This window comes from Lontra canadensis, unplaced genomic scaffold, assembly GCF_010015895.1.
Source record: "Lontra canadensis isolate GAN:19392208 unplaced genomic scaffold, GSC_riverotter_1.0 scaffold80, whole genome shotgun sequence".
NCBI lineage: Eukaryota > Metazoa > Chordata > Mammalia > Carnivora > Mustelidae > Lontra > Lontra canadensis.
In genome coordinates, this window is record NW_022631074.1 from 7,434,737 (window position 1) to 7,578,915 (window position 144,179).

Genomic DNA, 144,179 nt, shown 5'->3' on the forward strand with positions numbered 1-144,179 from the left:
AATCTATCAGTTTTTTCTCCCATATTTTGGCATGCTGATAGTGCATACATGACAATCATACATACATAATGATTGTCATGTTATTGGAAAATTGACCCATTTAGCATTATGTAATGTTCCTCTTTATCCCTGAAAAGTCCCCTTGTTCTGAATTCAGTTTAGTTAAAATTAATATAGCTATTCTAGATTTCTTTTTATTAGTATTTGTGTAAGGTATCATTCTCCATCCCTTTACTTATAAACTATGAATGATTTTGTGTACAAAGTGGATTGCTTCTAAACATGTTATTTTTTCCACTCTGAAAGTCTCTGTCTTTTAATTGATATACATAAAAACATTCACTTTTAAAATAATTTTTAATATAGACAGATTAATATCGGCCTTCTCTGTAATTATTTTCCATTTCTTGTGCTTATTCCTTGTTTCCATTTTATCCTCCCCTTTCTTTTCATCTTTTATGGTTTTACTTCAACATTTTATATGATTGCATTCTCTCTCTGCTTTAGGACATCAGTTATTCTTATTTTGTTTCAGTGGTTGCCCTAAGTATTCAATATACATTTTAGCTAATCTAAGTCCTCTTTCAAATAGTACTCTACTGCCTCATGTATTGTGCAGGTAACTTATAAAAGAGTGTTCTATTTTTTATAACATTGTACCCATTTCACTTATAATACAAACACTAAATACATTGTTACTATTATTATTTTGAATAGTTATTATATCAACTAAGAATAAAAAAAATCTTTTATTATGCTTACCTTTATTCCTCCCACAATTTTCCTTTCTGTATATAGATGTGAATTTCTGATTTAAAGTATCTTTTAATACTTTAAATATTTCATTCCACTGGGTTTTTTTTTTTATTTTTTTTTTATTTTTTGCTTTTTTGATAACATGTCTGGTAAAATTTTTATCTTTGTTCCTCTCTAGATAAAGTTGTTTTTTTTTTTTTTTTTCCTACTTTGGCTTTATTTAAGCTTTTCTCTTTGTTTTGGTTTTCTGCAGTTTAAATATGATAGTCCTGTTTAGTACTTATCTGTTTAATAGTCTCTGAGCTTCCTGGATCTGTGGTTTGGCTCTCAATATCATTTTGAAAACTTTTGGCTATTAATACTTCAAATATTTCTTCAGCTTTTCTCTTCTTCTGACATTCCAGTTTTACTTCAGTTTTTCTTTTTAAAAATTTCCCATAGTTCTTGGGTATTCTGGTCCTTTTCTCCCCCCATTCTTTTGTTCTCTTTGCACTTCAGTTTTGGAAATTTCTGTTGACCTATTTTCAACTCACTGATTCTTTCTTGATCTATGTCCAATCCCTTGATGAACCTATCAAAGACCTTCATTTCTGTTAGCTTGTTTTCAATTTCTAGCATTTCTTTTCTTTTCTTTCTCTGCTAACATTATCTTCTGCTTTTTCATGCTGTCTACATTTTTCGTTTGATCTCTTAACATATTATTCATGGTTATTATACATTGTCTGATAATTTCAAAATCTTTATTATACCAGAATCCATTTTGGTGTCTGCCTTGTCTTTTTAGACTTTTTTTCTTGCCTTCTAACATACCTTATATATATTTTTTTCTTGAATGTCAAATATACTTGGTAATAATAACTGAGATAAATAAGCTTTTTTTTTTTTTTTTTTCCCTGAGGTTTTATGCTTATCTGGCTAGGAGTTGTATTGTTGGCTAGGAAGTGTGTTTTTTGTTTGATATACCTATGGATACCTGAGGCTTTATTTTTCTTTAGTATCCTCATTTGTTTTCCACTGATGGTTTTGTGTCTCTAAAACTTCTAAAATAGGGTCTATACTGTATGATTTTTTTTAGCTTATAATCTATTGTTTTTATGTTGGAGCCCTGTTGGTGCAGTTGTAAATATGGAGGAGTTGATGTCTTGCATGTCTTATGATTAAATTTCAGTCTTCTATTGTGCCACTGTATCTGCACTGGGACATTCACAAATGTTTCATTGTTTCTTCTTCTCCTCCCCCTCTCCCTCCCTCTCCCCCCTCTTCCTCCTCCTCCTCCTCCTTCTTCTTCTTTCTTCTTGTATGTGATGGGAAAGGTAAAGAAGACTGAATTTGGGTAATTGTCCTTCTTCCAGATAAATAAGTTCTGGTAAATCTTTTTTTCTTTAGAGTAGGATTTTGTTATGTAGAATACTCCAGGTGAATTTTATTTTTTTTCCTCTTTTATTTTTTCCAGGTATATTTTAACTGATTGCTTTTTCTCTACCTCTGCTTGAAAAGCCAGAAGATTTTTCTTGACTCTTCAATATGAGAAATTATTTGGGCCCCTAGATAGAATTGGGAAGGGTCCTCTAAAACTGTAGACCCTAGTAGTTTTCCACTCTCATGGCTGTCCACACTCTGCCCCCAGGAAATCATCAAAATTTTCATGTAAGCCTTCCTTCCATCTCCTTTCACTAATACTTTATCCTCTTTCTGTTTTACATTTACTTTACATATAATATAAATTCTAAGTTTCATTTTTTATTTGTTTTTAATTATGTACCTTTGAAGAGATATAAAATTAAGAAAGTACAGTACTTTTTATTTACTCACATATATACAATTTCTCTTTCTTTTGGTTCCTTGTGTAGATCTAAATTTGCATCTGGTATATTTTTTAATGCCTAAAAAACTTCTTTAATTTTTTCTGAAGTACAGATCCCTCGATGATTAATTATTTCAGTTTTTAATGTCTGAAAAATCCTGATTTCATATATATTTTAAAAAGAGATTTTATCTCATATAGAATGTAGGGTGATAGTATTTTCCATTTTTTTTTTTCTTTCAAAACTTAAAAGATATTGCTCCACCATCTTCTCATTTGCATTGGTTCTCATAAGAAATCTACCCTCACTGTTTTGTTTGTTTGTTTGTTTGTTTTTTCATCTTTAATGTGTTTTTTTCTTTGGTTGCTTTTGAGAGCTTCTCTTGAATACCTATTTTTGAGCTTGCTGATTATGATAAACCTTCTTGGAGTTTTCTTCATGCTCACTGAGTTTTGAGTTTATTAATCTTCTTAAATTTGGGGTTGACAGTTTTGATCAAATTTAGAAAAATTTATGTTTCACCTCTTTTTTTTTTTAATAGTTTTCTATCACCTCTTATTTTCTCTTCTCTTTCAGGAACTCTATCTACTTTTATATTAGTAGTTTCTCAAAGATTGTTGATGCTTTTTTCATTTATTTGTAGTATTCAACTACAGACAGAAACAGAAACCTCTGTAGGTAACGGGTTTTGCCCTCTGCCACCTTGTCATCTCCTTAGAGATGGCCTCCTTAGAGGCCTCCTTTGTAGGCCTCTATGGCCTACAAATTTAAACTATTTTTGACTTCTTGAATACTCATCTCTGTCTCTCCAACTCAGAGAAAACAGTAGGCTCTATTAAGTTTCCACATATTTATTCTGTGGCCTGATAACTCTCTCCAGTAAGCTAGGGAATTCTGTAGTATGACTGACCTAATTTTTTCTTCCACGTATCAGGGAATGCTGTCTACACTGCTGTCCAGTGTCTGAGAACTATTATTTAATAAAGTTTATTTATTTTCCAGTTGTTTATGGTGGAGATAAATTTAATCATCCTGGCTAAAATTAGAAGAATGTAAGTCTCTACACCTTTAAGCACACTAGAGATCTGTGCAGGTGTGTGTGGGGGGATGTGTATAGCCACTTGGTCATCTATGTTAGAATCACTTCCTCCAAGATATTATTTGCCTTAGAATTATTATTTTGCCTAGCAAATCACATTTGATTTGGTAGGTTCACTTTTATTTGTAAAATTCTGTAAGACCTTCTCTTTACAGATATTTAATATATACTAATCTGGGATTTTTTTCTTAATAAATTAATCTCATTTATACTGGTTAAGGCTCATGCATGATTTAGTATGTGTAATATTTTTGGCAAAATTAATATTCCTCTTTTTCTATTTACTCTGATTTTGTTTGCTTTGTTTTTATCTGTTTAACATAGCCTAAGACTCTTACTTTCTAATGTTGATGAGCACTGAGAAAGTCCAGATTCTTTTTTCTGGTTAATTCTTTTTTGCTAGGTTTAGTTGGATGGCTTGATTTTATACTGATTCTGAGGAAAAGTCACTGTTTTATAGGAGGCAGTACTGAAAACACTTAATTTTTTATCCATTCTATGTAAAACCTTAAAATATCTTGGCAGACCTACATAATTAACTATTTGGGGATCAAAAATGGGTGAGTTGTGTATTACATATGTACTCAAGAATTCTCAAATCAGATGTTAAGTTATTTAAGGTGTTTAAAAGTACAGAAGGATACAAAACCCTTAAGAGATGAACTAAAATTGAATATTTAACTCCAAACTCCCATTATTTCCTATCTATCTCTATCTATCATCTATTTACCATCTATCTATCCATCTATATATCCCAAGGGAATGTTTCATCTCTCTGTTTATGTACCACCTTTGATTATCTTCTCTATATTCTTAATTAACTTAGCATTTTATAAACACCAGCAGAATATTAACAAATCATTGTTCCTTGATAATAGTTACCATAATGAATAAATATGTATTAAAGACCTTCCTTTTTATGGCATTCTTTCAAGTACATTGATAATGATACTGATCAAAGAAAACATAGATCCCATTTGTTTAATAATAAATTTGCCCATTTATTTCTGTATTTTCTAAAAATTTCAGTCATTGCATAAATTTTACAACTTCTTTATATGTGGGGAGCCTGGGTTGCTTAGTTGATTAAGCCTCTACTATTGGTTTCAGCTTTGCTAATGATCTCAGGGTCCTGAGATCAAGCCCTGTACCAGGCTCATGCTCAATGGGGAGTCTGCTTGAAGAGTCTCCCCCTCTGGTACACCTTGACCTCTTTCTCCCTCTCTCCCTCTCTAAAATAAATAAATAAATAAATAAATAAATAAATCTTTAAAAAAGTTTAAAGCTTCTTTATAGTGTTATTTTTTCATTATGAGTGCCAATATTCTCCTCATTTTGCATTTTAAGATCTCCCAAAGGTTCCAATATCTGTCTATATGGCCTTTCCAAAATTTCAAATGAGAATCATCATGAATAAACATGTCTTAGCATTTTGTGAAAAGGGATTTCAAGTATGAAAAGAATTATGTGATGTCATATGATTATTTTCTAGAATGTCATCGCCCACTTATTCTCACCTGCCAATTCAGAGATCTTCACTTAGCTATCAAATTCACCTCCAGTCCTCCTTTCTTGTTTAGCTGCCAGTCATAAAGTTTGCATTTGCCTTACAAATACATAGCTACAGGTAGTGTGGCAATGGGAAAAAAATATATATGCATTGATATTAAGTGTATATATATACACACACACAGACATACACACACACACATACACACACACACACACACATACATATATGGAGAGACCACATATGTTTTATCTATGGAATATTTGCAGTTAGATTTTCAATTTCTGAAATTTTATAAAAAAGGAAATATGCTATATGTAAACTTGTACTACATTTTCTACTTAACCCAATATTATGTTGATAGACCCATTGGATTATTGTTGTTGTTTATGTTTATTCATCTGGACTGCTGATTAATATCCCATTGTATAGATAAAAAATCAAATATCGTTATACTCTGTATTGTGAATATAACAAAATTTATTAAGCTGTTCTGCTGATGAGCTTTTGAATTGTACCTCCAACCCACCAATATTTTGTTATTACCAGTAGTGCTACTCAGAAAGTTTTTTCCCACATCTCCTTGTATAAAATTGCAATAGTTTCTCCTGAATACATATCTAGGAGTGAAAAATCTGGGTCGCATATATGAATATACACATTGACAAATTTTTCTAATGTGATTGTGTCAGTTTCACATCCACCAACAAAGGATATGAGATACTATTGGTTACATACTCTCCAATGCTTAACATTTTCAGATTTTTAAATATTTATCATTGGGTATAGCATGGTAAATTACTTCTCTATAAAAGTAGCTCATTAATTTTTAGCTGTTTATGCTTTTTTTTTTCCCTAAGAATTTATTTATTTAGAGAGAGAATGTGTGAGCAGAGCAATGGCAGAAGGAGAAGGACAGAAAATCTCAAGCAGACTCCACAGTGAGCATAGGCCCCAATATGAGGCTTGATTTCATAACCCTGAGATCATAACCTGAGCCAAAACTGAGTCCAATACTTAACCAACTGAGTCAGTTAGGTGCCCCAAGCTGTTAATTCTTTTAAATATATGAAAATCTATACTGATTTTTATTGAAATTGTTTTAAATCTATAGATCAGTTTAAGAAGAATTAAAAATTTTAAAATATAGTTGTTTTCTCTTCACATTCAAGTTACATGTACTTATTTAATAATTTAATCCCTCCAATCAAGTAGTATGCTCTTGATCATAGAAATTTTGGACACTTTTCTTATAATTGTTCCTATATACTTTGATACTTTATGTTATTACAAATGGTTTCTTCTTTCTTATTTGTTAACAGCAATTGTGTAAAAATAACACATTTTAAATATAAAAAAGATGTTAAGTATAGAAAATAATGTAAAGAAAATTCAATTAAAATATCAATGAAAAAATAAACTACTTGGGAAAAAAGGTAGTTTTCTAGAACTGGCCCAGGCCTGGGTTTATTATGCCTCAATGATTTATCACCATACATTTGATGACTCTCTCTTTTTGGAATTCCAGCTATATCCTTTCATTTGAGACTTCCTTATTTACTATTGCATGCCAGAAATTCATAAGGACAGAAAATATATAAACATATAAAGCAGAAAGAATACCCATACTTAGAGAATTTACATTTAACCGGGGGACAGAAAACTAAACACACCAACTCATACACACAATATAGTATCAGTTATTGACATTATACTAAGGGAAAATAATAAAAAAACAGAATACATTGAAAAAGTTCTTTTGCATAGAGTTATCAGAGAAAATCTCTCTGAGGAAGTCAAATTGAGGTAGATACATGGAAGAAGTAAGGGGATAATCCACCTGATAATCTGGAACAATAATTTCAAGGAGAAGGAAGAGAAGCGACAAAATCACAGAGGCAAAAATAACCTCACCATGTGTAGTCCATGTTAGAAAGGGCAAGTGCAGCTACATATGTGTCAGCAAAATGAAGAGTGTAGAAAAAGGAACGTGAACATATGGATAGGGCTAAGTTTCTGTAGGATCTGGTCTTTTTCAGAAGAATAATTAATTTCTAAAGAAATATTAGCCTCCTTAATAATTATATAAAGCTTTTTCTTTTGCAAAGCAAATCTCTATTTCTAATAGTTTTATTTTTTATTTACATTTTTATTATGTTCAGTTAGCCAACATATAGTACATAATTAGTTTTTAATGTAGTGTTCCACAATTCATTAGCTGCATGTAACACCCAGTGTTCATAACATCATGTGCCCTCCTTCATACCCATCATCTGGTTACCCCACCCCTCCAGCCCCCTACCTTCTGTAACTCTCAGTTTATTTCCCAGGGTCCAGAGTCTCTCATGGTTTATCTCCCTCTCTTCTTTTCATTCAGTTTTCCCTCCCTTCCCTTGTGGTACTCCTCGTTATTCTTTATGTTCCACATATGAGTGAAACTGTATGATAATTATTTCTCTGCTTGACTTATTTACTAACAGTTTTTTAAATTAATGATTTTGATACAATGTTATTCTGAGCACAAAGCTTTATGATTGTCATATCATCTTTGTGGATTTTCCATTATGACAGTATTAAACAGTCATGGGTTTTTGTTTTTTTCTTTTTTTACTGTAATTATTTATTACTTGATTTTTTGCTTCATCTTGTGTTGACGCTAACTCTTTAAAATATTTTGGTAGCCAATTATCAGGTTTTTAATCACTTTTTAAAAAACTTTATACTTCTTTTTGCTATAGAATATATGGCTATAGTTTTGCTCTTTTTTCCCCCCAAAACTGACTTTTAATTTTATCAAAGTTCATTTCAGCCAATTATCATAATTGGTAGGTTTGAACTTATGCTATAATTTTATTTTTTCTGTGTATCCTGCTTTATTTTTTGCTTCATTTGTCAAATGTATCTGTTAAATCTTTCACTTGGTAATTTAGAATCTCTACCTTGTTTTTTATTCTGTTAGTAACTTTAACTTTACTTTTTATTTCATTTTTATTCTCCTTCCTTAAATTCAAAAGACAATATCATTAGTGTGTTTTCTTTTTCTTCTCAGTCATGTGATCAGCCACTTTCAAGTAACAAATATTCCTATTATTTTTGCTTTTTCATTTGAGAATTTTAGGACAATTTCTCTGATTATCCTGCTTTGCATTTAAAAAATAATACCAATACTTTAATTGTTCTAGTTCTGTAATAGTCTTCCTTTATTATTCATCTATTTAAATTGTATGCATTCTTTATATTGCAGAGATCTATTTTTTGGGTAACTTCATAGGCTCTCTTTGTCTGTTAGGGAGCATTAGTATCCTTAAAATAAACTGCAAGTCCTCTATAGTAGGACTTATCACAACAGTCTCATTCCAGCATAAAAATGAAATCACCTAAATGTCAAACTCCAGTATATTGACTAAAGAAATTACACACACATGTCCAATTAACAGAATGCAAGCTTTTAAACAATGATATATGGCTTTATCTATTCTGTCACAAATCCTTAATTATATTAAATACATGTGTAGAATGTTTTATAATGCCTTTTATAAATAATTTTCTAAGGAAAAAAGAAGTCAAGAAAGGTTTAATGCAACTTATTAATATCGACCATCTCATAGTAATCATAGGTAATTGAAATATTTATTATTGATACTCAGTATTATAATGTTTCTTTTTTTTTAATTAACATATAATATATTATTTGCCCCAGGGGTATAGGTCTGTGAATCATCAGGCTTATACACTTCACAGCACTCACCATAGCAAACACCCTTCCCAATGTACATATCCCAACCACCCACTCCATACCAGCCTTCCCCCGGCAACCCTCAGTTTGTTTTGTGAGATTAAGAGTCTCTAATGGTTTGTCTCCCTCCCAATCCCATCTTGTTTCATTTTTTTCCTTCCCTACCACCCAAATCCCCCACTTTGCCTCTCAAATTCCTCATATCAGGAAGATCATGTAATAATTGTCTTTCTCTGATTGACTTATTTCTCTCAGCCTAATTCCCCCTAGTTCAATAGTTCCATCCACATCGTTGCAAATGGCAAGATTTCATTTCTCTTGATGGCTGCATAGTAATCCACTCTGTGTGTGTGTGTGTGTGTGTCTGTGTGTGTGTGTGTGTCTGTGTTTATCACATCTTCTTTATCCATTAATCCTTTGATGGACATCAAGGTTCTTTCCATAGTTTGGCTGTTGTGGACATTGCTGCTATAAACATTCGGGTCCAAATGCCCCTTCAGATCACTACGTTTGTATCTTTGGGATAAATACCCAGTAGTGCGATTGCTGGGTCACAGGGTAGCTCTATTTTCAACTTTTTGAGGAACCTCCATACTGTTTTCCAGAGTGGCCTCACCAGCTTGCATTCTCACCAAAAGTGCAGGAGGGTTCCCCTTTCTCTGCATCCTCGTCATCATCTGTCATTACCTGACTTGTTAAGTTTAGCCATTCTGACTGATGTGAGATGGTGTCTTATTGTGGTTTTGATTAGCATTTCCCTGATGCTGAGGGATGTGGAGCACTTTTTCATGTTTCTGTTGGCCATCCGGATGTCTTCTTTGCAGAAATGTCTGTTCATGTCTTCTGCCCATTTCTTGATTGGATTATTTGTTCTTTGGGTGTTGAGTTTGATAAGTTCTTTATAGATTTTGGATACTAGCCCTTTATCGGATATGTCATTTGCAAATATCTTCTCCCATTCTGTCAGTTGTCTTTTGGTTTTGTTGACTGTTTCTTTTGCTGTGCAAAAGCTTTTGATCTTGGTGAAGTTCCAATAGTTCATTTTTGCCCTTGCTTCCCTTGCCTTTGGCAATGTTTCTAGGAAGAAGTTGCTACAGCTGAGGTCGAAGAGGTTGCTGCCTGTTTTCCTCAACAATGTTGATGAATTCCTGTCTCACATTGAGGTCTTTCATCCATTTTGAGTCTATTTTTGTGTGTGGTGTAAAAAAATGGTCCAGTTTCATTTTCCTGCATGTGGTTGTCCAATTTTCTCAATACCATTTGTTGAAGAGACTGTCTTTTTTCCACTGGACGCCTGCTTTGTCAAAGATTAGTTGACCATAGAGTTGAGGGTCTGTTTCTGGGCTCTCTATTCTGTTCCATTGATCTATGTGCCTGTTTTTGTGACATACCATATTGTCTTGATGATGACAGCTTTGTAATAGAACTTGAAGTCTGGAATTGTGATGCCACCAACTTTGGCTTTCTTTTTCAACATTCCTCTGGCTATTTGGGGTCTTTTCTGGTTTCATACAAATTTCAGGATAATTTATTTCATTTCTTTGAAAAAAATCAATGGTATTTTGATAAGGATTGAGTTAAATGTGTAGATTGCTTTAGGTAGCATAGACATTTTCACAATATTTGTTTTTCTGATCCATGAGCATGGAACATTTTTCCATTTCTTTGTGTCTTCTTCGAATTCTTTCATGAGTACTTTGTAGTTTTCTGAGTACAGATTCTTTGCCTCTTTGGTTAGGGTTATTCCTAGGTATCTTATGGTTTTGAGTGCAATTGTAAATGGGGTCGACTCCTTAATTTCTTTTTCTTCTCTTTTATTGTTGGTGTATAGAAATGCCACTGATTTCTGTGCATTGATTTTATATCGTGACACTTTACTGAATTCCTGTACAAGTTTTAGCATATTTGGAGTGGAGTCATTTGTGTTTTCCACATAAAGTATCATATCATCTGCAAAGAGTGATAATTTGACTTCTTTGCCAATTTAGATGCCTTTTGTTTCTTCGTGTTGTCTGATTGCTGAAGCTAGGACTTCTAGTACTATGTTGAATAGCAGTGGTGATAATGGGCATCCCTGGCTTGTTCCTGACCTTAGCAGAAAGGCTCTCAGTTTTTCTCCATTGAGAATATTTGCTGTGGGTTTTTTCATAGATGGCTTTGATGATATTGATGTATGTACCTTCTATCCCTACACTTTAATGAGTTTTGATCAAAGAAGGATACTGTACTTTGTCAAATGCTTTTTCAGCATCTATTGAGAGTACCATATAGTTCTTGTTCTTTCTTTTATTGATGTATTGTATCACATTGATTGATTTGCAGATGTTGAACCAACCTTGCAGCCCTGGAATAAATCCCACTTGGTCATGGTTAGTAATCCTTTTAATGTACTATTGGATCCTATTGGCTAGTATTTTGGTGAGAATTTTTGCATCCGTGTTCATCAAGGATATTGGTCTATAATCCTCCTTTTTGATGGGGTCTTTTTCTGGTTTTGGGATCAAGGTAATACTGGCCTCATAAAATCTGTTTGGACATTTTCCTTCCATTTCTATTTTTGGAACAGTTTCAGGAGCCACCCAGGTGTCCCTGTTGGGGTATTTTTGATGACTGCTTCAATCTTCTTACTGGTTATGGGTATGTTCAGGAGCTCTATTTCTTCCTGGTTCAGTTTTGGTAGTTTATATGTTTCTAGGAATGCATCCATTTCTTTCAGATTGTCAAATTCATTGGCATATAGTTACGCATAATATGTTCTTATAATTGTTTGTATTTCTTTGGTGTTGGTTGTGATCTCTCCTCTTTCATTCATGATTTTATTAATTTGGGTCCATTCTCTCTTCTTTTTGATGAGTTTGGCCAGGGGTTCTCAATCTTATTAATTCTTTCAAAGAACCAGCTCCTAGTTGTGTTGATTTGGTCTACTGTTTTTTTTGTTTGTTTGTTTGTTTGTATGTCTGTTTTGTTTTTGTTTTTGTTTTTTTATTTTGGTTTCTATTTCATGGATTTCTGCTCTCATCTTTATTATTTCTCTTCTCCTGCTGGGTTTAGGCTTTCTTTGCTATTCTTTCTCTAGCTCCTTTAGGTGTAGGCTAGGTTGTGTATTTGAGACTTTTCTTATTTCTTGAGAAAGGCTTGTATAACTATATATTTTCCTCTCAGGACTGCCTTTGCTGTGTCCCACAAATTTTGAACAGTTGTGTTTTCATTATCATTTGTTTCCATGATTTTTTTTTTTCAATTCTTCTTTAATTTCCTGGTTGACCCATTCATTCTTTAGTAGGATGCTCTTTAGCCTCCATGTATTTGAGTTCTTTCCAACTGTCCTCTGGTCATTGAGTTCTGGCTTCAGAGCATTGTGGTGTGAGAATATGCAGGGAATGATCCCAGGCTTTTGGTACCAGTTGAGACCTGATTTGTGACCCAGGATGTGATCTACTCTGGAGAATGTTCCATATGCACTAAAGAAAAATGTGTATTCTGTTGCTTTGGAATGGAATGTTGAATATATCTGTGATGCCCATCTGGTCCAATGTGTCATTTAAAGCTTTTATTTCCTTGTTGATCTTTGGCTTAGATAATCTGCCCATTTCAGTGAGGGGGTGGTGTTAAAGTCCCCTACTAATATTGCCAATGTGTTTCTTTGATTTTATTATTAATTGGTCCATATAACTGGCTGGTTCCCTGTTAGGGGCATAGATATTTAAAATTGTTACATCTTCTTGTTGGACAGACCCTTTGACTATGATAATAGTGTCCTTCCTTATCACTTACTATATATAGTCTTTGGCTTAAAATCTAATTGATCTGATATAAGGATTGTCACCCCAGCTTTCTTTTGATGCCCATTAGCATGATAAATTGTTTTCCCCACCCTCACTTTACATCTGAATGTGTCTTTGGGTCTAAATTGAGTTTCTTGTAGACAGCTTATTGATGGATTTTTTTTTTTTTTTTTAATCCATTCTGATACCCTGTGTCTTTTGATTGGGGCACTTAGCCTATTTACATTCAGGGTAACTATTGAAAGATATGAATTTAGTGCCATTATATTGCCTGTAAGGTGACTGTTACTGTATATTTTCTCAGTTCATTTCTGGCCTACTACTTTTAGGCTCTCTCTTTGCTTAGAAGATCCCTTTCAATATTTCCTGTGAGGCTGGTTTGGTATTTACAAATTCTTTTAATTTTTGTTTGGCCTGGAAGCTTTTAATCTCTCCTATTTTAAATGATAGCCTACCTGGATTTAGCATTCTTGGCTGCATGTTTTTCTTGTTTAGTGCTCTGAATTTATCATGCCAGTCCTTTTGGGACTGCCAGGTCTCTGAATAGGTCTGCTGCCAATCTAATATTTTTACCATTGTATGTTACAGACTTCTTGTCCCAAAGTTCTTTCAGGAGTTTCTTTTTCAATAAGACTTGTAAGTTTTACTATTAGATGACGGGGTGTAGATCTATTTTTATTGATTTTGAGGGGAGGGTTCTCTGCACCTTCTGGATTTTGATGCTTGTTCCCTTTGTAATATTAGGTAAATTCTCTACAATAATTCACTCCAATATAACTTCTGCTCCCCTCTCTCTTTCTTCTTCTTCTTCTGGAATCCCAATTACTCTAATATTGTTTCATCTTATGGTATTACTTATCTCTCTAATTCTCCCCTTGTGGTCCAGTAGTTGTTTGTCTCTCTTTTCTTCAGCTTCTTTATTCTCCATCATTTGGTCTTCTATATCACTCATTCTCTCTCTGCCTCATTTATCCTAGCAGTAAGAGCCTTCATTTTTTATTGCCCCTCATTAATAGATCTTTTTATTTCAGCTTGGTAAGATCTTAGTTCTTTTATTTCTCCAGAAAGGGCTTTTATTTGTCCAGACAGGATTTCTCTAACATCTTCCATGGTCTTTTGAGGCCAGCTAGCACCTTGAGAATCGTCATTCTGAACTCTAGATCTGACATATTACCAAAGTCAGTATTGATTAGGTCCCTGACCTTCAGTACTGCCTCTTGTTCTTTTTTTCTGTGGTGAGTTTTCTGCCTTGTCATTTTATCCAGATAAGAATATATGAATGAGAGAATAAAATACTAAAAGGGTGGCAAAGACCCCGGAAAAATCTATGCTAACCAAAACAGACAAGACCCCAAATTGGGGGGAGAAGAAAGGGCGTAAAAAGAAATATTTTAAAAAATAAATATATATATGTATATATATTAAACTGGTTAGACTGGTTAATAGAACAGAGCCACCCACTTGGTTTCGGGTGTATTTTGGTCTCTTAGAAGAAACTACCTCCCAAAATTTTAAAGAAAGAAAAACTTATATATATATATATATGTGTGTATATATATATATATATATATACACACATATATATATATATATGTATACACACACACACACACACACACACACACACACACAAATAAGGGTAAACACGATGAAGGGATGAAATATGACTCTAAAGGTGAATTTTTTTTTTTTTTTAATTCTGAAAAAGGAGTTGATAAGATAAGTTAGTTGGAAAAAGAAAGAAAAAGAAAGGGGAGAGAATTTGCTCAGGCAGGAAAGCAGAACAAAGCCCTGTGCTAGAATTAGGGTATATTTTGATCTATTAGAAGAAATTGTACCCTAAAAATTTTTAGAAGAAAATTCCCTATATGTATACAAAAAATAAAGTTAGATACAATGAAGGATAAAATATGACTATAATAGTGAAGGTTTAAAAAGATTTTTTTAGAAAGGTATTGTTAAGATAAAGTAGTTAAAAAATGTTAGAAGAGGAAAGAGGAAAAGTAAAAAAAATTAGAATAAGAAAAAAATATAATTAAACAAATTTAATTAACTTTGCAAGACTAAAGAATCACAGGGAGAAAGTCATGAATTCCATTCTTTGTTTTCCACTCCTCTGGAAGTCCACTGCTCTCCTTGATCAGTGAGCTTAGTTTTGGCTGGATGTTCTCACTGATCTTCTGGGGGTGGGGCCTGTTGTAGTGATTCTCAAATGTCTTTGCCCGAGGCAGAATTGCACCACCCTTGCAAGGGGCTGGGCTAAATAATCTGCTTGGGTTCACTCTTGGGGAGTTCCCCCCCCCCCCCCGAACACTTTTTGTAGAGCTCTGGAGGATGGGAATGAAAATAGTGGCTTCCCAATCTCTGGCCCAAATGAGCCAAGAGCTCAGGACCCCACTCCTCAGTACACCCTGGGAGAAAAACAATCACTCCCATCTCCCTGGTCTCCAGCCATGCTCCAAGCTCACCCAGCCTGTGACTGAGCATTTCTGTCTCTGGCACACAGCCTTTTGGAGTCTCCAAATCCAGCAGATTCCTGCTGCATTGCTCTTCCAGAGGAGAAAGTTGGGTCTTGCCAGGTTCCCTGCTCAAAGAACAGTGGTCTGACTGTGCTATTAATCACAATTTAAGATAACCCCAAGCTGAGAGATTCTGTCTCTGTAGTCAGCATCCCTGCTCTGATACCTGTGAGCTCTGCTACACTCAGACACTCCCGATCCTTCTGTGACCCCACAGCACTTGAGACCACACTGTCCCTGGAAGGGCTCCACCCCCGCTTAACCTCTGGAGTAATGTCCCTCAGAGGAGCAGACTTCTAAAAGTTAAGATTTTGTGCTCCATTGCTCTACTGTTTGCCGGAAGCTGACCCTTCCCCTGCAGTCTATTTTCTCATTGCTTCGGATTCACTTCTCCACAAGCCCTACCTTTCAGAAAGTGGTCAATTTTCTGTTTCTAGAATTGCTGTCCTTCTCTTTGATCTCCTGTAGGGTTTGTAGGTGTTCAAAATGGTTTGATAAATATCTAGCTGAACTCCTGCAACCTGATGTCATCTTAGTCTGCTACTCCTCCGCCGTCTTGACTATCCCCCTATAATGTTTCTTTAAAAAATTATTATACTGTTTTTATTTTCATAATATAGAAAGAATAAGTAAGTACAAAATTAAATCCAAGTAATGCAAATAATATTATTTTGAGTATGATAATTTAATTCCTTTGACTTTATTTTTCAATTTCATGGTAACATAAAAAGAAAACATGAAGTTACAGCCTTTAAAAACGGAGAAATGGAGTCATGAACTAAGAAATCAGCCTTTCCATGCTGGAAGAGGCTAGAAACTGATTCTACCCTAAGGTCCCCAGAAAGAACACAAACTTGACAGCACCTTGCTTTTCAGCCCAGTGATATCCATTTAGGACTCTGACATCCAGAATAATAGTATAATAAATTTATGTTGTTTTTAGACACTAAATCAGTCCCATGGAAACCAAACACTAAATAAATTAGAAAATTTTCTTTTATTATATATAAAATAAACCAGCAGATTCTATTATTATTAACCAGTAGATTCTATTATTATTACCAGTAGATTCTATTATTATTACTAGAATAATTATGCAACTTTCCAATATATAAATTGTCTTTTTTATACATTCTTTAGTATGATCCACCTCTCAGTTCACTAAAGTATGTTTTATAATTGCTTCTTACAATAAGGATGACACTGATGATGCATTTGCTTTTCTTCACTTACTTCCTCTATGCTAGGCACATAGTAGATATATTTCATGAATTTAATTCATGACTCTACATGTAGTAAATCTTCTGCTGATGAGAAAACAGTCAGAAAGCATTAGTGATGTATAAGATTTAGAGCATAAGAAAATAGCAGAGTCAAGAGTCAGAGCCAACACAATTACCCATAATCAAAGCCTGCACTCTTGAATTTGACTTGCTATGCAACTTCCTTCACTTCAGATCATAAACTTCAAGGGCCATCCTAGCTAACACTCCTAGCTAAACTTGACACTCAAGTTTCCAGTGTCAATTAGGTGCTATCTAACCACCCTCCTGCTTAACTGGAGAGGATTTTCATTCCTTTTGCCAGTTTTCCCACCATTCATAGAAGTATTTATTAGTGGGCTTTTTAAAGGATTCCAGTTCTTTCTTTATGAAAAGGGAATGGAAATGTGTAACTCCCCATCTGTTCTGGACTCTTGCATTTTGTGTGTGTGTGTGTGTGTGTGTGTGTGTGTGTGTGTGTGTGTGTTTACCACCGTCTATGCCTAAAATCACATCCCAGGAGGTATGGTCTAAATGGTTATACTTATCCAACTTAGACATATTTTTTTAATGGAAATGAGAATGAAGAATTAATGTATGAAGCACAGTATTACTGAATATTTTACCTTTTTATGTGATGTTATATTAACTTTAGTTATTTTGGTCATTGTATAAAGTAGTCCCCTCTTTTCTACTTCCAAATTCTTCTACACTTTTTTCAGCAAAATAACTTTATTTTGATTAATATAAATTATTCCTGGCATCTGACAGTATTAGCAGTTTCTGTTAAGAATTTTCATCTGTTTGTGTTTTCTTCAGTATCTTAAAGGGAAGTAGGAAAGGAGCAAAAGTTATTATAATTTATATACTTGGTTTTGTTTCTGTGCCTCTATCTTAATGCAACATCCTGATCTTATTCACTTCCTTAATAAAGTCTAATATGAGAATTGTGAATTGAAAATACAAAATGGCACTCCATTTTCTTTTTACCTGACAACTAGTTTTGTTTTGTTTGTTTTTTTTAAATGGGTAACCCTTTAAAAGATGTCTTGTTATGTTGTGTGTGAATATTTAACCAAAGGCCACTTTATCTTGAACACTTGTAATATTCATTTCTCTAATTTAAAGTTACACTTCATACTTATGGTGACTCCAGTGAACTCTCACAACTTGAAAATCATAGCAGAAAACTGTTCATCATTTTTCTAAAGATATATTGGCTTAAATATTGAAAAAATTAACATTAAATTAACTATACTGGTTTTAATATTTAATTTACTATATTAGAAAGACAAATACCAGATAAAATAAAATCATTATAAAAATGTTTTGGACATTTAATAACTGTGCAATAATTTTGTGAAGCCAAAATATATCATAACCAAAGATCAAGCTAATAGTGTATAGTAAATATACTTACTATAACTAATAAACAGAATAGAGCAACTAACAATCACTTATCTTAAGTACATATTCCAAATTGTGCATTAAAATCAACTTAAAAAGCACTCTACTGAGCTAAATAATGAATTTTAAATGCTTATTTACACCACTGCACTTTATGGTTTTATGAACAGACACAGTCCCTTAAAAATTTTGTAGCAATTTAGCAAACACTAACAGCAATGTTATGTTTTATTTTGGTCAATTAGAAAGTTAGACTTTCCCCCCACAAATATACAAATATATCATTTCTTTATTTAGAGATTTATTACATTTCAAGCTTTGTCTTTAAATGTACCTTACAGGAAGTGCCTGGGTGGCTCTTAACTGTAAGAGTCTGCCTTTAACTCAGGTGATGATCTCAGGGTCTTGGGATCTGTTCATGAAACTGGCTCCCTGCTCAGCAGTCAGTCTGCCTCACCCTCTGTCCCTTCCCTCCTTTGCTCATGTACCAGTGGGTACACATATGTGCATGCTCTCTTTCCCTCTCTTGCAAAAAATAAAATCCTTGAAAAAAAAAATAAATGCATCTTACATCTTTATTCTAATTAGCATTTTATATCTAAAAATGAAACAAATATGCACAAATAAGACCCTAAAATAAAATATAAATAATATCTTTGAAAAAAATAATAAATGCATTTTACATCTCTATTCTAATTAGCATTTTATATCTAAAAATGAAACAAATATGCATAAATAAGACCCTCAAATAAAATATATGCAGTGTAATAACAACAACAAAATGTTCATTAGGTTCTTTCAATTTCTAGTCAAGAAATTCTCATTTTCCTTTGCTTAAAAACATGCTCCAAGGTTAGATTGGCGTAAAATTCCTGTCATACTTCACTTTTTCTGATTAATCTTCCAGGGCTCCTTAGCAAACAACATGGGAACTAACACTATTGGAGAATTCACCATTCCTTAGAGACATCATGTCTTTTTATATCTTACATCTTTTCAAAAACCTTTTCAAAACCTCTCTGTCAACTTGCATACCTATCTTTTCATATCTCAAAATTATTTTCCACATACATATCAAAAATTACTTTTTCATCACTTTGCAATTCACTCTATGTGAATCACAGATAGTCATTAGCTACAAATAGAACTAGAAAAAGATTGGGCATCTCTAATTTACTGTAGAACATTTCTGGTTAGAAAAATGCAAAAGCAGCTTTACATTTACGGGAAAGAATTTAATATTTATAAGTCCAGGATTAAGAAGACTTCTTTTTGAATGATTAGTTTCTCTTCAACAGGTGAAAATACAATGAAATGTAAGCTTTGTTCCCCACACTGTTTTCAAATGGTGTATATTTGATTAATCATGAAAGTACTAAAAATGAATTTCTAAGAAAGCAAGTGAATAATCTCTGTCTGAAAATATATTTAACTTTTGTTTCTAAGTAGCCTTATGGAACTAGACAGTTAATATTAACATCAGAAAGACCTAAGCTATAATCATATTTTTATCATTTATTATCTGTCTTAAGCTTTGATTTTTTATGTTTTTTTTTAATTCAGTTACTCATTTGATATTTACTTGAGTATCTACTATGTATTGAGCACTTTATTTAGAGTTTGTGATACATTTATTTAAAAATGAAATTTGACTTTATGAAGCTACTTTCTAGTGGGGCAAACAGATACAAAATGAACATGATAAATACATCAATTTTACAGTACACAAGAGGAAGATAAGTGCTATGGAAAAAATAGCATGGTGAAGTAATTTGGAAATGTGAGGATGGAATAACAGGTTGTAATTTTAAATTCAAGGGTTGAGAAAGTTTTCATTAAGCAGTGACAGATGTAGCATTATCTCAGGAAATAGTGTTCCAGACAGAGAGGGTGACTCATGGAAAAGTACCAAGGCAAAGGAAAGGTTCCACACATTCTAGAAAGAGAAAGGGGGCAAAAAAACTTGACCAGAAGCAAGCAAGAGAGTTAGAGAAGGAGGGGATACAGTTAGAGAGATAGAGAGAGGCTGGATCATATTGTGACTTAAAGAGTGGGTTTTTGAATTTTGCTTTAGACAGGCCTGTATGAATTTTACATTTTATTACTTTTAGAAATATTTAAAATTACAAGCAGCATATTGTTTTAAATTTTAAATGTATAAATGCTTGTGTGTACACTTGCAAACTTTCAGTTGAACACATTTTGCCAGACACTTTTTTTTTTTTTAAGATTTTATTTGTTTATTTATTTGACACAGAGAGACACAGTGAGAGAGGGAACACAGGCAAGGGTAGTGGGAGAGGGAGAAGCAGACTTCCCACCAAGCAGGAAGCCTGATGCAGGGCTCAATCTCAGGAGTCTGGGACCATGACCTGAGCCCTGAATGCAGACACCCAATGACTGAACCAGCCAGATGCCCAGCCACTCTTATTTACATCGAGAAGTAGAAAATATAGGACAGTTTAAGGACACATTATATAGAATGTATAATTTCTGTAATGTAATCTTAACTTGTTTAATATGCAAATATTATATATCCTCTCTTTCAACTAGAATTACCCACTAGAATCTAACACTTATAAGCAAATTTACATATTTGTAAAACAGCTGCCATTATTTGTAAGTCTTACCAAAATTTTTAGTGCTTTAATATATTCCCAAAGCTATTAACACAATTACTAATTAGACTGTTGGAGTGCTTTTTTATGCACAGAAAGATAAAAGAAAATCTCTTGAAGATAAGTCCATTTTGCTATTTTATAGTTCACATACTTTCAATTAAAAAAAGATTAGAGTTAAACGGGTATTCCAAATATGGAAATTTTATACTGCAATAAAGAAGTGTATTAAGAAAAAATCGTATTATGAAAGTGATGCTTCATTATAAATAGAAAACTAGATAATGGGGCATTTTGGTGTGTTGCATGAAAAATATATTATGTAATTACAGTGTAATCAAAGAGGTATACTGACACTTAAATATAATTTATAATGTGGACATACACATACCTGTATAAGATAAATTCAGTATTATTTGATTTTACTATAAAATAACTGCTACGCTTTGGAAGAATTAAAATACTACTTTCAGAATGATTTATCTTTCTTTAACTTGAAGAATTTTTCCCATGACTCAATTCAGTTTCATGATACACAATGATCCTGACATTCTGTTGGCTTTCAAATGACATTATCTTACCTGCTTAAAATTAGCTTACTGTCAGTCTGTTAGCATGATGCTTCAGAAATATATGAGCCAGACATGCACTGGGGAAGCATTGAGTATTCAGAGTTTTTGCTTATTGCTGCTATTTTTTAACCTCTAATGCAGATATTAGTCAAAGGCTAAGAAATGTCAACCTTTTGTCATAATCCACATATCATCAACTTACAGCTTTAAAAGTAGTATGATGATAAATCACTAAAACCAAAATACATCCAGATGAGATTCACCTCTGAGCATTTGGTTGTTACAAAAATAAGAGAAAAAAATATTTAATATGCTCTGATTTTATCAGTTTCACGTAATATTTATTGGAAGAAGAAGCAAAGAGCTGCTGACCAAGCACTCCAGTTACTGTGAATTGTTTTTATTCTAGATTTATGAATTTGAGACTCAATTTTGTCCATTAGCTTTCATGGGTATATGATCCACAAATCCTGGCTTATCTGTTCACTATGTCTTCATTCATTTTACCAAAAAAAAAAAAAAAAAAAAAAAAAAAAGAATTTCTAAACTATGTACTGAATTCCAAATAAATGAAACATTATGCCTGCTTCTAAGTATCTAATGGTCAAATATAAAAGAAATAATCTCGTAAGCCAATATTTAAAAATTTTTAAAGAGCAATTTGGAAGCACACAGAAGAAAGCTTTAGCTCTACATTCACTCTAGAGAAAGTTAAATTTCTTGATAATATTAGCAATTACAATATCAGTTAATTAGCTAATGTCTAAACGTTTTTAGATGGTCATATTATTTCTAGCACTACCATCAGTTAATATCTCTAACAAATGCATAATATGTTGGGTTACTCTAGTCAAGCATCAAAAAAAAAAAAATGAGATTAGCAAATGCTGACTGATGCAAAACACCAATCCATTGTGGACATATGATTAGTATGCATTTTGGCTAATAAGTAAAGATGGCTACAGTCTCAGGTTGGGTCCTCAGAGACTGACATTGATACAAGATCCATGTAAAAATGATGTGCTTAAGACTTCCATTCCCCCAGTTGAAAATGGTAAAAAATAAAAAAAAAAAGTGAGGACTCTGAAAGGAAAGGAAGCCAAAATATCATGGACATTAACTTGAACTCAGTATTGCAGGGATGCAAGCTCTGGAGCATAGAGATCACACCTCAGAGTTGTCCCCATGGTGAGGGGGAGACCATAGTACATTAATTTTTCCTCACCTTCTAGTCATTGTTTAAGAGCCAAGGGTATGGTCTGCTGACCATAAGTAAAACAGGTCCCAGTATCCTGAGGACAGTTTTGGTGGTTGAAGAAGTTATGGAGAAGTGGTGACAGTATCTGCTTGGATCACTTGGAATTTTCTGAAGTATGAAAGTCTTTTTTAGTTTTTAGTTTTCTTTAGAGATAACTTACATTGCAGTTGCCATCAAGAATTTTTAAGTGATTAGGGACTATATTCTTATTAAGCATATTTTTATAATCTTTATTAAATAATATTATTAATAAACAGAAAGTCTCAAAATTCAGAGAAATATGATAATTTCCTGCCCATAGAAGAATCATATATTAGTCAAGTAAACATACGTTTCTTTTTACTCCATTTTTCAGTAAGTCATACATTCTTGACATATTTACAATCCTGAAGCTTTTGTAAGTGGTTGTATGAAAGTAATTTTAAGTCTACAACTAAATTATTTTATTAATTTCCATAAAAAAAATTATTGGACATGGAAATCCTACAGATGACATCATGTCTGAAGGGGAAACTTACTCTTTTGCCCAATTTTGGAAATTAGGAAAAGATGTCCAAGCTGAACTATTTTATCCTACCATTTGTTGTGGAGTTTCTAGCAAGTGAAATAAGATAAAGAAAAAGTCATAAGTATTAGAAATTAAAGGATAAAACTATCCATTTTTTCATGTCATAATTTTAAACATAGAAAAACTCAAATAATGTATAAAAATAAGTTATCAAAATTATGAAGTAATTTTAGCAAGTTCATATGACATGGTCAATATTAAAAATGAATTGTATTTATATATTCCAACATGAAATAGTGAATATTTAAAAATTGTGTGTTTATAAGAATATAAAAATAGAAAACAATAATTTAAAGTACAAGGACTCTACATTATAATTTCAAAAATTACTCAGAGATTTTAAAGAAAACATTTTAAAATTCAGATATATGACTTTAAATAAAAGATTCAGATTCATCAAAAATATCTTATAAATCAAAGAAACCCTAATCAACCTACATGGTATGCTCAAAAAAATCATAAAACATTTAAAGTCTTAATTAAATAAAAAAATTGGCAATATTAAATAATAGGAAGAATCTATATGCATATGTCTTTAATAAGTCAGTCTTATTATTGAATTTCAAGAAACTTTAAAACTTACTAATTTATACAACCCGGAGTTTTTTTTACTTATCTTTCACCAGTATTTTTTGGTTTTTAAATTTTATTTTGCTGAAAGGCATAGCTGTTGACAAGTGACAAATTGAAGTACATAGTGCCAGTTTCCCAGATTCTGATTAAAGAGTTCTATCACCGGGTTTTCACCCTGAGATTAAAAAGAAAGAAAGAAAGAAAATCTGAATTTCCAATATTTTCAGTGTTTCATATTGATGTAGCAGGTTATCAGAATATACCTGCTATACAAGGATTATTCATTAGTGTATACAGTATTAGAGATAAGCCAATTAAAACACACACACACACACACACACACACACACACTTTTTCTATTACCCAAGCAGCAGTGTCCTGTTTTTAGGAATCATTTTTCTTACATCTTTGGGAAAAAGGGTATTTTCTTGAATCTAATCATGATTCAACCACTCTCCAGTGAGGAGTAAATATCTGTGGCAATCTCTTGCTGAAACTCATTTCCTGCTCAATGCTCAGAGTCCCTCTTTGTCCTTTTTTCCATACCATTACAGAGTAAAGCTCATTTATTTTTCATTCTGAAATCAGGATTATACTCTAAACACAGTATTTCTGGGCAGAATGCCTCATCATTTTCATCAAAGCCACATGTATTTTAAGTCATGGAGACCAAGGAGGCCTTGCAAAAGAAGGTCTAGTCTAGATTATGAATCTTCACATCAAATACATATTCCTACTTTAATTTATTTCATATATTAGGATATAACTTTCTATTTCCCACTTTTTAACTTCTTTATTGAATGATCATTTCTCAAAATGTACTGCACATATTGAAAGTATACAGTTTGATATGTTGTGCCTTATTTATTCACCCATTAAATCATAACTACAATCAAGATAATGAACATATCAACAATTCAAAATACATCTCTGTGGCTTTTTGGAATCCATTCTTTGAATTGTTCTCACTCTCACATTCCAAGTAAACAACTATACTGCCCTGTGATATTGTAAATTTATCTTAATTTTATAGAAATTTATATAAATGGAATAATAGAATATGTACTCCTTTTATGTCTGGTTTCATTCACTTGGCATGATTATTTTTAGATTCATCCATGTTATTGTGTCATGGTCCTTTCCATTTTTCTGAATACTATTCTGTGGTATGGCTAACCCAAAATTCATAAATACAGTTACTTCTCGGGCTGTTTTTACATGAATGAACATTAATATACAGCCATTGTATGAACATACCCTTTCATTTCTCTTGGATAAATGTTTACAAGCCGAATATGAGTAACATGGTAACATGTGATTAACTTGTGATTAACTTGTCAATATTGTTATTTATTTATTTATTTATTTATTACAATTTATTTATCTGAGAGAGAAAAAGAGAGAGCATGAAAGGGAGGGGCAGAGGGAGAGGGAGAGTGCTAAGCCAATTCCATGCTGAGTGCAGAGCCTGACATGAGTTTTGATCTCACAAACCTCGGATCACAACCTAAGCCAAAACCAGGAGTCTGACGTGTAACCAACTGTGCCTCCCGAGTCCCCTTTTATTTATTTTTGTTAATACTTTTATATTTTTAAAGGAATTTCTAGGTTCATAGTAAAACTGAAGGGAAGGTACAAAGGTTTTGTAAATATCCCCTGTTCCCACACATGCACCATCTTCCCTGTTTATCAACTTCCCCCACCAGAGGGGTACAGTTGTTAAACTGATGTACATACATTAATACATTATAATCACCTAAAGTCCATAGTTTACATTACAGTTCATCTTGGTGTTGTGCATTCAATGGATTTAGACAAATGCATAATGACATGTATCCGTCATTACAATATTATACAAATATTTACAATGTCCTAAAACTCTGTGCTCTTCCCTCCTAACCCTGACAGATGCAGATTTTTTTTTTTTTTGTCTTAAAAGTTTTGCTTTTTCCAAAATGTTATAGAGTTGAAATTATGCTGTATGTAACCTTTCAGGCTGGCTGCTTTCACTTAGTAATATGCATTTAAGATTTCTTTGGTCTTTTCAGGAGTTTGATTACTTATTTCTTTTTAGCACTGAATAATATTTCATTTTCTGAATGTACCACAGTTTATCGATTTAGCTACTGAAGGATATCATGATCATTTCCAAGTTTTGGCCATTTTGAATAAAACTGCTATAAATATCCATATGCAGGGGTGTGTGTGTGTGTGTGTGTGTGTGTGTGTGTGTTTGTGTACAATTTTAATTCCTTTGGGTAAATACCGAGGAGCATAATTGCTGGATCATTTTGGTAAAAGTATGTTGTTTTGTAAAAAAAAGTATGTTTTTCTTCCAAAGTGTCAGTACCATTTTAACATTTCCATACTTCAAATTTTTTCTAAATCTGTGGGTTCTCTTCTAGAAATTTTAAATAGTTTTAAAATGAGGTAGAAGATGACCTGGGAGAAGATGCTACTAGAACCAGCAACTAATAGGAACAATTAAAACTAAGTCTTTTTTAATTGGTAGGTTTGACAATAAATCCAGATTTTTAATCACTTATTAAGCTAGTTTAAAAAGAAATATATGAAAACTATAACACAATTAAATAGGCTGTAATTAGAGTATTTGGGCAAAGGTATCAAGGGCATATAAAGTGACCTAAAATTAAAAAGAATTAATTGCAAGAAAACCTCTCTTAACAAAAGGATAAGTTTTCTAATCTTAAAAAAACAACATATTTTCATGAACTAGATACATCTTATTAGGATTAAAAAATGATTTTTCTTTGCTTAGAATGGTAATTTTCTAATCTCAACTCATTTTATCATATTATATGATATGTTATAGAGAAATTTCCAAATGAAATGTAATTTAGAGCTTATACATAGTACTCAGTTTCTTAATCATAATGAAAATATAAACATTAATCCGTTTAATGAAATTCATCTTAGGTAGAGAAAAAGTAATTTTTATGTATTTGACTTTCATGCCAGTCTAAATAGTGCCAAGTTGATACACCTACTGACAATAAAGACACTAGACACACACACACACATACACATTAGTTTAAATTACTACTTTAAACTTATATAAACAAAGGCTTATGAATAATTGGATGAAGTTATCCAAGTGCCATAAATATAAAGAAGCAATATGGGGTTAGTCCCAATGGGAAAATGGCCAAGCCTTCCTACAATGCTATTTCTTGTTGTGACAGTGAGATGTAAGCCAGGGAATGCTGCAGAGGCATCTTTAAGGTTGCCAGTGATTATGTCATGGTTAAGAAAATAAACTACATAAGAAAATAGAGCTGAAAGTTATTTCAAAAAGTATGAGTCCATCGTGAAGATTTTTTAAATAAATTAAAGATTGCTTGGCTAGAAGATCAAACACTTTTCTTGCATGTTCCTTGACAGTTAAGCAACATATACGAAAAAGCTCCTCCTGTTCCAAGAACATTGAAAACAACAAGTCTATTTACAGAATATTTTTTAAAATAATACACAAGCATTTTCTTATTTGCCAATTTAATTGCAAGCCATAAAACATGGTTATAATACTTACTGTTCTGTAAAAGTAAAAAAGGACCAAATAGGTATGAATATATTTGCATTTGATCATGTATGAAATCCAGATGGATCCAAGCAGATAGTATATGTAACTAGATTTCCTAATCCATAAGAATTTCTTCTTCATAGAGTTGGCTACCAAATTATAGATGTTTTTATTTAACATCCTTATCCTAATTTTTTTAATAGCTTGAGTTTCTCTTTGACTCTTTTTTTTTTTTTAAAGATCTATTTATTTAGAGACAGAGAGAAAGAAAGAAGGCACCCATGTGCTCATACAGGTAGGGGGAGGGGCAGAGGGATAGAATCTTGCCCGGGACTTCCCAGTGAGCATGGGGAGCCCCACCCAGAGCTCAATCCCACAACCCATGAGATCACAACCTGAGCTAAAACAAAGAGTAATATATTAAACTGGATGAGCCACTCAGGTGCCCCAGAGTTTCTCTTTGTTTCAAACATTATTCTGAAATGTATTTTTATTTCTAAATAAGTTTATTTTAATAACTTTGTCATTGTTACTTTTATTGTATGTTGGTGAGGAAACATGATTACCATTATTTCAAAAAGTGTCAGTTTAGCAACATAATAGAGTCCTTGCAAGAAACAGATAGCACATTCAAATAAGATAAATTTAATATAATTTAGGAAAGAAATTAGTTATTAAGGTGAAGGCAGGATTTAGGAAAAGCAACAAGGAATGTCACAATCCCCCAGGATTGTAACATCCTGGAATCCTTATCACTCCTAGGGATAAGAGGTGACAAGAGGGGAAAAGTTACCTGAACCTGAAAAAGTAATTATACAGACAAATATCATGCTAAAGAATAAGTGTTCACCAGTTTCTCTTAACTGTGTATGATATTATATATTTTCAAGTATTCATTTTTTGTCATTTTATTAATTTTATAGTGACTGGATATCATGCATAGGAATCAATTTGCCATCTTACATAGTCAAGCCAGAAAAATAAATTTCAAAGGGAAAAATTTTATTTAGAAACAGTAAATCAATGCCATTGTAAATTATTTATCATGATAGTTACAATAGTTATGGAGAAAATAAATGAACTAGAGAACAGCGGATGTTCTTATAGAAAGATTTTTTGTTCCTCAAATATGAGGATATTATAAATTGATGAAATAATAAATGGATTTTACTTCCTACTAATACTTACAAATAGAGTAGGCAAATGTTGATAGATATTTTTACTGAAGTGGTAAGGGGACAAGTTATGATTATTGAATTTAACAACAAACATGTTTTTTAAAAGATCATAATTTAACATTCTTTATATAGCATGTGGATACAGAAATACTACCCCTATTACCAGCATAATCATATTTGTTCTTACAAGTAGAATAAATTATGTTTCCTCCATGTCCCTGTATAATTGATACAAGTTGCAATGCAAGAAGCAAGAGGGATGGTTATTGAGAGTGAACAAAATAAATATGGGCAAGTTGGAAAATTATTTCAGGTTTCAAGCTTCTAAATTAAAACTTTCTTTAACATTTAAAATCTACTTGAGTGACTTAGTTGATGCACGGTCATTTTATTTCACAAAATGCACTGATTGTTCACATTGGATAAAGCACTGATGGGGATTTAGGGATATCATATAAGTAAAATAAATAATGTTCACAACACTCTAATAAAGACAAAAAAACAATAAACAGGAGCAACTATTTTGTTAAAAAGTGGAAATTACAGTAAAAATTCAGGAATATGAGAAAAACATCCCTGAATATAAAGGAATAAGTTAGATACACATCACACTCAAGTGAGTCCACTCTAAAGTGGTGACATTTAGGAAAGATCTGAGGGGTGAGAGGGCATCCTGAGAAGTAAACGTGGGAAAAGTAAAGAGGCAAAACTCTGGGAAGTAGTTCACCAAGTATAATGCAAATGGCCAAGGCAGGAATAAGCCTCCCATTTTTCAAATGCAACAAGACAACATTTATAGATGGGGTTTTAGGAATCAAGATAATAATAGGAAATTAGTGCAGAAAATTAACCAGAGCCAAGTTTTTAATCAATGTTTATAAACCATGGTAAGGATTTTTTTTTATTATTCTCATTGTAATGGGATTTTAATTAGAGAAATGACTGCTCATATTTTATTTTTTGAAAGATAACTCTGCCTGATGTAGGAAAAATGCACCATCATAGAGTGAAAATAGTAACAGAGAAATACATTCAAATCTTCCAGAACATTAATGTCTTCTGTTGGATTCAGTAGGTTCAGAGCCTAAAATGGAAATTGTTCGGGATTTATTGAGAGAGTACTCTCAGGAGAAGTCATTGAATTAAGAAGTAGGGAATCAGAACAAAGAAAAAGGAACAAAGAAAAGAATCAGAACAAAGAAAAAAGAACAAAGAAAAGAAAAAAGCTTCTTAAAAATGTGATTTCAGGTGAAATTAAACTATATTATTACCTCATTGGGAGCTCCTGAGTCTTTCCCATTTTGAGATGAGGAAATGCGGTTTTGTAGCTGACCAAATAGTCAGCTGATGCACCAGTAAATCATTGAACACAGACCATCAGGAGGATGCCTTTCAAGCATCTCCAGAAAAGGTAACCTCCAGGGACTATATGGAAAGTTTCAAAGAGGGCCATTAGTCTAACCACCCACAGTAGAGTACAGCTTTAATGAAGGAATTGGTAAATAAAAGGTCAACAAAATAAGTTTTGAAGGAAAAAAAAAAGTAATATTAAAAAAACAATAAAATAAATGGTCTTATAATGGTCCATTATAATCACTATATTTGCGGAGAAAATAATTGAACTAAAGAAAAACAGAAGTAGACATTTCTGTAGAAATACCTGTTGTTCTTTGGGATAACAGACTAGGCTCAATGGAGGGACCACTTTATTTTTATTATATTGGTGTTATCAGATAATAATTAAGTATATATTTATGATTCAAGGATAGTTTCCTTTTAGAATAGCTTTACTACAAGATGTTAATGGAAATACCACTATTGAATCATAAAGCATGCTTGCTATGGCACCTAGGAACAAATAATCCCTGAAAAGAATTGCCATATGATCATGCTAACCATCAATTCTTCCATTGTATTAAATTAAATCTACATTCCAATAAATTAGATCACAAACAAAGCTACTTATTTATACTATATAAGTTTAGGAAAATGTCTCCATAGAATCATAATGTAATATGCTCACAGATATTATCAGAAGGTATAAAAAACTCAGTAAGTAGAATATGAATCTTTCATAAACGTGTTATTAAATTCATAGTCCATTATATTGTTTAAAAACTTTTAAATAAAATTAATACAGTATATTTCTCTTTGAGTTCACTGTCAAATATAAAAATATTTGTCTATCCTGAAAAATAAATATGCTTATTAAAATTGATAATAGCATCTATATAATCTATTAATTTTCCTTCCCCATGGTTGTTAAGAAACCCAGAGAAAATGAATAAAGCAAAATATGCTTAATCTTGGATTCAAATACAAATTATCCTTTTTATCTACCTCCTACATGATTCTTGAGTTTTTAAATATTAAATTCACAATCAAGCTTTTATATGCATTTTCTTGTGAATTTACCACCATCTTATTGACTGAGATTATAGTAGGCATTATAAATAATGCTAAGTTGCATTAGAGCATTTCATTGTGGAATTCTACAAACTGTAAGGACACGATGATAGGAAAACCTAAATTTCTATAAATATCTGGTTTTAAATAAAATCAAAATGAGTGTTCATAATTCATTAAGCAAATGCAATGATAATTTATAATTCTTCGAGGTCAATGTGTATTATGTGATATAACTACAGTATAATTCAGAATCATAATAGCTGTTCTTGTAATAATTCATTGGTACAAAAATATATTTATTCAAGAAAATGCATTTGCTTAAATATGTCATTTTCAATATAAAATGTTATAATTTGGTAAGTATAAATTAGGTCATGTTTGGCTCTCATGTTTAAAAATATGATTGGTCTGGGCATTTATGACTTCCAATTATTGAAATATTAAAGTTAAGAAAGTCAGTATAAATTTATGAGAAGTCAGAACCGTAACATTTGTTGTAGGTTTCAGCTATCATTTAATAGTCATGATTTTTAAATATTTTTGCCAATTTTTTAGGGGCCAGTGTTCTGCAATAATTTGAGAAATGTGGAATGAAATTAGCACTAGACATTTATGGTACATTGAATATATTCTTTATTTTACTTACACTTATGTTTATGTCTTTCTTACATAATAACATCATTTCACATGATGAATGAATAACTTTTTTAAAATGTCTATTCTAGTGCTTATCGTAGCGCATGAACTATTATAAAACAAACCAAATATCTTTTAGTTGCAATTATTGTCCTGAAAAAGAACACGAATAGCTTTTATCTTTAATATTTAATTATTTTCTTCATTTATAAAATAAAGACTTTGATAGACTAGAGTTCTGATTCAATCACAGCCTGTAGGTACACAATTCTGTAGTCTATTTACACATGTATGTTGGGGGTAATAAGGACGAGAGCAAACCATGAGTGTAGAATGATGAAGGGGGTTATTAGACAACCAAATTACAATGTCAAAGTAATAATATAATAAATTTGGTTTCAATTTGTCTGTTACTGATTTCTAAGAAATCTGATTTTATGGACAGTTGCATGTAGCAAAAGATCCAAACAATGACAACCTACATGCTGAGGCAAATAGTCAGATCATAGTTCCAGTAATCAATCTGAGTTAAAACCAGATTCCTGTCAGTCACTAGAGGTACACAGGAAGAGATCTGACCATCGAATCTCCTGCAGATCTTGAGCACTAGGGCAGAGTCTTCCCTGAATCTCTTTTCCTTCAGAGAGTGGAATGGCTTCTCCCAGAGCCAGTGTACAGCATAGCAGAGCCAAGGTTTATGAAGAAAAAAAGGTTAACTTGGACAGAGGAAAAATTATCCTTTATTGAAAAACTTTGTTGTTCAGTGCATATTTTTCAGAGTCCTCTTGTTCTCTAGAAGCTCTGCACTTTTCATTCCTTTTGAGTTTTATATTTCTATAAGAACTGTGTTGTTGTTGTTTTTTCCTTTTTCAGGAAATTTGCCTTTTAATAATCTAGAAATTCCACCAAGATGATTAGTAAATTGATCTGACTAACCACAATAAACTTTATCTCCACAGAAGTGCACTTCATGGGCTGCTTGACTCAAGTAACATCTTTTCCAGCCTCTGTACACAGTGGAAACAAGATTTTGATGATTTTGTTTTTCTAATTTTAGTATTTCTCTACTATTTTTGTATTTTTGTGTTTCATACTTTTTGGTTCATTTACAACTAATGCCTTATTTGGCATTAGGAGCAGCAATGATTGAAGATTTAGTATTATGATCTGACCATATGTTGAGCTCTGTTGTAAGCATCTATTTTCTACTGGGTGAAAAACTACAGGAAATCTGGTGTGTTGGACTTCTTTATCTGCTTATATATTTTTCAGTTTTGAGCTCAAGACCCTTAAAGATTTCATTTCACCAGGAATGAAAACAGCTATTTGATAACTAGATGTGTGACTTCTTTTTTTTTTTTTAGCTTAAGTTGTAGAATTGAAGCTATAAATTATGTGCCTGTATGTTTATGTGTTGGGAATTCAGAAAGATCTTCACTTATTGTGTGAATGTGTCATATTTCCACTTCTGGAACATATTAATAATTTATGTTTTAAAGTCTTTTAAATTATAAGTACTATTCCCATTATATATATGTGTATAAATTTGTATATATTATATATGTATATATATACGTGTGTGTGTATATATACACACACAAATGTGTGTATGTATTGATAGAAACTAAATAAACTTTAGAGAAAACTTTTAATTCTTAGAAAAATAAGTTGAAAGATAAATAGGATACCAGTTTTTCATTTACTTCCTATATTCTTTTATACAGATATATTATTCAATGTCTGTTTATTGTGTTTCTACCATGTGCTATGAGGTGTCCTGGGTAGACAGGATTATAGAGAACCAGAGGGATAAACTCGAGCCTGGATCTTAGAGAGCACTTAGAGAGAACAGTGCTCAACAGAAATGTGATCAGGACAATGGATAACATAGGAAATAAAGAAGTCAATGTCTATGAAGCAATCAAAAGAAAGGGAATCAGACCATAGCAAAAAATTCTTTGCATGATTTGTAGAAACACAGCTATTTTGAGATACTTTTATTGACCTCCAAAAAATGGATGATAGATATTGGGTCACTTAACTGTCTAATATTGTAGCTATTAGCCACAGATGGCTATTTAAATCTAAATTAAAATGAATTAAAATACAGTAAATTGAAAACTCAGTTTTTCAGTTGTACTAGGCACATTTCAAGTGTTCACAGCACATCCAGGGGTAGACATTTTCCCATCGTCAAAGAAATTTCTTTTTGACGGTGCACATTATGTGAAAACAGTTTGTTCTCATTTAATATGTGTAATAAGTTGGGAACATTTTTCATGTTTTGTTTCTCTTAACTAACTCTATTTATTTATTTTTTAAATTTGTTTGCTTTTCAGGGGGAAAGTTAAAGAAAGATAGACATTTGAGAAATATATCAGTTATTGTGTCCTACATAGTTCATTTACATTGTTATTACTTTCCCTTCTTGTTATCCTGGCCTTTAAAGAATAAATTAAGATTTAAAAAGTGGTTATGTAATATGAAAAATCTTCAAGATTTAGTTTAAAAGAAAGAACAATGGAAAGACTTTGCAATATTCTAATTTTCTTATCTGTAAATATGCCATTAGCACTTGTAGATGGCATCTATTCATTTGAAGATATTGATAAGTTGTATGGAACAGTGGACAGTCTTGACAAATTATAGACCTTTTGGGATGAACCCTTAATAAACAACTAATAGTTCACATATTACCATCTATTGTATTTCTTTTGACATGGATCATCCATTTACTGCATTCTCACAGATTTCTAATTTTGTGCATAAAGCATATTTTCTATTTATTCTATAAATGAACTCAATAGTCGTGAACTCATCTTATTTGCACTCTACATACCATGTGCCTTGAGGGTACCACAAAAGATTAATTCTACTAATATCTTAAGATATATTTTTCTCACATACTTATAAAAAATATGATGTTTTCCCTTTTAAAATATCTTAACATGAGGGCTTTTTTGGTGTGTGCTGGCTAATAAAAAATTGACTGATAGGAACCAATTTTATTTAGGGCATATTTTCAAAACCCTTTAAATAACTGCTAAAAATTGTTCTGTGTCTGTTGAAGAATAAAGTTTATTTGTGTAATTTTACAGTGCTGTAATATTATATGACAAACAAATGACTTAATAAAGGTCCCATTGTTCATGTGAAACTGATAAAATATTATTAAATCTTAGTGTAGTCATTTAATGTTTACTACTAATTTGGAAAAATTCATATACTGGGAAGTTTTACTTAATGAAACTCAAATTAAAGGTGAAATGTTTACTGCATATAAGCTTTCTTTCTGTCTCTTCATAAATAATAACTTGAGTTCTGCAGGAGAAGAAATAACTAAAGGGAAAGAAAAAGCAATACTAAGAGCAAATTATTTTTTATCTCATAGAAAACAGTATCACTTTCTTTCACTAAGAATAGTGGCTTTCAAAATTTAAAGCCATGGAATTCTTTCTTCAAATGAAGTCTTACCACAAACTTCAGCAAGTAAAAATACATGAAGAGGTTGGAGTGGGAAGTTTAGGGACTAGCACCCTTGGCTCCAGTGGTTTCCAAATGAGCCCCGAAGGGCATTCTATGATACACAATTTGCAAAATCTCTGATGTGAAACTCTGTGTCATACTTCTTTGCTTTCTTTACAAATAGACAAAAATCCTGTTTGGTTTTTAGGTTTTTGTTCTTTTTCTAATCACTACAGGGAAACACATAGGGGATAAAAATAACATGTATGAGAACTTTGTGAAACCAAAAAAATCCTTTCCAAGGATTTTTTTTTTTTTTTTTTTTATGTCTGGCTCTATTATGAGCCATTTTTTTTTTTTTTAAATTCCTGGCTCTATTATGAGATTTTACAGTCTCCTGGGACTTCCTGTCTGATTTTTTCCTGAAATGTAATTCAATAAACCACCCTCTTCCCTCTGATTCATCTTTTCTTGAAACTATGAAGGCACCTACCACCAAAGTAACTTCTCTTCCTATGACGTAGTTTCGTTTTAGTTCTACAGATATTTTTTATGCTAGACACATGCTGGTTACTTGAGGAACACAGACTATTGATCCATTGACTCCGACAGTCCTTAAGGAAGTTAGAGTGCAGTGTGGAGAGGCAGACATATGGGAGGAAAACATCAAAACAGCTTGGTAAGTGGTAAAATGGTGTGTACACACATGAATAAAGGTGTTTAAAGGGAAGAGCACATTTTTTTCAGCCCCACTGTTTTATGAATAGTGTTTTATGAGTTTCAGGTATACAATAATGTGATCCAACACTTCCATATATCACCAGGTGTATCACAAATGCTTTCCTTAATCAACTCATCATTCAACTCGTTCTCCCCCCTCCCCAAGGAAGAACACATTTTAAAGTGAATCATCTGCATGACTGAAGTTGTCTGTTCTGAGACTTTTAAAACATTCTACTCTGAGCTCTACCTAGATGGTTTAGACACTGAATTAAAAATGGCTGTTTTTGTTGATTGGTGCTAGTACTAACTCTTAATTCAAACTCTCATGTTTTGAATAAGAACCAGCCAAAGAAGACCCTTAGATTCTGAATTTATTTTAAAATTGTTCATTGTTAGAGTATTGTTTAAATGACTTAACTAGTTTTCTGTAATTAGATGTATTAAGTACATTGTATTTTAGTGAAGAAGCATTACTGAACACCTTGAGTGCACAGTTCATCTCAAATAAGTACTGTTTTTTATAGAAACTTTAATATAAAATTTTATAAACGGGGACAAATGATTATGTCTACTAAAATAATTACTCATTTTGTTTTAATTACATTAACAAGGAATATAAATAAGTTAAATATACCCAAATTTGATTACATTATATTTGTATGAGTAACCTAGATTCACTCATGTTTTTGTTTTTAAGATTTTATTTATTTATTTATTTATTTGACAGAGAGATCACAAGTAGGCAGAGAGGCAGGAGGTTGGGGGGGAGGCGGGGGGGGCGGGAAGCAGGGTCCCTGCTGGGCAGGGAACCCAATGCAGGGCTTGATCCCAGGACCCTGAGATCATGATCTGAGCTGAAGGCAGAGGCTTAACCCACTAAGCCATCCAGGTGCCCCAGATTCACTCATGTTTGAAAGACATTTGCATTGCATTTAATTACAGATACATCTTTTCTTAAACCATGTAAGATTCCTTGGTATTCCTAGATAAAAACATGTTAAATTAAAGATTGCTTCCCTTTTTGATATATGATATAAATAATTTAATTTAATGTTTCTGTAATTTCTTCTTAAAGATTTCAAAATGTCTTGATTACAAGTTAAAGTTGTTACATGGGAGGAAATGCACATACTAAAAATTTAAGTTTTACTATTTTTTTATACTTTGTATATATTTATATTATATATATTTACAACAACAATAACGATGACAACAAAACATACACAGGGGGCCCTAGAGTTAGAAAAGTGAAAACTAGAATTTGAAGCCCTAGTTTATAAAAATGATTTAGAATCATCTATGTATGCTTCAAAGCATCTTCTTGTAATTATAAAATGCCTTTTCATAAAACAAAATACAATTTGAAATAATATGCTTCTCATCATACTATTATTCTAAAGACCAAATTGCTACTTTGAATGGAAATTTTTAAATACATATCAATAATGATTTTTTTAAAATGAGAAATAGGTCTAACATAGTGAAATACCCAATAAAATATGGTTTAATCAGCCTGAAGAATCAAAATGAAAATAAAGTGTATTCACTGACAGAGTCCTTGATTTTGTGAAACTTAAGTTCTAACAGGAAAGAGACTCCAAACAGGTAAAGATTAAATATAAAACCAGGTAGTATGGTAGATATGATTAACTCCATTAACAATTTGTGTTCCAACTCCCCAATTAAGGAACTGGTGGGAGGCAAGTGCCTAGCCAAATATTCTCTTTGCGCATGCACACACACACACACACAACCTTGTGACATGTTCTCTCCAATGAAATTAAGCAGGAAATATGTATACCATTTCTTAACTAGTATTTTAAAGAGGTTGGTGGGCCTGGTGCTCAAGTTTTTGCCTTCACGATTTTAGATTCTTTACCTTATAACCCTACCTTTGATGACTGCTGGTTGAAATTTCTTTCTTTTGTTTTGATTAACCGATATTTGTTAGATCCATTTTATAATTTCACTCTGGCTTGTTTATTCTTTTCTTATCTGATTTTGAATGTTTATTTTTTTTTCCTAATTTCACTTTATCATGCAACTTCAAAAAAGGATTATTATTTTGTTTGTTTCTTTTTCTGCTGTATTGAAAGTTCTCTCTTCCTCCCTGGTTGAGAAGATGCTCCAGTCAAATGCTTCTCTGTCTGTATATGTTTTTACTTCTGTTAGAAATGTCCTTTCTCCTTTTAACTCTTGCCCTTGTTCTAAAAAACAAAAACAAAAACAAAAACAAAAACAAAAAGCTAATCCTTCAAAATTCATCTTAATCATGATTTCTTCTGAGAACCTTCTGGGACTCTTAAAAATGTTTTTCTGTTCTTGCTTTGACCCATCATTTGTTTCTAATATAAAACTTTACAGTGGAACTTAACTACAAAACTGTAGTTGAATATTTTACTTCTGCAAGTAGATTTAAATTTTTAAGTGAAAAAAATATATCTAGATATAATATACATATCTAGATATTAATACATATGATATATATTGTATAATATATATTACATCTGGATATTTTCAGCCTCGGGAATAGTGTCTGGAAAGTAGTAAACCCTCAAAAACTTATGGTGTGCTTAAGTGCAGAGGTACTAGGTCATTTTCTCTGAAGTTCTTCACCCAGTGCAGATGGTCAGTTGTTTTTTATCAACATTCTACCAAGTGTCTAGAGCTCCAGTGGGCTTGTATTAGATTAAAAGGTATGTGGGGAAATAGTGAATAGAAGGTCCGTTAGGTCTATTACAAGGTCTATATCTTTTATAGCTCTAAATAATAACCATCTACCCTACCAGTAATAATGATTCTGTTATTTTGATAAAATATAGGAAGAGCAAATGAATTTCAAAGTCACTTCATTTATCTGTTGCTATATTCTCTCTGATTCTTCTTTCTAGCAGGCGGCTTTCCATGTATTGGCAAATGAATGACTGAAGGATTGAAGGACAACATACTCTGGGAGCTCCCACAGAACTGGTTGTACAAGAAGAGATGGAGTAGAAAGCTGGACAACCAATTCCTAAAATGACAAAAATTTTATTTAATTTACTTTCGCTTTTATTTTTAAAATATTTTATTTATTTATTTGACAGACAGAGATCACAAGTAGGCAGAGAGGCAGGCAGAGAGAGAGCGGGCTCGGGGGAAAGCAGGCTCCCTGCTGAAGAGAGAGCCCAATGCGGGGCTCAATCCCAGGACCCTGGGATCATGAAAATGATCTGAAAACAGAGGCTTTAACCCATAAGCCACCCAGGCACCCCTACTTTTGGTTTTAATCATTGTAAAAACACAGATAATCCTTTGGATATGAAGTACTTGCTGCTGTAATCAAATACCTAAATGATAACTAAAATGGAGAAAAAGGAACCCTCTTGCACTATTGATGGGACTGTAAACTTGGGTAGCCACCCTGGAAACCATTATGGAGATTCCTCAAAAAGTTAAAAATAGAGCTACCCTATGACCCAGCAATTGCACTACTGGGTATTTATCCAAATGATACAAAAATATTGATTCAAAGTGGCACATGCACCCTGATGTGTATAACAGCATTATCAGCAATCATAACATTATGTCCATCAACTGAAGAATGAATAAAGAAGTGGTACACACACACACACACACACACACACACACACGAATATTACTCAGCCATCAAAAAGAATGAAATCTTGTCATTTGCAATGATGTAGATGGAGCTAGAGTACACTATGCTAAACAAAGTAAGTCAGTCAGAGAAAGACAAATACCATATGATTTCACCTGTATGTAGAATTTAGGAAACAAAACAAACGAGTGAAAGAAAAAAGAGTGAGAGAGAGACAGGCAAACCAAGAAACAGACTCTTAACTATAGAGAACAAACTGATGGTTAACAGGGTACATGGGGAGATGGATTAAATAGGTAATGGGGTGAAGGAGTGCACTTGTTGTGATGAGCATGTGGTGTTGTATGGAAATGTTGAATTACTATCTTGTACTCCTGAAATTAACATTTAATATATGTTAAGTAATCGGAAATTAAATAAAAGCTTAAAAAAAAGAAGCTTGAAAGAGAATAAGAGTAAATTAAAATATAAATCTTTGCCAAAACATGGTGAAAATTAATAGATTTGTGAGAGAATATTTATGACACATATAGATATTCATAGGTGGTAGATTGATAGAAGTATACATTTATAGATAGAAACCTCTCAGAAAAAAAGTTACAAAATAAATAATTTCCACAAGTTAATTACAATCCAAGCACAAAAAGAACAAAAGATAAAAACAGGCAAATTATAGCAAAAACAGCCAAGAAAAGTCTGAAAACAGATAAAACCTAAGAAATAAAGAGAAATGAGGTAATAGTGAGATAGCATTTCATATCCACCGCTCTAAACAAAAATAGAAAAGTTCACCAATACAAAATTTCAGAATGGATGTACAGCAACATTGTTTATAGAAGTGAAGTAAAATAGGGTAAAAACAGTTTGGGAAGACACTCAAAAATATTTAATAATGTGAAACTTAAAATATATTCTATAACCTTGCAAATATACTGTTAGATATACACCCTAGAGAAACTCTGACATGTGAATGTATATGTTAACAAATATTTTAAAGAGTAATCCAGAATATAATAAACTAGAATTGTATGTAATATAAAAAATGCCTTAAAATACAGCGATGTATAAAAATATCAAGGGCTTAAATTCATGTCAGATATCTGCTTACATAGGTATTAAACATGCAAAATAATGCCAAATATTTTTATGATGTTATACAGAGTTTAAAGTTATACAAACAAAATGGGAGTCATAGACACCAAATTTAGAGTAACAGTCATTTCCTAAGCATGAGAGACTACAGACTCTGAGAAACAAACTGAAGGTTTTAGAAGGGAGAGGGTTGGGGGGATGGGTGAGCCTGGTGGTGGGTATTAAGGAGGGCACGTACTGCATGGAGCACTGGGTGTGGTACATAAACAATGAATCTTGGAGTACTGCATCAAAAGGAAATGATATATTTTATGGTGACTAACATAACACAATAAAAAATAATAAAAATAAAATAAAAAATTAAACGGTTTCTTCTTAGAGTAATAGTCATCTCTACAATAATGTGAAGGAATGGGAACAGTTATGTGTAAACAAAGGAAACCAGCTATATCTGTAATGTTTTAGGTATTAAACTCTATGTAGGTACAAGTATTTGTTATACTGGTACCTGTGGTTCTTTGCATGAAATATTAAATTAAAAAATAACAGAAGAACACTGAGTCAGAAGCTCATAGGTGCAAAGTGAGTTGAATTAGGGGATCTGAGAAGACAGTGAAGCCCTGAAAAGCTGTTCTAGAGTAAAGCATGAAGAGTTAAAGGTGAGTAGAAGAAAATCCATATAGGATAGTAGAAGGTCATATCATAGCACATGGTTCTTTCTACCAAGTGGGTAAATATTCATAAAAGTAAGACTACTGCTTTAGCGGAGTGTTTCTCTTCACCTTTCTTGGTTTTCTCCCCTGCTCTTCTCCTTTCTCTCAATACAATCCTCTCTGTCCCTGCACAGCTCCAGGTATCCCAGCAGGTAGACACCCAGCCCCCAGCTGATGCTAAACGAAGGGACTACAGGAGAATTATCTGAGGCTGAGCTCTTCTGCAAAGCATAAGTCAGTCAGTCCAGACAGTCAGGAGAGAGTGGGATGTCGTTGATCCCTCATCTCATTAGGCAAAGACCATCTAAAGATTTGTTGACTAAAAAAAGTGAAACTCAATTAAAAGGAGGAATCATAAGGTGGTGGCAAAATTAATGAAATGTGCTTTGACATTTTTTAATTTAAAATTGCTCCATACATCTATTTTAATTTTAATTATATTAAAATGTCTCGACTATAAATAAATCATGCCTGCTGCTTAAAATTGTTAACTAGGTAATAGTGCCAAGACTAAGATATCACTGTCAACTAGCAGTAGATTTATCTTAATTGTCAGTTCTTAAAATTTGAATCTGTCAAAAGTCAGACTTGCATTCTTGAAATAAAATATCTTTATTGATTATGGGATTATATTACCCAAATTCACAGGAAATGTTATTTTCAAAATCGACTTCTTCAAATTCATACAAAAAAAGAAATTCATATGAGAACAATTAATGCTATAAATTAATGGTAGTTTCAAATAATCACTAAAAATGAAAACTTACAAAAACAACCAAGAAACAACATAACTAAACTGATATCATCTCACATTTAGAATATACAGGATTTCCAAATCATACTCTTCCACTGTGTAAAGAACAATGCTCAACATCAGCTTTTCCCAGAATTCCGCCTTCCTCCTTACTGTGATTCTCACTGTCCTAATATGTAAATTACATGTAGTGTTCATTCCTATCACAAGGGTTATGTTGAAAGTGACCATAAATACACATGAAACATTTGGAACATTGCTGAGACTACAGTAAGCAATTGATAATTGTTAACTATTTGTAATTATTCTTATTAATATACATACTTTAAAATGCTCCTTGTTTTGTGAATAAGTTACCTTGAATAGAAATTATGCAAATAACACAAATTAGACTTTTTTATGTTCCCACAAGGTGAAGTACTAAACACTTAACATTAAATATGAAATCACTTCATGAATGGAATTCTAGAATACCAAAGAATACATATGAAAGATAAATGTTCTTTACTTCTCCTTTAGATTCCTTTCCTAATATCTTTTGCTAAAGGTCTTTTGCTTTTGACTAATTAATGGCTGAGATTGAGTTCAGATGTGAGAATTATATGAAGTTAATTTTAGACTCCCTTGAGTCTTCTATCTGAAATTCATTACTATGTATCTGGTCAGGAAATTCTTTTTCTTTAAAGAAGAGTCTTATAGTTACCTGTTGCTAAAAATATTTGGTGTCTTGGGTTATCATCTTTTCTGTGGAAACTGTTGCCTTTTCTTTTGTAAAAGAGAATTTATTGTTAATACTTCTTTTAATTTTCACGGACTCTTTTGTCAAATTATAAATTACAAGTGAAGACAGCATCGCTAATCAAGCTGCCATCCTCCAAGGAGGCTAACAACATATAATGAGTAATGCTAATTCTTTTCTGAAGCAAAATTTCAAAGAACACACTTAAAATTTAAAAAAAGCTGTACTACTTCCACATCCATCATCTATTTCCAACATCAAGGATTTTGTTGTTGTTTATTTATTTATTATTATTTTTTTTTAGGTGATTGTGAATCAAAATAAAACTGAGCAGGACCTAGCCAGTTAAAAGCATGTAGGTCTAATATAAAATCAGCAATATCAAAACTGAGTAACACTTTTTTGCTACTTAGCTTCTTAAAGGATTGAAAAATGTTACATTTATTTATACACACATCAATTTCTTCATTCTTGCATGGTATGTAATCAATATTATCATGGCAATAACATCAAAAACCTATGCACCTGGGGCACCTGGGTGGCTCAGAGCGTTAAGACTCGGCCTTCAGCTCAGGTCATGATCCCGGGGTCATGGGATCGAGCCCTGCATCAGGCTCTCTGCTCAGTGGGGAGCCAGCTTCCCGCACCCCCCTGTCTGCCTCTCTGCCTACTTGTGATCTCTCTCTCTCTGTCAAATAAATAAATAAAATCTTAAAAAAAACCTATGCACTCAAAAATCATGATTTTAAAATAAAAATTTAGTAGTCTCCCCTTAACCATGGGTTTGCTTTCCACAATTTCAGTTACTCACACTCAAATGCAATCCAGAAGCAAATGATCTTCCTTTTGACTATTGTCAGAAGGTAAATTGGTAGCTTAATATGAGGTGCCTGCATCACTGTCCTCACTTCATCTCATCACGTGGGCATTTTATCATCTCACATCATCACAAGAAGATGGGTAAGTACAGTACAATAAGACATTTTGAGAGGAAGAAAGACACAATGCTCACATAACTTTTATTACAGCATATTGTTATAACAGTTCTACTTATTATTAGTTGTTATTCTCTTACTGTGCTTAATTTATAAATTAAACTTTATCATGGGTAGATACAAATAGAAAAAATATAGTACATATAGAGTTTAGTACCACATGCAGTTTCAGGCAACCACAAAAGATCTTGAGGGTCTCCCTGCAGATAAGGGGGAACTACTGTAGTAACTTAAGAAAAAGATGTTAGCGGCTCTCCTGAAAAGTCGGTGTTAAGTAAGGGCAGATTATGCACCAGGGTGTGAAATTCCAAGATAAATTATCAAACAAACAAATCAAGATTGATAGTTAGAAAAAGTTTTCAAGTTAGAAAGTCAGAGCTCAGAAAATGAGTGGCAATAAAACAGAAAAGGCTGAAATTAGTTTTATTAAGCAATTTTCACAAACATCAGAAGTCAGAATTAGGGATCAAGAAGAGATTTTAGATTTACAGCCTGTAAAATTTTTTATCCTTTACTCTTCTAGTGGAGTGCTTAGCAGGGTAAGTGGCTCAATAGTTGATTTTTAAGTTAAACTAGAGAGACAGACCTTCAGATCTAAAAGGATAGTTCATCAAACTCTTAAATGCCTGATTAATGCCTCTGATGGAAACAATTCAACATCCAGGCTCTGAGCTGCAAGCTCATTTTTGACAATCTAACCCACTCGTTATCCCAAAGAATACTGACTGCAGAGAATCAGCACGTCTGCTTGACAGCAGGCTGGCACACTGGTTTTCTAGTCAAAGCACTCTTTCCCAACAAAGAATGACAAATTGATAAAATTGAGTGGGGTGAGGAATCAGCATAGATTATCAGACTGTTGTAAGCAGTGCTGGTCTTGAAAGAGCAAAAATACCAAAATCCACTTTGGGATACACTCATCTTTTCTGATAAAAACCACTAGATTGGTCCCTTTAAAGGATTATAAAACAAGATTTACTTTGCTTGGGAGAAAATAATCTGTGATGCCCCTGTGTTAATATAAACTAAGAAATTCAGTATTATTTTATAAATGTCTTTTTAGTGTTGTGCCCAATTCTTTCATTTTGAGAGCTCTACCGGAAGAAGAGTATGCTCTCAATATTATGAGAGTGTGAACTGTTCCTCAACTTTATGCAAGTGTAAAGGGTCTTATGATGCAAAGAGATGCTTTAGTTCCAAAATTATTTATACTCTCTTTGAACAGTTGTTTCCAGTTGAAGACAAGATAGGACAAAGGGAAGTACAGAGAGATAAAAGGGCATGTTTTTCATTTCATGACGGAGAAAAGGACATTAAAAAAGAATTAAATGCCGTCGCTGATGTTAATTTGGAATAACCCCAAATGTACTGATGTCGAAGGGTTTCTGAAGTAATTTTGTTTCATGAGGAACAGAGTGACATTAAATCGAGATTCCATCTAGTGTGGGATGGTTTGTATGTATGGGTGGAATTCCCTGACACGATAAATGTTTTCAATGTCCATCTTTGTGAGAAGAGGGCATGATGAGACAGAAGATTATGAAGAAATAATGCCAAGACTAGAAAGGAATTTTGCAACATCTGCCTTATTGAGATGAGTGGGGCTGTTCCATGCACTGTAAGGTATTTAACAGCATCCATGGCCTCTACCAACTACAATTCTAGTAGACCTTCCCCCACAGGTTCCATGGGAGCTAAAGTGCAAAAACCATCAGGTAGAGAACCAGTGACCAAGAGTAATCAAGAAACCCAGTTTCCTCTCTTTGGGCCATATGGAGTTAGGGCAGGGATGAGTTCACAGGCATCCTTGTGTGGAAGAAATCGTAATATATATATGTACAAACAGCTGTATGGGAAGTCACTAAGTGAACAATGAGAATAGGTTTGGGTCTGTTAACTTGGAAAATATGCACATAGTATGGCAGTTATGATTGTTACTCTATGCTGTATGCTGTATGACTCTGCTGATATGCACACAACATGCATGAATATTAAAAGATACTGAATACATAGTGTACACTTTCATTCTTGTGATATTCTGGAATAGGCAAAGCTAATAAATGGATGAAAAAAATCGAACAGTGGTTGCCTCCAAGGTGGGGATTGACGGGAAAAGAACAAGGAAGCTTTCTGGAATGATAGTAATGTTCTATAACTTAATGGGGGTCAAAGTTACTCCTATCAAATAGTATTGTTATGTCATCATAAGTTCAAAATAAAAAGAGGCATGAAAAAATTTTGATCTCTAATGAAGACACACACAGTAAAATATTTTTGCAAGACATACTGTATTTTGAATTACATTGTAAAATATCAAAAATAGATATATTGGTAGATGGAGAGATGAATACATGGAAAAACATATGATAATGCAAGTATATTAGAATGTAATAGCAAATTCTAGATGGAAAGGTGGTTCCTTGACCCTTAACAGGATGTCTCCAGGTGAATTAATAAATACCTTTGAGTTTCAGTTTCCTAAATTATTAAATAGAACAATCTTTTAAAAAGAATTATTATGACAATTGAGGAAAGATGTGTGTGTGTACTTCATACATTATTGAGTGATCCTTCTGTTTTAATTGGATCTAAATCTCATCTGAGTTCAGGAAGGTACATATTCTTGCTTCTTTGATTCCTAGGTTTGGGGTGGAATGAAAATTATTTTATTCTGACTCTTGTATAAAGAATTGAGGAAAAACCCCAAATTTTTCTAATTGTTTTTTCCCTATACTAAAAAAAACCACAGTAAAGTATAATTTGATAGTTATTTTTTCCTCCTTTTAAATTTTTTCTTAGTATTTCTAATCTCCTCTTGCCTTTCACCAATTGAAGTTCCTTCCCTTGATTGCTTGCTCTACTGGTAAATCCGCTTCCTTAATTAATAATCACTGCAATTGTGCAGACCAGGGAAGCAGAATCTTCTAAACATAGCTCACTTCTCCATCAAAATAATTTTGGAAGATTTAAATATTGCTTTTAAAAAAACTATCATTCAGGGGCACCTGGGTGGCTCAGTTGGTTGAGTGTCTGACTCTTAGTTTTTGACTCAGGTCATGATCTCAGGGTCATAAGATCCAGACCTCTTCTGACCTCTGTGCTCAGCATGGAGTCTGCTGGTTATTCTCTCTTTCCTTCTTTCCTACCACCTCTCACTCTCTCTCTTTCAAATAAATAAAATATTTTTAAAAATAAATAAATAAATAATAAATAAATAAACTATCCAGGAATAATGATATTTTCTCTTAGCATAGAAGAGACTGTGCCTTGTGGTATGTTAAAGAAAGCAGTGCCCAGTTATCAGAGGCTTGTCTTCTGCTCTAATTATAGGTCTCCACTGACCCCTAGAGCAGGGTCCACTACATAAAAGGTGATGCATAAACATCCTTTGAATAGTGAAAAATATATAAAAGTAACTAGGGATACACTTGACAAGAAGTGCTGATGTGCACACTTGTTCTCTATGCATATGTGTGTGTGTATATATATATATATATATATATAAAATGCTGTTGAGGACAGCAGAAGTCATGTCTTGTTCTGAACAGAAAGTGTTAACATCATAATGATAACCATCCCACTACATTACTTTGAGTTATTGTATTTCTTATGCAAACAGTGGGATTGAAGATGAGTAGGGAAGTAAGTTAATTATAGAGTCCATATAGGAAAATAGAGAAGCATGGGAAAAAATGATATATCTGAACAGAAAATGGTAGTAAGAAAACATGTTGCCATCATATATTAAATCATAAATTCATGGTTGTATTTTACATGGCACATGAATGCACAAAAAGATCAATGGAAAAATGGAAATTTCACATATAATCTCAAAAGCATTAAAATATGTTTTAAAGTGTCATCTTAGGGGCACCTGGGTGGCTCTGTCGGTTCAGCATCTGCCTTTGGCTTAGGTCATGATCCCAGAGTGTTGTGATCCAACCCACCTCAGGCTCCCCGCTCAGGGGGGAGCATGTTTCTCCCTCTCCCTCTGTCCCTATCCAACCCTGCTTGTGTTCTCCCTCTCTCTCTCTCTAATAAATAAATAAAAAATAAAATATCATCTTAAAAAATAAAATAAAATATCATCTTATTATCAGGAAAAGATACATGATTTGATAAACGTAAGGGGGTCAAACCAGAAAACATATGTAAAAAGTAAATAAATAAACTGGAGTCCTAGAACAGATTGTACTTAAAAAATATTTGAAATAAGGTAAATATCTCAAAGTGAAAAATGAGTCAAAAAAATAGTGAAAAGAATATTGGAGATATTTCCTTAATATTCTCAGTTTAGAAAAAAATTTCTAAATATGACATACATTCAAAACCATTAAGGGGCACCTGGGTAGCTCAGTTGGTTAAGTGTCCAACTAGTGATTGTTAGCTCAGGTTATGATCTCAGGATTGTGAGATGGAGCTCCAGTCAGGCTCAGTGCTAAGCGTGTGGGGCCTGCTTGAGATTCTCTCCCTCCCTCCTCCTCCACCCCTCTTCCCCCTCTCCCCTCCTCTTTCTCAAAAAGAAAGAAAGAAAGAAAGAAAACCTCAAAAGCTGAAAATATGATTTCATAAAATAAGGTATTTTAGAAAACAACATTCCAAGAATTTATACTATAGATATATCTGCATATGTACAAAATTAAATATGCATAAGAAAATTTATTGCTTCACTGTTTCAAATGTCAAGAGTTTAGAAATGAATTAAGTACTTATTAGTAAATGTTGGTTAGATAATAATATAATTATAAAAATTATAAAAATATAATTATAATTTACAATATAATTCCATAAATTGGAATACAATACAGCTCCTGTAACTATATATAGAGTGTCTTTTTAAAAAAGATTTTATTTACTTATGTGAGAAAGAGAGAGAGAAAGAGCATGCACACAAGTGGGGGGAGGGGTAAAGGGAGAAGGAAAAGCAGACTCCCCACTAACCAGGGAGCCCAACTTGACTTGGGCTCCATCCCAGGATCTTGTGAGCATGACCTGAGCCAAAGGCAGATGCTTAACCAACAGCCATCCAGGCACCCCAAGAGTGCTTTGAAATTATTTCTAAATTATTGCAAGTGGGGGAAAAAAAAGATGCAGAACAGGGTTTATTTTATGCTACCATCTGTGTAACTAAGTGTTTCTGTTGATAGCAGAGCTACCTACTTCACAGGTCATATGATCCATGGGAATAGTGTACATGTACTGTACAGTGCTAAGTTCATCTGCCATATGTGCCTATATTGATATATGGGATAGAATTTCTCTGGAAGGATATTCAAAAAGTCTTAGAAGAGGCTGTCACGGGCAGTAGAACTATGTAGCTTGGGGAAGGAATGGGAGTGAGATTTATTTTCCAGGAACACTTTTTAGAGATTTTTCTTTTCTTTTAAGAGAGAGAAAGGTGGAGGCAGAGGGAGGAGAAGAGAGAGACTCTTAAGCAGACCCCACACCCAGCACAGAGCCTGAATACTGCTCGATCTCACAAACCTGAGATCATGAACTGAGCTGAAATCACCAGTTGGACACTTAACCAACTGAGCCACACAGGCATCCCTAGAGATTTTTAATTATATGTGTTATGTATACTAATACCTATTCACAAAATAAAAATAAATTTAAAAGATGAATAATAAAGTATTGGTATACAGAGTAACTTATTAGGTAAGAAGACCTGAGTTTCTGTTTTAAGTAAATGTTTTTGACTTACTATTAATTCCTTTTAGTTGGCTCTATTTGACACTAGAGCACATTATTTTTTTCCTTGAACACAAATATGTTGTTCGGGTCTTATTTCTGAGAATAAAGTGCTACTTAAATCTAGAATGTCACTTCAGGGGCCACCATATTAAGTAAGTAATATTTCCTTCATGTTATATGAACGATTATTTATAGTATAGTTTAATTTTAGGAAAAACATTCAAGAGAATTGCTAGTGACCTCCATATGGGTCTTACTTCAGATGTAATCTCCTTTACTTTAGTGCTGACCTGAGAATCTAGATTCTTTTTTAAAGTCATGATATATTTTCTTCAAAAAATGATATGAACTTTATCTAGGTTTTGAAGGTTGGTAGAAAAATGGACTGTTAATAGTTTGAAACAAACTGACTTAGCACAACACTTACTATAACCCAAGGTTAATGGTCTGCTCTATTACCTGTTGATAATTTAGCTCTTCTGTTTGTGTAAATACAGTTCCTTAAAAATTGGTATTTTCTATGATTGAAAATAAAACTATTTTTCTTTCCTATTTTTACTGGATAATGTTTGTTTCTTCAGCTTTGTTAATAGCAAACTCTACAATGAAAAGAACTGTCCAGTAACCTACAATCAACTCTGTGACTTAGAGCCTTGTTTCAAGTGCCATTATTCCAGAGGATGTCCTCCTGTGTCAGTCTGTGCAGGAACATCCAGCAGTGAGGGATTCAACAGAGCCAAGGTCAAAGGACAGGAGTAAAATACTAAGGGACATTCTGATTTAAAAAGGCATTTAAAGGATTAAGAAATGCAATGCAATAACAAACAATAAAATGAAAATTTGCTGAATACCAATGCAAACATAATAATGAAAAAAAGAACTATCAAATATAAACCAAATATTTTTTAACTACAAAATCAGATGCAATAAAACCAGCATTAGATCATGCCCCCACCAAAAAAAGTACCATGAAGGAGGTAATTATATAAATAGTAGTTTTGTTTTCTGAAAACATATTTTCACAGGTATTTTGATCTCTTTAAACTTGATTAAAATTTACATTTCTAAGGGGACCTTGGGTTAATAATCATGTGAATTTAATGGTATTTTACCCCCAAATTTTAATTTTTAATTTCTTTATGTAATATCTGATTTTAATATAAACTGAAGTTAAGTTAAACATCTTTTATTCCTGGGGCACCTGGGTGGCTCAGTCAGTGAAGCATCTGCCTTTGGCTCAGGTCATGATCCTAGGGTCCTGGGATGGAGCCCCACATCAGGCTTCCTGTTCAGCGGGGAGTCTGCTTCTCCCTCTCTCTCTCTCTCTCTCGCTCTCCATCTATCTCTCTCCCTGCTTCTCCCCACCACGCGCTCTCGTGCTCTCTCACTCTCTCTCTCTCAAATAAATAAATAAAATCTTTAAAAAAAGAGATCATCAATTCTTAATCCACACAAGAGAACTGACATATTATATATATAAGAGATCATATAATGTCATTTATCTATCAATATACCAAAATTTTCACATATCTGTATATTTAGTTATTAATGAGTGGGGTGTGTTTTATATGAGATATTTTTAAAGGAATACCAATGTGTTATATAGGAAATACAAGGAAAAACTAAAACAAGAACGTTGTCTATTCATATATTTTATCCATTTTGCTTCTGAGTTTCTATGGGGTATAGGAATTTCTTGATCAATAAAAGAATAATTCTCTTAGATATTGTGGCTGTTAAAATATATTTTCTAACCTGTTATGCATCCCTATAGGGCTTACATAAGAAGTTTTAGATATAAAGATAGAAAATAATTTGAGAAAAGTATTTTTATCACTAGATAAATTAGTTATGGTATTTGCCTATAGTGTAATACTATGTGACATTATGAAATAATTAATTGGATGTACACAAAGCAACATGAATAGATTTCATAAGTGTAGCTCTGTGTATTAAAAATAAGAAATGGAGAGGTATCCAACATAATTTATGTAACAAACTATGTTGGATACCAACGTAATTTATGTAAATTAAACATACACATAAAACTGTGTTAATTTTTATTCAAAAACACACATAAAACTAATTGTAGCTGTATTGGAAGGACATGCATTTAATATAGTATAAAAAGTTCCTAAGAGAGTGAAGAAAATGGGCGTATAAATAAAGTATAAAGTGAAAAATACTAAAATAAAGCAACAGAAATTTCTTGTCTTATACTAGTTAATAATGTTTTCATGACATGACTCAAGGGATAAAGACAATAAATTATTGTGAAACTGGCCTCCTGAAAAGTGAAACATACATGGAGTATGGCTCCAGTTTGAAGTTCATACTTTAATAGAATTAATAAGAGATGCATATAACCAACTATTGGCTTTAGGTAGAAAATGATGAGTACCATATCAAAATACACAGATGTTCCTTCATACATCTTGTTGACATATGCTTATTGAATGTCCACCCTGGTCTAAGATTCAGCAGAGAACAAATTTGTCAAGGTTGCTGCTATAGTGAGACAGTGAAGAAATAAATAAATAAATAATGAAAATCTATAGTATATAGAGACACCATCCTATATAGATAAGGAAAATAGTTTGAGAGACAGAGTAACTGATTGGGTAGTGAAGGAAGTTCTCTCCAAAGGGATGACTTTAAGCTTAGATTCCTGTGATGAAGAGGAACAAACCATACAGATTTGGGGGAAATAATTCCAGGTAAAGTTAATAGAAAGGACCTTTGCACATTTGAAAACCTGAAGCCTTGTGGACCAAGAAAAGGAAAGACCAGTAAGAGTTCTGAGAGATGTAGAGGAAGTAGACACTTACATTTTATTTGCCAAGAAAAAGGGATTTTTTTTTTAACCTAAGTGGGATTGAGAACTACTGCAAGTGGGTAAACAGAGGAGTGGGAAGATCATCTGATTTAGCTTGGAAAGGTCAGTGTGGCTACTGTTGGCAGTGGATTATGTTGAGATAGGTGATGTTAAGGAGTAGAAGAGGACACACAATGCTTCACCAAGCTCTTTGTCCCTCTTTTAGCCAGACTTCCTAGAAGTTCTAACAGTCATTATTAGTATTTCCTTTCATAAAACTAAGTCACGGGAACACATCTAAATTTAAGGGGATTGAAAATTTAATCTTTTTCTTGGACAATTGGCATTCTTAAAAAAAAATCAAGTAATATTATAACCAGGGAAGATGGAAAAAATAGATAACAGGTAGGAAACAATTCAGCATCTGCCACTGAAGGAAAGGCAGTTTAGTTTGGGAAATATGGTTTGGGGTGAAATTCTAGAGCATAATAAAGTCTCATATCAGGAAACGGGAACTAGAACCCAATCTGCTACTGAGAAGCGGCATATTCTTTATAAAAATTAAGCATCACCAGGTAGCAAGTAGTGAAGAAGTAAGGATATTATATTTGCATTCTGGACAACTGTATTCCAATCAAAGTTGTCACTATTTTGCCATGTGATCATCAACCTGTACTTCACTTTCTGAGCTTCAGATATATCATATCTGCTATAGTGTACTTAGAGTAGGCACCTCCCAAGACCACGTAAGAGTGATGGTAAGGAGGTAAATAAGAAAGGGAACACAAGGCAGAATTCTAGGCCCCTTGCCAAGTTTCAAGAAAGCAATTAAACTTGTACTAGTTTTATATAACTTAATCCAAATAAAACCCAAATAAAAAATTTGACAGCATCAAATAATTTCTAAGTCTCTTTGAACTATAGCATTCTATGAACCTATAATGTATATGGCTAAATACTTGTCATAACTGAGAGAAGAGAATATGGTCTGGTGGTTTCCACCACCAGGGATAGATACATAGTAACTGCACACAAATAGCAGAAGCTAAATAACAACGTAAATCAAAAACCCATATTCTGGATTTTTATACAAAATCAACATTATATTATCAAAACAACTTTATTTTTTTCCACCTGGGAGGGTTTTTTTTGTCCATACTTGATGTTATGTTTACTGACTTCAAATACTGTCTGAATTTAAAATATATAATTTTCTCAGCCCTCCATAGACTGTGAACTTCACAAGTGTTAGATATTTTTATTTCAAAAATTAACCAATTAACTTTATTATTAAAGAATGTATCTAATTTCATGTGGGTTAAATGTCTCTTAATGAACAGTAGAATACATATGCTTCTGGCATGCAAATTTAGGGAATTGTAAGGACTGTTAAGAATATTTACTTTGGATTTTAAGATCTTTTTATTTTGCATAAACTGAATATGTAAATGGTGATAATCAGGTAAACAACAGAATATACACTCCACAAAAACTCCAAGCAGATTTTGGGTCCAGCTGCTATTTTTAAATTTTTTATGATGCAGTATAACATACAACCATCTAAATTCACACTTCGAATGAAAAAAAAAAAAAGTTTGAGAACTTTCAAGAGAATAAGTATTTCTAGCAAATCATAAAATTGCAAGGCCCTTACCATAGAACTCTAAAACTAGAGAACAAGCATGCTCAGAGTATAACGTGTGCCATTTAACTGTTAGTGTTGCTTTTGGCTTTTATTAAAGAAAACAAAAAATACTGGAGGCATTTTAAAATTACCTTCCACATTTGACCATACTTATTTTATTATATTCAGGTTCTTCACTGAAAAGTAAATTTCTCTTTATATAATAAAGAGAAAAAAATGCTGAATTTCTATCTCACCACATTAATGCCAGAAGCATTAAAAAACTTCTAATCTATTGGAACTGGTGTTATGATTTTAACATTTATTGAGTACATAATGCATTCAAGATATAAGCTTAAGTAATCTGTATACATTATCTCCTTTCATACTCAAACAATCATGTAATTCGGTAATTTTATATGTCTAACTGTACCATTTATTTTATGCTTCAAAAATCATTATGTCAGGCATTTCCAGTAAGAAAACTTTCATATATCTCTGCTGTTTTTTGCAGTGACCAAAAATATACAAATTTCATAAATAAACCAAAGATAGATGAATGAATTTTAATGTATGGAAAACCCCTATAGCAAATGCAGTTTTAGGTTTTAAGCTTATAAACATTTTTTAATAATTTTTTAAATTTTTTTATAAACATATAATGTATTATTAGCCCCAGGGGTACAGGTCTATGAATCGCCATAAGCTTATAAACATTTTAACATATTTGATTCCTTATAATATCACAAGAATATGGAAATCGAGGTAATGCCACTATATATTATATATTATTATATATGTTATATATTATTTTTTATATAAATAAACTTAGATTAAAGAATTCATGGTACACACCAATAATGACAGGTATTTCTTGAACAAGTACTCTGTCTCCATTTTTAGTATTAGTTTCACCGTTATACATTTCTAAATTACGGTAGAGATGCCTATATTTCAGATGTTATTCAATGAGATACTCTTGAAATATCATTTATATTTATTACATATCTATTTCTTCTTGGAAATACGCTTTTTTTCCTTTGTTTCTTTTTTGTATTATTCTATCGCTTAATATAAATTGTAACAAAATACAAATGCAAGACTTCCCCCCAAAAAAGAACAAGCAATTTGCCACTATGTTGAAGCCTGCCATGTCTTTTGGGAAAATAAAATAAAATAAAATAGATGTCAGAACTGAAATTTCTAAACAATACACATTTAAAGGATGTGGATTTATAGAATAGTAAAATAATGCAACCATTTCTTTCATTTTTGTAGCCACTATTAGTAATTTCTCAAGTCAAATCTCTCAAATATGCTTATATTTTATGTTATTATTATAATTGTTATATATTATATAATTATGACATTACATGTTATAACATATATTAAATATATATTAAACATGCTGATATCCAAAGCCATATTTAGCAGGAAACCTTAGAATTTTTAGATTTATTATTTGTACTTTATTTTTTAAGATAATTCTTGAGCATTAAAATACTTGGAATATTTTTGAAAATATTGATAATTTTGAATCAAACTATTTTTGATTATCTAAATCTTAAACATAGATTTAGAATGCTATTAATAAATAATATAAAATATGTTAGTTGAATTAATGCAACTCTTTAAAATTTATGAACACTGTACAGTTTATCAATCAATTTTAGACTGAGTCAAGACTCAGTCTTAGACTGAGAATAAATTTATTACAAAAAGGCTATGTTGTAGTTGTTAATTTTAATAATTCTAATCACTGAGTTGTAGACAACAGAGTAACTCATTAGGATATAGCTTAGAAAGATATTATTTGCATATTCTGTCAACATATGCACTACCAAACATGTTATTTATATAAATATACTGTATCTATAATTTCATATTACATATAAATATTTCAAATATTATAAGTATTTTAAGTAAACTCCACACCCAACATGGGTCTTGAATTCACCACCCCATGATGGTGAGTCCCATGCTCTATTGACTGAGCCAGCCAGGTACCACAAAGTATATTTTTAAGTGCCAAAATAAATCTCTTAAAATTTTTTCACTTTTAAAAAAATACCCTCTTGGGACATATATTACCAGGGTCTTATACATTACCATAAGTATCAACTATGAGGAATCTGACTCTACTGCTAATGTGTAGGCATTTATTTCTTTTTCAGAATGGAAATTTTATAAAATTATTTCAAATGTTGTACATTATTCTATGATTCCGAGAAGCAATCTTTTATGGAGTTCCACATAGAAGTCAAATTGACATTAACAACTCACTGCAGAATGATAAGCTTTCATAAAGCATGCCAAAACTTTGAATATTTTATCATTTACTGATCAAGATGTTCCATTACCCTGTCTTTTCTGAGACATTACCAGAACCTATTGTCCTTACTAAAAGTTCATTTCAGAATTTTATTGATATGTCATGAAAAAAATTACCAAAGTCTCTGCTAAACTTCATAAACTTGATAGATAAACAGACATTTAATATTATTTTTTCTGGCATTCATAATTTTTAACAAGTTTCTGTGGTAGGAAGCAATGATTTTTATAAGACTGGCAATAATTCTTTGAATAAAAAATGTCATTGTAACAGCTTCAGTAACTATAAAAAATTTTTCAATGCATCTATAAAATGAAATTCAGATAAGTGTTATCTATTTCCAATTTTATGAAGTCTTCCTCTGTGCTTCACAGTGAGTGAAAACTTAACTTTAAGCTTTACACTACCAAAATATGTGATGAATTTTAAGTGTGTTTGCACTTTAAGTAATTTCTTATTTTTTAGTTTGTAAATAACATTTATAAAAATTTAGGAGTTTCAAAGTAGTTTTATTAATTTCATATAAAAATTTCAAGTGCTTTATCAATTGAAATAAATACTAATAAAGTATTTTCTTTTTATCTTATTTCTCACATTTACACAAAAGTTATTAAGGAAAACTGAAGCATGATCTAGTAATTTTGTTTCATACCTATCTTAAATTTGCTTGATTCAAAGTAACATCTGGCTGGCAGTTCATGAAACATTATTTTCAATTTCCCTCTCAAATACTAATGTGAATATTTTTAAGGCAAAAACTCATAGTACTAAAAATTGAGACTTACTGCAATAACAAATAATCTGAAGTATTCTAATACAATTGTATGATATTGCTTAAACTCACATGTTATGTGAGTAGGTTTTCATAATGTGTAGGTTTCATAATGTGCAACTGACTACTAAAATGATAGCAAAATCCTTTATCTTTCCCATGTATGAATAGTTAAGTTTATTAGTAAGAATTATTTGTGGGTCACAGTTATTCAGGAATGCAAGATATTTACCAATCCGAAACAGAGTGTATTTCCTTTATACTTCCAAAAATTTCTTCCAAAAAAAAAAACCCGATTGACTAGTCTGTTTAATGTAGGTACCAAAACAAAAATGATTATGAACAAAGAGGAAAGCTAATGTCCAAAGTTGCCTAGTAGTATGGTAGTGTACTTCAGATATGTCATTACGTGTAGGAACATATCTGTTTAGTTCATCTGAGATCCAGGCTAAAGAAAAGGAGATGATTCTTTCTCACTCTAGAACCTCCATGTTCTAAGTCTTTTCCTAAACAATGGTACAGATGCCTAGAGCTAGGAATATTGACCAGATGCATTTTCAATGATTCCTTTGCATAACTGAGATACAGAAAGAAAGAGCATTGCTCCATCCTTTACAACAACAAAACTGAAAAATTAAAAACACACAACCTCTATTTTACCATCAAAAACCAGGAGGTCAAGAAAAATAAGCTATCCTACCTTGGGGAAGACATCACCAGAACTCGCTAAAAGTGAAAAATAATTACTCAAAGCTAAGTGTGGGCCAGTAAGAGAATATAGAAACACTAGAGAGTAAATATGCAAAGAAAATCTGTACTCATTGGTAGATTTTCATTCATGAACTTTATTTAAGTGCTCATAAAAAATAAGCATTAGTCCTGAGAAAGCATCCCTCATGAAACAGGCCTGAAGTAGGAAAAGAATAACAACCACAGGAAGGTATGAAATCAGTTCAGTTACTTCTCTCTTATAAAACAAAAGTCTTACCTGATAACAAAAATAGACAAAGACATTAAAAGTAAAGAATACCATAGATAAATATCCCTCATGAAATAGAAAGATCAACAAAATATTAGCACATGGAATCCAGAAATATAGAAAAAGAGCAATATATCACCACAAATTGGGTGAACCAAAGCTGTTTTAGCATTTAAATTGTTTCAACAATTAAATTAATTCACCATAAGAGTCTAAAGAAGAAAAACAATTCTTCTCATAGGTACAGGACAAAATTTATCATCTACTCATGACAAAATGAAAGGAAACTATAAAAACAAACAGTTATAATGCTAAATAATTTCTCTCTATAACTTGGTACAAGATAAAGATGTTTTGTCTTAATGCCCCATTCAACACCATACTAGAAGTCCTAGCCAGGGCAACAATCAAAACACAACGGGAAAGAAAGAAATGAAAACAGATGAGACTAGGAGGGAAAAACAAAACAAAACAAAATAAAACAAAACTGTCTCACTGTCTCTATTTACAGATGACATCACTGTCCACATTTTTTAAAAAATCAACAAAAATAACAAAAAGCCTCTTAAATCTAATAAGTCACTTTAGGAAGATTGCAGGAAATAATATAAATATGAAAATATCAATTGTATTTCCATATACTAGAAATAAACAGTGTCAATTTTAATAGCAGCACCAAAAAAAGGTAAAATTCTTAAGTATAAATATTTTAAAAATTGCAGGTTCTTTACATTGAAAATTATACAGTACTCATGAAGGAAATCCTAGATAAAAGAGAAGCTAAATATATGGAGAATTATGCCTTGTTCATGAGTTGAACTCTCAAAATTATGAAGACATCAATCCCCCTCTTCACTTATAGAGAAAGTTAATTATCATATGGCTTCATTTACTTGTGGAACATAAGGAATAGCATGGAGGAAATTAGAAGAAGGAAGGGAAAAATGAAGGGGGGAAACCAGAGGGGGATGAACCATGAGAGACTGCGGACTCCGAGAAACAAACTGAGGGTTTTAGAGGGGAGGGGGGTGAAAGGATGGGTTGGTCTAGTGATGGGTATTAAGGAGGGCACGGATTACATGGAACACTGGATATTATATGTAAACAATGAATCTTGGAACACTGCATCAAAAACTAATGATGTACTATATGACGACTAACATAACATAATAACAAATAAATAAATAAATTTTTAAAAATAATAATTAAAACAAAATCAGTCCCCTCATTTGGTCTATAGAATCATTATAGCCCCAAAGAAAAGCCCAGCAGAAATTTTATAGATACTGACATGCTTTTCCTAAAATTTATAAAGAAAAGCAAAGATACCAGAGTAGCTAAAACAAAAGAATATATTTGAAGGATTTGTGCTGCCTTTCTTCATGACTTCATAAAAAGCTACATTAAAAAAAAAAAAAGCTACATTAAGACATTGGAGTATTAGTGAACAACTAAACACATAGATCAATGGAGCACAAGAAAGAATCCAGTGACCAAATACACAAATATGATGAGATTTCTGACAAAGCCATAATGTTAGCATTTGGGCATAAACATGCAAAAAAATATTTAAAATATTTGACCCAGGGACACCTGGGTGGCTCAGTTGTTAAGTGTCTGCCTTCGGCTCAGGTCATGATCCCAGGGTCCTGGGATCAAGCCCCGCATCAGGCTCCCTGCTTGGTGGGAAGCCCGCTTCTCCCTCTCCCACTTCCTCTGCTTGTATTCCTGCTCTCACTATCTCTCTCTCTGTCAAATAAATAAATAAGATCTTTTTTTAAAAAAGTCTTGTCCTATACTCTAGACAAAAACTTCAAATGGATCAGTCTTAAATGTAAAACATAAAAATGCAAAACCTCTACCTAGAAACGTAGGAGAAAATTTTTATTACAATGTATTCTGGACAGAGTTCTTTTTTTTTTTTTTAATTTTATTTATTATTTGAGAGATAGTGTGTGTGCATGAGCAGGGGGAGAGGCAAAGGGAGATTCCCCCCAACTGAGGGGGTTCCCAATGTGGGGTTTGATCCCAAGACCCTAAGATCATACTCTGAGCCTAAGTCAGACATTTAACCCGCTGAGCCACCTTGGTGACCCAAAGACAGAATTCTTAGATGTGCTTAGACCAAAGCACAAAGATATTTCTAAATCACATAGTTGACAAATAAGTTGTATTCATAATAAGTAAATCTCAGAACCCAACCATAAAAAACCAAATATATAATTAAAAATGAGATAACATTTGGATAAACACTTAACAAGATACACAGATGATAAATAAGCACATAAGAAGAAACTCAATAAATTACCTATTAGGAAAATATCATTAAAACTACAATGTAATATTATTACACACATATCAGATATAACTTTAAAAGGCTGACAACACTAAGTGTTGGTGAGGATACAAATCCTACATTACTAGTGGAAATGCAAAATAAAAATAAACACTTTGTGAAACACTTAGCAGTTTTTGTGAAATTAAATACATACTATCATATACTCCAGCAATCACACTTCTAGTTATTTATGCCAAAAAGTAAAAATGTATATTCATACTAAAACTTGTAGTATTTATAGAATCATTATTCATAATTTGAACAAATGGAAACAATCCAAATGCCCTTCATTCCATAAATGGATAACCAAAACAGCAGTGTATCTAGCCATACAACAAAATACCATTCACAAATAAAAAAAAAACAAAACTATACACAAAACAGGGATGAATTTTAAATACATTTTACGAAGTGAAAGAAGCAAGACTCAAAGGCTATAAACTATATGATTCCACTTATATAGCATTATAGAAAATGCTAAATGGTAGAAATGAGAGCAGATTAATAGTTGCCAGTAGCTTGGGGATGGTAGGAAATGTTGACTATAAGCAGTTGGCAGAAGAAAACATTTTCAGACAATTGGCATTCTTCTGTACCTTGAAGGATGCTTCCCAGATGCAGAGGATAATGGTTTGGGCAAGCATTGTGCCATGAAGTAATTAGGTTAAAGCTTTTCTGCTTACTATCAAAATATTTTATTCTTAACTCCTTACACTGGTGAATAAAATCCAGACCTCTTTTTAGGTTTTGGTACCAATATTATTTTTATTGAATTAAGTTTAGACACAAACGTATAGAAACATTCCAGGATACAAGTTGTTTAAGGGAAATGGACATTTATTTTTAACTCTCATGACAACAAATTTGTAGGTATGGAATACAGGACTGATATAGTGGAAATATCTTTTCATCAGGGATCAAAACTTTCATCTTTTGATTCCACCACCCATAGTTTTTGTTTCCATTCTCAAGTTCATCATGTGATAGTCTGTGTTGGACAACCCATCTTCATGCCCAAATCCCAATTCTAGGCCCAAAACATAAAGTAATTGAAGACCAAAGCAAGCAAATGAAAGTATGCTGAAACAGCGTTTTAGTGTGAGTTAAGAGTAAACAAAGGTTTTAAATTCTGAGGAACTGAACAATTCATGTGACTTGGTGGAAACGGAGCTTACTGAAAATCCTTCAGTAGGAAGGGCTTGCAGGTTAACACAGGGGAAATGGAAATCCAGTCTTTCCAAAGATGGTTTAAAGTAGATCCTGACAGCTGAGATGTGTGCAATAGGAGCTCCTGTGTACATGGGTTTATGTCCCATAAATGTCACCAGAAAACAGCTCTCAGGTGACTTCTATTCATCTGCTTTGCCTGAATATTGCCCTGGACTCAGAGGTTAGGAGGGAGGCCTGCTGGCAAAGGTGAAACACGCAGGTGTCCTTCCTCACATCCTGGGTCTGCTGGACTGCACCATCTGTGTCTTTGGCTCCGCAAGAAGGAGCTCTGCCTTGTTGAATAGCTGTGAAGAAGGAGAGATGGTCCTTCCTCCTCAAGTTTCTGAGGAGAGGAGAACATTTCTACATAGGGGGTAAACCCTCTAGTCTCATTTTCTTACTCAGACTTTACCAGAGTAGGAGGAATAGCTATAAAATTTTACGGTCCAAAGGGACATTGTGAGAAATAATTTCTGTTGCTACTGTTTTAGTATGGTCATTTTTGTTATTACTGTTATTATTATTACCATTATTCTATTACATGATAATTAGCATTTACAGTCTCTGTAGAAAGCACATATTCTTTGAAGAGAACTACAGGTAAAATCTTTGACTGCCCATGAGAAGCCTAAGTTGTCCAATTCTGCTGATGACTAAGGTAGGAAGTCTTTCTAATCCAGACACGAAGTCCGAGACTGTCCATTTAGCGATAACCTAAAGCTACCTTTCCAAATCAGAGTTAGTTGCAACATAGCCATCTGTTCCTCTCCTATATCTTAACTTTTTCAACGTGTTCCAAATATGAGAATGAAAACTATTTTGTTTATGGTCCTTTAAATCTACCACACCCTTGTGCCTGTAGCATGCCCTTTTAACAGATGACGTGGGTATAATTGCAACCCCGAGTCATGTTTAATAGTTAACATGAACTCTTTCCCCTTAGTGTGATGCTGCATCTTGCTTGGACTTTGAATTCTGACAGTTACTTCAGCTCAGGGCCCACCAATAAGAGAAAATCAAATTTTGTCAGTTACAGGGTACCCACAATAAATAATCAATAGCAGCTTAGACTGGATTTAGAGAAATGTTAGGGGGTCCTGTAGGGAAGCAAACGGATTGCAACAGGGAAAAATTTAACCTGCAATTGAAGAGCAGGTGCAGAAAGAGACAGCAGTGGATACAGCTGTGCATTTAAAACCCTTTCTGCTGTGACTTGGGCCTTTATTTTGTCTTGCCTCATTAGCCTAGACAGAGTCACTTTCCCAGCTCCCGCAGCTGCACATGAGGAGTCCTGCACGTGAGCGGTTGCCGAGCCCCCATGCTTCCCTCTGGTTTGTTATCTATGATTAACAGGAATGTTGGTTTTCATATTTCTGACTCCACGACAGAAACCCGACAACAGCAGCAATTAACTCCCTCTTCTCTTTCTTTTAGGTAATGATCCAAGCCTCTTCCTTTGATACAAACTGGGTTAGAATATGACAGAAGAAAAATCTAAAATTGACCAGATAAAACAAAATGTAATTGCCCTGAGGAAGCTGAAGGCTTTTCCTTTACACCGTCTCTTCTCTACTCAGTATCTTTTTTTGACTAGTCCTGTCCGTGATGTATGACTTTCTTTTTCCTTCGGTTAAAATCCCTGGCAGTTGTCTCACTATATTTATAAACACTCCTATTGCATTTGGCATGCGATCCATCATTTTCCACTGCTCCTGTCCTGTCTCCCGTTTTCTGCTAGCTCCTGTCTCTTAGTGGACTCCTCAGGCCTCTCATGTGGGCCTAAGATTCTCTGCACTCAGTTCACTCTACAGGGTAGATGCTCACTACAGACAGGAACCTAATAATAACAATAACAACAACATCACCCCAAGTAGAATAAATAAATTATCTTTTTAGAAACTGAAGCCGCAACTAACATTATCCAAGCCCATTACCTCTGTCATTTAAATGATTGCTATCATTCCCCTCCTTAAAATGTATTGAAAACCGTATCTTTCCCTGCTTCCTTGTCCTTCTAGCTTAGGGCGTAAGCTTTTATTTTTATTTTTTTAAAGATTTTTATTTATTAGAGAGAGTGAGCAGCGGGGAGAGGCAGAGGGAGAAGAAGGCTCATCTATAGCCTCCTTTCTCCCATTAGTCAAAATTTGACCCAGAGGATATTAATTCCCCCACACTTTACTTCCAAGTCTTTCATTCATAGATGCTAGTGAACCTGGGAATTTCTTGTGTCCCAATAAAAATAGGTGAGTCTTGGAGTGAGAGCACAGAGGATCCTGTTGCAGGAAGGAGATGAAGTGCTGTCATGTTCTGTCCACAGGCAACAAGGAAAATTACCTTTCCAGGTATTATTCCCAAGAACAAGGTCTGAGATAGGGATTCTGGTGCTAACTGAGGGACAGTTCTTCAGTATAAGCCTTTAGGTTACAAAGTAGAGCAGGCTACGGAAGGAGAAGGAGATGAGAGTGATGGAATCAGCAGCCCTAGTCTGACCCACAAGAAGACTCAACCATAAGCGCCACAGAGTTCCTCCCTCCCCATGAGGCAAGAGTGTTAGAATTTTAACCCATGTACCCATCCCTCATTGGCAATAGGCTGTCCTGGGAGGGATAGAGGGGATATATTCCCAGTTTATGTGGTTTTCATCAGCTGAGAAAAATGACCAGGAGTAGTCTTTAGAAGCTACTACTCATAGTAGCTGGGAGACATCTGTCAGATCACCATTAGCCCAGTAAATTGTACCTAGGAGTACCTGCTCCAAGGAACTCTTCTACTATCCTCCATCCCACAGCACAAACTGTCGCTAGGTATCTTTTGTTTCTTTTAGGATAGTTGCTCCAGCCCAGAAAGCAGGGCAAGAACATGCACAGTAAGTAAGGCCTAAACTAAATCTAGATCCGATCATTATTCTGATTACCTGAAGCTGTTCATGTCATTTCAAAACATCTGTAACCTGATGCTGGGAGAAACAACCACATAGGTTTTTTGAAATTATATAATATTTGATGAATGCTATACTATATCATGAGAGAAAGCCAATTACTTAATAAAAAGGAAATAAAATCGAGGAAAATAATATGCAGAGTGGTATTGATATGACCCCAATAGACACTTTGATAGTGGAAACATGGTAAATATGTTGACTGGCTTAATGTGCTACGTTGAAAGTAAGCTTTTTGTTTGGGGGGGTTTTCTCAGAGAAAAATGTAACACCACCAAGCAATAAATATTTCTCTCAGTGACTCCCTCCCCTTCATACCCTCATCTACTTTCCAATACCTTTAATTCATTCTCTCAACTATTCCAAACGCTGGAGACTCTCCTGCCCAGAACATTTCACATATAATCTGCCTCTGTCTTCTGCAAAGCACCTCAAGTTCTAATCATTTCCACCTTTCTTACTTTCTTCCAAAATAATTGCCTTATGTGTCTGTCTTTTAACCTGGACCCAAACTTAACTATAGCTTCCTATGAATGTCTCAGATTAATTAAAAATCTACCCTGTCCCAATAGCTGCCTTCACTTGTTTTTATTTTTATTTTTTGTTTATTTATTGTTTTTATGTAAAGTTATGTGGAGAGACAGTTTAAGTCACAGATGCCCTCCCCCACCAACAGCCCCAACACCACAATGCTTACTGGTTGAGCCTATCCTCAAAAAGTTGGGTTGTTGTTTTTTTTTTTCTCCCCCTAATGTTACGGGCCTTATTTTGGAGTTTTAACCTTGTAAGAAAAGTACTTTCACATCTTAGTATCACATTCCTGACACTAAGAAATAAACAGTACATTTTAAGAATTACTATAAACTTAGATTTAGCACTGGTTTTTAAATACCAATATAAGCACGTCTACATGCAGATCAAATAGAGCCTTTAAAAGTAAACTTTCTACCATCTTTCTGACAGGACATTGTTTTGTAACTTGGTGCAAGATACCTTCCGAAGTTAGTCTCTGATCCTCTCTCGGAAACTGAGAGAGAGGAGTACTTTTTTCCTTGATTACATTCCAAAGAGATGGTGTCCAGGTCCTTGAGAGAGACAGGCTTGGGTTGTAAAACTGGCAAGAAGCTTTTAAAAAAGATTTGCATCTCAAAGTGGCAATGAAAAGATTTACAATTACAAGGTTTCTGAAGTATATGCTCTAAGAAAGGGCAGTTCAGGGACTTGCGGCAGAGAGAAGCCTAATATTTCGCAAAGCTGAGGGGAACATTTAAGCTATCATGGTTGGAATTCTTTCTTCATATTTCTACTCAAATGTCATTCACCTATTTCACTTTTCCTGGCCACACTCTACAAAATAAACCTTTCCCTGCTCCAGCATTCCCTGTCCCCATAGCCCTGCTTCATTCTGTTCCTGGAAAATATCACCATCTGAAATAATATACATTTACTTTGTATCAGCTATCTATTGCTACAGAATGCAGCATAACTGATAGAAAATAGAAAACCCCAGAAACATACAATAAAAGGGACGTAGAGAGCATTATTTATTAGCCTCCCCACCAGTCGCTGATGATGACATGATTAAGATAGATATTGCCTGTGAGTTCAAAGAACTTACCTGTTTCTCTGTGTAGGATGTTTTCCGAAGCCCTACATATCTTAAAAACATCCTTGTTTTGTTTTCACATATAAAAGAGAATTGAATCATAATACAGTTGGTGGAAAATTGTTACTGCCCCTCCCTTGTCATTTGAAATGATCACTTAGTTTTTGATACTTTGTTGATAATTAGCCTGAATGTTTATACATCTTTTTTTCCCTTCTCCATTTCAGCCTCTGCTTTATATTAAGAAAATTTCTTTAAGTCCTTGATTTTTCCTTCTAATTGATCATTTTGTTCTTTTATTTTTTTATTCAAGTATAATTAACATACAGAATTATATTAGTTTCAGGTGTAAAATATAAATGATTCAACATTTCTATGCATTTCTCAGTGCTCATGAGGATAAATGTACTTTTAATACCCATCACCTATTTCACCCATCCCCCCCACCTGCCCATCTCCCTCTGGTAACCAGTTTGTTCTCTGTATTTAAGTTTGGCTTTCTTGTTTGTTTCCTTTTCCTCTTTATTTATGTGTATTTTTTTATATTTAAAGATTTTATTTATTCATTTTAGAGAGAGAGAGAGAGAGAGTGAGAAAGAGCATGAGAGGGAGATGAGGGACAGAGAAAGAAGCTGAGCAGGGAGCCCAACACGGAACTCAAACCCAGGACTCCAGGATCATGACCTGAGCCAAAGCAGCCACTTAATTGACTGAGCCACCTTGGTGCCCTATTTATGTTTTCTTTCATAAATTTCACATATGAGTGAAATAATATAGTATTTGCTTTCTCTGACTGATGTATTTTACTTAGCATTATACCCCCTAGGTCCATCCATATTATTGAAAATGGCAAGATTTCATTCTTTTTAATGGCTGAGTTTTATAATATATATGTGTATATATCACTTCTTCTTCTTCCATTCATCGGTTGATGGATACCTGGGCTGTTTCCATATCTTGATTATTTCAAATAATGCTGCAATAAATAAAAGAGGGCATACATCTTCTTGAATTAGTGTTTATCTTTTCTTTGGATAAATACTCAGTAGTCAAATTACTGGATCACATGGCAATTCTGTTTGTAGAAAAATTTGGAATACTTCATGAATTCACATGTCATCCTTGTGCAAAGACCATGCTAATGTTCTCTGAATTGTTCCAATTTAAGAATATGTGCTGCTGAAGCAAGCACTGTTGTTTTCTTTTTTAAAATTCTTTACCCTCCAAAAAATCTTTAAGCTGCATTGTTTCCCTGCATACAGGTCAAACGCTTTCTTAGCTTTTATCTTTAGTCACCCTTTCTTCTGTACTCTGGAAGAAGTTCGCTTACCATCACTGATTTAATTTTCCATTGTAGTAATTCTCTTTATTACTGTATCCATTTTTTTGATCTGTAAGTCCATTATTGAAGTTTATTTTTTCCTTTGCACTTTTTTTTTTTTTTTTTAAAGTTTGGACTGTTTTCTTTTCAATGTAAACTGTCTTCCTTACCCTTCTGCCAAGACATTATATAATAACTTCTTAATTAAGTTAAATGTTCTCTTTCTTTTCTCTTTTCAGTATTTCTTAAAATAAGTTCTAAAAAAATTCAGCAGATATTCATAGCTACTGGTGATAATAGTGGTATTACTATTTTTTTTATTGATTCATTATGTTTTGGAAGAGGAAACTTTGGTGATTCAGCTTTATCATTTTCAATGAGAATTCAACAAACTCTAATTTATTCTTTGATCATTTAACTTTTCTGATTACAGATTAAGTTTTGTCATTGCCAAACTGTCAGTGACTTCTCATTTCACAATAATGGAATTCAATCCAAATCGCCCTGTAACTAAATCTACAATATGGCTACATCCCAATTTACAAATCTGCTGCCTTCTTGTACTCTGCACAGAGCCCCTGGTCTAATATAGAACTGGTGACTATTAATCATCCCATGAATTTATCCCCATGCTAGTTTGTACAGATTATTACCCAGACCTGAAATATACCACCTGTCTCTACCTTTCGTCAACCTTTAAAATCTGCAAACAATTATCTCAAGATACATCCTTCAAAAGCTTTTTCTGATTCTTCCACTCAAGTGTCTTTGTGTTTCTCTTATGAGACTTGTCATGTGTCATATACTATGGTTGTCTGTGAAATCTATTAGCCTTACTACCTTACTAGCCTTACTATAGAAAAATTTCCTTATGGAGCAGGTCACTTTTAGCTCTTACCCATCTTCAAGGAAAAAAAAAATAAATCTACTTTGTGACAGTTTTTCAACAAATGTTTGTGACATGTAAAAGAACATTTTTTTTGTCTTCAAATATTTCAGTGACTTCCCAAGTCCTACTAAATACAGATAAATCCTTAATATAGTATTAACTGTTCCCCCCTTCTTCTCTCCTGGTAGTCAGGGTTCAACCGTGACTTACTTTTTTTTTTTTTTTAATTTGCACTTAGAACATCTTTACAGTTGAAAAAAAATGATTCCATTATTTAATGGAAGATTAACTTAACCTTTATTTTAAAATTAATGAGATTGGGGTGCCTGGGTGGCTCAGTGGGTTAAAGCCTCTGCCTTCGGCTCAGGTCATGATCCCGGGATCCTGGGATCGAGCCCCACATCGGGCTCTCTGCTCACCAGAGACCCTGCTTCCCTTCCTCTCCCTCTGCCTGCCTCTCTGCCTACTTGTGATCTCTGTCTCTCTGTCAAAAAAATAAATAAAAATCTAAAAAAATATTAATGAGATTAAATCGCCCTTTCTTTATTTATAGCTTTATTATTTACTTCAGTCTTGAGTCATTCTTCCTTTTCACCTTCCTATGGTTTTTTATTCATGATATACATCATATTTTTAATTATATTACTATCAATTCAGTCTACTGTTTAATTTCTACTCTATTATTAACATTATAAGTGATAGAACTGAGTTTTTTCATTTTTATTATCCTCCTAGAACACAATTCATGGCTTTCATATATGAAAGATATCAAATAACTGCTTTTTAAATTTATTTTGACTGTAGAAGAAATACATGAATAAATGACAAAACAATGCCATTCTAATTAAAACATTCTGAATGTTAAAATTGAAATATAGTAATTAAACTAATTACCCAGAATTTAAAAAGTCTGTTGGCTATAATATGAATTGTACAAAAGGTGATATTTCTATAGGCCCATATACTGTTCTTTCCTCCTTTTAAGTGGAGAAGCTTTTGAAGAATCTATAGTTTGTTGCTCCTGGTTAAGTGTTGCTTTATAACCCCAAAGCTCTATAGGCATGTATATGGAAAGCTCCAGTTCTTGTACTAACCATATCAAATAGATTCTTCTGTGCTCAGTACAAGATTCTAATGCTACCAATTTCCCCTGGCATGGACATGGAATAGTAGTTAAGGACATACATACTTTTTATTAATCATCCACAAGATAAATCTTGTTAGGTTAAAACACTAATTTTTTCCATTACTAATCTGCCCTAGTTTTAACTTTTTTATCTTTTAGTGCCCAAACAACTGGAAGACAAAAACCTTCCTTCTGTCATAAAAGAATGAAAGTTCTTATCATAGCCAAGCAGACATGGTATCTAAAAGGATATTTTCCTCCATTCCAGTCATCATAAGTACCATAAAAGTCTGTAAGAGGTATGGATTTTATATATATAAAATCTCTCTATATATAAATCTGTATATATAATGTATATATAAAGATAGGTAGAGTAGTAATAATAGAAGGAATAAAGACATGATAGTGTAGTAATTCCCAATTATTTAATTTGTACATTTTGGTGTTGCTGATTAAACACACAAACTGTTATTTGAAGTACACAGGTATAGGGCATTTTATATTTTTGTCATTGCTATTGATCCCCAAAGTAAACTCTTCTTATATAATAGTCCTATTCATCTTTGCATTTTCAGAACATGAGCAATATATGGTTTATTATGTTGGAGACAGTTTTATGGAGAGTTGTATAATATATGTGAAAATCTTCACATATGCTATAGGTCATCCAGAGGAATTCTATCAACAAACCTATATCATAATGGCACCTACAAATGATAAGTCAAAGGGAGAAGGAATTGGGAGCAGACCCACTCTATTTTTGCAGCAAATCTCCCTACTTTTGAGTACATTTATTCTCACAAATAGAGAAACCTCAAGACTAGTGAATAAGGAGTGACCAACTTCAGAAACTAGTAGAATACTGAAGTGAATTATTCTCCAACTGCATTTATTAGGGATCACTTTTTGGAACTTATAAGGGAATTGTTCTAAAGGAAAATGCAGATTTAGTAAATTTGCCAAGTCAAACTTCCATTACAATATATTTAATATTACATAGAAAACAAAAAGCCTGAAAAGTTAAAAGATGGAAAAATTTTCATTATTAATAAAGTGTAAATAATTACTGAGAGGAAAAGAATAAATTGGAGAGAAGGTCATGATCATCGCAAACAGGACAATTTGCTCGTGAATCACACAGGACAGAGGGACTCTGAGTTAGCTACTCATGCCCTTCTAAAACAAATAATAACAAGGAAAGTGTTTAGGACTTGAAAAATAAATTATGTTCTCTAGAATACAAAAAAAGTAGCTTAATAACCAAAATAATGTAAAATATGAAAAGAGTACAAAAAGTAACATGATAAAAAAAAGCATTACTTTCATTTTTTTAAGCACATTAGTGTATCTGTGTATGTGTGTGTGTGTGTGTGTATTTGTTTATTTATTTGAGAGAGAGAGAACAAGCAGGGGGCAGGGCAGAGGAAGAGACAGAATCTCTAGCAGACTCCTTGCTGAGCACAGAACCTGATGCAGGGCTCTATCCCAGGACCCTGAGATCATGACCTGAGGCAAAACCGAGAGTCTGCCTCTTAAACAACTGAGAAACCCAAACACCCTAAGCACATCAGTATATTTGAAAACCAATTTTAACTTTGTTGTTGCTATTTTGAAATAATTTCTGATTATTCAAAATGGTGGCCAAAATGTTAATAAACTGGAATATAATTTTACTTGCATTCAAGTGATTTCAGAAGCAAAATTAGAAAAATAGTTTTAACACTTTCCAGCAGAAATATCCTTAGTTTGTAATATAGGTTTATTTGATATGCTTAATTTGGAGGGATGTTTCCAATTATTAGTACTTTGGGCCTATGAAGTTTTAAAAAGAGTTTGGCTGTCAGTTTTTGTTGTTTTTTTTTTGTTTGCTTGTTTTTTAATGTAGGTATATATATGAACTTAATTGTTCTTCAACAATCTTTTTGTCACCACCAGTGTGCATCTACCATAGGAGAGCCACTAAACAACCAAGTAGACAGAATGATTCAGCTACTTGCCATCAGCCACCGGTCACTGACCACCCCAGGCTGGTACATGGGTTCATGAATGCAGTTTTGGAAACAGAAGTGGAGGATATGCATAACCTTAACAGCCTAGTCACCAAGTCTTATCTAAGAACACTATTGTCCGCTGTCACGCATGCCAACAACAAAGACTAAGAGCAAACTGCTAATTCAGTTTCTCAAAGAGATCAAGGTGCCATTTGATAATGAGTTAATTATATTGAATCCATTCCACACTGGAAGGGGCAGTGTGAATCATTCTGACTGAAATTAATACATTCTAGGTACAGATTTGACTTTCCTTCCCACAGTTCTTCTGACGATACAACAATCTGAGAGCTTATAGAGTATTTGATCTCTTGACAAGGGACCTTTTAGCTATAGAGCAAGGAAACTTTTTAAAAAGGGAGGTACGGTGTTATATACACGAGTATGGGAACTACTTTTGTCCCATGCTGTATCTCCAAAAAGCTGTGGTCTGAAAGAGCAATCAAACAGCCTTTGATGACATTGCTGTTGTGCCAGCTTGGAGATGATTAATTGGGAGGATCTGTTGCTATCATCAGTGGGGACTTAATGGTACTGTGTCCACAAAGGTAGAATACAAGGGCTGATAACTGAGGGATTAAAGTGGAAGAGGTTCTGCCTACCATTACTCCTTGGGATGCACTGTCAGTGGAGGTGGGGTAGAGGGAGTGCTGCTTCTTGTCCTTGCATTCTGGAGTAAGAAGATTTAAAGGTTCTATTTCCCAGAGGGAAATCTCTTCCATTAGTGACAGATCAAGAATTAAACTTAATGCTATGGCTGCCACCCAATTAATTGGACTCTGTGCCAAGGGACCAACAGACAAGGAAAGGAGACATCACCCTGGCAGATTATTGACCGATCATCAGGAGGAAGTACAGCTGCTGCTATCCAGCAGGACAGAGAGGAATATACTTGGCATCAAGGTAGTGGTGTGCTAGTATAGGCTCTACAAACCTGTGCATCGGAGCCTATTATCCACTTCTCTTCCCAATTCCTTGCTCAGTCACACAATATCGATAACTCGAAACCAGCCATGGTTGGAATATCTCACTATAGAAATCAGAAAACGCTTCAAAGGGAGGCTTTTATTTTCTTTCTTCCAGAGAGCTAGTTGTTAAACATCTCCCAGGACATCGTTCATCTAAGTCAGCTTCAGAGCCATCTCTTGGTAGTCCCTTTAATTTAAATTTAAATTACTGCATGCAACAGTCATAGCATGAGAAAGGGCTAGTGATCAGACTCCACAGAGATGAATGTCCAGGTCACTCCACTAGATAAACCACTTAGATGACCCTGCTGATCTAGATTAGATTCAGGGGAATTTAGATTTGATATAGAGGGAAAATATAATAATTATCTTGAAAGCACCCAAAGCAGTGAGGACTGTAGTTTTTTCCATTAACTTTTTTAGAAAAGTTTTTCCAGAAAAAGAGACTGCCCAAAATGTCTTGAAGATGCCTTCCCAGATGTATTCAATTTACTATAAGTGAATATATTATAAGTGGATTCAAGAAGTATAAAATGTAGGCTGTAGTGAATATTGTCATGTTCCACCTAGATTCCCCTTCAGGACGGAGGCATTCATGTCCCAGCTGCTGGGATTATTGGCTACTGAGGGCATACAATTAGTCCATCCATGGGAATCATTCTCCATCTAAGATAAGCCTTCTCTCTAGGGCCATCCCCCATTCAGAGACTATCATCTAATTCCAATAAGGTTTCACTGAATTTTACTATTAAAACTTTTTGCCTTAAGCAAAGCTTTATTTATTTATTTATTTATTTATTTATTTATTTATTTATTTTGGGTAGATGTTTAGCAATGTCTGTTAGGACAGAGTATGTAAGTAAAAGGAGCTTGGGGATGAGAGTGTAGGGTTCTGGTGAAGGAATGTATGTGCGTGTATGTGTGTGTGTGTGTATGTGCACATGTGCATGAACACACATGTGAATCTCAACTGCTTTTTAGTAAGTGGTTAAATTCATTTTTTTAAAAATCAGTCTTGTATTTGCTTTATTTTAATCTGTTACCTGGTAGTGAAATCTAAGGAAAGAAGGTATCTCTTCCTCATTTATCTTTAATTATTGAAGCTTACTGATACCTATAAAACTAACATAATTAGTGCAAACATCATATTAGCTTGGGCATTTTGCCACACTTGATTTCTTCCTTGAAAATACTAACTGAAAGCTAAGCCCAGCAACAAACAAGTCATAAACTGTGTTAATTCACTACTATTGTCATCCACATCCATGCAAAATGAAGATACCCAGGCCAAGAAGGAATGCTCCTTTGAGGACAAGAAAGGAAGATTATTTGGCTGCTTTATTTATTTCATGAAAATTACTATGAAGATCTTGCAATTAAGAAATTAATTTAATTGGTCATATGTAGAAGGTTAGGAGATGAAATGTACTGTCTTCCTTTTATCTTCTTAATAACTCAGAATCAACTTCTATATACTACCCTGCTGGATTTCCTACCTCAGCTCCAGATCTTTTGCCAAAAGATACTCAAAAGAAACTGTTACATATCTATAATCATCATCATATAAATGCACTGTACAATCTAATCCCATGCAGAATAAAAATATAGTATGAAATGAAGCTTATTTTTTAAATCACATCCCCCTTTTACCTTGCCAAACATTCTGCTTAGATCTTCACACTAAAACTTACTTTTTCATTTCACTGTTTTTCAGTTTAATCAAAATACTTATTAATATTTGGGGAATGATCATTGTGAAACTAGGTACTATTTAACCAGGCATAAAACAAACATGTACCAAAGATGAGGGGAGAAAAAACCCTCCTTGATTCCTTACAACTACTCTTTATTTGTTGTAATGAGGAATTCTTCCATAATTCCTAATATTACCTCTGTTTATATTAGTTTTGAGTTTAACTTTTCCAGATAGCATAAATTAACTTACTATATAGACATCTGTGTTGGTTGCAAAAGACCCAGGAATGAAGAGACATTATCAGTTTCCTTGTTTATAGTTAGGAAAAAAAAAATTACATATAAAATAACATATAGAGTAAAGCAATATCACTGCATGTTATTTACTGCCTGGTTACTTTGCTCTACTTTTTTATTTATATTTCATATGCCATATCAACTTAATAAGAAGAAATAACAGTAATTTGTCTTTGGAATAAAAAGGGCTCATAGAAGTTAAGTAAATTTTTCCATCACAAAGTCAAATTTTGAATCTGATATATGATTATGTTTAGACTTTTTCAACATCTTATGACTAAACAAGAAAGTGTATATTTTTGTAACAAAGTATAATAAAGAAATATAAGGGAAATAAACTGAACATCTGTATAGTTTTCAGCATTTTCCATATATTTACCTCTTATTTAAAAGAATCAGAATCAGGGCACCTGGGTGGTTCAGTGGGTTAAGCCTCTGCCTTTGGCTCAGGGTCCTGGGATCGAGTCTTTCATCGGGCTCTCTGCTCGGCAGGGAGCCTGCTTCCTCCTTTCTCTCTCTGCCTGCTTCTCTGTCTACTTGTGATCTCTTTCTGTCAAATAAATAAATAAATTCTTAAAAAAAAAAAAAGGAATCAGAATCAAGGTTCATTATGAGTAAGAATCAAAATAGATTAAAAAATATTCGTTGATGATTTGCCAATTCCAAGACATTTGTAGTTTTTCTTTTTTTTTTTTAATGGAATACTTATTATTTGTAGGGTGGTGAAATTACATATGACTTCAATTCTACATATGTATTAAAATATATGTAAAACAGTAACAATGAAAAACTTGATATTTTAAAAATTCCATTAAAATAATATTTAATAATATAGCTATTCGTAAAGTGAGAGCATCATAGGGGAATTGAAGCATTGGGAACAAGGGAAAAATTCACTAGGAGGATTGCTCACCTAACCTTTGATAAGTGAGAAGTTTGCCAGCTAAGCAAGCAGAGAGACAAAACACCAGTACAGAGAGTATTTGGAAAGATGGTTGTTTAAGAAGGAATTCAGTTGGTTCAAGACACTAAAAAAACCCCTCGTAGTGGGAGCATAACGAGTAAAGAGTAGATGGATACACAGAGACAATGAATTGTTTCTGTACGGTAACCGGTGATTTCTACTAAGAAGTGCATGTTGAATTGGCTCCATCTTTTAACCCAAATAAATGTGTTTGTGGTGAGTGTGTGTTTGTGTGTGTGGTTTAGATTTTATTTATTTGACAGAAAGAGACACAGTGAGAGAGGGAACACAGCTGGGGAAGTGGGAGAGGGAGAAGCAGTCTTCTAGAAGAGCAAGGAGCCTGATGTGGGGCTCCCAGGACCCTGGGATCATGACCTGAGCTGAAGGCAGCCGCATAATGACTGAGCTACCCCTGTGCCTCAACCCAAATAAACGGTAATGTGGTGACATTTTAGGCTAGGAGTTCTCATATATTAGAGATGAAGAGTCTTCCCTGATCTCCACACACATTTAAGAATTCAGGACTCTGAAAAGTAGAAAGAAAACTGGCTGTGGGCCTTGAGATCCAAACAATATAAAAAAAGTGAGTACTGGCAGGGGAGGGTGGGTTGTGCCTCACATATCCCAGATTTGGAGCTGAAGAACCCAGCAATCTAGAAACACCAGTGAATACAGGCACAAGAAACCCCTTTCCAGCTGTTTAGAATCTAATAACTGACAGATATTGGAATCCTGAGGCTCCTACAGTTATAATGCAGAGGACCTCCTACTCCCACATGTGTCCTATGACATAACAAATGACCTGGGGCAAGGACTGACCCCACTTCAAATGGAAAGGGGTTGGGTCATGGTGTTACTGATTGCAGGAAGAAATGGGCTTGCTGACTCTCAGCCTACTGACCTGAGGGCCTGAGTGACCACTTAACCACCAATGTGCTCTTCTTTCTGTACAGTACTTTCTCCCTAGGCCTTAAATACCACCACCACCACTTCCCTTATGACTTGCCTCAACTCTCACCTGTTCCATTTCTTCTTTCTGACAATCCTTCATGTCATTCCAGGGACTACAGCCCTGGGTCATTTAATTCAATTTTCCTTCCCACCTCCATTTAGCAAGGCATTCATTAGGTCCAAAAACGTGGTTGAGATTACTCTCATTCCAAATTTATGCCATTTCTGCTATGAATATAAACTTGATTGCTGAGCCCTCTCCTTTTCCTTGTGTTCACTTTAAAAATAAAACTGTCAATTATTTTACCAGCAAAAATGTATTATTCAAGAATAACTGACAATTGGCAAGCCTGCACAAGCGAGCTACAGCAAAACCATAGGCAAGTCTGGAAAACAAAGGATGGGAAAATCTTTTATACAGGAAAGGTGGGGAGCTGTAAAGACTTCCATAAACAACAAAAGTCCTTGGGAATAATAATCTTGGAGTTTGAACTATAGTTGTTTTTCATTGGCTCAGTTGTGTCGTCTCTCATTGGCTGGGCTGTTGCCAGGAAAGGAGAAAAACCTTTCTTCCTATGGCCAGCATAGTAAAGTAGTAGTTAGAGTAGGGTGGTCTTGCGAGTTCCGTTTCTTCCAGCAGGGTCTGCAGTTGAGGACCAATGATATGACATGAGTGCTCCCCCTGCTGGCCTTCTGGCTCCATTTTAAATGAGGTTTTCTTAATTTTCCCACGAGACTTCTGATGCTGTAAATGAACAAAACAGCACACTTTCAGAAATGAGACACCTTTTATTTCAGACAACTATGCTTGCGTTTGAAGATGAGGGTTTCACATCAACAGTCTGCCTGCATTTGTTGAGCTTTCAGTGATGTCAGAAGGGTCTTTCTTAGATGGTCCTGATCACTCCATCCTTTGGAAGCCAAGGGATGACCTCTAGGTTACTCTACTCTCCTGCTATCTCACAGTCACTTACCAACTGCATATGCATGGACATTTTACCTTTCTGAAGTTGTTTCTTCTTTGATAAAATGGTCACAATAATATTTTTCTCATGAATTGTAAACATTTTGTTTAAAATTTTTTTTCAAAATCACCAGGATGAATCCCTCCCTCTTCAGTCATTGCATCGTTATTAATTTAACCATAGCCAAAGAGTGGAGAGAACACAGTGCCTCAGGAGTATATTACATTGGGGGAAAGAAATACATCAAAGAGGAGGTGGGAAGAGAGATTTCATAGTCATAGATAAGGAAGCGAAAAGAAGGAATATTCAGTGCACACGACTTAAGGCACAAGAGACCCAACTTGAAAGGAGATCTAAAAGAGGTTCTGTTGTTCTAGTGACATCTTTGGGCCGAGAAATGGAGATGTATCATGGGAGGCTTCAAGGGGATGCCTCCAGCATCTTTGGTATTTAACATCTTTAGATTTAACATTTGTTGTTGCTTCCTCTATCTTGCTAATCTGACCTCACTTCGTACCTCACAAAGTATCAGAGGTAACATATTCTAGAAGACTGTCCTGGAATTCCCAGATTGTGCTGTGTGTCACTCCTCTTGACTCCTAAATCCATATCTTGACTCCATCATATTTGTAGCCATAATATATCGAAATCATCAATAAATTTGTCAGTTAATTTCATAAAAGGGACCATGCATGTTCTTCTCTGGCCTCTAAGAGCCCGGGAGAGTGCCTGGCTGCCTGGGTCATAGTAGGTTGTTTTTAATATGAATGGAACTGAAATTAACTTCCCTAATCTTTTGCCTATCTTTACATGCCCAGCCTTTTATCTTCAAGCCTCCAAATGCTAGAATCTTATTATTCAAATCCTATCTCCAACTCAAGTTTTATTTTTCAGATTCTTTTATTCATTTTTCAGACATGGATTCCTTTGTTAAAGTTAAATATGAAATAAAGGCCAGACTTAAGAATTCTCTGAGCAGACAGAACAATTTAAATCATGAAAGCAAAATTAAATCTAGCTTATTTCATACACATAGTGAAACTTAGGTTATTTCTTGTAAACATCTTTGTTAACCATGAAAGAAACAAGTTATCTTCCTAAACATGGTATAAGGTAATCACTTTTAATCAATTTCCTGTCATCTGGAAATCCCCAATCCAGATTGATAATGATCAATCATTGTAAAGGTTAAACCATTCCCTCATTTTCACCTTATAAGCCCTCCCATAATGTCATGTGTCTGTGTTATATACTAGTTTTAAATTTGAAAGCTCTCAGTTTGTGAACTGTTCATATATGCACAATAAACTCTTGCTCAATACTATTAATTTATTTGGTGGTTTTAATTTTGATATTTCTGAATTTTGGGCACCTTTAATCAGAATATTGTTTCCCCGGGGAGCCTGGGTGGCTCAGTGAGTTAAAGCCTCTGCCATCAGCTCAGGTCATGATCCCAGGGTCCTGGGATTGAGCCCCGCATCCGGCTCTCAGCTCAGCAGGGAGCCTGCTTCCCCCCCATCTCTGCCTGCCTCTCTGCCTACTTGTGATCTCTCTCTCTCTCTCTGTCAAATAAATAAATAAAATCTTAAAAAAAAAAAAAAAGAATATTGTTTCCCAAGGACATGGTCATAGGCCTTGCTTCTTTCAGACTTACCTCATATAGGGGAACTTTCTACAATAAAGTTGTATTGACCAATCCCCCCAGTAAAAAGAAATTTATCCTATTTTCCTTTTGTTTTCTCCTTCCCCATTTCAATGTATTAACTCAATTCTTATCTTAGAATTCTAAGATAAATCTAGTTTTGTTGTAAAACTGTGAGGGCACTGAAAAGGCATGAAGTTAAAAGTCAGAAGAATTTGAAATGTATCCTAGGTCTGCCATTAACTAGCCTGTAGACTTAACCAAGTCACATGATTTTTGTAAAATCAATTCTCCTTATATTAAAAGCATATATACACTACCTAAATATGTTATATTGTACTCTTATATTTTTATATAATATTATATATTTAAGATACAAAAAACGAATGGGTAAAGAATATATGGTCCATATGTACAATGGGATATTATGCCTCCATATGAAAAGATGAGTACCCAACTTTTGTCTCAACGTGGATGGGACTGAAGGAGATTATGCTGAGTGAAATAAGTCAAGTAGAGAAAGTCAATTATCATATGGTTTCACTTACTTGTGGAGCATAAGGAATAACAAGGAGGACATTAAGAGAAGAAAAAGAAAAGTGAATTGGGGGAAATCAGAGGGGGAGACCAACCATGAGAGACTGTGGACTCTGAGAAACAAACTGAGGGTTTTGGAAGGGAGGTTAGGGAGATAAGTGAACCTGGTGGTGGGTGTTAAGGAAGGCATGTATTGCATGGAGCCTTGGGTGTGGTGCATAAACAATGAATCTTAGAACACTGAAACAATAAAATTAAATGTAAAAAAGATACAAAAAAAGGGCTTAAATAAACTCATGTATTTTATACTCTTTTAACAAGCGTGGAGATTAGAAACAATATTTAAGAGTAAAAAGTAGTATAAAATCAAAATATGTGTTCTGCTATTATAATAAAATATGTAACACCATCTAGTCACTCCCTTTCCCAGAAGAATGTATAATGTATTTGTTAGAATATACAATAAAATTCTGTATGTATAGTCTATAAATTTCAAATTATAATCATGAAAAATATATTGCAACAAAGGATTTATTAGTAAAATGGTCTTATTTTTTATCAGTTCTTGAGGGAGAGACTATGTCTGCTGTAATATCAAATACTGATTATGATTGATAGAGCCCTCTCTGTGCTAATAACTTTATAGAAAGGGACCTGTCATACTATCCACTAGAATCTAAAATGCCTTCTTCACTTTCCATCTCATCTTCCCACTTCCATAATTCAGTCAAATGTGTTTCTATGATCACACATTTAAGTTCCCCTGTTTATTTCAATATATATTCATAATACATAAAAATTTTGCCACTCAGTTGGAAACCGTTCAGAATTATATCATATAATTTATTGTTAAATGATTTTTCATTATTCTTGATTTTTACTGGATATGACATGTTGCATTTTCTGTGCTGGTATTGCTTTTTAACTAATAGTTACAGGTTTTAACTAATCTGCAACTTCACTTGGGCAAATGAAGAGAATAGTTCTAGTATGTTACTTCTGAGACTAAAATGTCTTGACAAGATTATTCTATTTTTTTTTTAAAGATTTTATTTATTTATTTGACAGGCAGAGATCACAAGTAGGCAGACAGGCAGGCAGAGAGAGAGGAAGGGAAGCAGGCTCCCCACTGAGCAGAGAGCCCGACGCGGGGCTCGATCCCAGGACTCTGAGATCATGACCTGAGCCGAAGGCAGAGGCTTAAACCACTGAGCCACCCAGGCGCCCGATTATTCTATTTTTTAAAAATGTATTTCAGCATCATAAGTATCATGTCCTATACTATAATACTATAAAACACCAAGGTCAATTCAATCACATTAAATCAAACACAAAATTAAAAAAAAAAAAAAACTTAAATATGTGTGTATACATAATAGTTTCATTTAATATATGTGTATACATAATTGTTTCATTTGACAACATAATAAAGACTTAATTTAAAAATTGGAGAAAATTCCTTTCTGAATTGGTATAAAACCTGGATTATAGGTTTTTTTAATACATTTTTAATTTAACACTATCAAGTTTATACTGTACGTCTTGGGAAGAATCCTTACTTTGTAGAGTCCCTTGGGGAAACTGTTTTACTGCTTAAATAAGAATTTATGATTAGCATTTCAATTATTTGATAGAAAATGTGAGCTTCAAAATTGCTTTAAGAGCTCTAAAACACTTATTATCTTAAGTAGTTTGAAATAGTATTTCATTTTATGTATACTATTAATTTGATTAACAAATCCTTTCCTAATAGAGTTCATAGAGTTAAATATCAGCCTAAAACAAGGTTGAAGGGCTATAAATTCTGAATTAGACCAATGCCAACTTAAAATCAGACTTTACTGCTGGTCCTTCTTACACCCACATGGAAATGCTCAATCTCCTGGCACCCCAAATTATTCTGAGAGTGGTATGAAGTAAATGCAAGATTATTCCTAAATTACATTTCTATAGTGTATTGCTTTAATATGTCTTAAATATTTGTATAATAAAAAAGGGGATTTTTATACCTTAAAGAGTGATATTCCTACAGTTCTGAAGTTACCAAAAAAAAAGGGGGGGGGGATATTTATTTAGCAGCAAATTGACACAAGAGAAAACTGACATTCTTTTTGAAATGTAAGCAAAGGCAAGACGCACATATTTCAAATAAAGCTCTATAATTTAAGTTTTGTATTTGATTTTGAAATTGTCATTAGTATTATACATTTTATTTTATTTTATTTATTTGAGAGAGAGACAGAGATAGCAAGAGAGAGCATGAATGAGAGGGAAAAGCAGTGTCCCTTCTGAACAAGGAATCTGATGTGGGGATCAGATCTCAGGACCCTGGGATCGTGACCTGCCCAAAGGCAGAGGCTTAACCGAATGAGCCACCCAGATGTCCCTGTCATTAGTATTTTAAAATATAACACAGTGAGATAGTGATGTCATCAGAAAAAAATAACATCTCTACAAACAAGCCATGTTTATTGACTCATATTGGTGCCCCATTGCCTGGCATACCTAATTTCCATGATAATAAAAGCAAGGCTGTCACTCTCAGCAATAGGATGCTTGGATTGGTCTTATCTCAGGCAGATTCATGCAGCATGGCAGAAGAGTGAGATTTTCCTATCCTGGGGTTTCCCCAAACAACCTACTAACTGATTTGTAGAATAGATTAGGTGTTGAGGATATAGATCTAAAAGATTAACTACCCAGAACTGACAGAGTCGGTGGGAGAAGAAACATGTCAGCAGAAGTAACAAGTCTTCAGATCTCTAGATGTCCTTCCACTAGTGTGTTCTGCTATCTATAATTATATAAATTACCAAACACCTTTTCCTTCATGTCCTCTTTTGACTCATTCACATTTCCAGTCAGTTCCAAAGCCTGGGTGAAATATGTAACTCCCAGGGGAATTCCGTAGTGCTAGTTATCTCAATACCCAATTTATACCTACACAGTCACTTTCTTGTATTACCAAGGTACTTTCTTGATAATAAACTCTATGTATTTATTTCTTAAATAGTATTTAAACCTGAACATGGTAATATATTTTGTTAACTTTATTTCTCATCATCTTACACACCATTAGTTTTTACATGATTATTGAATTTTGAGAGGTATAATTGGACTCGCATTTCATCTGAATCAAAATACTAATGTTCTGTGTTATAACCGGATGACTCTGTAATCTTTCTCACTCCAAAGAGGCCACCGTTGTGATTAACCTAGACACTGGGCACTGTTCCATAGGATGTGGCTTTCTTCATACAAAATTGCTTAAGCCTTTAAACTGTGTGTGGTAAAAATTGAGTGAATTACCTCTGAACTTATAATTAAGTATGTGACAGTTGATTTAAACTTCTACCTTCAGGAGTGGGGCTTGTAGTTGATGTTGTATGACTTATGTACTTAAGTAGATATGTTATGGATTAACAGTGATTACACAATTTTTAAAACCATAAACCCCCCTGTTAAAGTAAAAAAGCTTTCCTTATTTATATGTCTTTAAGTTCCAAGTAGTACTAAGTTGTGTTACCACTGATTAGTTTGATAACTACATGGGCACTTGTATCATGACCCTTCCCAAATCAAAAAGTATTTATTTAAAGCTATGGTAGATCAAATACAACAGAATATATGTAAATCTTAGGGACATTTTACATAAAACCCGAAATATAATTGCACAGATATCACAGGGTTGCAGTATATTTTACATATTTGAAATAATGCCATGCTACTGCAGATGTAATATATCGTCAGCATGTCTATTTGACCAGTAGACACCAATTTGTATAAAATACATCCCATGCCTGCAACTTTCTAATTAAAAGTAAAGTGTTAATACTTTCCTAAATAACTTGTTTCAGAAGTCAAAGACAAACAGATTTGGAAAACAAAACACAACAAAAAACCTTGTCAAATCAAAGTTGGATAAAATTTTCTTGAATTGAAAACATCAGTGATAATGGTTCAGATGGGAGAAACAAACCAAAAACAGCAATAAAAGTTCACTTTCAGGCAGCATTTTTGTCTATCTCTAACAAATGAAGGACACTTTAAAAATGTTAATTCAGAAAATGCTGAATGATGATTATTGATTAATAGTTTTTGGGTAAACATCAGCTTCAGTATCTTTTTTTTCTTCCAAATACACTATAGTCCTACAAAAGACCATTTAAAATCAAGCAAATTGAATACTGTGATAAGAAAATATTTTAGAAGTCACAGTTTACTGCAACAAGTTCAAGAAATCCATTCTCAGTAGAGCAGAGTAAGAGAGATACAAAAGAAATGCTAGGGTTAGGAACAGTATTCTGACTGCCCGAAGTAAAGTGCTGTGAGGTAGAAGTTAGAAATGTGCAATGGAAGGAATGCCCTGAAGAATCTTCATGCGTTGGCCTGAAAGATTTCAGAGTCCCAGGTTTTTGAGGGGGCGAATAACAGAGTAGGCAGTTAATTAGACATGTGCTGGAAGGCAAGGATGGTGATAAACAGGTTACACATTAGAAGCCCAAGAACACAACATCCTGACCTTGTGGCTTTCAAGACGTTGGTTGGGGCTGACAGACTGAGAGCCACAAGTGCAGAAAATCTCCTCTTCTACGTCTGCCCATGATTACCCCTAGGCTCATTATAATGTATTTACATTGCGGGTAGAGACCTACCCCCCACCCCGCTTAATGGAGGAAGGCTGCCATGACAGTTCTGGTACAAACTTTCCTTATAGGAAAGGGATGCCTCTCCTTTTGACCCCAAGAGCTTAGACCTCAGGACACCATGTTCTCTAATTCTCCTGTTGTGTCTCTTACAGAAGGATAACCCTACTTCTACAATTCCTCCTGAGTTCCCCTGGGTTGCATCCTAGACCACTGGTTCCTCTTTGACCCTGAGACCTTAAAGAGGAAGTGACTCATCTTCTTCTGCAACTTCTGGCCCAGTATAATTTCGATGACAGAGAGGTTTGGCCTTTAAATGGGAACCTTAACTGTAACACCTTACTTCAGCTAGATTTCTTTTGTAAACAACAGGGAAAATGGAGTGAAATTCTCCATGTATAGGCTTTCTTTGCCTTAGGGGACATGGAGGATCTCTGTAAAATCTTTAAGAATGATCCAATTGTCCTCAAAGTTATCAAAAGGGATCCCTACACACACACACACACACACACACACACACACACATACACATACACACACAGCCTTTGAGAAAATCTCAGTCCCTCCAGGAGAAGGAAACCAAGACACTGCCTAAGCCACCTTTTCCACCTCCCATCTCTCCCTTGGCCCCTCCCAGTCCAGGTGGTTTACACCCACCCCTCCTAAGCTGTCACCCTCTCCCTTCAATGGCTCCATATCCCCGGAGCTTCCCACCCTAAGCTGTGCCCTCTGGTCTAAGGAGCTGGGGAGTTTGGACCTCAGGTTATTCATAAGCCCTTCTCTAATAGAGCTTAAACAGGTTAAACAAGACTTGGGACTCAGAAATCTTTCAGGTCAAGGGAGGAAGTTCACTCTTGGCATTCTTTCCACCATTCATACCTAACTTCTACCTAACAATTCTATCAGGACATGGGAAGCAGTGAGTTTGGATATCTCCAAACCACATGTGTTTGAAACTTTAGCTCTAGAAGAGAACATTCAAGAAAAGAGATGGAAGCTGGTGCCTTCATACAACTAGTGGGAAAACCAGTGTTATTTGTGACCATGTTTTTTCCGTTAACTTTTCCTTTTCAGCTCCAGTGTGCTTAGCTAAGATTTTGTACTATAGCATCCCAAAAGTCAGCTTGGGGAAATACATACCCTGCTTAATAAAAAAAAAATCAGTAAACTCTGCATGTCATATCTACTCCAGAGAACAGACATAGTGTCCCATAGTTTTATAGATGATATAAAGGATTATGGTATTTTTGTGTGAGTAGGCACAGAGAGACTAGGCTAGGGGGAAAAACAAAAGCAGAAAGTAACCTTCTGTAAGGGAATTTTCAAGTTAAGAAATTAGTTAATGATCACAGTTAACTTATATTCTTAGTCAATTTTAAATCTTTTTTGCTATCCACAGAAACTATTTTTACTTTGTTTACTAGATTAAATAGGGGTCAGAGACACTACAGGGGAATCTGCACCATCTGCACCATCCCCCAAATCTAAACCAGAAAAAAAGCCTCCCTCTAATGAACCTATAGTTCCAGCTTTGATTCTCTGATCTATCTTTTAGAATCCTGAAAGAGCTGCCATTCGCTAGTGCTATCCCCATACCGCCATGCCGTCATTGTCTGGTCTCCCATACCAGACAATGAAGAAACTGAAGAAAAGCCAATTTTACTTCACATTGGTATATTGGATATTTATGCTATGTGTGTGTAGATCATATTTTCATTATTATTTTTACTGAGGTAAAATTTACATACAGTGAAATACACAAGTGTTAAGGATAGAGTATGATGATTTTTGTCAACTTACACCAACAAAATCCAAGCCTCAATCAGGATATAAAATATTTTCCTTATCCTAGAAAGTTTCTTTCTGCTTCCTTTTATAGACAAGACTGTGCTACCCCAGAAGTAAATACTGTTCTGATTTTTATCATCATAAATTTGCTTATTCATGTAGTATCACCAACATTTGGTAAAATCAATATTCTTAAATTTAGCAATTTTAGTGTGTATGAAATATCTTATTGTGATATTCTTCAGTGTACTAATGACTATCAATAGCACATTTTCATGTGCTTATCGTCCACATGTATATATTCTTTGTAACCATTCTTTCAAAATCTTTTTTTTTAATTTTGAATTTAAAATTTGACTTTTATTTAAATTTTGCTTATTTTAAGTAGGTTGTGTGTCTCCTTTTTAATGAGTTAGTCTTGTTCTTACAGATTCAAATCGTTTGATAGACATATGTATTATATACAGTTTCTCTCAAATCATGTCTTGTATATTCATTTTCTTACTGCTAAATTTTTATGTAGTTAAAAAAATGTGATGAGGTCTAACATATCGATTTGTTTCCATGATGGTTAATGTTTTCTGTGTCCTCTCAGGTAAATTTTTGCTCCCCTAAGATGGACAATATACTATTCTCATTAATTCTAATATAATACTAGAATTATTCTATTCTATAACCAGGTGCTTTGCATGTTTAGTTTTTATGTTTAGGTCTCTAATCTCAGCTCAAGATAATTTTTGTGTAGGGTGAGGTAAGGGTCAAAGTTTACTTTTTCTATGTGATTATACAGTTGTCCCAGCACCCTAATAGGTAAGATTTTCATTTGTCATACATTGTTTTGGGGAATTTGTAGGACTTCAAATAACGGGATATGCAGGTACACTTCTAGATTCTATTTTTCTCCATTGATCTATAAGCCTTAGCCAGTACAATAAGTCAAGAAAAGAAAAACAGAGGCAGATAGATTGAAAAAAAAAAAAAAACAACAACAACTGCCCATATTTGCAGATGTTTTGATTGTGTACATTAAAACAAAACAAAACAAAAGTGAGAGCCATCAAAAAACCCCTAAGAACAAATAACTAAGTTCTCACATCTCTGGAACAAAAGATCAACACATGAAAACCAATTATATTTCTATATAATAGCAACAAACATGTAAGATCTATAGGTAAAAATGCAATACCATTAGCAATTGCTTTGAGAAAAAAAATGAAATACTCATGTGTCAATATAACATGAACATTTGTAAATGAGGTTTCCCAGGGAATTGGGAGAAAGGTCAAATAATGACTGCTCTAGAAATGGAAATTTATGAAGAACTTCAAATGTAGTCTGCTTCCTCCAGCAGCTGCAAGGCTGCTGGTTATCAAAGCTATACTATGGTTTCAGGCTGCTGGTTTTCAAGGCTAGGGATGTAGGTCAATGCTGAGGGAGTAGGTCAAGTTAAAACACCACAATTCCTGCTGTTCTTACTAAGGTCAGTAATGTTTCTTGAATAAATAAGTCTTAGATTGCTGCATGCTTTGGTTAATTTCCAGAGTTCTGTAAAAGCTGAATTTTGCATTTTTGTCTTTTTTTTTTTTTTTTCATTGCTATTATGGAGGAGTGGATTTATAGAGGTCTTTATTCACTATTCTGGAAGGCCTGTGTCTCTCTGCATTATTTCACCAGCTTCTTTTTTTCTAATATTATTTAAAAAATAAAAAGTTAAAAAATGCTTGATTATTCAAAACACAAAATCATTTTGGAAGCATAGAAGAGCTGGTGAGATATAAATGTTTGATAAACATAAATGAAGGTAGAAACTCAGAAACGGAATGTTGCTTTTGCCTAAGAACATTTTCCAAACTGTTAGAAGTGAGCTGTAGTTTTAATAATTTAACAAAATGTGAGTATAATACGACAAAACCAAGGATCTGACCAAAGGGAAAGTCTAATAAGTGATCCCAAAGGGCTACACTGTCAGTCTAAATATAAATTAAGCCCACCTCAATCACTCTCTTTTCTTAAATGACTGCCAGAAAACCTGTCTTGGTACAGAGCATAGCAAGGAAAACAACTGTGTCTGAGAAGTGAAATGAACTCACAATCTTCTATACATGTGCCCATAAATTATTTGATACTCCTCCTTTTAAGAGATAGAACCTAATTTCTTTCCCTTGATGATAGGCTAGATTCAGTAATTTCTAATAAATAGGATAAAGGGAAAGTGATGGTCTGTGATTTCAAAATCCAGATTTTTCCTCTTCCCTTTCAGATTGCTCACACTGGAAGTTAAATTCTATGTTGAGATCAGCTCTATGGAGAAATACATGTTATAGAAATGTTACAAGAAATATTACAGCCAAGTGAGCGAGTTCTTTTATAAGTAGATTCTCCAGCACCAGTCAAGCCTTAGCTCTCTGTGGCTCCAGACAACATTTTGCTTCCAGATTATTAACCTTCAGAAACATTATCGTCTGCTACTTTTTGTAGTAAAATGTATTTATCACACAGCCCAAATTTTTTAACACTCAGGAGATTAGAAAAAGAAGCTGTAAATTAAATATGTATTTGCCCAATTGGCCACTGGTTTCTTGATGGAAATAAGAAAAATTATCTCTGAGAAATACACTTTCATTCTCACAAAATTCTGAAGGAATTCTCACAAATATTATTCTCAAAAAAAAAAGAATTTAACATAAAATATTTCTAAGCCATGAAGAAATTAGACAGCTGAATTGAAAATGTATATAAAAAGTACAGTAACAGGAGCACCTGGGTGGCTCAGTGGATTAAGCCTCTGCCTTCAGCTCAGGTCATGATCCCAGGTCCTGGGATCCAGCCCCGCATTGGGCTCCCTACTCAGTGGGGAGCCTGCTTCCCCCTTCTCTCTCTGCCTGCCTCTCTGCCTACTTGTGATCTCTGTCTGTCAAATAAATAAATAAAATCTTAAGAAAAAAAAAGTACAGTAACAGACCTGTAACAATTATACTGGAATTAACAGAAACAGAGTATGAGGGAAGAAGAGACTATTCTTGTTATTTCTAAAAAATTAAAATCAACTTGAAAATATTTGAGGAGAACTACTGACAATGCAACCATGAAAAGAAAATACATTGCAAAAGCAAATATGGGTACTAACTGAAAAAAAAAAATTCAAAGGATAGGTTTAAAGCAGACTAACATAGCCAAAGAGATAAACAGTTGGCCTCAAAGGTAGATCAGCATTATCTACAATAGCCAAATAATGGAAACAATGGATGAATGGACAAAGAAGATGGGAGATATATATATATATATATAGATATATATCTATATATCTATATATATATATATATAGATATATATATGGGATATATATATATCCGATATATATATATCCCATATATACACACACACACACATATATATACACATATATATGCATATATATGCACATATACATATATGTATATGTATATATATACACACTCACATATATAAATATATGTATACACACACATGAAATTGAATATTATTCAGCCATAAAAAGAGTGAAATCTTGCCATTACAACATATGGATAGAACTAGAGAGTATTATGTTAAATGAAATAATTTTGTCAGAGAAAGACAAATATATGATTTGACTCATGTGGAATTTAAAAAATAAAACAAATGAGCAAGGGGAAAAGAAAAAAAAAAAAGAGAGAGAGAGAGAGAGAGGCAATCCAAGAAAAGATCTCTTAACTATAGAGAACAAACAGTTACCAGAGTGGAGGAGGGTGTGGGAATGGGTTAAATAAGTGATGGAGATTAAGGAGGACAATTATGATGAGCATGGGGTGTTGCATGGAAGTGTTGAATCACCATTTTTACACCTGAAACTAATATTATGCTGTATGTTAACTAACTAGAATTTAAATAAAAATTAAATAAATTTAAATAAAATTTAAATTAAAAATTAAATAAAAACAATAAAAAATTAAGTAAAAAAGATAATAATTATTATGTTATATACCTTAAACTTACATAATATCTTAATTTTATCTCAATAAAATTGAAAAAATAAAAAAAAAATTCCATAGTGCAGCATAGAGAGAAGGAAAAAATATATATGAGACATGGAACATAGACTGAGAAGGTTAAATATGTATTGTTGGGGAAATAAAATCCCAGAAAATTTCTCTACAGAACAAGAGAAAGAAAACAGTTTTTTTTTATTGAATGAAGCAATAAAAAATATGTGATATACATAATAGAAAATCTGCTGAGGATAGCAAAAGTAGAAAGAAATCATCCTTTTATATAGCCAAGCAGATGCAGCCTCTCTCAGACATGATTTCAGAATAAACCATAATTAATCCTGAAGTCCAGAGACAAATGCACATAAAAAGTATGTCAAGGGACTGAGGAAGAAGATAGCCACATACAGGCAACCCAAGAGGCCTGGAGCAGAACCATCCCTCAGAGCACTTAGAAAGAACCAACACTTCAGGTACATTCGTTTCAGACTTCTAGTTCCCAAATTTGTGAAATAATGAACTTCTGTTTTTTAAGCCACCCAGTTTGTGGTTCTTTGTTATAGTAGCCTTAAAAAACTAACACAAAGGGCAAAATCAAAATATTTTTCAGATTCACATTAAGGAAAATCTGAATGATGTGCAAGGTAAGTAATCTAGATTCACCATGAAAAGAACAATAAAAAATATTATTGGATATATCTAATAAGAGTGTTGAGTACAATAAACTAGTTGAGGAAAAGATAGGATGATAAATAAAATTAACAAATACAAGAGAACACAAGAAGGGCTCCTGGGTGGCTCAGCTGGTTAGGCAACTGCCTTCTGCTCAGGTCATGATCCCAGGGTCCTGGACTCAAGCCCTGTGTTAGGTTCCTTGCTCACTGGGGAGCCTGCTTCTCCTTTTCCTGTTCCCCCTGCTTGTGCTCTCTCTCTCTCTCTGTCAAGTAAATAAATAAAATATTTAAAAGCAAACAAAACAAACAAACAAAAAGAGAACAGAAGAAAAGAAAAAAAAAAACAGAAATATCAGAACGAATAAAATCACAAAATAGGTGATAGACATGCATCCAAATATATGAGTATTTACTGTAAAAGTAAATTAAATAATAGTTAAAAGACAATTGCTTTGAGACTTGCTTTTTAAAAAAATCTAACTTTGTCTTATATGAGACATAGCTAAAAATATAGTTAACAAAAATGTTGAATACAAATTGCAAAAGATGCATTTCTGGCAGAGATAAATGTCAAAAACAAGCTTGTATTGTTATATTAATGTAAAATTAATGCAGATTTCTCTGTAAGACCTAGAATTTTCAAACAAAAAGAGTTATTAAATAGTAATTTCAATTCCCCAGGAGGACGTATTTATTTTAAATGTGTAGGCAATTGATAATAGGGTCTCAAAATATATAAAGACAAATATATGTAAAGCAATTTTAACTATGGCTAATGATAACCTTAACTGATGCAAAGTTTTTTCCATGTGAATATCACATGATTAGAGCATCCTCTATAACTGCATTCTATAATTACTTCTCAGGACTCTTTTAGTGGTTATTCTGAGAGCTCCATCTCTAACTGATAACTAAATATATCAGCGTTCGACATCATCTAGATCCAGCCCCTCATTTTAAAAATATAAGAATTGAAATCCATGGATATTAAAGAAGAGATGCCTAAATAGTATTTTGTGGAAGAGCAAAAGAGATCAGTCTTCTAACTTTCCAACCAAAGTACTTGGCACTATTTCACAATGTCTGCAGTTACCATTTCTTACTAAAACGAAAAAGGCAAGATAAATATTTCACTCTCTGAAAACTATAATTTCAAGTGACCATTTAGTTTTGGCTCCAAGCTCCAGATGAACTTTCATGCACTGGAGACATGGTCTCACAAAAGAGCTCACATTTTTTTTTTTTCTCCATACAGCCCTGCATTGTGCTTGTGTGCATGTGTGTGACCTAGTGAGTATTACAGGAAAGGCTAATAATGTGTTAATTATACCAAAAATAATCTGTGACAAAAGAGTACTATTTAGCACAATAGCAAATTATCACTGCTAGAAACATTTGTAATGAGGACTTTACTAATGGATCTTAGACTTAATTAAAGGTGCTAATATTTCAAAAATAAGCTTATTTCTCTCCACAAGATAGATGATGATACTTCTGACTTAAATTTTTTCAGCTTTCAACATTAGCATTTATCTACACTACTGACAGCACAGCATTTAATTCCAAAAATAAACTGGCAGTTTGATAGATAAAATTTAAAAAAATGAAATTATGGTTTAGAAATTTAATTAGAGTTTATTTTGTGTGTTTTTTTTAAACACACAATACCTCAAATATTTAAACTTTAAGATTCATATTTAACAGTAAATCTTATTTCCAGGTAAGAACTACACAGTTTGTAGATTTTATTCTTAACTTCTATTAATCAGGTATAGTAATATTTAAAAACATGGGCTTTGGTATTAGACTATCTCAGATTACATTTCATTTATTTTTATCTGAGAATCTGGGCAAGTTACCTTATCTCTCAAACAAGGGAAATAATTGCATTAACATTTCGGTGGCTGCAAGAAATAAACTAACTGTATTAGTATCTGTGAAGTGTTTAAGCAGTACCTACACGTACTTATTGGTGGTAGGCATATTTATTATTTTTGGGAAAAAAAAAAGGATAAGTAGTACATATTTTAGAATAATTAACAACTAGAAATAAGAAATTGATGTCTAGAAAAGGACAAAAATAGAGAACATATGATGCATTATTGGACAGAAAATTTCCCGAGCTCCTCCTATCATCTTGCTTTCCCTCTAAAAAGCAGTCAGTATAGATTGCTCAGAAATGAGGACACTCAATACTCTGGGGATGGGGCTATAACCTGAGAGAAAAGCAAAATCACTGTCTGCTGGAAAAATGCTGTTTTCTCTTCCCTGGCTGGTTGGATTTGGGCTAATCTTTGTCAAGTTGTATTAACATCCAAGATCTGGGTGTGGGATTAAAGAGAAGTGGGAAAAGAAATCATTCTGCCTTATTGTTCTGCCAGTTTCACTACTTAACCATATCTTAAATCTGCCAGTTTATCTTTCTTACTTACAATCTCCCTATTCTGTATCACCATCAACTTTCACCTAGACTATTTCGATAGTATTCTAACTGCATTCTTTGCAACCATTTTTGCGCCTTCTAAATCTAGTCTTTAAAATCAACTTTGGAAATCTTTTTCGAACAAAAATGTTTAGGGGCGCCTGGGTGGCTCAGTGGGTTAAAGCCTCTGCCTTCGGCTCAGGTCATGATCCCAGGGTCCTGGGATAGAGCCTCGCATCGAGCCTCGCATGGAGCCCTGCACCGGGCTTTCTGCTCAGCAGGGAGCCTACTTCCTCCTCTCTGCTTGCCTCTCTGCCTACCTGTGATCTCTGTCTGTCAAATAAATAAATAAAATCTTAAAAAAAAAAACCAAAAACAAAATGTTTATTATTCTCCTTCTCTTCATGTCTTTCAGTCACCAACTCTTACATTTAGAGAAATCTCAAATCATGTGTCCTTATATGATATTCTAATAACTTCTCTAGCATCATCCACCATGAGACCCATCTGCTCCCATACAGTCCAGTCACCCTGCCTTATCTTCAGTACTTTAAAGAAGTTTTACTTCCAGTGTCAGGGTTTTGCCTGTGCTGATTTCTCTTCCTGAAAGGTCCTATTACCCAATCATTACCTGGTTAAGTCCTACTCATTCCTCATTTATCAATATAAAAGGCATGTCCTCAGAAATGCTGTTGCTAATAAAAATGAATCTAAATGAGTTCCCTTTATCAGTTAAGCCTCAATTACAGGAGGAAATACAAAACAGCTCTGGACATTTTAATCAAAAATAGATTTAGTAGGCAAAATTTTCAGAAGCTCCAGAGGAATAAGCAGTCAGAAAGACTATCAGGATTACTCCCAGAACAAGAGCACCTAACTGGCCAGCCAGGATAGCCTCTGCCTCTGCCATAATTATGAATCAGAAAGCTATTACTGGTACTGACCTAAAGATCATACTGCTATGATCATGGCATCAGTAAATTGAATTTACGACCACCTGCCACATCCCCTCAACTCCTACAAAGCAAGTGAGTAGATTCTGGAATCACAATGCAGAAAATACATACTAGATTTCTTTACAATTAAGCTTTATGGCACAAATAGCCAAGAAGCCTCATTTTTACCTTCAGCTTCTCAGAGCTTCCAAAACCCTGACTGCAAGTATTCTAGTCTCTGCAGAATAGAAGCTACACCAGAGGAAATTTAAAATGGGTGCTGTGTGCCAAGCACTGTATCCACAACGTGCTCCTTTTATGTTATTACTACATATTCTTCTTACCATGATTTTACTTGTTGCTATATACAATAGATTTTTCTTGGTTTGTTTTCTCTTATACTACCTATCTGCTCCATTAGATTATAAGCTTTGTGAGGACATGAACCAATTTTGTTTACTACTATGTAGTGCCTGACCCGCAGAAGGTCTACAGTAAATTTTTGTTGTGGGAATTAATTGGAAACCCCAGGCCTCATTTCTAAGTGGGTTCAATTTTCAGCTCATTCACTAATTCATTAAACAGATGCAGAAATTTCTTAACCTATATGGGATTCACTGATTTGTCTTCAAATAAGGCTAATAATATGGTATGAATAAGACCAATCCCTCTCTGTTCTTCTATGTCAAGCGAATTGTGCTAAATATAAGTCCTAAACTTCCTGGAATGGAGCAAACAAGATCTTGCTGCATGTACAATGCAAAGAGCTAAGCCCCAAAGACCTCTGTCTAAGTATTGTTTGGTATAACATACATTAAATATGCCTTCATTGTCACTCTCAGGTTGTCACTGCTCAAGCAGTGCTAATCCTGAGATATCAGAGAGAGCTCTAGCTTTATTTCTGGCAGAACTACGTACTGAGAGTCACCTACCACAGCCCCAGGGATACACATGAATGACAGAAATTCTCAGAGTTGTTCACTTCACCAGTCTCTCCCTTGGACCAAGGACAAGTCCAAACTCAGTGCAACGAATTCATGCCACTATGTTCTCCTCCTGAAGACCTCTCCTTCCTGGTCTGTTCTTCAGGGCTTCAAAAGAACTGCCCATAGTGCAGTGTTTGTATGGGTGTGGCTATGTGGGTATGTGGGCAGTGAGGGGTGGGAAGTTAGAGAATAGTGGGCAATAGCAACTAGATACATCCTCTTTTTTCTGTATACATGGGAAGCAGGGACATTGCCAAAAGGGATAATATTGGGGAAAGAGAAAGGATAGAGAATTTCTTATCCTCAAAACACAGTGTGGTTTGGAATGAGGATGGAAGTCACTAATGTAAAGAAAACACTGAGAGGGAACTCTGTTCCATGCTCCTAATGGAGTAGGATCAGGAATAGCTTAATTCTTCCTCTTTCTTAGAGCCTGTAAATTCTCTTGTTTATTGTTCCCATTCTCTGAATTCAACCCATGCTCCCTTATACCTCCCAAGTATACTACTGAGCTCTCTCTATTAACACTGGGGGACACTGTTAGGAATGACCATCTCCAGCCACTCCCCACTAAGATTCCTGCACGTAAGGTGGAGAAGGATAGATAGCCTCCTTTCTGGTCCTTATGACCCTCCAGGTCCTACCTCTCATGTGGGCCAAGGAGGATGTTCACAAGATAACTTATGAGCCTAGGAAATAAATGTCTGCCTGATAGAGATGTCTCTAATGCAAGGCTAACTAGACAAGGTGAGGAGACGTAAGTTTTTCAGTTGGGTATCAGGGTTTACTCACTCTGTCCCTCCTTATTCAGGAGGAAAAGCCTCTTCAGAATATCTGGGCTGCCTTCTTCACACAAAATTGTAGGATACCTCAAAATATTAGGGGAAAAAGGAAACAAACTTGAGAATTATTACATATAGCATTCTTAGAGGTTATTTGCATTAATAATAGAACCCAAAATTGGTTTAGAAATCCTAACATTATCATTGATTTCACCTTATTTATCTTCCGCATTGTCTGGAGTTAACATATTTACACACATTTTGTAGAGAGTATCTAAATTCCTTTTCTCTGATAGTCACATCTGGGCTATAGAAAACTGTAGGTGTGACAGTATTTGGCTTTTATGAAATTTATACTGTTCGGCTTTCTTCTGGCCCAAATCCTTAATCATTTTCCTAGTGAACTCCCCAAATAAACTTCTCAAAATCTTATTTCATTGGGTTCAAATTGCTGTAGCTTTCCACTTCCCAACAGCCCACAGACAGCAGAGAATGTCTCTCATTTCTGAGAAGTCCTATATCATGGAACACACATTTGCCCTCTTTCCAGCTCCATACAGCCCTTTATTTATACCTGTGATCGCATTTCCACTAGAGCTTTATATGAAAATCTTTATTAATGTTTATCTTCTAAAGTTAACTCCTCACTAAAATGAATCTCTATGCTATAGACATCATCTCTTCCTAAAAGACCTCGATCTTGTATTTATGCCTCCCTTTCCAGCATCATTAATCTTAATATCCTTCTAGTCAAGCTCCTCTACTGTCTAATATATTACTTCCCATGTTATGCTTTAAACAGTGATTTTATCATGTCACTCCCTTTTCAAATATCCTTTAAAGTATTTCTTTCAATAACTTCCCCATTTTTAAGTCCTTCTCTATTTATTTCCCTTCTATTTTTTTAATTCTACCAAATATTTATTTTTCCCTTTTTTTAAAATTCAAAATCAGTTAGCCAACATATTACTTCTCTCCTATTAACTCAACTGTATATTCATCATTTCTCCCAAACACACTCTCCACTGTATTCAAAGCAGTGTTTATGGTGATTTAGAACTACTGTATTCATAATATTCAACATGTAATGGGCATTCAGTAGGTATACACAAGTTCATTTCTGTTGTCATCAATTCAGGTTACTTCTCACCTCTGAGCTGACATTTTCTCATTCCTTAGGCCATCAAAATCTTAGCTGATTTAAAGTCTAACTTTAAACCATTTTCTTTGTGAAGCCTTCTTGTAATATTCAAGTCTTAATTCATACCCCTTTATTGGAATATTTTAGTAAACATAGAATATGCCAAACAAATGTATATTAGTTAGGGTTCAGTTGTAGGTAACAAAAATTCACCAAATATTTCAAGCTAAAAAAGAAATATATTTTACAAAGAAAAATAGAAAATATATGCTAACTAAATTTTTAGAAGGTGGTAAGAACAGACTTTCCATTAATGGGGCATCTAGGAATGACATATCTGAAAATATTACCAATCTGAAAGGCTAGGGACGCTGCCAAGCCCACCATAACTCAGGGAGACCACTGCCTGTTGATGACTATGAAGAAAGCATGAGAAAGATCTCCCAAAGTTATGGACTCTAGAATTAGACTGTGTCTCTTAGATCCAAATAAAATTGAAGTCGGAATCCCAATATCCAGGGATATTGGAAAGATATTGCAAAGAACTTGGTTAATATTATCTCCCACAAAACCTCAAAAGTTTCCATGATAATCCTTGCAAAAGTGCAGCATTTGCCATACTGTCAACTTCTAAAACATGTATGAGTTCATCCAATTGACTGAGCTTTAATAACAGGAAATGCTAGTTGCAAGAAATTTTGAGAAGTTGAATTTTTTAGTCTTCAGCCTACGGAGTATATCAACAAGAGGGATGAATATTGGATATCAAGTCACTATATTGGCCACAAGTGTATTTCATTGCATTACTTTGTTATTATTTGATACATATCTTCCCAATATATAATTATTGATAAGCGACTACTAGAATGGTATCATATTGTAGAAGAACAATGTACTAAATTAAAGAATATTTGGTTCTAGTTACACTTTTGTTCCTCACTAGATTTTCTGTTTGTTTAACATGTAGGTAAGTCACTTAATTTCTTTTATTTAACTTGAGAAGGTTTAATAGATAATAACGTAGGCATCTTCCTGATTTACTTGTCTATGATTCCATGATTGATTGAACCATACCCTCTTCAAGTAGACAGCCCATCTGCTTGGTGGGAGAAAATTGTGTTTGAGTATTAAATGTGGACTGTGTGTTTCACTTCAAAAGATACTAGAGGAGATATCTAAGAGTCATATAACATTGACATTTTTCTTTTTCTCTGAAGAGTGGTTGAATGGACATACTTTTATTATTTTTAATGAGAGGTAGAGACTTAAAGTGCCCTGTCTCACTGCTGTTTCAAAGACTTTAACAAGTTACATGGTGCACTCACAATAAAAACTGTGTCCCTAAATCCAATTCTACATGACTTAGAGAGTGTCAATATCATTCTAACTTTTCCCCAATACAAAATAACACTCTCTTAACTTGCTTCTTTACAGTATGCTCTCAGCCATTGATCCCCCACTTAGAATGATGGATCTTCCCTATCTTTTGCTATCACTGGCAGACAGTTCTTAAACAGATGGGACTCCAATCACTCCCTGTGGATAGTCTCCCTAAATAGCTACCTGTCAGCTGAGTGTAACTAGATTTGGAGACTGATGCTTATATTATTGCACAATAAGATAGTTTGGCTTGAGCTCTATAGTGATTCTAAGAATAAACTTGGCAACACAAAGAACCACACTTGAAGTGTCAGTTTCTGGTATGCATCGCTTCTGATTTCATCTGTAATGGTATAATTGGGGATTTATTTTTTGGGGGGTGGGGGAATTAATCTTTGATTAACTCCACTGCCAGATTCTCTAAGGAAGTTAGCAGGGATTCTCTACTGCACATAATAATTCCATCCTTAATTCCATAGACAACAGCCAAACTTAACTGTCAATAAATGATGCTTAAAATAAAATCTTTCAGTGAAAACCTTACAAAAATACAAACTTGAATGTAGATTCTTGTCAACATTCTAATGCATACTACAAGACTTCTGTTTTGGAACCATCAGTGGGTAAGGATATATAACAAGTCTCTTATTGACATCAATAATTTAATTTCAGTTTATGATCAGAAAAACTATCCTTAAAAAAAATAAAAAGGGTAATAAGTAACCAAATTTAGAGTTTTCTATGTTGTGTTTTCCTTAAGATTCCCCTAAATAGCCTCACAGTCAGTACTATTGCCAAGGACTATACGGCTTTTGAAGTCAACTATTCCTTTTTAGTCACTCAAATATATCACCACAGGTAAAAATAAATACAAATTAATACTTTTGATGAGTAAAGTGAAATGAGGCCATAAAAAAATCTTACATTTTTCTTTTGACAAAGATTTAACAAAAGGAGAAGTGATACAAATTAAAGTTATTCTCACTTTGAAGATGTAAATCTACACTGATACCTTGAAGCCTCTTTACCAATGCCTCAGGCTTTATCAATTTTCACTGTTGATTCTCTTTCCTCTCAAATTAAACTTTGGACTTGAAAAAGTGAAACAATTGAAAGGACAATAGGTTATATTCTTTGTTTAGATTTTTTTAAATTTATCTATTGAATTATTATTTCAACATAAAAAGTTTCTATTATCCTAGAACACTTTTTTATATGTTATTTGTTTTAAATATAACTCACTAAAATAAGACTGCATAAATTGAAATTTTGGTGGCAAGTTTGAACTGAATTTAATGAGAATTTATGTGCCTTATTAGGAATTTCTATATTACACTGACCATGGTAGGATTACACTGACTCCTTGGCATACGAAGTATTAAGAGTGAACAATTCTATTAAGTGCTTATGAGTTTCACTTAAGAAATGGCATGCTCTATTAAGATTTCATACAGAAATATAAAAGTGAGCTACCTGGTTTACTATTCCTATACAGGTAAAATTTTATTATCTTTTTCTTATAGCTTTAATTCCCTCATTCTTGCCACATAGGGTAGGAAACTCTAAAAGTTCCTTTTTTCTTTTTTCTTTTTTTTCCCTCTTCACACCACTAAGAAACATGGAAAATAACACTATATTATATATATGTGTGTGTGTATATATATATACACACACACATATATATATATACAAACTTGAAAAAATTTCATTTAGAAAACACATAATTTCAAAGCTAATAAAAATTTCCTTCAAATGATACTTTCAAAAGAGTAGAAAATCCTTACCTATTTACCATTTGAAAGAATTATAACTGAAACTTACCAAGAAACATTTATCAGTATGTAGCCTACAATCCACAGACATTATTATATTCTTCAAAAAGAAAGAGAAAAGTGACTGTAGCAAACACTATTTCTTCTATCTTTGGCTTATAAATATGTTTATAGCAACTTATTGAAAAACAATCCTGTTCATTAAAATAGTAAAGCAAATGAATAAATCCACAAAATTCATCATTTGCCTTTCTTTTGACTAAGCTAAACAATTCTACCTTTTGTATTCTTACAGATTTTTCAAATTTTTTATTTCATTTAAATTAAATATAGTCTTCCCATTTCTTTTAACCTGAAAATACACATGATTATGGAGTCAAGCAATTACAAAATAAAAACAAAAACCTGTGTCACAGCATATTTCTAGATTTCTGGTGTTCTGAGAATCATTTCCAGTTCAAAAATCTGTGAATATTAATGTGATATTTTACATAAGAGTTTACCCCACACTGATAATATTTCTTATTATAAGAGTATTGACTAATAGAAATATGAGAGTCACATGTGTCATTTTTTAAATTACTTTTAATATGTTGCATTGAAGGTAATATTAAAATATTTCTATCTCAAGAGGTAAAATATAAAATGCATTTTAAAATACCAAGTATTTGAAATGTACTTATTATATGTGTAGTTTATCTAATTCAAATATTTGATCTCTACTTAAGATTTTATAAATTTACATTTGAAAAAGTAACTTCATATATCCAAATAGTTTGAAATATACTTAGAAATTTCCAATAACTGGGGCACCTGGGCGGCTTAGTTGGTTAATCATCTGCCTTTGGCTCAGGTCATGATCTCAGGGTCCTGGGATTGAGCCCCACATTGGGCTCTCTGCTCAATAGAAGTTTGTCTCTCACTCTCCCTCTATGCTCGCTCTCTCTCTCTCTCTCTCTCTCGCAAATAAATAAATAAATAAAGTCTTAAAAAGCTTTCAATAACTGAATCAATGCTAAAAATAATTTTGCCTTAATATCTGTATCCAAATGGATGAATGGGTTTATCCTTTTTAAAAAATTCATTCAATTTCAAAGAAAAAGTATATTACTTTAAAAAATATTTCTTCCCATTATGTCAATTTTCTAACTCTTATATCAATTAATCAATTATAGATTATTATTAATTATAGATTATTATTAATTATAATTATTTTTAATTTTTAAATTTTAAAATTAATTGTAAAAATTTAAAATTTAAAATTTAAAATTTAATTTTGATTATAATTAATTAATAATTATAATTATTATGATAGATTATAATTATGATTAATTATAGATTAATATCTAACTCATATCAATTAATATCAGATTCCAATAGAAATTTAATGGGCAAAAATCACTATATTTATCCATATCAGCAAGGTATTCCCCAAAACTTTTTTAAAAAGTAGTTTTGCAGGGGCACCTGGGTGGTTCAGTGGGTTAAAGCCTCTGCCTTCAGCTCAGGTCATGATTCCAGGGTTCTGGGATCGAGCCCTGAATCAGGCTCTCTGCTCAGTGGGGAGCCTGCTTCCTCCTCTCTCTCTGCCTGCCTCTCTGCCTACTTGTGATCTCTGTCTGTCAAATAAATAAATAAAATCTTTAAAAAAAAAAAGTTGTTTTGCAGCTAATTTACTAACATTGTCAATTTATCCTCCATATTTATCCATATTAGAAAAATATCTGAGTCATTACTACAGATTTACATTGTGAAAAATTTCAATTTCTACATATGTCTTATTATCTACCTATTTAGGTTACCAATAAACCCTTACCCTTGAAGCTTCACATTACTTCATTCAAATACATTGGGATATTGGTGTGAAAGCATAAATCACTTGACCATTTTTTGGTACTTAATAATTGAATATTGGCAAGCTTTCCTTTTGTTTCAAGAAAAAGTTTAATTGGAAATTAGAGTAAATTTGTGTGAAACTCTTTGACCACCCAATAGTAATCATTGGCAATAAACACAAAATCATATTTATTCTTTTCTGACTGCTGATAGAAAACACAGAATTTATTTGCTGAAAATGTCTCATAATATTTTCCATTTTATTTCATTTAATATTTTAACCCAACAAACAAAATGCTTTTCTATTTTGCTCTGCTACAGCCAAGTAAGGCAACTGCCATTAATCATGAAATTTGCAAATACCTTCTTCCACTCTGTTTACTTTAATGTTCTGATTGTAGTACCAGCTTCTCTATCCCCACTTGACTCTGTATCAAATGTAAAGTTTGTTTTAAATTTAATTTTAAAAGTGGTTATTTTAAACTTAGTTCTGACCATAATTATTTACTTACATGAGAAAAATAATTCAATTACATTGTAAGTAAAGTAATAAATATAATAAATGCTTATAAAATAATTAGTACTTACAATTAAAATATTAAAAGTGTGGGGTGCCTGGATGGCTCAGTCAGTTAAGTGTGTCTACTCTGCTCAGCTCATGATCCCAGGGTTCTGGGATCGAGCCCCAAATCAGGCTCCCTGCTCAGCAGGAGAGTCTGCTTTTCCCCTTCCCCTTCCCTCTGCCCCTGCTCATGCTCCCTCTCTCATTCATTCTCTCTCTCAAATAAATAAAAGAAATTTTAAAAATAAAATATTAAATGTGTAACAATTTACATAAATATTACTCTAATTTGTGCTGTCTATGTAAAAGTGTTCAGATAAACATCCTACCATGTTAAATCAGTATAGCCAAAAGAATCATTTGAATTGAAACAATATAAGTAATATTTCCTAAAATTGGGATGTGTTTATGTGAAATGTTAGAAACTACTTATGCACCTGACACATTATACTATAGTCATAATATCACATGAAGCATTGATTACAGTGAAATGTTACACCAAAGCAATGATTTTTTTTTTTTAAGATTTTATTTATTTGTTTGTCAGAGACAATGAGCACAGGCAGAGGCAGAGGGAGAAGCAGGCTCCCTGCTGAACAAGGAGCCCGATGTGGGACTCGATACCAGGACGCTGGGATCCTGACCTGAGCCAAAGGCAGCTGCTTAACCAACTGAGCCACCCAGGCGTCCCAAAAGCAATGATATTTTTAATGAAAAAAATATTTTCTACAACTTCAAGTTTCAAATTTAAGTTAAATTAATTAAATTAATTGGAAAATTTCATTCCTAAACCACACCAACTACATTTCAGGAACTCAGTATTTGCATGTGCTTACTGGCTGCTGCTTTAGACAGCACAGCTTTAGAGCAATGGATGTGTATAAGTTGACTTTCAAGATATTATTTTATGAATTAAATTAAATAAAGATGATTGCCAACTGACATTCCTCTACTCACCATAGCCACCCTTTCATTTCACTTTTCATTTTGTTTCATAGTCAAAGATAATTATTCTCAGATGTCTGATATGGGGATCATAGTCTTTCTTTGGTTAGTTATCTTCAAAGATCTAAAGTATGTACTGTTGTGGAAGTATGTTCTTAATGTGAAGGAATTGCCTAGGAAGTAACAGGTTAAAAAAGACAATTCATTTGGGGGCCATTAAAAAAATTTATATCACAACTGGCTAAATTTGTTAAATTAAACTTAATTAATTTATTTTTTTTTAGAGTTTGAGAGGGAGCATAGTGAGGGGGAGGAGAGGTGCGAGGGAGAGAGAGAGAATCAAGCAGGCTCCACGCCCAGCATGGAGCCTGATGCAGGGCTCAATCTCACGACTCTGAGATCATAACATGAGGGTAAATCAAATTGGTAACTTAACCAACCTAGCCACCCAGGAACCTCTATTTTTTTTAATTATGAAGAATTCTTACCAAGGAAACTATAAAATTCTGTATTTTGACTATAAAGATGTAAAAATAGAATTCAAAGAAAAAACTGTCTGTGACTTTGAATCAGATAACTGGAGTTTTTCAAACAGAACTGATCAACAGCTAGAGGAAAATAATCAGTTAGTAGAGTGAAATGTGTTTTGTTTGCAAGAGAAATAGAGATCATCCCACAAATTTGTCAAAATGTCAAAGTGTCTTTGAGAAAATAACTGTAGCATTTAGAAAACTATGTGGAATTTGGAAATTACATGTATTTGACATGATTTTTCTGCTTTGTATCAATTGACTGCTGTTTGGCCTGAGTGATAGCTAATGGATTAATCATAACCTTGAAATTAGGACAGCATCAAATCTAATTGGAAAGCTGACTTTTCTGTGTTTCAATCCAAAACTGCCTGTTTTAAAAAATCCAAAACGGGAGCATAATAAGAAAATATTTTTTTGTACAATTTGAAGATGATGTACATTTTGGCGCCTACATTTTTCTATACATAGTTAAATAGGTTATATATCATTCTGTAGATAAATCAAATATATACATATATATAGAGAGAGAGTGAGAGGGAGAGAGAGAGAGAGATGCTTATGAAAAGCACGATATGCTTTCTTTATTTTTCACAGTAGACATTCCATTCTTACTGATTCTAATTCATTCTCCACACTCTTGACTAAGAGCTATGACTGATACAAGTCTGACCATACCTGATCCATCAATGATATCACATTGCTTTTACAATAAAATCAAAATGCCTCCATACCCATTACTTGGTTTCCCATTTGAGCAAAAACAAGAATTCCCTTCACTTCTTTACACTCTTTCTTCTGTTATGCTGCTTACATTTATCCTATTGTTTCATTTTATCTGATATTTCTATCTTTATTATTGGTTTTTACTAGCTGTTTCCTGTTGAAAGAGAGAAAGGAAAGCCTGATCAACTCCTACACTTGTTCTATTTCTGACTTCTCTGTAGGGAGTTTTCTGATTACCTCCACATGAAGTATGGTCTCTCTTCTACATGGTATGGTAGCAATATTTACTTCTATAATCTTTTTCATATTATAAAACACATTTTCAATTCTTGCCCAGTCCTCTAGATTTCGTGTTTTTTGGTCATTTATATCTTGATCACTATTATTTCCTGAAAATTTACCACAGTACTTATTTTCTTTCTCCTTCCCTCCATCCCTCCCTTTATTTCTGTCTCCCTTTCTTTCTTCCTTTCTTTCTCTTCTTTCTGTTCTTTCTTCCTTTTTATTGTTAAGGGTGAAACTTTTGTCCAGTTTCAGACCTACAACACAGTGACTTGACAATTCTATGCATTAGTTAATGCTCACCATACTAAGTGTAGCACCATCTATTATCATACAAAATTATCACAATATATTTATTGACTATATATAAATACTATATATATACTGCATATATAAAAGAGTATATATACATATAAGAATATATATATATATAGAGAGAGAGAGAGAGACAGAGACAGACAGAGATGTACTTTTCATCTCCATGGCTTTTTATTTTATAACTGGAAGTTTGTATCACACAATGCTTGTTTTAAATAAATAGTTATGTAATAAATAAATAAATAAATAAATCCATCTTAGAAGTCTCAGACTGTATGTATTCATTTCTGAGGTTAGACTATCACAATATAAGTAAGTAAAATAAAGGACAACTAGAAATTTGGGGGACAGAGGATTTAGATATATAAACTATATCTAAATCACTATATAAAATCACTATATCTAAATCACTATATAAAAGTGATTTGTGATTACAGTAACATCTTTGTACTCTAAGAATCCTATAATATGTATTTCCAATAATGATACCATTCAATATTCAAAATATTAATTTTACTACTTGTATTCATTTCTGCTGACATCTATTACTTATTTTTATGAGCAGTTATAGCAGACAGTATTCCAAGGAATGTCAAAAAAAAAAAAGGATAAAAGAAGAAACTTAACCCAGTTGACTTAGCATATCTGAAACTATTATTCATATTAATAGTATGAAATGAAAAGAAACCACTTGGAGAAAATGAGTTAATTATTCCTTATTATTACAAATTCTTTATTATCACTGTTATTAGACATCACCAAAATTGGATGTGTGTATATACATAGAGCTATGTGTGTGTTTAGATATATGTATATACACATACGTACACAGGCACATTTAAATTTATATGCATTTTAGTTATACAAACTCAAAAAAATTTACATTTAAAAGTTAATTTTCTAGATGATAATTTAAATATATCCTTTAGCTAAATACTGTTAAGGCTATAAAAATGAATCTAGAATCAAGTACATAAAAGTATACCATCCATGACTTGCAAGCAAAACTAGCAATGATAATTTTTCTAGATGTCAGTAAGTTAATCAGCTCTAAAGTAGTCAGTTATATGTCAAAAGAACTTGAACAATAATTTAAAAATATTTAATATCTGTTGTTTCATTTTATTACCTTAATAAGATTTTGAGAACATGTGTATTGGTTTGAGTTTTGTCTGTAAAGTTATTGGACAATATACAAAAATTATTGTAATTTGTATGTGCTTTCCTGTGGAGGATCTGACCTAAGTCTTCAATGACTATTCAGATACTGGTTTACTCTTACTGTAGTTGCTGTTCCTTTGAAAACCATCTGTCAAAAATAACTTCAAAAATGACCAAACATCTGAAACCTACTTCAAGTTTTTCCACTTGTAAAAAATAGAATAATAATCATATCCCCTTATTGTTACAACAATATTTAAAATAGAATAAAGTGAAGAGTAAAACACTCTCTGACCCATAGATAAAGAAAAGCAAAATGGTTGACAAAGTATTATTGTGGATCCATTTTTACATAAATTTATGTATTTTAAGGCACTGCTGTTTAGAAGTTTAGTAATTACATGCTGTATGTCAAGAAAATCCTTTTTTTGTTTCTGTAAAGGACCATTTACTTACGACTTAGCAATTCAGAGAAATAGTTTGTAAGGGAATTCATTTAGTTATGTGAACTCAAGACCTCAATTTTCACAGGTAAATAGTAAAGCAGTTTGACTAATCTTCTAAACCCCATCCACTTATATTTGACATGGAAATGCTTGTTAGGAAACATTTCATGGACAAAATGTTGTATAGCAGAGCTATATGTGTTTTCCCCTTAGGTAAAATGTGAAACTAGTGATATTAAATAGTCCAATACTGATTTTATGTAGAGGGAACAAATGTACACATTTAACAGCACCATTATAAAGAATTAGCCTTACAATCTGTTAGACAACAAGATATATCCTTATGTACACTTGTAATATAATTAAGAACTGCAGGAATAAATGCCATTTCTTTATAAACTCCCTCAAATTAGTAGCAATATAAGAAAATATAAGTAAACCTGCGTGAAGTTTTTGGAAGCAGCTACCTTTTGGTAGGAAGTATGACTTCAAAAGTCGTTCTTAAGTAGGGTGATTTCAACTCAAAAACAGATAATATAATTTGGTACTTTTCCTTCTCTTTATTGTATGTCTTAGCATATTTGGCAAAATTTTTGCTAACGCTGTCATGTATACATTGATGTTACACAAAACAAATGGCTTGAATTAAAGTGAAAATTCTTTCATGCTGTGCTGAAAATAACCTAACTGCCTTGAAAACCATGGGGATCAAAACTAGCTTGACTGAATGATTCAGCATCATACATTTGAGCACTAAAATCAGAAACATAATGAATATGTAGTTTATGAAATACAAACTTTAATAAAGTACATTGAAATGTTAGTTCTTTAAAAAATTAGTTGGATACAAAATATGTTTAAGAATTTACCATTAAGAATAATGAAAAACATTTTAAAAAAAGAATTTACCCTTAAGAATCTGTGTCCAGTCTGTGCTTTTGAATTAGTTAATGGTCACTTTTTAAAAAATTAGCCACTCATTTTTCCATTAAAGAAGTAGAAACATTGTATCTTCATATAATATACACCAAAATGTTTTCAATTTAAAAAAAAATACTATTAAGAGTCTTATAGCCCAAACTACCATCATAATGATTGATACACAGAAGCTTTTTCTAAAATAAAAATTTATCAGTGAGTATCTTTTAACTTTCTTACTAAATCTATATATACTCCATACCTTGCTACATATAGAAATGTGACATGATGAGTCTAATCAAAAACGTGAAGAGGGATGGATAGTACTTTATGATGGGATTTTGCAGCATTTTCAATAACATTATCTGACAAGTCTTGGTACTATTTTACTATCTTTTTTTTCTTATAGCATATTTAAGATCTGTATATTCAAAATGTTCCAGTTGAACTTAAAAACAAAAAGAAATCTTCATTATCAAATAATGTCTCTGAGAACATCAATGTTTTTGGGTCTCAGCTAAATGTTAGATTAAAATGGCATAAAGGGAACACTCTCTCCTTTTCTTTTATTATTATTATTGCTATTATTTTTACCTAGAGCAATTGTGCAATTGGAGGAAAGAAGATGGAGCATTGCTAGAAAGAAGTGGATATATTCAGTTCATGAAAATTTGGGAACAGAATGGGTCTGCAGGTACAAGTAGTTGTTTTGAGCTAGAAGCTAGAGCTAAGAAATGGGAGGGTCAAAGAGAGGACAATTAAAAGTTTACTTAGGTTGGTATCAAGACAGAAACAAGCTTCAGTTAAATATGAACCCAGCAGCTCCTCATTTAAAAAATATTCTTAAAGTGATATTCTAAGTAAACTTATTATTTCCACAATTGAGGTTTACTCTTTCAGGATTAAATTTTTGCTGTTGTTATTTAAAAACAACAACAACAACAACAACAACAACAAAAAGACAACACTTGGGTCTAAAATGTATATATTCTTAGAGTTGATCATTTCCCACCATCTCAGCTTGTAGGATTCTAGTTTGTCTTTTCAACTCCAGGGTATGTATGTGTGACTTTTCCCAACTCCTACATGTCCATGGATCCTTTGTGTTTGTTATTATTTTAGGAGGATGCATACATGGTACAGATATCTCTGGGTAATTGAATGTTAGCAGTTGGACAATGGCATCTTCTACTCCCATTGTAACTAATGTAACATAATGAGGTCACTGGTGAAATATCCATATAAACTAGGGTTGCTTAACAGGAAAGGACTCCAGCAATGCAAACCCTCTTGATTTACTATCTCAGTCTGATGCTCTACACATTTATTCTCATCAATCCTTAAACTCTGAAGTTGGACTAAGAAACTCCACTTAATATAGCAAGGAAAGGACAAAATCAAACCTAAGTTTCTGCATACAAAATATGCTCAAGGGTCATATTCTCTTAGATACACTGTATTTTCATTCCCTTATTTTCTTATACATAGTATTTCAAAACACTAAGTGTTACCAAAACTCTCGATTCAGGCTCATATCATTGAGATTATTTTCCTTTTGTTTGCTTTACCTTTGTCATACCTTTTTCTATCTTCTTTGCTAAACCGATTGCCAGCATTACACTAAACAAGAAAACTGCTCAGAAATTGGGTTAAAATAGTCATTGAAAGGATCATATTTTTTCTTTCCAAGTAATGGACTTGTATTCCCTCTTGGAAAATGTCTCCCACTTCATCCCAATTACCTAACCTTAAAATGTGGGTCTGTCAATTTAGTTTTCATTTCCTTCATCCAAAAGCATCTGATCAGGCAAATAATACAAGTATACTCTGGATAATTTTGGCAGAAATAGAATGATGTAGAAAGCTATTGTATAGCTAACATAATTGTCAGGAAGTTTAGAGGCCTATGTCAGAATTTTTAAAAAAAGGAAATCAATGAAGACTAGCTATGGTAGAAATATACAAAGCCATGCCAGTCTTAGGATGACCGTTAGGATGGCCATAGCATTTTTCATGTAACACTTGCCAATGCACATCTAGAGTCTCAACTCTGATCTCACCCTTACAAATAATTTCTTGACTGTCTGACATCAGGATGGCTTTCCTTCCTCCAGGCCCCACATCCCCACTCTGGACAGGAGGGAGGACTGCTGACCTATAATCTATTGCCTCCCAGTGTCAAATCAGTGCTGCATCTGTTTCCTTCAAAAGGTATAATTGATTTCTCCATCCTTGATCTTGGTCTGGTTTGGGCATATGTCATAAAAAAGAGATGGGTCATCATGAAGGTACCCAGGAATAAAAGGGATATATAGGCTATAGAATGTAGTTCATTTAGTACGTAGCTTTTATGAAGTAGGAGTACAAAAAAAGATGTAAATGTGCAATAAGAGAGAATAAAAAGAATGAAGGTGAAGGAAAGCAAAAATGAAATGTCAAGAAAAAGAAGTGGGTTAAGTCCCCAACTCTTATTTGTCCCTTAGGTCACGATCTCAGGGTTATGAGATCAAACCTCTTGTGGGGTATGGGGTCTGCTTATGACTCTCCCTTTCCCTCTGCCCCCTACCCTTGTGCTCTTTCTCTAAAATAAATAAATAAATAAATCTTCAAAAAAAATGAAGGTGGAAACAGCTCTAATATACTACATGGTATAATTAAAATAACCAAGTAGTTTAAAGGATAAATCTTCTGGAATTTATATTGTTTTTTAAAATATTTTTCTGAGTTAAAACAATTTTGTTAAAGTCTATTTCTTGAAACTTAATGGAAATGGAAACTTAACTCTAAACCTTTTGGGTAAAAATTTACTAGGTAATGATTTCTAGTGGCAAAATTATGTGACAAGAATCGAAGTACCATGGACAGAAGTTACTGAATGGATTCACCAGACAAAGGATATTGTGTCAACCTGTTCCTTAATCTGATCAAAAGATTTTCTATGGATTGTAATCTATTATCCCTGTACCTAATCATCATGCTCCAGTTAAGTTAGCTTTGAAACACTAAGAGAATTTTAATATTTGTTTTCTAATTAGAATGATCATTTCCAATTAACCTCCACTTAAAGGCTTTTAAATAAAATACAGTTTCTGATATTCTCAGAACTATCATTAACCAGAAAGCTGTGGGTCTTTTATTACTTCCCTTTATATTCAGCTTTCCAGATTACTCATGTTTCCTTCTTCTGTTGGACATTTTATAAATTCTGCCAACATACCCAAAGCTGTAACCTGGGAATAAAAGGGCTTTATCACTTGTTAGGGAGATCCTTTTCCAGTTAAATGTTCTTTGCAGCCAATCAATTTGTCAGATCAGAGGCCTATCTTTTGTGAGAGTTCCTCTGAACTAAAGCTGACAGGGTTAGGCCAGGGTCAGCTGTCTGATAAATCAAAGCAAAAGACAACTTAAAGCACTACAGTAGAGAGGGTTAGGATTAGCACAGATGGCATTATCTGGGAGTTGACATTGATAAAAAACATATTTGTAAGAGTTAGCTTGCAAGACTTAAAAAAAAAAAAAAAAGCCCTCCTATTCCCTGCCCTCCCAAATGACATTCAGATTAATTAGAAAAGTTAGAAAAGAAGGGACTTGTAAGCCATTTATCTACCAAGTGGTAAGATTAAAAAAAAAAAATTAAATCTTGATGGTCTTCAATAAAGAAGCTTAACAAAGATTAAGGGTTATCAATCTTTTCTGTAAGCTATCAAAACTGACTGACCTTAAATTGTATAGAAGCAAGATGCAGTAACCATGACAGATGTTTTACTGAAGGTATGTGTTCCAATGCTAAGAAAATTTAGATATTTAATTACTTAAAGTTTACAAATGTTACAATTAAAATACAGTAACCTTTTCAAAATATCAATATTTACCAGAAACAAACTTATTTCTTTAAGGTGTTATTCATAATTACATCTAAACTTACAATTTATTTCAGGTGGAAAGTCTTGCTATGTTTGAGTCTGATAAATTCTAAAATTAAGTTTCAAAATCAATCATAAATATGTTCTCAATTTATGAGTAATTTATATGTGTAAGATAATACGTAACATATCTTACTGATGTGCCATATTGTCTCAAAATGACAAGGTCATGCCTAAGTTAACATTAGGTCTTCCTTCACCAGTGAAGTACCACTAACTATCATGCTATATGGCCCAAATAGAGAGGTAACAGTATGTGGATCAACCAACTAAATAATTGTTACAAACTTCACAAAGAAGAATGTAGTACCAGCTGGGGGTCTAAAAAATGGTAAAGTGAAGAATTTTTTAAAAATAATAGCAAATAAGTCCCTTCTCTACTTCTTTTACTTTCCTAAAAAGACACCAAACTCAAAGGACATTTTTCTGCAAAAATGTTTCCAATGAAGAAAGCTAATTTAGCAAATCATGAAGATTTATCTTTACAAGTAAAAATAAATGAAAATGTTTATTCTTTAGATTCTGACTCTTTGGCAGCCCTTGATTTATATAAAAAGGAATAAAGAAGTATTTGTAATATTATATATATTAGAGCTTCTTTGTAAGATGCCAAGTCAATGCAGTGGAAAAGGAAAAAAAAAAAAAAACTAGGAAAAAGGAATAAGTTGAAAAAGTTCTTGAGAAAAAACAAAGCATTTTATTCTGTGAATGATACATTTTTATTAATTTTTATCCAGACTTTGAAATAAGATTTTCATTTTATAAGTGATATGGCATGTTTATGAGATTTGACTTGTTATAAGTACTCATATCTGATGGAACCTAGGACATATATTTGTGCAGGTAAATTAAAGAAAATATGGGATTAAATATTCACAATAATGCTTTGCTATAATTGTTAGATGAAGTCATATTTTTAACCTATTAGACTGTACATCTAAAGCAATATTTTAAAGAAAAGGTGTTCAATATTTAAAACTTTTAAGTAAAATGTAATTTTAAGAGTTCATCCTTAATTTATATTCTAAGATATTTTCTATGTTCATATATTTAATATGCTTAATGAATTTAAACACATAGTAATTTCTTCATAACTTTCACAAGGAATTTTAAAAATCAGGACAGCATGGAGGAACTTCTTTAGGTTATTATAAGAAATCAAAAGGGAAATATAAAGTAGGAAAAATTATGTAGTGATTTGGATGCATTTGGTAAGTAATCCAGTTACCCGATCTTAAATCACTCCTTCTTTCTCCTCTTACTCCTCTTTCTTCTCCTTCTTTGGCACAAGTTTTTAATGTAAGAATTAGGGAAAAAAAATTATAGTTTTCATGACAAATGAAATGATGGATTCTCTGTAATTGGCAAATTAACTAAAAATAATACCAAGAAGTATTTTGTTTTAGATGCTACAATAACCTTAGGCATCTACTTTTTGGGAGATGTTCTGCATTGTGACAAAAAAGTCTATTTTTGCTTGCCAAATTTACAGTGTATTTGGCTCAAAAACATATACTCTCAGAGAAAAAGAGAAATAAATTGAAGAGAAATAACAGCTTCACTAATCAAAGTAAAACATATTTAAACCAAGTGAAAAAGATTCTTTAAATGAAATGTTCTAAAGGACTTGGTACAGGGTGCCTGGATGGCTCTGTGGGTTAAACCTCTACCTTCAGCTCAGGTCATGATATCAGGTCCTGGGATCAAGCCCCACCTCAGGCTTTCCGCTTAATGGGAAGCCTTCTTCCCCCTCTCTCTCTGCCTGCCTCTCTGCCTACTTGTGATCTCTCTGTCAAAAAAACAAATAAAATATCTTTTAAAAATTAAAAAAATAAAGAACTTGGTACTCATGCTGACTAGAAATTTTACGAGGGCAGAGATGATAAGCAAGTTTATCAGGGCAGAGATGATAAGCAAGCATTTAACCCCATTCTAACATAATATACAGGAACTTGGGGTTGTTCCATGAAATACAGAAATGAGATTTCAAAATGTTTTTTAGATGAGAAGGAAGAGGAAGAATCTATCCAAGGGCTTGTTTATTCCACGGTATGAGGGACAGGTCATTTGTATTTTGGGGGAAGTGTTTAAAATGAAGTATAATAAAAAAGTATAATAAAGGAGATAAAATGAAATATAATAAAATGAAGTATAATAAAGTCATGGCATCAGAAACAACATGAAATGATTGTCTAGATTCTAAAGCTATAAAAAGGGGGAACTAATCCATGGTAAATATAAGTCATGGCTTTTTGACACGTAAGAAAAGAGAAACACCACATATCTGATCATGATTATTGAGACTTAAACTATTCCATAAGTAACATTAAGTAGGGTAAAATAGATATCAAGATGTTCATCAATAAAATATTTCCCGATGTTCTCTAAGCCAGATAGATATTTCAGAGGCAGCATTTATATTCCTAAAGTAAAAGAGAAATTCCACAGATCTAATTTACACCAGTAATTATATCCATGGCTAGGGCCAAAGCAACATCATGGAAACTATTCATCAAAAATGCATGATCATGACCTATATCCTAGGAAGATGTTTCCATAGGCAATGCAGTGTTTCCATATGAACTGGAAGTGGGCAGGAAGCCCTGGAAGATTTGTGTACAATGACTGCATTGCTGCTTGTCATTTTTCTTCCATTATGAGTAAAATAATTAGACCTCACTATCTGTTATATTAATGATATGGAATGGAATACTCCAGAGTATGTACCAAAAAGAAAAAGACATTGCAGAACTCTTTTTCTAGATATTTCAAATGTTCCCCTTGGAATAAAGGGAGACTTTTATATAACATTTAGATCTCTTCTAGGTACACATTTTAGAACAGAACATTAGAATTGGATTGAGCCTTTATAAATAATGGCATGGCTATTCAAAGTGAGTGGACCAAAAAAGGCATTGTGACAACATTCATCAAAGAAGCATCAAATGGCCCAGATAAATGACGACTGTGGTTCGAAATATCTCCAGATAGTTCTTAAGAAATGGAGTAAACCTCCTGGATTTCTCTGATCAATTCTTCATCCATCTTTCTAATTAAAAATAAGGTATCGTGTTACAGTTGAGTTCATCATCAATAAAGAATGCAGGTGTAGTCCCAAAGATCCATTTCGCACAGAACTCAAGAATTAAATGGAAGACTCCAAACATAATCTAAGCTTCTGTAGGTGTTTCAGAGTTCACTGAATTAGGTGAAAGTTCATTTGCATATATATCTGAATATATCTCATTTGCATATATATCTGAATAAGAACAGACTTCCTGGTTTTACATCTATTACCAAAGGAAGAATTTCTTTAAATTCATGGAGAATTAGCTAAAAGAGGTCACTAGGACACTTACTTAAATGGTGAAACTAAGAACCAGGGATGTCTGGGTGACTCAGGGTTAAGCATCGGTCTTCAGCTCAGGTCATAATCCCAGGCTCCTGGGATAGAATCCCATGTCGGGCTCCTTGATCAGCAAGGAGTCTACTTCTCCCTCTGCCTGCCTCACCCCTGCTTGTGCTCTCTCTCTCTGACAAATAAATAAATAAAGTCTTGCAAAAAAAAAAAAAAAAAAGGAAAAGAAACTAAAAGCCAGAAGAAGGTCAAATTCTTCCTCAAATATCTTTGTTGCTACTACAGACCATTAGAAACATATGTCTAAAATAGAAATTAGCTCAAAGCAAATTGTAAAAGAGTATTCCCATAAGTGATACATAAGTGATAAATAAAATCTTTAAAAAGGTCTGACAATTAAAAGTAACAATAGACAACATTGAGCACTAGTCCTTTCTAATTAAGACCTTGTTTGTTTCCTTTCTTCAATTTTACTTTTTTTATATATATAATTGTGTTTCGGGAGTATTGTTGACAAGCAATGTTATATTAGTTTTAGGTGTAAAAATAGTGATTTAACAAATCTATATTTTGTCCTATGTTCATAAGTGTAGCTACCGTATGTAACTATACAATGCTATGACAATACCACTGATTATTTTCCTTATGCTGTACTCTTCATACCCATTACGTATTCATTCCATAACTCGAGGCTGTACCTCCCACTTGTCTTCACCATTCTCACACATCCCCCACCTCCTTTCCCTCTGGCAACTATTACTTTGTTCTCTATATTTTATTCTTTAAATCAATGGTCAGCAAACTACGACCTGTGGACCAAAATCCGCCAACAACCTGCTTTTGTACAACTCACAAGCTAAGAATTGTTTTTACATTTCCTTTAAAATTTTTTTAAAAAATCAAAAAAGAATATTTTATGCTACATGAAAATTATACAAAATCCAAATTTCAGTGTCCAAAAATTTTTATTGGAATAGAGTTATAATCAACCACTTATATATTGTCTCCCTTCTTGTGCTACAACACTAGAGTGGAATAGTCATGAAAACAACTATGTGGCCCTCAAAGCCAAAAATATTTACTCTCTAGCTCTTTGCCTAAAATATTTTCTGAGCCCATTTTAAGCCTGTTCTGCCCCATGCAGGTAAAGAGGATATAGATAGGATTGACTCGTCTCATAACTAGCCAAGATGAAAGCAGTTAAGAGAATTTTAAGTCGGAGCAACAAAAAGCTAATAAGAAAAGTTTCCACTAGATGAATTGTTTCCTTTGATTGAACATAATTTGCTCCATGGTGTTGAATTACTGTAAGAGGATCATAGTTTTGCTCATAGTTAATTGAGTAACCCACACCACTTAGCTGGAAATAGACAAGCCAAAAACCAAGTCCTTTTTTTTTTTTTTTTTAAATGGGTTTTGGTTTATTCTTTTTAGTGTGGAAAATGGGTTAAAAAATTCTGTATTTTATAAATGCTCAATTAAACATCATTGTGAATCATAAGGTCAGGAGATAGAAAGAATGTAATTCTCAATCAGAGCCATTCCTATTGTTATGCTTTTGACGATCATATACTATCTACTCCCATTGGCTGAAGGGTGATAAATTTTGTAAATATGCTGGCAGTAGACTCACTCCTCTTTGGTAATGACTTTTAGTAACTCTTCCCAACATGTTCATTGTTTTGCTGGATGACTGTCCAACATACAATCTGTGGTGTCAGTGCACTTCCTGTGCATGGAGACAAAAAGTAAAGCACAGAAAAGCTACATCTAGTGCAGATTCTTCTCATATTGGCAAAGCAGTAAAAGAAAAAGCATGTGGACATCTTTTTTTTTTTTTTTCCTCTTCTACTTAATAGTATTGTGACTCTGAGAAATTTATTTTTTGGGTTTCCTGTCTTATATCTTTAAAATGTGGAAAATACTGGGCAAGATCAAAAAAGGAAATTTATATCTAATATGCCCAGGACGTAGTATTGTGGCTATTTCTCTTATAAAACTGATGTGTTTGAAATGCAGTAGAATAAAAATCTGTGTTTTTATCTATATGGAAAAAAAAGTTTTATCACATTGCAGTAGAAAATGTATTTTTTGTTATTGACTTTACCACAAATATCTATGCAATATGAAAGTGAACCCAAGCTCTAAGTCAGATTTCCTGTGTTGAAATCCTCCTTTAACACTTTCTAGGTGTTTTAGCACAGAGAAGTTCCTTCACAGAGTTGAGCTGTTTTTGTGTTGTTGTTGTTTTTTTTTTTCTTTTGCATTTATGAGGCTGGAAAAATATCATCCAACGCATACATCTATTGAGAGAATTAAAATACTAGATGGAAAGTGAAATAAGGGCTCCATAAATGTGAGCTATATTAATTCAAAAGTAGCAAAACATTTAACAACTTCCTTGGAAAGAGTTAGATTTCAGTTTTTGTTAAGTGTGTTAACTACTTGAGGTGATAACGTAACACTTTATTCAGAATAATTCTGGCTCACTGCAAGCATGCAGGCATTCCTCAAGTACCTGCTCTCTGTCTTGCATTCATACTGTAGGTATGTGCAAGCCTCAATAGAAACCATAATCTTTTTCAGAACCTAAAATGTCTCTTCCAGATAGCACTCTGCAGTTTTGAGATGCACCATTAGAAATGCAACTTCTGACCAAGTTTGTTCTTGCCTTACTACACATTTGACTTTCTGAACACTGAGCCACTTCTTTGCTTCTGGTCTCTTTGGTACTTGTGGTACTTTGATATTTTTCTCAACTAGAGAGTCTTTTTCCCAATTTTTTACCAATGCTTTTACAAGTTGCCCAGACTCACTTTTCTCTGGTTAAGATTTACTAAGTGAATAAAACCTCTGGCTAACTTGAGCTTTCACATGACATCTAGCTTGTGATTTATCTTTGTACTCTAGCATTCTACCAGACCTAAGTTTGCATATGGCTGTTAAATTTCTTTGTAAACAAATTCCCTATATAAAAGTAGTAAAGACTCAACAAAGATCAAAGGCCAGATATAATACTTACAACAATACATATATACATAGTACATCAAAATAAGGAATCAATCAAAACATTAGAAATTAAAAATACCTGATACTTGGGAAAAGAAACATATCTATATAATATTTGGAATACAAAGGAATTGTAATAGAATTCAAAAATTATGTATAACTGACCAAAAAAAAAAACAATAAAAATTTTTAAAAATTCAGTTAAAACAAGAATTTAGATAATATTTATTAGAGTAAATCCATTACAAAATAAATATAATTTGTTCTACTAGTTCTCCTGCATTGTCTTCTACAGAGTTTACTGATATCCCCACATCGAAGACTTGGTGATGGATTTAATTAAACTGGGGAAGGGGATAATAGTTCATGCAAGGGCATGATCAGACCTCTGCACCTCAAATGGGGAGGCTATCCTGGACACTTCTGCATTGCTTCACCTCTGCTTGGCCTCATCTGATTGAGGCCTCATCCGATCTCAGCCTCAATTTTAGAAAACAGTGTGACCTTTGTCCCATATGGAGCTTACATTGCCTCACTTCAAATATGTGCCATGTATCTCTTGCCTGCAATCTGAAGATTTTATGATTCCAAACATGTGGATACCTGCTGGAGCTCACTTGACATTCACGCATTTTTAAACTGGTACTAAGAGGGATAAACAACTCCCCCCAACCCTCACCCCTCCCACCTCACCCCCCTCACCCCACAACCCAGGGCAATTGTTAAGAGTTAACAGCCAATAGGTAAATGATTCTCCCTTTCATTGGTAGGCAGACAATTCTGAAATGCATTTTGTAAGGGTACTCAGATGTTCCCAGTAGGATTGTACACCATTACCCACACTGATAGCCAACTTTATAATAATCCTTTATTGGCTTTTCCTAATAGCCTTTTCCTCCTTTCCTATTTCACTCTTCCTGCTTATTCATGCCTGCTTCCTGTCACTGACTTCCAAATAATATATTCCCCTCAGATGAACTTTTGCCTCAAGCTCTGATTTTGTGGAATCCAGACATGGTTCATGGTATATGACTATTTTGTTCAGCAGTGTTCTGGCATTACAATTATGCATTTATGAACAGAAACAACTGTCTTTACTGTTAAGATTTCTGTTATTTGGTTTTAATATTACAATTTAACTTTATTCAAGTTATATAAGTAAAATAGTCATAGTAGCTAATTCAGTTAATGCATGATCTAGGTATATTTCACTCATAAATCTATTTTTTTTATGCGGAAGTCATTTTTCTTTTTAAGAACTCCATTATAAAAAAAAAGGAAATCCATTATATCCTGCTTCATATTTACACATTAAATTTTACCTCTCATTATTGTCTTCTTTAAAAAGATGCTGTTTCCTATATTCTAATGAGAGAAAAAAATGTATTTAATGATATTTTGTTTATTTTATTTTATTACTATTTTTTTTTCCACTACACACAACACTCTCTTAATGCTCTCATGCAAAGCATTGCTTCTCTCTTTCGGGTCTTTAAAATTCTCTTTGATGTATTTTCTTTTAAAAAACACTTTAACCCTAAGAATAATATTGGTCATATCCATGGGAAATACTTTTAGAAAAGTTGGACTTTTCTTTACTTTCTCTTGGAGAATGACAAGTTGAACTTATATTATAACAGGTCTTCAATAGCTACAACAGCAAATGTGTTAAAAAATTAGTCTCTCAAATGTTCACAAAGTTTGCTTTTAATCCAGATACAGATATTATGTACCCAGCCCCCCACAAATGTTACAAATTCAGTAAAACAAATCAGAAACATATATTTCAGATCAAAGAGTGTCTTTTTTAAAAAAGTTTTTATTTATTTATTCATAAGGGACAGAGAGAGAGAGACAGAGGGAGAAGCAGGCTCCCCACTGATCAGGGATCCTGATACAGGACTCCATCCCAAGACCCCGAAATTATGACCTGAGCCAGAGGCAGACACTTAACCATCTGAGCCACCCAGGCTCCCAGATCAAAGAGTGCCTTAAAAAGATAATTAGACTAACATAGAGTCTTACTGTATCAGAATTCCCTATTATTGAGAAGTTGACTATGCTTCAGGTATAGAATGTTTTCTCTCTACTCACCCACTTGACAAATACCTATGTATAATTCCGTCTCCACTCAAACAGACTGAAAAGCCTCTTTCACTTTCTCAGTACTAGTCTTAGTGTTTTATTTTTATTTTTAACATGTTTCTATTGAAATTTGCAAATAGTTCCATTAGACCATAGAATAGTCTATATATATATAACATATACATATATAATATATATAATGTATATCTGTATGTGTAGGTATATAATCTACATACAATGTATATAATCTATGTGTATGTATTGTATGCATATAATATGTATATTTTATATATATATAAAATCCCCATAGATTATATATTCTAAAATATCTAAGAGTCTTATCTTTGCCTTACACTGTCCAGTCATGGCTCATATACTCAGTATCTCTTGCTTAGAACATCACAAGACTTTTCCCCTTCCATACTACTGAGACTATTTCTATAACACAGATATATATTTTATTGGTACTTGTACCATTACACTGGCTCAAAAGTCTGAAGGTGGAAGTAAGCAGACATTACAAACAGAATAACTGGATTACATTGTTTTCTCTGACACTTAGTAGTCGTCAAATTTGTTTGTTTGTTTTTCTAGGAGTCCTCTCAAAAACAAAAGACAAAATTTCCAGATGGAGACATTTACCTTGCATAGTTTTCATGAAAATTAAAAGAAATTACACTTATTAAGTGGTTGGTATACATGTTTTAGGTAGTGAAATATGGTAGGTTTTGTTATTATTTACTGTCCTTTTCCACTTATAAAATCCAAACTCTTTACCACACACAACAGACCCTGGGAAGTTTGCCATTATCTGCCTGCTCAGATTTGTCTTCTACCATTGTTGGGTCCCCAATGTTGCGTCCCCCAATAATGGGTCCATGGTCAAAGGAGCGAGACTGATACAAAGCAAAGGTCAAGCAAAGCTTTATTTCGCGCCAAGCATCAAGAATCAGACCGACTGTCAAACAGACCAGTAGGGGCCGCCCCTTACAGAGAGGATGACCCCTCCCTGCTTTCCAGTCTAACTTTTATAGAGCAAAGGCCATGTGGTTGGGCCTGGCCACACCCAGGTGGCTAATTGAATTACAATTCGCCCCATAGTAGCCATGGAAACTAACCCATCACCTTGGTAGCTAGGAGACAGTATGCACCCCCACTAATTGAACGTCTCCACCTGACCTGACCCACCCTTGCATTTGGGCTACTACCTGGGACTGGTTTCCTGGACTTGCTTTTAAGTAAGTTCCCTTGGGGGAGGACAAGGTCAATTTAAGTTTTACAACAAAATGGCAGCTCAACCAGGGTGGGGCGGCTCTGGCTGAATAGGCCCTGACACCATGAGCCTTTTACTTGCTACATCTCAGCAACTGTGCCTTACGTGTAGTTTCCTAAGCAAGCCATGTTGCTAGATCCCTCCTTTTTTATTTATTTATTTATTTTTTTTTTTGGCCCGTCTGTACTCACATGCTCTGAAGGCCTTGGATTTCACAGAGCTCAGATTAAATATTAGTTAATCACTGCAACTTTCCTTGAACATTTCTGGCATTTTCCCATTATACTTTATCTTACTTTTTCTGTTTTGGTATCACTATACCCTCTAAGTTCAAAAATCTAATTGAAACCTATTATTTCCTCCAGTAAGTCTTTGATAGTGTGAATAATATTTATGAATTTATATTAGTTATTTTTGGAGAGAGAAGAGCGAAGAGAGCCATGGAAACATACATTTTATATCATAATTTTAAATGGGAAAAAAATCCTATTGGGGAAAAATATGGGAACATTGCAAATTCCAAATTTTAAATAAAAAGAAATCTTTTTCCTAATTTATTTTAGCTCAGTTTTTCCAGGTGGCTGAAAATAAAGGTCTCTGAATTTCTTAAAATCTAACAAATGATTAGACCCTGGTGGTGACACGGAAATGTGTCTGTGATAGTTATTTGACAGCACCATAAAAACACTTTCCCAGAAAAGAAAAACCTGAAACAGCTGATATCTATCCTGTGTGCCACCACATTCGACAGCATGAAATAATTTATACAGTTTATACATAGGAAGAAAAAACACCCTTTTAGAATCATTTGTCAAATGCTTAAAAGCAAAACAAATTAAAGATTTGAGGTTGTAGTGTAGTCATAAAAACTGCTGCAGTAAATGTCTAAAGGATTGCTGCTTATTTTTTACACAATAAAAATTAACAAAAACCTAAGGAAAATTTGACTAAGAAAAATACAAGTATTTGGTAAATGAAACAAAAAGAATTAAAAATAGTCTATGGCATTTTCTGTTTGACAAAGCAGAAAAAATTCTGCAATACTATTTGAACATTCCCAGATTCTTTGGAGAGCCACTAAACAGCTCAATAGAGCAGCCCTGAAAGAAACTACACATGATTACAGCTTTTCTTTTTCTTTTTTCTTTCTTTCTTTTTCTTCTTCTTTTTTTTTTTTTTTTCTGTAACTCCTCAGTCTAGGATACATGATTGGGAGATTACTAAGTAACAAATAATATACTTTACATAAATTAGTGTCCATGAGTGCATTCATGGGTTAAAATATTGGTACATATTTTACGTGCTTTGAAATACACTATCTTTGGCAGAAATCTGGGGGAAAAGGTGCATTTGCGAAACAAAGTCTACCAATTCAAACTAAATTAGCATGAGAATCTCAGAAGCATTAAGATATCTGTGGCAGACTTGGGTTGTGCGGTTCAGAGGCACCTTCATAAAAAGGACTGCTGCCCAGTTGTGAGGATTGAGGCTGGTGGATCGTTGCTTCCTCATGTTCTACATCAATTTTCAAGCCAGTGCCATGTTATTGATGGATTCTGCTCCCAGCCTATGACTCAGAAAGATGTTAGGAATTGAGGAGGCCACCCCACTGGCTGTAAATGACCTACTAGCCAAGACTAAGAAAACTCACAGGGGGACTCCTTTAACAATCATTTCTCCAGAGCTCAGCATTAACTGACAGAAACTTTTTTCAGACCTGTACTGCAGCATCATTGCTCCCCTGCCTGATCCCAGTTAGCCCCTTTCCTTCCACAAGTATCACTCTTCCAATAACCGAGTTGTACTCCTAATTACATCTCAGCATCTGATTCCTGGGGATGCAAAACTGGCATATATTCTTACCAGGGGTAGTCAGAGGAAGCAGATATAAAAAGCAGTTTGAGGACTAGATCACCAAGTGTTCTGTCAGTACTAAGGACCTCAGCCTTGGGAGTAGATTTTGTGTATATGAAGCTCCAGGTACAAAGTTGCAGCCAATTGTTAAAGGTTTAATTGGATGTAAAGTAGTTTGGCATAATAGTAGAAAGAAAGCACTAGCCCATCTGCCAATTCAGAGATGTGAAATATAGGGGAAATGATAAGAGGACAATGAAATTGGATGGTTGTACTAAGTTGCAGCAAGATAATGAAGAACTTTGGGCAATTATCACACAATTGAAAACCAATCAGTAGAGCTAGAGAGTGGCTCTGAAGCTTGAGCAATTTAACAAAGAAGACCTTATCTCGTATAAAGAGAAGGAAGGAAGAGCTGAACATCAGCTCCAGGATATGATTCTCACAGTATCTGAATTTGTAAGGCAGTTGAGTATCAAACAAAGTTGATGTGTTAAAGCAAATTCAGGGAGCTAATTGTGAAAACTTGGGAAACGCACAAGGGACCCAGGAATATGTGGGTGGATGCCTTTTCTTGTATATTGGTATAATATGATTTCAAATCCATTGATTTATGATAAAAATGATTTTTTTTAAACTAAAGTGTTTTGCTGCAGTAGTGAAGTAAGCTGTGCCAAGATGTCACCGTATCTGTTGGCATTCATAACCCTTTAGCTGCTGAGAATCCCCTCAGGAGACTTATAAGAAGACATAAAGAAACAAGAGTGATGAGGGGAAATTTAAACTATAAATACTGAGAGTTTGTAGGGGTTATCTGTGCTCTGTCTGCAAGACTACCCTTTGCAGATTTAAATAGTTCTGCCAAGAATTGCAGGGCTATGTTCTTTTAGGAGCACTACACAGCGGTCTATTTCCTCACTTTTTCCAGCTTCTAGAAGCTGACTCAATCCTTGGCTCATTCTCCCTTCCTCCACTTTTGGAAAGCATCACTAACCTCTGCTTTAGGTGTCACATCTTCTCCAGCTTTAACCCTCCTGTTAGGAGATATCCCTCAAAGAAGGATGATTGTGGTTACATTGGGCCCACTTAGATAATTCAGGATAATCACCTCTTCTAAATTATTAATTAAATATCATCTGTAAAGTTCCTTTTTTCAAGTAAGGTAACATACATATTTATAGGTTTCAGAGATTATGGTGTGGACATCTTTGAGAGTGGGGCATTATTCTGACTACCACAAAATTAAATTCACTATACCGTGTTATTGATTTTTCAAGATGTTGCTGCTTTTTCTGTATCTCACAAATTTTGATAAGTTGTGTTTTCATATTCATTTAATCTAAAATGTTTTTGAATTTTGCTTAAAATTTATTTTTCAACTTATGTGTCATATAGAAATATGTTGTTAATCTCCACATATTTCAGGATTTTCCAATTATCTTTCTGTTACTGATTTTTAAGTTCAATTTTATTGTGGTCTGAAAGCAGACATTGCATGATTTCTATTTTTAAAAATTTCAAAAGGCATGTTTTATGGCCCAGAATGTGGTCTACTTTGACTGTTATTTCATGTGTGCTTGAGAAGAATGTTCTGTGGTTGTTAGACAAAGGAATATATAGATGTTAACTGATCGTGTTGTTGAGTTCAACTATGTTCTTACTAATTTTCTCCCTGCTAGATCTGTCCATCTCTAAGAGATAATTATGGATGTCTCCAAATATGATTATGGACCCACCTATTTTTCCTTGAATTACTATCAATTTTAGTGTCTCATAGTTTGATGTTCTGCTGTTATACACATACATGTTAAGAACTGTTAGGTCTTCTTGGAAAATTGACCCTTTTATCATTACATAATGCCCTTCTTTATTTCTGATAACTTCCCTTGGTTTAAAGTCTACTCTGTCTGAAATTAATTAATTAGCAGAAGTACCAGGGTAGCATAGATTGATACCATATCCATTATTCCTCAAAAGATCTCATTATTTTTCTAGTCCTACGGAAGAGGTCTATTGGGGGTAGGGGAAATGCCCATAGGCTCATGAGGAAGGACTGGAGTTATGGGCAGTAAAGTGTCTTTCATTGAAGGGTCTTGTCCTCTATATTATTATGTTCTCACATTTTAAGGAAATGGCTCAGATCTGTAAGCTGGATCAAAGATCATGATTTTACAATGTAGTTACTGAGCTCAACCTTTTGTTCAGCAGATCTTGACAATTTCTGGTTATAGAAGTCAAGTAAAACCACCAATGGTGGTGGTTTTCATTGCCTTTAGAATACTATGGTCTATAAGCCACTGTCGTAGATCTTGGCTATCCACTGCTTTTTGTTCACACTTACAGTAAGGAGTACCCTTCATGAGGAGTATATTTACCTTGCATCACTGGTGTTGTCAGGGGCCCTCTGCTACTGTGTAGTCCTATCATCACTCATTACAATAGCGAGCTTATCTCCCTTAAAATCTCTCCTGCTTACAGTCAGTCTTGATCAGCAGTGACCCCACGCTGCTGTCTTAATTATTTTTCCTTCCCTATCCACCAACATGCCATTCCTTAGTCCTTTAATGAATGGAATGTATGCATCCCCCAGGGAAACACAGTCAGCTAGTAAGTTAATTTAAGACATGACCCATGCTGATAGGACATCAGACATCCAATAGGCAATTGTACATACAAATTTGGATCTCACACAAAAGTACTAGTCTATTTCATCCTCCTTTGTAACCAAGCTACTCTAAAGTCTCGGGTATAAGTTTCAGATCAGTTTGTGTCCACCTGTAGAAGTCTACAGTCTTTCCATAGGTGCTTTCTGGCTTACACCTCATGACTTGAATTGGTAGGTGACTAACTTGAGTCTGTCATTCCCTGTCTTCGCTGCTTGGATTACACTAAACAAATAACTCTATTATGTATCTCAAAACTAGAGCTATTGCATAAACTAATATATCCTTTTCACTTGTATCCTATCCCAAGTTCTCTACCTTGGAAAATCTTAGTAATTTCAATGCTATAGCACACTAAATATTATTAACTCTCTACTTAACAACAACAATCATTTTCTTATTTCCATTTCAAAATCTTATCCTGAAGATCTGTTTTCTAGGACCACTTCAGGTAATGACTATATAAGTATGAGGCCATCCAGATGCTGACACTGAGATGAGAATCCACATGAATTTAGATGTGTGGGAAAATTACCCAGGGAAAGGAAGGGGGGCTTAGTTTTTTTTTTGTTTTTTTGTTTTTTTGGTTTTTTTTGGTAAACCGGTTTCTACTATAAACATCAAGAGGTTTTTCCCCACTGACTTCCTAGTACTTGAGTAAACACAAATGAGAATAAGAGGATATTTACACACTCATTCTGTGAGTAATTTGTGGAAGGCTGCTCTTGGAGGGTATTGATTACTAGCATATCCAGCATGCCTCACAGGAAGTAAGACAGACCTAGCCATTAAGAGCCACAGAGAAAAACGGAAGTGTAGCATTGGAAGTTGAACTCATGTACACTAAAGTGGCAGGGACCAGTGCATAAGAGAGTCATTTAAACAGCTTTAGCGATTAGGTGTTTCACATTTTGTTTCCATTTAAACCTGAAGAGAACTCTAGAAGATAGGTACTTCCATAATCCTTACCTAGAAGAGATGAGATACAGATGGATTAAAAAACTTTCCTAAAGCCAGTTACTAAGTAGCAGGAGTGTAATTCAAACTCTAGGAGCTTCAGGCCAAATTTCTAAATGTAATATCATAGTTAATATCATTTCTATAGATTTTTGAGTTGAAAATATATGTCTCTGGTACTTGTAAGTTACAAATAGTATAATGTTACAGAGTAAATGTTAAACTATATTTTTATTGTGATCAGAGTTAGCTTTTGAATAATGTATTTACCATCTAAAACCAATAGATATTATTTATTCTTAATTGCTATTTAAATATTTTTAAAAATCAGGTGACTAATATTTTAAAAACATCCATTACTCTTTATCAATAGACAGTTCTCTTCATGAGAGAAATACCTCAGACAGTACTGCAGTATTTAAAATGTACCACTGATAGAAATTGCTTCATTTGTACAATAATATTAACGGAAGGACAGCTTCTTCGATTTGAAAAATACCACATCTTGGTAAATCTGCTACAATTTAGGCATTCTGAGTGTATGGTCACTTAATGAACCAATCATGAACTGGCTATGTTTTAGGCAGATTAAGTGGACAAACAGAACAAGTTCTGCTTTGTTGTTGTTATTTGTTGTTGATGTTGTTGTTTTTCATCTAATTGATGCCCCGATCTTGAAACTTTTTTTTTTTATGTCATGTTAGTATATAAAATCTCCTTTTATTATAGTTGATTGATAGTCTGTTGACCAACATACCAATTTTTGAAAATGACAAATATTATAATTCTTCTTGCAATAGTTATACTTGGTCAAGCAAAAAATTATTTATAACTAAAATCTTTTTTAATTTCCATTGGTAATGGGTGTGCTTCTTCATCTCTTAGTGCCTTTGTTCAAGGAATGGTTTTAATTTTAATTAGTTCTGTTTCCATTTGCTGAATATCTTGCTATCCTTAACATCCAGAACCAATTGGATTTATGTTTTAGCATTTCCTCATAGCACAGTTCCAATCTATACTAATTAATAGAAGAAAAAATAAAGCTTTAAAATTTAACCTCTAAATTTATATAGACCAGCACTTGCACATTTTTTATTCTTTCTCCTGGGGCATTTATTGGGAAAAATGGCCACTAGTTCTTTAAATGATGCTAAATTGTCATTTGATACAAAGAAGATTGACCTTCTTTTCACATTTTCCCAATTATCTTCCTTTTAACTGATATTTAATCACTGCACACCTTCATTTACATATACTCCTTGGCATTGCTTCAAAGAGTAAGAAAGATCAGCTCCTGGGTCCATAAGAGTGAAATAATGGAATGAAATTGACTTTTCTTGACTAATCTATATAAGATAGGCCTGTCTTAGGATATAGGGCTTATTATTAGTCAGGTATGGTGAAACCAACAGATCAGGAAATTTTTGTCATTGATAACTCACATCTGAAGAGGAGGAGGCCAGGCCATCCCATGCAGGGCCATATAAAAGAACAACAATATTAGTCACAGACTGAGAGAGAGTAAGGAATTTTGAGAAAGTCTTTATCATGGTTTTCCTGGGAAGGAATGGGTATGGCAGAGTAAACAATCCAATCAGGTTTAGGATTAGCAAATTTGAACAATTTCAGCAGGCTCTAGATTTTAAGGATTGCCTTTAGCTGTCTAATACCAGCTTTGGGGTGATTAGGGCAGGGTATAAAAGCCCTGAATGTGAAAGTCCAATAAAGGCAGAATGGGAAGGAATGGGCTATTGTTTACTTTGCATCTGAACAGCATGCTTCCTGGAGAGTCATATGCTGTATGAGGAATTGGACCAAACTTCTGTGGTCTGGAGGGCCCAGATACCACAGAGAGTAGAAAATGTGGTTATTACAAAATCCACATTGTCTCTATGTTTTTTAGCAAATGGTGTGAAGAAAGTCAAGCAGAAATTTTCATACACTTCCCTAATGTTTACAAAAGTTTTTGAGTAAATTTGTCTTACTCTCATGTGTATATTTGTGTGTGTATGTTCTTAGTGCATGTGCCAGTGTGTGTGTGTGTTAATATACTTGTTCACTGGACAGTGAAATTTGTTTTGGTGTTAAACACAAAAATTTCAAAGGCCTTTGATATTTTCCGTAAATATTTCATTATTAATAAATTATATGCAGAATATGTGAATGCTTTTAAATTCACTTATAACTCAAATATCCCCATGTGTTGCAATATTTCATGTCTATCTTTACTTCCAATACCTAACTAACTTATTTAAGAAGCCATTTTCATTTCCTCCCTTACTAATGTCTGTGGTTCTGAAGGTAGGATTCTCCTCTCCTCTCTCAGCACAACGCTGCTTCATTTGTATGTCTGATCCTTCCTTACTGTTTCATCCTCTATGGCCGCTGTCTTATCTCTACTCTACTTTAAACTGAATATAGGGCACTGTTTCCTTTTCATTACCCTGAAAAGAACTACACAGTACTCTTACAATTTTCTCTACTGAAGGTTTGGTAATATATAAGGTGAGTACTACACATATTCAGAAACAACTTTGGGCTAAAATGTAGTTATCACTAGTTTTTCAAATTTAACTGGTCACTTCACCACAGGACACCCTAGGAAATTTCTCTTTTCTTACCTCCAAAGAATCACATAGTTCCTTAATTGTCTATATCCTCAAATTTCAGTCCCTCACTCCTCCCCACTAGTTTACTCTAGTGGCAAAATATTCTATCATTTTATTGTACAGATAATTTTTATTTTTCTCTAAAGCCTTTCCCAAGGAAATTAGTCATATGAACCCTTTGCCAACAATAAGATTATGAACAACACCACAGTAACAAGGACAGGAAAAAAAGTCCAAAATGTTTTCCTAAAGCAAATCTTCCAATTTAATGATTATAAACAACTAGCTCTACTCCAGCCAACTTTCAAAGTAATATCATCCCCCTCCCATCACAGTATATTATATAAAATTTGCCCCTGGATGCAATATATAGTACCAGAGCACAAAACAAACCTAGAAATGATTCACAAATGCCACTTTATCACTACTCAGGGACTTGAATGGGAAAAACTTAATTATGAGTAAGTTCAAATCGAATGAATTTGGTCCTGAAGGTCCTGGAACATTTATCCAGTTTGATCTATTATTCCCTCTTGGAGCATCTTTTAATCTTTTTCTTACAGGACTCTCTGTGGTTGTGAAAATATAATTTTGTGTTAATATTTTTAAAATGTCTCTCGCTTGTTAACACTATGCTACATAGAGCAGAGGTAATCTGTGCTATCCACTGCCATATCCCCAGGGCCTCACAGATTGTGTAGCACTGGGAAGACTCTCTAATTAAATGAATGAATGAAAGTTGTGGTTTGAAGGGGTGAATGTGTTCACTCAACCACAGTTTTAATCAAAACTACTATATACTGAGGACATAATGCATGCTAAGAAATATGTTAAGTTCTTTACATTCATAACATATTTTAATTTTGACAACAACTTCATAATTATTATCCCAATTTGGAAGTAGAACACAAATAGAGTTAATACAATATTTTCCAGCTAGTGACCAAGCTGAGATTTGAGCCATATTGGCAGAATCCAAAGCCCATTCCCTATATTTTCTCTTGTTTTATGTATGTGTTTTTAAAAGTTACATACATATTGTTGTAAGAATTTGGATATTAAGTCTTCTTTTTGCTCTCTACAACTGAAGAGAGTGAATAATATTTTGTATTTCTTATATGAAACTCCCCAACATAAGCTGATTTCCCAATCTTTAATACTCATAAAGTTCAGCATCGTTACATATACTTCCAACTCTATCTAAAATCCTCTCTGCAATGCATTGGTAGAACATGGAAATAATGGAAAGAACAACCTGGTTCTTTCATTTTCATCAAACTCAGAAGATTATGACTCTCATTGTTATTCTTGTGATCTCATGGCTTTGGGAAAATGATAAATAGGTGATTTCTCCAGAAAGGTCAAGAATCCCTGACAAAGATAACTGCATTGGGTAAGTTTGACTAAAGTCCCAGTAAGGGTATTCCCTAAATGGCTGTACTGTGAAGCATATTGTCATGTCCTAACATTGATTTCAGACTTAAGGAGCCTTAGATATCATCTGGGAAATGCTAAATGAGGGGTTAATTTGCCCAGCTCAAAGGAGGATCTGGTCTTCAGCATTGTACTTCCTTTCCTGAAATATTTGTATGATTAGGTTTCAATTATCTTTCCTTGACCAAAATAGTTACACTAATGGTGAATTTGAAGATTCTTGTTTTTTTACTGTATCAGTGTCTTTTATCTAAAGATAAAATGAGATATTTATTTTAATTTTTCCTATCATTAGAGACATATCTTAAATTCGATCATTATCTCTCTCTTTTTTTTAAAGATTTTATTTATTTATTTGACAGATAGAGACCACAAGTAGGCAGAGAGGCAGGCAGAGGGAAGAAGGGAAGCATGTTCCCTGCTGAACAGAGCCCAATGCAGGGCTCGATCCCAGGACCCTGAGATCATGACCTGAGCCGAAGGCAGAGGCTTAACCCACTGAGCCACCCGGATGCCCCATCGATCATTATCTCTCAACAGTTTTTAGATGGTATAAATATTTGACTCCTTGAAAACTCCCTGTGGTTTGTTAAATATTGGTAAGGATCCTGAATAAACTGTATTAATTTGTTTTTTAAAATCACATTAAATTAATATTTATTCCATTTAATTTATGAATATTAAACTTAATTTAAGTTTGTCATGCTCTTATTTTTTTTTTTTACATAATGGATGGCACAATGTCACTTACTTTCTTAGCATTAATAGCTTATGTTGCCTTTTAAGACAACATTATAAACATGAAACATTTACTATTTAAAATGGATTTACAAATTCCATAAAATTTTTTTAACAATAGAGCATGCGATCTTCATAAAAACTGGCTGCTCAGATGTATTAAAGCTTTCCTCACCAGCCATACGGCATAAATCATTCGTATCATTTGACAAAGTGTACTACTCCTAAATCATTAGCTTCAATGGTCACATGATGCTAAACAGTCTAATTTTGCTCATTTTTAATGTCAGTGACTTAATTAAAAATTGTGATTTTTAAAACCATTATAAACCCAGATTTGAGAAGCCAGATTATTTGATAATGCTGAAGCTAACCATTTCAGAAATAATTTATTGAAATACTTGGTTACTAAGAATACATTATTTTGGAGAGCCTGGGTGGCTCAGTCATTAAGCAACTGTCTTAGGCTCTGATCATGATCCCAGGGTCTTGGGATCCAGCCCCACATCAGGCTCCTTGCTCAGTGGAGAGCCTACTTCTCCCTCTTCCACTCCCCCTGGTTGTGTTCCCTCTCTCACCGTGTCTCTGTCAAACAAATAAATAAAATCTTAAAAAAATATATCATTTTGATTAATATTTGTTGTTACTTCCTCACTATTCTTCTGGTATCTGAAATATTCATTTGTTTTCTTTTCCACTGTAAAAACAATCTTAAATATTTTTAAGCCAATGTGTTTGAGACTACAGAAATATTTAGTCTCATCAATTCAATATTTAAGTATTGCTTTAAAATATTACTCAGTTCTTATGATAAAAATATGCCATCTGCATAAATCTGACATAATGTAAGCACTAAACAGTCTTTGTTTTTGGCTGCTACTCCCTTTATTGTAAAGACAAAGCTAGGACAAAACTTTGTCCATGAACTGTGTGTGCCTTTAATATGCTATAGATGAATCATGCCAAGATACCATATGGAGACCTTGTTTCAAAACCCTATAAAAAATTCATAATGAGGAGATAATCAATTCTTATACCCTTGTAATCTTATCTCTATAAGCATTCTTCATGGAAGGGAAATGGTAAATGTCTCATATGTGCATATATTTTTTGCCCATTTGCTCCATCTTATTCTGTATACTTTCATTTCCTCTGCTTCATTCAATTGTATGTGGATCACCCCCAAAAACTGAGTCACCAAAGAAAAACCTAATAATCATAATATAATTTATGGACTTAATTGGTCACATTCTCTTTTTCTCTCTCACTCTCTCTCTTTCTGTATATACACACACCATAATCAACTTGAACTATGTAGCACTGTAATCTTGTTTTCCTTTTTCAGTCGTGGAGGTATTGATTGTTCCAGATTGGAGAGCAGAAAAAACTGAATGATTTTTACCTTAATAAAGAACTCCTATTGAGTAAAAAAAGAAAAAAAAAAAGTATTATCAGAAAGCTAAACAGCACATCTAAAGGCAATCAACATGATTTAAACTAACAACCTTCAAATATAACTAATGGTATAATCAACACTTTGAAATGCAGGTTCATTATGGAGTGTTTGGAATAAGGTCAATGAGTATAGGGCAGCATTTGTGTTATTGTGACAATGTGCAATCCTGTCACTCAACCATTCCATTAGAAACAAAAGGTATGCAGGGGTTCCCTCCACTTACTTTTTATAGCTGGAGTTATTATTGGTCCATATTGAGGCTAAATGCTTAGCCACTTGAGTTGTTCATTTCAATTCCCAAATACCCACACAAACTTGCAGTGAGCAGCATGACATGACATTGAAATGCAAAGATCACAAAAGTCTTCTGAAAGAATTGGTCTTAAAGAAAGTAATTTTTGATGAATTTAATACATAGCACTTATTCTTTCTGGAACCAATTTTGCCCCTTTTAAGGTTCATATGGAAACACCATTATGCAAAAACATCACATTCTAGACCTCAAATAGTGTCAGCATATGTCACAATGCCTAAATCTAAAAACATAGGTCATTTAAAAATATCGCACAGCAACTGAAGGATATTATAAACATTTTAGATGGTGTCATCTCACCCATTGCATGCAATTTCTCTTTATCATGAGATAAAAATTCTGCCAAGATGATATCTATCAATAAATAAAAAGGAACTATCAAGAGAAAAGAATATCAGAATCAAATAAGAGGTCAGTGGAGATGATTAAAAACTCCTTTCAATCATAATACCTTGAATTATACTTACAGATTTTCCACTAAATATTATAAACTGTAGTTTCTGGTTATTTAATGAAACTTTTCAAAGGTATTAAATGCTAGCAATTACTTAATAGCATTCTTTTTACTACTATTTTGTGGCTTAGAGCTTCTTCTAACTTTAAATCATGTCTAATTTTCAATAAAGAAGAAGTCTAGGGAAAGAAAGAAAGAAAAGAAAAGAAAAGAAAGAAGGAAGGAAGGAAGAAATTTTGTCTGATGATAGAAGCTACACTTAACATCATGTAAATAGGTGCTACACTTAGTATGGTGAGCATTGACTAATGCATAGCATTGTCAAATCATGATGTTTTACATCTGAAACTGGACAAACACTTCACCCTTAACAATGAAAGGGCGGAAGGAAGGAAGGGAGGGAAAAGGAAGGGAAAGAAAGGGAAAGGAGGGGAAAGGAAGAAGGGTAAGGAAGGCAAAAGAAGGTAAAGGAAAGGAAAGCATAGAAAAAGAAAGGCAAGGCAAGGCAAGGGAAGGGGAAGGGAGGGGAGGAGAAGGAAAAGAAAGGGGAAGAAAGGAAGAAAGAAAGGAAGGAAAGGACAAAAGAAAGAAAAAAGAAAGAAGAAAGAAAGAAAGAAGGAAGAAAGAAAGAAAGAAAGGAAGAAAGAAAGAAATGAAAGAAAGAAAGAAAGAAAGAAAGAAAGAAAGAAAGAAAGAAAGAAAGAAAGAAAGAAAAGCAAGTAAGTTTGATAGGCTCTAACACCTGCATTTTCAAGATGAGGAAGCCAAAGTTCAAAACAAAAGAACAGCTCGCATTACTTACTGTATTTTAAGATATCTGACTGGAGGTATATAATAAGTGCTGCCCAAATCATGTAAAGAAATTAAATGTCACTAAAACATTTAGTAGCTCTGAATCAACGTGTTCTACTTTAGGGCACCTGGATGGCTCTGTCAGTTAAGCATCTGGATCCTAGCATCCTGGGATCAAGCCTTTCTTCAGACTCCCTGCTCAGTGGGGACCCTGCTCCTCCCTCTCTCACTTCCCTTGCTTGTGCTCTCTCTCTCTGTGTCAAGTAAATAAAACATTTTTTTAAAAAGTGTTCCATTTTCATGGGTCTAAGAACTGGGGATCTAGAAATATTGTAGCAGGCTTAATGAAATATATCCAATATCTTTGACTGAATCTTCAGGTTTCAAATAACTTGACCCGATACACGCATCTTGCTCTAAAAGATACTATATTCATAATGCTTAATTAAAACCACATGGAATTTTAGTATTCCATTAACATCATACTAGTGATTCCTGAGCTATTGATTCCAGTTTTGTTTTACATTCCAACACCTCTCTTTCTTTCAAATTTTAATTATCTTTCTTAGAGGACAAGTAAGTTAGCCAATTCAGCTATAAAATTCACTAGAGTGTTTTGCGTTAGCTTCAGTTTCTGCAGGTTTATGCAATCGGTGATGACAAAATATCTAGGATCTTCATTCTTTTTATTCCTCACCCCAAGAAAACCCAAAATTTTATCCTTTGCATTTATTTGACACTTTGAACATACTAGCATATCTTTTGACTTATCAGTTTAAAGGTCATTGCAGTGCTTTGCTTGTATTTCAAAATGAAATGCTTCAATTTATATTTTGATAAATTATAAAGTTACTCTCTTTCTTATTTCTTGTGTCTCTGCACTGTCACTTTTCTATAAATTATCAAATGAATGATTTATGTCATATGAATCATACAAACATATTCAAATAAAATGTGTCTTGAAACAATGTTGCCAATCTGACACACACAAGAAGGTCAGTTCAGTATAATCAATTTTTTATTCATATCTTCTAGCTTTGTGTCTACTATAAATGAGGCACGAAACACATGTTGAGTAAAAGAATAGATTAATGTTTCATCTGACTTCCTGATAACTCCATCCAGAAGTTTCCCCCTTTTCTATAAGCACTTATTTTTATCCCTTATGACATTTTAATTGTTGCTTTTTACTAACTTTGACTGCATATTTTACTATTGCTATTATTATTACTATTGCTATTATACTTATCCTAGAGTTTAAGATCCACAAATAATTATCACTCAACATCACTTTAGAAATCAGTTTATAAATTATTGCATACATAAAGAATAATAGAATCTAAATACAATAAACTGCTTATATTTCTTTGTAGAATAATAAATATGTATTCTTTTTTTATACCAGACTCCCAAGTCAAGAGGTTTATTTGGATAGAGATCCCAGAAAGCATTGATGGGGATGCTAGAAAGTGAGTTGGAGAATAACAGAAAGACAATGAAAGGTATATTATTAGCCGATTACTACTATGTGCATCTGAAGCCTGACTTAATATGAACATTTGGGAGGCTTGTTAACATCTTTAACATCATGTTACTCTGAAGGATAAAATTGGTATATTCATCCTCCAAATGTGGCATGGCCTGGACTAGTGAATTCTGAAGGGGTATGGCTTGAGCACTAAGACTATCTGGAATAATACCTAAAGAATGAGGAATACCTCTTGCTTTCGGCAATCAATAGAAGGGATGATAATTTTAAAAGAGAGAAGAAAAAGAAAAGCTGTGGTTCAATGGTCCTCCAATGAGGATCTTCAAGTCCATTGAGGTAGAGTCAACCTGATTTATTTGCAGAAATAAACAGTCAATGCAGAGGGTTAATTGTGATTAATAGCAGCTTGAATGGATAAAATTTACTCCTGTTCTGATCATCTTCATATTTGGCTATTTCTGTCTTGAGACAAATTCCATTAGTTTTAATTAATTAAATATTAATTAATAATAATTTGATTCTAATATTAAATTAATCATTTAATTTATCCTCAAAAGTTTCCCCTTGATGATAATGGATTAAAATAGAGAAAGAAACTACTTCTTTGAGTTACATTGATTTTAGTTGCTCTAAAATCACAAATCTGCATAATAACAATATTGAAATAAGTGTTAGTATGCTTCAATGGAATCTTTTATAGTTATATTATTTGCTTAAGTGATTTATTAAAAGTGATTTCTTTTTCACAAAACCTGGCTAATTTTTATGGCTTCACTTCAGAACCTCTCTGAATGATTGTACACATTTTGTTCTGAGCTTTGAACACTTTTCACAATTAATAAAAATGTGTACTTTAATAAATAAACAATAAAAATGAATAAGCTGTTTTTTTCCTACATTTCTGGTCTATAATTTTTTATGAATGTTTATATTATTTTTGTATAGTAACACATAGATTATAATTATCTCTTTACTATTCATTTTTACTTGACAGTGGGTGTCTTTGGATCAATATCATTTATTATTATTCTTTGCAACCTCAGCATCTGATGTAGTTATGGTTTCCAAATAGGTAATGGATAAGTAATTGTTGAATGATATAAAGAATGAATGAATAACTAATAGTCACTTTAAATCATTATTTGTCAGTTAAGTATTATATGCCTTTATAGAAATAGAGTAGAACATCTATGAAATTGGTTTGAGAATTATTGCCTGTCTGTGACCAAAACACACAGCTTAACACCTAAGTGAAAAATAAAACATTTTCCTGGTACCTAGTTTAAAACACAATTTAAATATATAGACTGTCCAGATAAGCCAACTCAAAAATAATACAAAGATTGACATTTTATGCCATTGCATTTAACTGAACACAGAATGGTTTTATGGTCCCCTATAGACAAAATTATTTAGGAGTTGCAAACCAACAGCTGAATATACCTGAACAGCTGAATATACTGAATATTTTTTTTTTTTGCCTGTAGAGTGTTTAATATTATTTGGATTTAAATATTCTTTGAATTTAAGTATTCTTTGGAATAATGAGCATCAGTTTACTTCCAATACTCCCAGTCTCTATCAGAGTAGAAATTCTAAAAGCTCTTTCACAGACTTCTCTCCCTACTCGGTCGTTGCTATCTGCTCATAATTCGGTGACAACTGAATGCTACCCAATACCAAATAACTATTTAATACTTTGTTTCAGTGTTTCTTTTTAACAGACTTAATGTGGTTTTTATGTCACATTAAAAAAAAAAAGAACTTCTTACTCTATAGCATTTTCTTGCAAGTTCTACTTGAAGCTTATTTCATGTCATTTATAGAAAACAATTTCATAGATCAAAATAAAATATGTGTACAGCAAAAGTAACTGCAATACAGAAAATATTTACCAAGTACAACTGAAGAAGAAAAACATAAAGGTGAGTTTCCTCATTTTTAATGCATCTGAACTAAATGCTTTAGATATTTTATTTCTCAACTGGAATGATTTTCCCCCCTAAGAGGACATTGACAGGTCTGGAGACTTTTTGATTGTCATATCTGGGAGGAAGATGCCACTGGCATCTAGAGGCAAAGACCAAGAATGCTCCTAAAAACAATACAATGCAGAGGACAGCCCTTTTCCCACCCTAACAAAGAATTATTCAGCCCAAAATGTCAAGAGTGCTGAGGTAAAGAAACCCTGCTGTAAGATAAACAATATCAAGTTATTTATTACATCTTCTAAGTGTCTAATCTTCCATACAACTTTTTGGACAAGCAAAAGAAACCCAAAATTATCTCCTTAAAATTACCATGTATGCAAGAAAAATATACCCATACACAAAAAAACAATAAGACAATCATTCATTGCAAACCAAATAGTTATGCTGAATTAGTAAGGTAGAGCTAGCTGGCAACAATAACAAATAAAATGTTGAGAACCTTAAAAAAAATTGCATCTTCTTTTCTTTCTTAATAATAAGCAGGGAAAAAGAAACTGATGGTATTGTTTTAGCTTCTCAGCGATGCCTGCATTTGGGTATCTCCTTGTGCCTTTGTTTTGTGGACTAAGGACTGCTGCTGCTCCTTCAGGCAGGAAGAGTGATGGAAGGGAGGGTGGGTGGGAGGAGAAAAAGGCAGAGGTAGTGGTGGTCCTGCCAATAGTAACCATTCTCTTTTCAAAAGAAAAACAAACACTTTTCCAGATGTCCCCAGCACACTTCTGCTTACATTTAGGAGCCAGAAGTGTGCTGCTTGATGATAAGGAAGGCTAGGGATGCAATCACACAGATTTTCAACCTCAGTAGTGAAGTGACAGTGAAGCCAATAGTTGAGATTGTGTTGAGTTGATCATCAACAAGCTTCTGCTACAGATAAATATATTTGTTCCCTAGTTCAGAGAAGGAACTGAGAGTACTGCTTTCAACTGAAAAAGAAAGTACATTTGAATTATATTCAAATCCTTATCCCAAATGGATAGCATAATGGATAAATGCAAGACCACTTCCTACACAAGGACTGCAGCCCCTGCCTGCTTGGCAAATTTGTAATCACAGAAAACATTGTGGCTTTATTCTTAATCTAAAGCAAAAGTAGAATGTTACGCATTTAAATTGAGTTTTGGAATTAACTTGATCAATTTACCTTTCAAGTAATGTTTTCATTTTACCTCATATGCCACAGAAAGACAAGTATTTTACAATAAGAGTCAATCAATTGTCAATTGGTTGTACTCAATCTCTTAATCTACTCTCGTATTGCTTCCTATAATTGATATTAACTATGTATGTGAATCCATTGTCTGGAATATTGTCTTCATTGGGGAGGAAAAAAAAAGTTAACCTGAAATGTTCTAGGGGTAGCATAAAATCCTCTATCAAGTATTTTGCTTGTAAGAACCAACAAAGTCTTATATCTGCAGAGATACTACAAGATGGCAGAGGAATAGGATAACTTAATTTCATCTGGTTCCATGAATTCAGCTAGATAGCTATCAAATCATTCTGAACATCTAAGAAAAGAATAGCTGCAACTCTACAAAGTGAAAAGCAACCACTTTCTGCAAGGCTGGGTGAGCAAAGAATACAAACAGAGACCAGGGAGACAGGAGTGATTGACTGAATTCCCCTGGGGATGCAATGAGGAGTGGGGCCCCAAGCTTTAGGCTCTGGAGCTGTAGATTGGTAAGTCATTCTCTAAAGTGGTACAGAAAGCCTTCAAGGAACAAAGCCACATAGAGCAATCAAATCAACACAACAGGCCCCTTGCCAAGGAGATTATCAAGAACAACTGGCTAAGACCAAGTTTACCAATCACACAGAATTGCAAAACTCCAGCACTAGAGGAAAATATTATATAGAATCCACGTTTTTTTCCCACAATTCTTAACTCTTTTAATTTAATTTTTTTTCTTTCTTTTTCAACCAACTTATTTTATCAACTGTTTAAAAAATCTTTTTTTAATTTTCATTTTTATACTTACAGTCTATCCTTTCATTGTATTTAATTTGTGTGTGTGTGTGTGTGTGTGTGTGTGTGTGTGTACACACACAGTATTTTGCCAAGGACCTAATCAGTATGGATATAAGTAAGATGTCAGAATTAGAGTTCAGAATAATGATTATAAAGACACTAGCTGGGCTTGAAAAAAAGCATAGAAGACCCTAGAGAATCCCTTCCTGGAGACATAAAAGAACTAAAATCTAATCAGGTTGAAATTAAAAAGACTATTAATGAAATGCAATTAAAAATAGAAGCTCTAACTGCTAGGATAAATGAGGCAGAATAGATAATTAGTGATACAGAAGACAAAATGAGAATAAAGAAGCTGAGAAAAAGAAAGATAAACAAGTGCTGGATCACAAGGGGAGAATTTGAGAGATAAATGATACCATAAAGTGAGACAATATTAGAATAATTGGGATCCCAGAAAAACAAAGAAAGAGAGGGACAAAAGTTATATTGGAGTAAATTATAGTGGAACACTTTCCTAATTTGGGGAAGGAAGCAGCCATTCAAGTCCAGGAGGCACAGAAGCCCCCCTCAAAATAAATAAAAATAGATCAACACTTCTACATATAATAGTGAAACTTGCAAATTTCAGAGACAAAGAGAAAGTCCTGAAAGCCGCTTGGGACAAGAGGTCTGTAACCTACAAGGGTAGAAACATTAGACTGGCAGAAGACGTATCCACAGGGACCTGGAAGGATAGAAAGGACTGGCATGATATATTCAGGGTGCTAGATGAGAAAAATATACAGCCAAGAATGCTGTATCCAGCTAGGATGTCATTCAAAATAGGAGTGAATAAAGCTTCCAGGACAATCAGAAACTAAAAGAATTTGTGATCACAAAACCAGCCCTAAGTGAAATATTAAAATGGAATCTTTAAGCAAAGAAAGAGCCCAAAAGTAACATACACCTGAAAGGAACAGAAACAATATACAGAAACCATTACCTTACAGGTAATAAAATGACATTAAATTCATATCTAAATGTAAATAGGCTAAGTGCCCCAATCAAAAGACACAGGGTATCAGATTGGATAAAAAAGCGAGACCCATCAATATGCTATCTGTGAGAGTCTCATTTTAGTTCCAAAGATGCGTCCAGATTGAAAGTGAGGAGGTGGAAAAACATTTATCATGCTAATGGACCTCAAAAGAAAGCTAGGGTGGCAATCCTAATACCAAACAAATTATATATATTTTATTTAGATACTTCTATTTATCTAGATCTTTAATTTCATTCATTTGTTGCTATTGTTGCTATTGTTTTATTTTATTTTTATATCTTTTCAGTGTTCAAAATTCATTGTTTATCCACCATACCTTGTGCTCATGCAATACATGCCCTCCATAATACCCACCACCAGGCTCATCAAACCTCCCACCCCACTTCCCTCCCAAACCCTCAGTTTGTTTCCCAGAGTCCACAGTCTCTCATGGTTTGCCCCCCTCTCTAATTTCCCCCAACTCACTTCTCCCCTCAATCTCCCAATGTCTTCCGTGTTATTCCTTATGTTCCACAAGTAAGTGAAACCATATGATAATTGACTCTCTCTGCTTGACTTATTTCACTCAGCATAATCACTTCCAGTCACAACCATGTTGAAAGAAAAGTTGGGTATTCATCCTTTCTGTTAGAGGCATAATATTCCATTGTATATATGGACCATATCTTCTTTATCCATTTGTCTGTTGAAGGGCATATTGGTTCTTTCCACAGTTTGGTGACTGTGGTCATTATTGCTATGAACATTGGGGTACAGATGACCCTTCTTTTCACTATATCTCTATCTTTGGGGTAAATACCCAATAATGCAATTGCAGGGTCATAGGGTAATTCTACTTTTAATTGTTTGAGGAATCTCCACACTGTTTTCCAAAGTGGCTGCAGCAAATTGCATTCCCACCAACAGTGTAAGAGGGTTCCCCTTTCCCCACATCCTCTCCAACACATGTTGTTTACTGTCTTTTTGATTTTGGCCATTCTAACTGGTATAAGTTGGTATCTCAAGGTAGTTTTGATTTGAATCTCCCTGATGGTTAATGATGATGAACATTTTTTTCATGTGTCTGTTAGACATTTGTATGTTTTCTTTGGAGAAGTATCTCTTCTTGTCTTCTGCCCATTTTTTGATATGATTATCTATTTTGTATGTGTCAAGTTTGAGGAGTTTTTTATAGATCTTGGATAACAGCTTTTTGTCTGTAGTGTCATTTGCAAATACCTTCTCCCATTCCGTGGGTTGCCTCTTTGTTTTCTTGACTGTTTCCTTTACTGTGCAGAAGCTTTGATCTTGATGAAGTCCCAAAAGTTCATTTTCGCTTTTGTCTCCTTTGCCTTTGGAGAAATGTCTTGAAAGAAGTTGATGTGGCTGATGACAAAGAGGTTACTGCCTATGTTCTCCTCTAGGATTTTGATAGATTCCTGCCTCATGTTGAGTTGAGGTCTTTTATCCATTTCAAGTTTATCTTTGTATATGGTATAAGAGAATGATCAAGTTTCATTCTTCTATACATAGCTGTCCGATTTTCCCAGTACCATTTATTGAAGAGACTGTCTTTTCCCCACAGTATATTTTCTCCTGCTTTGTTCAAGATTATTCAACCATAGAGTTGAGGGTCTATATTTGGGCTCTCTACTCTGTTCCACTGGTCTAGGTGTCCATTTTTGTGCCAGTACCATGCTGTCTTGGTGATCACAGCTTTGTAGTAAAGCTTGAAATCATGCAACGTGACCCCCCCCAGTTTTGTTTTTCTTTCTCAACATTTCCTTAGCAACTTGGGGGCTCCTCTGGTTCCATACAAATTTTAGGATTGTTTGTTCCAGCTCTTTGAAAAATGCCAGTGGAATTTTGATCAGGGTGGCATTGAAAGTATAGATTGCTCTAGGCAGTATAAAAATTTTAACAATGTTCAGGGTGCCTGGGTGGCTCAGTGGGTTAAGTCGCTGCCTTCGGCTCAGATCATGGTCTCAGGGTCCTGGGATTGAGCCCCGCATTGGGCTCTCTGCTCTGCAGGGAGCCTGCTTCCCCCTCTCTCTCTGCCTGCTGATCTGCCTACTTGTGATCTCTCTCTCTCTCTCTGTGTCAAATAAATAAATAAAATATTTAAAAAAATTTTTTTAACAATGTTTATTCTTCCAATCTGTGAGCATGGAGTGCTCTTCCATCTTTTTGTGTCTTCTTCAATTTCTTTCATGAGTGTTCTGTAGTTGCTCAAGTACAGATCCTTTATCTCTTTGGTTAGGTTTATTCCCAGGTATCTTATGGTTCTTGGTGCTATAGTAAATGGAATTGATTCTCTAATTCCCCTTTTTATATTTTCATTGTTAGTGTACAGGAAAGCAACTGATTTCTGTATATTGATTTTGTATCCTGTCACATTACTGAATTGCTGTATGAGTTCTAGTTGTTTGGGGGTGTAGTTTTGGGTTTTCCATATAAAGTATAATGTCATCTGCAAAGAGAGTTTGACTTCTTCATTGCCAATTTGAATGCCTTTTGTTTCTTTTTATGTCTGATTGCTATAGCTAGGACTTCTAGTACTATGTTGAACAAGAGTGGTGAGAGTGGGCATTCTTGTTGTGTTCCTAATCTCAGAGGGAAGGCTGTCAGCTTTTCCCCATTGAGGATGATGATAGCTTTGGGTTTTCATAGATAAATTTTATGAAATTGAGGAATGTTCCCTCTATCCCTATACTTTGAATCATTTTAATCAGGAATGGATGCTGTATCTTGTCAAAAGCTTTTTCTGCATCAATTGAGAAAACCATGTGGTTCTTCTCTCTTTTATTGATTTGTTCTATCACATTGATTGATTTGCAAATGTTGAACCACCCATGCATACCATGGACAAATCCACCTGGTCATGGTGGGTAATCTTTTTAAAGTGCTTTTGGATTCTATTAGCTAGGATCTTGTTGAGAATCTTAGCATCCATATTCATCAGGATATTGGTCTGAAATTCTCCTTTTTGGCGGGTTGTATGCCTGGTTTGGGGATCAGGGTAATGCTGGCTTCATAAAAATAGTCTGGAAGTTTTTATTCTGTTTCTATTTTTTGAAACAGCTTCAGGAGAATAAGTATTATTTCTTCTTTTGAATGTTTGGTAGAATTCTCCAGGGAATCCATCAGGTTCTGGACTCTTGTTTTGGGGGAGGTTTGGGATCACTGTTTCACTCTCTTTACTACATATTGGTCTATTCAGGCTGTCAGTTTCTTTTTTTTTTTTTTTTTCCCTAAAGATTATATTTATTTATTTGACAGACAGAGATCACAAGTAGGCAGAGGCAGGCAGAGAGAGAGGAGGTAGCAGGCTCCCTGCTGAGCAGAGAGCCCAATGCAGGGCTCAATCCCAGGACCCTGGGATCATGACCTGAGCCAAAGGCAGAGGCTTTAACCCACTGAGCCACCTAGGTGCCCCCAGGCTGTCAGTTTCTTCCAGATTCAGTTTTGGAAGTTTATAGATTTCCAGGAATTCATCCATTTCGTCTACATTGCTTAACTTATTGGCAT

The 144,179-nt window shown here is 33.7% G+C and overlaps 1 non-coding gene across 1 annotated transcript; it reads right to left on the reverse strand.

The window, feature by feature from the left end:
• Positions 1-66,706: 66,706 nt before the first annotated feature.
• On the reverse strand, positions 66,707-66,813 carry LOC116882076. Its single transcript, XR_004385541.1, has one exon. It is a non-coding gene; the product is annotated as a U6 spliceosomal RNA (small nuclear RNA).
• Between the last annotated feature and the right edge of the window lie 77,366 nt (positions 66,814-144,179).